Raw genomic sequence first — 144,179 nt, forward strand, 5'->3', positions numbered from 1 at the left:
CCACCCTAGTCTTTTTCCATTTTATTTCCCTTAAAGTTGATCGCATTAGTGACAATGCAAATACACATTACTGTATGTTGGCAAACTACACGAGGAATTCTCGGTGCTTGTCCATTCCAGGATTCCCAGATGATTTTTAATCTTTCACTTCAAATAACTCTCAAACACATGCGTGAGCTGATAAGCATATGCTTGTATCACTATGCACTTTCTTGAAACGTTTGGATGTCTAAGGATGAAATAAGCTATAGTCAAGAGGTTGATGCGTAAGATGTTTCTTGGACACTTGGTTTAGATATACCCCACCTTTTAAATAGAAGAAACAACAGAAAATCGACAAAAAAACAAGAGGGCGAAAGGGACTTCTAGTTGAATGATAATGTAAGGAAGCTTGTGATATAGATGTTGCTGGCTTGGGCCATAAGACAACCAATCATGGTTTTGCTTTATGAAGTCACTTTTTTAGTAGCATGCATGCTAACTGAGTTCTAAAAATGAATCCTTGATTTAACCTCAACTCTGGGAACAAATCTTCAATACTACCGTGTAGTTCAACTCTGGGAACAAATCTTCAATACTACCATTGATGGAATGTCATTGGAATGCACATGACAGGAGTACTGAATATTTGTTTCAAATTTGGGCACGGCCAATTTTCATCGTGTTTTTTTTCTTCCTTTCACTGACTCTTGCTCTTCCTTTTAATCATTACGTATTGTGTCTGGTGAATCATTTTCCGGGTTAAAAAATATAAATTATTAAATGGAATGTGAAATACTTATTTAATCATGATCATAAAAAATATTTAATATTTTTTAAAAGTAGTTATAAGTATTTAATATTTTATTATACATTTCTTAATTAACTTTTTAAAGACCACAAATTAACAAAGTTCTAGGTACATATCTGTGAGAAATACATTAAGGTCGTGTTTGGTTAGGGAGAAATTTTTTAATACTAGAGAAATGTAAATACTAGGGATCTGTAGGAAAAATGAGTTAGATAGGAAAATTTTAAAAAAGTTGTTTGGTTGGGCAAAATTTTACCAGGAAAATTGAATTAAATTTCTGAATGTGTGTTTGGTTGAAGATAAAATATTAATGGAAAACTTAATAAAATTACAAAACTATCCTTGTAAAAACAATGAGGGGTAGTCCACGAATATCATTTGGTCACGTGTGGTCAACAATGAGGGGTAAAGTTGTCATAGTTTTTATTTTACTTTTTCACTTATCCGCTTTTCACACAAATACCACCATATCAGACGGCTTTGTAAACAGTGTTTTAGCAAGTTTTTTACTTGTTTTCGTGGATTGCTATGCAAAGCCAATTGACGGACAAATATACAGAATTGCTTCTACCAAACGTGGGTTTCAGCAATCCCACCTGCACTTTGACAGACAAATTTTTACTTCTCTCGAAACAAACACTACTTAAGGGCTCGTTTGGTGGATAGGATAAGGGTATGATATGATAATGGGCTGATAAGGGTAGGATATGATATGGGGCTGATAAGTCTATATCATGTCCTGTGTTTGGTGAACACCTGATTAACAATCTGATAAGATTATGTAGAAGGAGAAAAGAGAAAGAAAAAACAAAATATAATGCAATAAATACAAATATATTGGGTAGCGTGGGGATATATTGGGTATCCAATATTGGTATCCTATCCTGTTGAATCTTAACTCAGCTCCTCCCATAAGATAAGAAATCATGTATTGGATAGGATAAAATAAGACAATAGAATAAGCTAATCATATCCTATTGACCCACCAAACAAGAGATAAAAGTAGGATATGATAAGTTATCCTATCCTATCTTCTTTATCAGGTGCTCCAAACAGGTTCTAAGTGAAAGCAAGAATATTTTAATAGAGTTTCTCAAATGTTTGATGACTTATTAAACCTTTTTAAGCAGTTGTTCTTAGCTCTGTCTCTTCCTGTAAATTTATCACGCCACATTTTCTAGAGGAATGTGTGCTTGCGGGTTGGGTTTATCTACACGAATACGATATGATATTTCAATTAAATTAATTTCTTGAACTTAGTTTCAATTCAGTCATTGCTTGAGTAATGATTAAGTTAGGACCAGATTGACTGATGTTTAAATAAAATGTACACATTAAAATATAGTGTATAATAAGTTATAAAATATTTGAAATGAATCAAAACCACTGAAGCTCAATTCAAACTAAACTCAAAAATACATTGAGTTTAATTTTTAAGGCTTAAACCTGGCCTAATTAGAATTGGGACAATTTGGGTTATTGGTCGGGTCATAAGCGCCCCTATGTTTTGGAAATTTTCTCCGAGTCCTTTTCATTCCATCAGGATTTATATTAACGAAGTTCTGTTACAACTGAAAATCGTAAACTTGAAATTCAAAATATTGAAAATAATTGGGCCAAAGTGTTTGAGTAACCCACATAGTCTACTAAAACATTGGGCCGCCTAGTTGCTGTCTTTGGACGTAGCCCCAAAGTCACCCTTTGTTGAAGTGGGCCCAAACTTTTATCCAATGTTACACTTACACACACCTAAAGGTAAATGTTTAAAAAGGACGAGATAAAAATATCTAAATTTAAGTAGGTGAATAAATATTAATCTGACCCCCCTAACATAAACTCAAAGAATTAGATGGATTATTTATTTTAATGATATTAAAATAAATAATCCACGTTTTTTTATATAAAAAAAAAAACAACTTAAACATCAATATCAATTACTACATTCACTGTTCAAATTCACATACTTCAATAGTCAATCATCCATAACATAAAATATAAAAATTACGAAGTCCTTGACTAATGTCTACAAAAGCATGTATCAAACATGCAATGCTACCTAGAGGAACCTTGGGAAAAAAATATAATAGCTAGAAATATAAACGTAAGGCTAAGTGTGTATACAAACAGGAACTAATATTGCCAAATTTGAAAGGCTAAGTAACCGACCATATCCTATTGCTCATAAATACGTGCCACATTTCCTCTTCAATATTGCAAAGAAATATGTGCTTTACCAGTTGGTTCACCTTATCATTATTTTTGAAAACCAACTTCGCGTTCTATTTTCTGTATTTTCCCATGAAGTGTTCTTGATCCCCAAGCTTCAAAGCATGTATTTTATAAGTTATCGTCTGATAGGATATGAACAACAATTTTGCTGATGCAAAATGAAGCGTGAAGTGACTATGTTTGTTGCTTGTCAGAGCAAATAGTAGTTCAGACCAAGGTATCCGTGCAGCTGTTACTGCTAATTTTGCCACCAGCAATAGGAGGAACAGCATGGATCATTAGACTCTGAATAAATGCTATCATCTGAAATACAATGTGTGATAAGTTAACTGCATGACCAAGGAGCGTTGGAAGAACTAATCTTAAACTTTAAACCACTCCCCGTTAAACCCGACTAGCAAGTGTGGGGTGGAGGAAATCCTTGTACGCAGCCTTACCCTTGCATAATTGCAAAGAAGCTGTTTCTTGAATTCGAACTCATGACCTTTCAGTCATGAAGGAACAGTTTTCCCACTGCTCCGGTTCGCCCCCTTTGGAAGAACTAATCGAACACATAATAATGAAAACTTTAAGCAGTCAGTAGATGAGCCTAGAGAAATTGGGGTTGGCTCCCATGTTAAAATTTCACAACATGTGAAATTGTTGTGTTTATCACTCTCTCTTTAGTTAGAAAAATTTAATACATACGAAGAGAGAGATAAACATAAAAATTTCACATGATCAAATGATGTGAAATTTTAATATGATCCACTCCGAGAGAAATTTCATCTATGATCATGAGCCCATGCTGCTATAATTGTCCATACAATAATTTAAGAAGGTTTCTTTTTCTCAGGGTTAGGAACATTAAGATTATGTGGTTCCCTGTGTAATGAAATTAGACAATAACTAACCCTCACTAAATGCTGGATCTTTAGTGGGGAAGATCATCTTACCAGTGCTAGGCCAAGGCACATTATACTGAAGCCAGGAAAATTAAAAGGTGCTTCTTCCGACAGGAATAAGGCTGCATAAGATGGAGAAGCTTATTAATATCTAATTCAGTAGTACTATATATGCCCTTAGAATTTGGTCCTAATTAATAGTTATACCTGTCAGTGGACTGAAAATTAAAGGAGAAATGATGTTGGCTGAGGAACTAATTCCTGAAAGACATCCTTGAACCATTCCCTAAATCAAAAACTGATCAGTTACACTAAAAGCCAAAGGTAGAGAAAAAATTTAGTATCAGTTCACAATACTATATAATCTTAACTTTCTGTGAGCATACTTATGAATTGTGTTAATCTAAGTCATTTTTTTTCATTAGGGAGTGGATACCTGTTCAGTAGGTCCAACTTGTTTGGATGCAATGCTGCATATCTGCGGCAACCGCAATGTTACAGACATATCAGAGTACTATTTGAATGTAATAAGTCAATTCCCAAGTAAGAAACTTACACTTGGCCGCACAATAACTCCTAAAACAGAACAACCTGCTAGAGCATAAGGAACCTGCATGGTTTTCAACAGTCTTTTGAGGATTGTTTTAAAAAGATATAAGCATATAACAAGGTCTTTGAAGAAAATTACCCATGCTGACCACGATATGCTGTAGACAAAAATCTGCATAGCATCATAATTGTGAAACGAATTTAGTTTCTCTATGCTCGATCATTTGCCATACACTTGTAGTGTTTACTTATAATATACTACTAACATGGCATATTATCATGCCTTCAAACAAGAAATCTTGGGGAGAGTGAGGCTTGCACTTACACTTATGCAGCTAACCAAGAGCCCTGTCGAGAGCAACTTCTCCTCTCCTATATTAGGAACTAAAATGGGCATGACAAATAGCTGGAAAAGGGAAATCCAAGCACACAAAACCAACCAGATGGCTATATATTAAAATGTGTCATTAGAATAGTATCATTTCCAATGTAATTTAGGGAAACTGAAAAAGTTTAATAGATTAAACAAAAAATCAAAATAACAAGCAGTTATATTAGGACTTAGGCTTACTTGTGTAAGTGTTGCTCCAATCCCATTAATCATCATCAAGTCAGCAAACTGGTTCTTGTTGAATTGAAAACGTGCCTTTAAATAATACTGCATATAGTGGGAATTTTAATTATTTACAGAAAAAAAAATTTATAAAATTCTGGTTGGCACTAGACTATATTAGATTGGCCATAATGCGTTTGCTCGGTGGATTTTGGTATTCTTATTGCACAATTTAAAAAAATTTCTTTACTCCAACTTCAACTGTTATCACATTTTTGTTACCCGAATGGATATAAAGTAACTTTTATTTCAAATTCTGTACAATAATTTAGATCCTTGATTATCCAATATTAATAAGTTGTTGCTTGTTCTTTGAACTATCTTTTGCATCTAAAATCATGCTATCTCATGATTTGACAATCTTCAGTAAAGACAGTAATAATTTACCAGCAATATAGCCATCAAGCCCCCATCTGCAAGACTATTGAAGAACAAAACAACTGCTGCTTGTGAGAATGTGGGGCTGCAAAAACAAAGCGAGTAAGATCAACAACTCTCCTCAGATAAGTGCTAGAATTGGTACTACAAAGAGATTTTGTTGCCCTCAATCTATACACCAATACAAGATGCATTTCTACACTACCTTATTACATACCTGCACTTGAGCAAGCAAATCAAATCCCCCACTGAAGGCAGTTTCTTAAATGTTCCTGTTGTCCTTCGTGATGAATCATCCTCATTCTGTTCAACACGTGATTCCTCGCCCTCTTTCAATAATGGTTGTTTCATGCCACTACCAGGTACACTTTCCTTAAGGAAAATTCTCATGTACACCAATGCAATCATTGATAAGACAGCAGCAATCTGAATAAACCAATGCAGGAAAATAAGAATGGGGGTATGAACTAGCACAAAAAAGTAGCAGCATACTAAGAAATATAACAACTATGTAGAACCTGAAATGTTAAATCAGTGGATAAGAACCGAGCAGCTAAAGTTCCAACAACGAATGATGCTGATCCAACACCAGCAAGTATTCCAAATGCTGATGCTCGTTTCCCATCTGAAACCTTATCTGCCTAATAACAACATCAAAATGCTAATATGTTATAATTTTAACCAATATGTTACTTGCTAAGAAGCATGCATTTTACCTTTGAGTGACAGTGTTGTGTGTGTGAATGTGTGTATCAGCTCAGTTTATAGGGTCATACCACATATGCAAGAGCCAGGCAGTGGAAGGACCCTTCGCCTGCCATGGCAGCTAGAATTTTCACCACATAGTAGGCGTAGAAGAATTTGGTACTCCTGCTATATGCCAATATGACTGCAAATATACCATATTCATTTATTTTATTTGTATGTAGCCAATCAACCCTCACATATGATATATTAGGAACAACTTTTGAGCAGAGGAAGCATACTTTTTATTTAACATTATTTTAACACTTTTTTGTGATAACTTTTGATTTTAACCATTATTCACTAACATATTTCAAAGTTACCTAATAATAATGTGTTAAAACATATATATCAAAAAGGATAGGTTATTCTACTCTCTTTTTTCTCAAACACTATTAGATCATAATCTCAATATGAGAGAGAAATGATAAAGATAGTTGAGATTATGATCTAATTATGTTAGAGAGTGATAGACAAAGATAAACAGAAAAAAGAGATAGATAAAATAACGTATCGCAATATAAAAATATGTGTCGCTAACATTTCCGCAATATTTGTAAAGAGTTGTAAATAAGGAGACCAAAGATCAGCGTAGCTTTTGCATATCTTAAATGGGGTATGGAAGATATTTTGTTGTCTGTAATATGGATGAAATTAGGCTCCCCACAAAAGGAACACAACACACTCACGAATTTTTCAATTGTGCATTCCTTACAATGTTTTTCTTTTGAAAAAAATTGATCTTCTCGTCCAACAAAGAAAATTTATTATATATCATTAATGAATATTATTATTATTATCTTAGTTATGTAAAAAACATTATTGTTTTTGCTTAAACTATATTTTTAATTTTATAATTAAAGCGATACATATTAATCTTTTTGTTTTGAAAACACTTAAAAGAATTTATTTATATTTTACAAAAAAAACCATGAACTTGATGCATCCATTAGAGTGCACCAAACTAATAAAATATTAAAACACTACTAATTATTATGATAATTAATTATTAATCATAACAATTAATTACAAATGATGAACTATTTCTTGGGTCCTCAACAAAAAATGACGGGTCCATTTTAATCTCTCAGAAAAAAAATTGACTTGTGATTTCTTTAAAATTCAAAATAGATCTAGTTAGTCGAAATCGTAGTTCATCTGATATTCAAAGAAAACACGCATTAATCCTTTAAAATAACTAACATGAATCTATTTTGAATTTTAAAAGGATTACGAATTTTTTTTTTTAAAAAATTTAAAATAAATGTCATAATATTCGTTAAGCTCCTAAAAGATACTTATTAATGATGTGAAAGTTGAAACTACTAGTAGACGTAACTTTAATGGATCGTGCTTTTGCAATAATTTTTTATTTTCTGTGATAGTGAACGAGAAAATAGATGCATAGGAAGTGGCGTCACGTTTCAGCATCCACACAGCAAGTGCTTATGTGGGAACCGATGAATTGACACAACTTGGTGTGGTGGCTGTATGCCCAGCCATTACTAATTTAGTATACTAAACAGAAATAAGTGGAAATTACAATTTTATCTTTCTCAAATTTTAGAAAAATTTTAATGTAGAGATATCATATTGTTATTATCAATTAGTATTATTGCAATGTCACTATAACTTTATTTTTTCGTTAAATTGATTATGTTGATCCAACAGTTCTGATTTACTTTCTAAAATTCTTCTTTCTTCTTCTTATATTTAAAATTTATATTTATTTCTATCTTTGTATAGTTATGATTTATCATATTTAATGCGAAAGCAAAGTATTAAATATGGAGAATCATAAACATACAAAGATAAAAATAAATATAACCGTTGGATCAACATAATCAATCTAATAATGAAATAAACTAGTAGTAATATTGATAGTAATAATATCCTATCTCTTTAATGTATATGAGTATGAAAATGAGTCTTTTCATATTTCATTTAAAATAATTAGTTCATACAAGAAGATCTTATATATTTATTGATAAATTAATAATTTTTTCCTTATTTTATGTTTTAATTATTTTCCATTTTTCTTCATTGTTAAATTATTTATAAATAACTAAGACTGTCTCAAGATTTAATTACATTAAATGATAAAAAAAAATTCTCATATAAGGAGAGGGGAGGAGAGTAAATTATCTTCAGTATTTTCCTAATGCATCACTTCCTAAAATGGATGAAAACAATATACTTAATTATATTTATTCTATTTCTCCGTTATAGTTAATATCAATTGGGTGCCACCTTTTTATAATTTTTAATAAAGGTACTAATTACGTGTTTAAAAATTTATTTTATGTGTAAGAGACTCTATGGTAAAAAATTTCTTTAATAAATTATTTTTTTTTTCAGAAAAAATGTTTAAAAATAATCAAAACCAAACGTGCAAATAATAAGCATAGTCACAGCACAGTACACATACCTTGAGGAATGACCGACAATGTGAGGGGAAGTGTGAGCAAAGCTTTCCTGCCATATTGGTCGGACAAGTTCCCTATTAATGGCGTCATCAATACTGATCCCACTCCACTCATCTGCAATATCCACAACGAATTCACAATAACAATTATAATAGGAGAATATTATATTTAGAATTTTTTTTTTTAAAAACTCTTATAAACTAAATTAAGTATGATCGGTCACACTTTGATCAATAATGTATGATCAGTTATATTTAATATAATTTGTAAAAAAAAATTATAAAGAGATTCTTCCTCCTTATAATATCACTCATCGCTTCTACGTTGATGTGATGTATCTTCTTTTTCTTTTTTCTTTTTCTTAGTTTGATGGATCATAAATGGCTTTTGACCCGTTGGTTTAGCACTTTAAGTGAATGCGCATATAGTCAAAATATGCTTACCTGAGCGAAGAAAAATAGAAATATGGTCGTGCATGGTCCCCAAAAGCCACAATAGAAATGTGTGCTACTGATTTGATAATATATTTATTGTTTCGGGCCACTGAAATTGAGATATTTGGGTACTTTATATTAAGTTATGTATTTAATTTTTATTATTGTATAAAAAAATATTTATTGTTTCAAAAATTAATAGAATTGGTAATTTCGGATAGGCATATAATTGTGTCAAAAGAAGAACACGTAGAAAATTAGATATTATCGAATAGAGATCGTGTCGAATTTCTCGAACCTAATTAAATAAATAGTTAATCGAGATATTAAGTGATTAAAACAATTTTATTAAGTAGTTTGATATACTAGTTACTATTAACTATAATACTATATCTCTATGTAAACTTATATACTTGCCGACTTTTCGTACTGGATAATTGTGAAATATATGTTATACTATTGGTTGAACGAATTTTGTTTTCTTGTGCAAGAAGATATCGAATATAAACTGTGTGAACTAAAGTGTATCAACTGTAATAACCAGATGAGTTTAATATATTTTAACCAAGTCAAAAGTTGCAACTTTGTTTGTGATGCACACAATACAACTAAAAAGCGTAACTTAGGTAATTACTTGCACAGGAAAAAGTATGCTTATAAAAAAGAAACGTCATAATTTTGTTTTATGGTGAAGTCACTTTCAACTTACTAATAAACTTGTAAGTATATGATTTAAGCATATATATTTGTACTATATGATACAGGATATATTAATTATATATCTTGCAATTACAAGACTATGATTATTTGTACTTTTTTTTATATCTTTAATCATGTTCTCCTATATATTAAAAGAAAAAAAGAAATCTCATATTATGTGAGAATTCTAATCTCATGTCATATATACAATAAGTGTGGAACTCATCTATTTAAAAAAATAAAAATAAAATAAAATGTGGCACATTTTTTTATAATATCTATAGGAATGGTTTGTTTTCTCCTATTGTATAAGAAAAACAAACCCCATATTAAAATACTATGAACCAAATAAAACATGCAACCTAACCAGCTGAACGCTACGTGTATTTTTTACTTCATATGGCTTTGTATTAATAAATAAATGAAGAAATAGTGAAATAAATAAATAAAAAGAACACAAGTCATATAGTTCAAAAACGAATTTCATCTTCTACAGAAAGCCTTTCACGCATGATAGTTAATGCAATTCTCTGAATAATAAGATTTTTATCCATATATATTTGGCCTATGAAAGAACCATTTTAGCTAGACAATGCAGTTTTTGAGAAGAGCATGCTACCCAGAAAGTGCAAATTGAAATGGACGAAATACAAAATACTAAGACAAGAGATATAGTGTGAGAGAAATTGGTATAACTCACAGCCTGGAGGAAGCCAGTGAGGTAAATGGCAAGAGAACACTGATCTTGACCAGGGCAAAGTGCAGCCATGGTCACGTCTGTGATTGCTGGCATAACAATGACACCACCAAAGCTTGTCAGAATCATTGTTACAAAAAGGTGGCTAAGCCCTGTTAAGCCTTCCATCTCCAGCGTTGGAACTTGAAATTAAGAATTAAGAGTAGACAATAACTTTGTACTACAAGAATGTCCGTTTTGCTCAATATATGTATATTTGGTTCGGTTGCTTCTACCTTGTAAGTTGTACCCAAATTGTTTGTGATCGATTATAGTGAGTGAGTGAGTGAGACAATCAGAGAGAGAGAGAGAGAGAGAAAAAGAAGATTCCAAATGTCCTTTCAGATGTTAACTGCAACACTACCAAGGAAAGCAAAAGGACAAAGGTGACGTGCCTTCGAAGGTGCTGTATGTATGTATATATGGAAAGTTCATTGTTATTGGGTTTACCGTATTATGTTGGCTTCGACAAAAGCATTGTTTTTGTGGGGAACAATTGCATGCTTTTTCAAAATGAGACCTTCGCGTGTAAACATCACGTTTGGCTTTTATTTTCAACTCATAGCGTAAGATATTTCTTTCTATAATTTCTCATTTAATTTGGTTTATTACTACTTTATTCTCAATCTCATAAGTCAGCTTATAGTCTTTTAAAGTTGAAAAATAGGAACTTCAATTAAATTTTGAAATAGAAAGAAAGAGTATAAAAAAAGAAATATATTGCCATCAAACAAATTATTATCAGTAGTAACAACACTTGGTTACATGGTGGTAAATCTCGATTTCGAAGCCCTTAAAAATGGATAAGATGATCTTGAAAGAATTATTGATGATCCGACAAAACTCAAACTGAATTAATAAAAAAACAAAAAATGAATTGGAAGCGAAATTAATTCACAATTTACACACCCTACATACATATGCTTTGGAATTTAGCGACAGTTCAATGTTCCGGGTGTGTGGAATGACATTTGCACTTTCGGCTCTGCAAGAAAATGTTAAATATGGAAAGCTTTTAAAGTTTTACTTGAATCAAAAGTAAACATATTGTAATAAACTAAAAAATATATAGGAGAGAAAAATAATAAGGGGACAGGAAACACGTTAGAGTAGAATCGCCCTATAGACCCTGCCTATTATAAATACATATAACTCATTTTTTATTCCCCAATTTTTTACTTCCTTATTTTCACTTGGCCGGTTTTGAAGAGAATTTTGGGTCGCCACAATATTTTAATGGATTGAAGAGAACTGTTTAATTATAAGCTAATGGACAATGACATAATGATAAAGTGGCTCACTTGGAGTGAACGATACTAATAACGTCCATGATTAAACTTAGTTGTTCACTGAGTTATCCAAAATCCCGCATAAACAAATAAATAGTTCGAGATATGTAGGGCCTACTGTTTTATGTTCTTTAAAATAAGTTTTGGTTTTCAAGAACTAACATACAATTTTTTTTTTGTTTCACTAGCTACCTGTATTTTATCCGATTGTTTTAAAAACGTATTTTTCATAATTTATTTTTAGAATAGAAAAAATTATATTTTAATTATTTTTATTTGTGATAGGTTATTCCACCTATCATTTTTTATGCCTACTGATAAAAATAATGCAGAAGACACTTACGCCACGTGGATTATTTATGTGCCAACTATCTTATGTTAATTAGTTGGAAGTAGTTCCTATATTTATGGAAAGTTAGTTTTAGTTAGCTTCTTTAGCTTTGTTTATTTGAGAGCTCTTTGCTCTTTGTATAAATACATCACTGTATCATTCAGATTAAGCGTGAATAATCATTACTTCATTTTCATGTATCTTTTGAGTTCTTTGGATCGTAATATGGTATCAGAGCTCTAGAGAGCTCTGGTATCGCAACCTTTTGAATTTTCTCAGCTTTTGTTGAAGCATTCTTCAGTTTTCTCTCTTCTGTTCATCTTCAATGGCGAACCAGAGCACTCTCCCAGATCACTTGTCTAATCCAGCGAACTCACTATACCTTCATCCGAATGAAAATCCTTCCTTAGCTCTTGTAGCTCCTCCTTTGAATGGACGCAACTTTCATACCTGGTTGCGTGCCATGAAAATGGCTTTACTCTCGAAGAATAAGCTTTGCTTTGTGGATGGAAGCTTTCCTCCTCCTGACGATCAAGTTCCTCTGTTCCTAGCTTGGGAACGATGCAATACAATGGTATTGTCCTGGATTCATCGTTCCATAGATGAATCAATTTCGAAGTCCATTCTGTGGACTGAATATGCTACTGATGTGTGGCGTGATGAGCGATTCTCCCAATCCGATGTGTTCAGAGTTGTAGTTCTTCGAGATGAGATTCAACGTCTGCATCAGGGAGATAGAAGCGTTTCTGATTATTACACCGAAATGAAAACACTGTGCGATGAATATGACAATCTCAATCCTTTGCCAAGGTGCTGCTGTGGAGCCCTTGATGAGATGCGAAGTGGACGAGAACGTGATCAAGTAATCAGGTTCCTCAAAGGCCTGAATGATCAGTTCACACATGTCCGTTCACAGATTATGCTGATCCAACCATTACCTAACATGAACAAGGCATTTTCACTTGTTACACGACAAGAACGTCAACTTTACTCTGAAGTTCATGGATCTGTTGCCATGGAACCAAGAGCTTATTCTGCAGAGCAACGTCGTCGAAATGGTAACTTCAATAAAGAGAGAGGTCCAAAGCCACATGGAAATAGGTTGTGCACGTACTGTGGTAGAACCAATCACACAGTGGATACATGCTATATGAAGCGTGGATATCCACCAGGTTTCAAATCGAGGCCTAGAAATTTTGTAAATGCTTCTGCAAATGCAGTTCTTGGTGATGAAAGAACTGAACGAAATGAATCCCAGGATGCCATGATTATGACTCAACAACAGTATCAAAATATAATGAACATCTTGCAGCAGACAAAGGTTCACAATGGAGAAGAAGAGAACTCCAATAACCATGCTGTCAACATGATTCACACAGCTTCCACTACAGCCTATGCTACTCTTACAGGCACACAAAATTCTGGTAATACAAATTTTCATTGGATCCTTGACACTGAAGCAACGAATCATATATGTTGCAATTTATCTCATTTCACTTCTCTACATGATATTGATCCAGTTTCAATTACTCTTCCTAATGGTTCGAAAATTTTAGCTCATCATTCTGGATCTGTTGAAATATTGCAAGATATGCATTTTCCTGATGTTCTATCTGTTCCAAATTTTTGTGTTAACCTGATCTCAGTAGCAAAACTAGTTCAATCCCTTGATTGTGAACTTATTTTTCGAAATTCTGTTTGCTGCATTAAACAGATCAAGTCACAGCAAGTGATTGGTTTAGCTAGACTATGCAATGGACTGTTTCAATTGGAAACATACAACAGCAGGAAGTTGGAAGAATTCAATACTTCTGGTAGTGGATATGCAAATAACACACTCACTGATGCCTCTACATTGTGGCATTTGCGATTTGGACATGCCTCAGACTCTGTATTGAGAGCAATGTGTAGTAGATTTCCTTTCATAAGATGTAATAAGAGTAGTACTCCCTGTGACATGTCATATGGCAAGACAAAGAAAATTGCCATACAGTGTGAGTACAACTAGAGCTTCTAAAGCTTTTGAGCTCATCCATGTAGACATTTGGGGACCATGTTTTGTTCCTTCTCTTACTGGATACAGATATTTTCTGACTATTGTTGATGACTACTCAAGATACACTTGGATAGTTTTAATGCAAAATAAAGGAGAAACCAGGAAGCATTTACAGAACTTTGTTACACTGATTAAAACTCAGTTTGGTGCATCCATTAAAACAATAAGGAGTGACAATGGACAAGAGTTCTATATGAGAGACTTTTATGCTAGTCAAGGAATTATCCACCAAACTTCTTGTGTGGAATGTCCTCAGCAAAATGGTGTAGTAGAGAGGAAACACCAACACCTCCTTAGCATAGCTCGTGCTTTGATGTTTCAAGCCAAAGTCTCTTTGAAATTTTGGTCATTTTCAATTCTGCAAGCTGTGCATTTGATCAATCGACTGAGTAGTCCTTTATTACAAAATAGCACTCCATATGAGCTTATCTATAATGCTACACCTGAATTAACTCATCTGAGGGTTTTTGGTTGTTTGTGTTTTGCCAGCACATTATCTTCCAGCATAAACAAGTTTAGTTCACGGGCTAGAAAATGCATGTTTTTGGGATACAATGATGGGACCAAGGGATATGTATTATATGATCTTCATTCAAAAGAAATCTTCATTTCTCGAAACGTGGTCTTCCATGAACACTGTTTCCTATTTTCTGGTCATGACAGTGACCTTAGATGTGATGATGCTCATGTCATGCCTAACTCTCCTACACCCTTAACAGATGACTTTTTCATTCCAAGTCCTCAAATCACTCTACCTATTCTTACCCGTGACTTAGCCATTTCTGATGGGACCACCCTTCACTCACCTTTATCAGACACTGTACCTATCTCACCTAGCCCAAACCTACTTCCTAATGAAAACCATCTCCCTATCTCACCTTTATCAGCCCCATACATGGCTGATAAAGAAAATGCTATGAATGTAGAAATTTCTGCTTTAGAACAGAACCATATATGGCATCTCACTGATCTTCCTTCTGGCAAGCAACCTATCGGGTGTAAATGGGTTTTCAAAGTGAAATACCATGCTAAAGGCAATGTTGAGCGCTACAAAGCCCTCTTAGTTGCAAAGGGATACACTCAGCTTGAGGGAGTAGACTTCTTGGATACATTTTCTCCAGTAGCCAAGATCACAACTATTAGAACCTTTCTTACAGTTGCTGCTACAAATGGGTGGCTACTAGAACAACTGGATGTCAACAATGCGTTTCTTCATGGAGATTTGAATGAAGAAGAGTATATGGAGTTACCTCCTGGTATTACATGCACCAAACCCAACCAAGTCTGTCGATTGCAGAAGTCATTGTATGGCTTGAAACAAGCCAGTAGACAATGGTATTCAAAACTTACTTCTGCTTTAAAATCCATTGGCTACACTCAGTCTGAGGCAGATCACTCTCTTCTCAATAAGTTGAAGAATGGTTCATTCACATCTCTTCTCATCTATGTTGATGATATAGTACTAGCTGGGAATGATGAGGGGGAAATCAGGTATATCAAACAATTCCTTGATGATCAATTTCGAATCAAAGATTTGGGTGCACTTTATTATTTTCTTGGATTAGAAATAATTCGTTTTTCAAAATGAAATTGTTGTTAATCAAAGAAAGTATGCACTTGAGATAGTTGATGATGGAGGATTTCTAGGATCTAAGCCATGTTCTACTCCAATGGAATTTGGTACAAAGCTAGAAAAGGAGAAAGGTCAACCTTGCACAGATCCTAGTAGCTATAGAAGGTTAGTTGGGAGATTACTTTACCTAACAACAACTCAACCCAACATTAGCTATGCTGTTCAACAGTTAAGTCAGCATGTTGGGAACCCCACTGATCTTCATATGCAGGCTGCAACTCGAGTTTTGAGGTACCTTAAGGGAACCCCAGGAAAAGGCCTTTTCTATGCAGCTAAGAATGAATCCAAAATCAGTGCATTCACATATTCAGATTAGGCAACTTGTCCAGATACAAGGCGCTCAATTACTGGATATTGCTTATTCTTTGGAGCTTCCTTGATTGGTTGGAGATCAAAGAAACATAATACTGTATCTCGTTCATCTTCTGAAGCTGAATATAGAGCACTAGCAAGTTTAACATGTGAATTGCAGTGGCTCAAGTATCTTCTCAATGACTTGGGAGTCCAATTAATGCAACCAATGGCAGTCTTCTATGACAATCGTTTTGCTATACATTTAGCTCATAACCTAAGTTTTCATGAGAGATCAAAGCATATAGAGATAGATTTCCATATTGTTAGAGAGAAAATCAATAGTGGACTCATTCATTTGCTACCAGTTTCGAGTTCTGAACAGTTAGCAGACTCATTCACCAAATCACTAGCTCCAAGGATGTTCAAGGTCAGCAAGTTGGGGATGTTTGATGCCCATCTCCCACCTTTAGGGGGGCTGATAAAAATAATGCAGAAGGCACTTATGCCACGTGGATTATTTATGTGCCAACTATCTTCTGTTAATTAGTTGGAAGTAGTTCCTATATTTACGGAAAGTTAGTTTTAGTTAGCTTCTTTAGCTTTGTTTATTTGAGAGCTCTTTGCTCTTTGTATAAATACATCACTGTATCATTCAGATTAAGCGTGAATAATCATTACTTCATTTTCATGTATCTTTTGAGTTCTTTGGATCGTAATACCTACCTCTGTCTACCATCCTCCAACACTGTTAGATCATGATCTCAAGAAGAGAGAGAAAAATAAATGTTAGTTAAGATTCTGATCTTTAACGGTGTTGGAGGGTGGTAGGCAGAGGTAGGCAAAAAAAATAATAGGTAGAATAACCTATCCCTTTTTATTTTTATGAATTTTCTGCTCTCACTTCAAATCATCATCACCCTAAGAGCCATTAGCCACCATTATTATTGGAGTCGCCTCTACCTTCGTTGATCTCAGAGTTGGTATCTTTGTAATTGTTACCGTAGTATTTATCACACAATAAATTTTTCCAAAATAATTAACTCATTAGGTGAGGGCATATTTTATTATAACTTTTAATATATCTCTTCACGCGACAATCTTTTGAGTTTTGAAGCATAGAAAATACTTTTACTTTGTGTGAGGTAATGAGTTAGAAATATAATATTAAATATAAAATCATTTATATGTTTCCTCCTAATAATTTAAGTTTTTAGGTAGAATTATTTCTTGACATTGTATAAGAGCTTATTTAAGCTTTTAGATTAAATTATTCTTAACATAATATCATAGTTTATGACCAAATGATGTAGAGTTCGATCTTTGCTGCTTCTATTAATTAAGTAAAAGTTGAATTTAAGTACAAAGGTAATTGTTAAGAAATATAATAAAATTCATACACCTCTTCTTAATGATTCAAGTTTTTGTGAGAATTGATTACATGGCAGCATGTGACAAAAAAAATAAAAAAATACAGAGCATGTGACAAAATGAACACTTATTCGATTTTTATCAGTCCGACTTATCAAATGAAAAATTAAATTTAAGCACAAAGGAACCAACAATAAGCCCCATATATTATCAAATAAAAAAAAAACGAGTTTATATATTATCTACGTTTTATCATCAAACTTTTGAACTTATTATCAAAACAAGATTCATCAAATAAGTTTTTAGATATTTTTATTCGGAATGATCCATTTATAATTTTTTTTTACAAATTACATTAAGTATGACCGGTCATGTACTCTTGATAGAAATATGACCGGTCATAGTTAATGTAGTTTGTAAATAAAATTTTTGTAAATATAACTATTTTTTATTTTGTAAAATAATTTTATAATTTAAAAAAAAAAAAAAAACATAAAGGAACAATTGAAGTTCATGGTGAAAACCTACGTACATATGCACGCTTTGGATAGGAATGGCCTAAAGCTATAATCGTACGTTGAGCCTAACCGAGTGACTGAGTCATGAAAATGACAAGAGCGTGAAATGACCTTTGCAGTTTCCTACAAGAAATGGTCAAATATCTGCAAGATCATCTTGCCACCGTTAAGATGGTGATGATATGTTGATGATATGATGGTTGAATGTATCTTGGTTGATGGAAAATGACAATTCTATTGGCTTAGTTGCAATGAATGAATGCTATTAACTACATTGTAATTAAACTCAAAAGCTCGCCAGTTATAAAAGAAAATAGCAGGGTTCATTAATTTCTTCTTCCTTAAAAAAGAAAAAGCAAACTGTAGCATACTCAAGATGTAAACAAAAAGATGTACCAAAAAAAATATGTAAACAAAAAGATGTACCAAAAAAAATATGTAAACAAAAAGAGCAATATCAATCAAACTTTATTTATATATATATAAAAAATATTTCTTTAGCAGTTAATTAATTATTTGATTACTCCAATACAAGCGGATAAAATCACAAGTGATTGATCTCTTCCTAATAATTTTTTTTTGTATATAATAAATTTTTAATACAGTTGTTATTAGACATAATAATTTAAGTTTTAAGCTAAATTAATATTTGATATCAGAGCATATGTGACTAAGTAATCACATATTTGATTCTTACCACTCCTACTTTTTAATAAAAATAAAAAATAAAAAAATAAACTAAAATCAGCATAAAGTAAAACAAAAAAATTGAATATTGTAAAGAACCTTGGGATACACCACCCAAAAGCTAGCTCAAAGGGTGAGAGTGTCCAAGACCTTATAAACTCTATATTAGTTGCACATACAACCAATGTGAGACTATATATCTCAATACGCCCCCTCACACGAGGGCCCAAACTCCACATTAGTTGCACATACAACCAATGTGGGACTATATATCTCAACACGCTCCCTCACACGAGAGCTCATTGGGCTTGAAGAGTGGACAATGCAACAGGCCCCTAGCTGTGCTAAGAAACGCCACAAGAGAAAGTGGGGGGCGAGACGAGGCTCTGATACCATGTAAAGAACCTTGGGATACACCACCCCAAAAGCTAGCTCAAAGGGTGGGAGTGCCCAAGACCTTATAAACTCCACATCCAAAAGCTAGCTCAAAGGGTGGGAGCCCAAGACCTTATAAACTCCACATCCAAAAGCTAGCTCAAAGGGTGGGAGTGCCCAAAACCTTATAAACTCCACATTAGTTGCACATACAACCAATGTGGGACTATATTATATCTCAACACGCCCCCTCACACGAGAGCCCATTGGGCTTGAAGAGTGGACAATGCAATAGGCCCAGCCTACCTGTGCTAAGAAACGCCACAAGAGAAAGTGGGGGTCGGCGAGGCTCTGATACCATGTAAAGAACCTTGAGATACACCACCCCAAAAGCTAGCTCAAAGGGTGAGAGTATCCAAGACCTTATAAACTCCACATTAGTTGCACATACAACCAATGTAGAACTATATATCTCAACAAATATGTTCATTATTCACAATTCAAGTTCAAGCTCGAATAACTCTTCCATAAAAAAATATGTTAGAGATATAATACATAAAATTAGAAAAACATGTCTCATCAGCCGCTGCAAAGACACTGTTGCAGTAATCACATACTTGTCAGAATATGATTATGTGTCCTAAAAAGCATATGTCAGTTGTAAATAATTTCTCGGCAGCAACAAGAGATTAATAAAACCCTTAAAATTAAATATGACTTTTACTTTACAACTTAAACTTTTATGTACGTTGAATTTATGACCCGAACAATCTCGACCGTACCAATTTTATCATTTTAAACTTCTCTCTTTTTTCTTTTTTAATTTTCTGTGTATACTGTATATATGTTAACTCCAATCAAGAATATACCTGGGAAGATAATATACTTTAGAAAGGGACTATATTTTGACTCTGAAAAACCTGGCATTAATTTGATGATTTAATATATATCATTCAGCTGTCACACAGTCTAAAGACAGAGTAAAGAACACTCTATTCCCAAAAGAATGATGGGTAAATAACTGAACACCTTATTAGTTTTTTTTTTTTTTTTTGGCTACTTTAAAAAAGAAGCAAATGCTTTTGTTTTTCGGCTAGCTGAAAGTGGTGAATCCTGATTGCTTCAGCAGTGGTTGAAGCATCTTGATTCGACTATAGAGTATGGTTTCACTGTAATTTTTTATTTTATTTTTTTTATCATAACTTTGTTATTTTGAATGTTTAGGATTATTTTCATATCTCATATAATTTTACAGATATATTGTCTGTCTTTCTTTGATTTTTTGTCCCCTGGTCAAATATGTTTTCCATTTCCAATCCTCGTGAGTCGTGATTAGCCTTCGAGGATTAGTGGTGTGGCCCATTCTCCATTTGGTTGGATGAGTTGAGTCGTCTTGTCGCTTGGGCCATTAACCTGTCGGACCCACAATTTGTTGTGTGACCCATATCATCATTAAACCGGTGAAATAATCCAATCCAGTTCAGCTTGAACCTTAATATAAATCCGAATTATTACATCGGTTTTATCTATTGGTGATCCATAGCAAGAGAGATTTTTCCGGTTATCACGTCTCTTTCTTGGTGATCCTGAGTTTCTTTCTATCTATTGGGCTTGGGTCATTGAACCTATGAGGTCCTAATTAATAGGATAATAATTATATATATACTTGAAGATTGACAGAGTTTAGATAAGAGTTATTAACAAACCATTTCAACCAGACTATCATTTTGCCAATTACTATTAGCACAGTTTCAAAGCCCAATTTATTGGTATTTCAAATTAAGCTACTTTCTTGTTAACACTCGCATATTGAAGACGTATTGTTCAGTAAAATAGTGAGGTAAAATAATAATCCAACAAGTGCAACAAGGAAAAAAAGAGAGAGCAATAACTCTAATGCCATGGAATATATGTAAAATATCAAAATATTAAATGTGGCGTATAAATACAAGGTTTAGTTAAGTTTATATAACAGAAAAAGGAGTTGCTAGCCTGTTACCATCAACAATAAGGAGTTCTTAATCAGAGAACTTAAATGGAGAAATTAAAAAAAAAAAAAAAAAAAGAGCTGCTACCAACCTTAGCACTTGAAGTCAATGGGCAATCATTTCCATATGGAGCTCATTTTGGGTGCATCTTACCAAAAATAAAATAAAATATGAGATATAAATAAAAATAATTATAAAGGTAATGTAAAAGTATTATTTTTTTGTCATATTTAATAAATGACGTACCGAGTGTTCGGTACAATGAGAGTACCAAAAATATTTCTCTCCGTATGATTGAACATAACTAATATTTGAAACAAAAACAATTGCGACGACTTCTTCTTACTAAAGGAAGCAAAGAATGTACAGGCCTTGAGAGAATAGTAGTACCCAAAATTTGCAGCATCTTACAAAATATGGCTTTGGCTTGTAGCGAAATTGGATACCTTTCATCTAAACCTTAGTTCGAGGGCTGCTACTTTTTGGAGCAGCTTAAAAAGTTTTTCCCCTCGTTCTAGTATCTACGACAATGCTCGTTTTCCTTTTGGACGGAGAAAAAATTCTTTATGTCCGCATAATTTAGTGACGTTGCTCCCCGAATTTTTTTTTGTAAAAACGATTTAGATTAATACTTTATATACAAGGTTATGATCTCGTCTTTAGAGATTAACTTATTTGAGAATGTCAGATCTGCAATCAATATTCTCTTTTTAGAAAAATAAAAAAGGAAACAAAGAATAAAGAGAGCATGAGAATGAGTACGTGACAGGGAAAGAAGAATAAGTTTTCTCTCTAATCAATTTGAGTTGCTACATTGTTTTAATCATCTACATAGGTTGTTACGTTGCTAACTAATATAAGAGTAAATACTCTTTTTGGTCCATAACAAAAAATTTGGTCCCCACTTTAGTCTCTTACAAAAAAAAATTTAGTGGCCTAGTCCCTATGAAATTCAAAGTGGACATATTTTAATCCTTTTGAGCGACTAATGTGGGTCTTTTTTGAATTTGTGAGGGATCACCATTTTAACTAAATTGATCCACTTTAAATTTCTTAAGAACCTCAAGACTACTTTTTTTATAAGGACTAAAGTGGGGACCATATTTTTTGTTAAGTACTTAAAATGATATTTACTCCTAATATAAATATTGAACAAAGAGATAATTAAGAACCTGCAACACAAAAAAAAAAAAAAAAAAAATCCCAATTTTCATGTCCGCACTTGCGGACATGTGCGTCAACGTTGGTCCGCCAGTGCTGACATCAGGCCAGTTTGAAGTGCAACGGTATTAACGAGTCGAACCGAGTCGAATTTTGATTTTAGGAGGTTAATTTTGTGTTTAAATATGTCAGTGTGATTAAGCCTGTTATTTGTTATGGTTATAATTTATCGGCATGTGACCTGACTTATTTACAAAAAATAAAAGTCTGATTTAGCCTGTTTAAAAAAAAATAAGACAACAAAAAATTATCCAAACAGAATATACAATCAATAGCCCTATTAATTTTATAAATATTCGTAAATTCAATGTATATTCAAATAATATTATATAGAATAAAATCATTCAAAAAGTCTGTTTAACTAATAAAATGAAGTGAAATGAATAGAGAAGAGAGAGCAATTGCAAGTAATATAAAAAATAAAAATAAAAAATTAATATACCAGGCCAATCTAAGAGATTCCAAGACCGACCTTTTGAATTAGAGCTTGGAACATTTTTATTAAACAAACTTTTATACAAATTCTATCTTTATTCCAACCATCAATTTTATACATCTAAAGGCCCCTGATCAAAAGCATTCATTTACCACTCGTACGCACAACAGTTCAACTCCATAAATCATGGATCGTGGGTCACACTCTAACCCATTATATGTGTGTGATAATAGAGCCCACCACCAAAATAATTTATTACTGAAGAGGTTCTATATAATGTTTTGTACCTCTGTATATAATGATTTAATTGTCCTAACGTAAGCATTGGAGACTTGCCTGTTACACCAAAAACTCCAAATACAACCGATGTTCATATTGGTAAAAATAAGTTTGAATCATTTTCATGGGCAAGATAGCAAACTACTCCTATGTTTCAAAAAAAAGTTGTTTTATTTCAACTTTATTTTTATTTTGAAAAATATTGATGACAGTTTTTATTTATATCTTTGTCTCTTGGCATTTTTTTAAATAAAAGCTAACATTAATAGAGGCATTGCATTTTGAATATTTTATTAAAAGATAATTTAGTTAAATTCCATTTTATTTTTGTAAAATTAAGATTATTTAAAAACATTCTTAGTGCATATTTGTTTTAGCTTAATGTAAAAAAATATTTTCAAACATAATTTTCATTATAGATTATTTCACAACAAACATATATTTTAAAATGGAAGGAGTCTGAACTTGGTTTGATGCGGGATTATCTAGAAAGGACCGTAAACAATGAAGCTTAGACGACTGTGTACCCAATTAATGTCAGAAAGGTTCCTTTCTTATAAAACAAGGTTCTCACACTTTGAAAGTATTTATCTGTCCACAGTTTCACATGGCCTTAACCATTAAAATTATCGGAGAATTATATTTGCAAATTTTTTGTTTACAAATTCTTATAAATTATATTATGTATTTTTAAAAATATACTAAATTATTATGTACTTCCGAAAATACATAGTGTAATTTGTAAAAATTTATAAAAAAAAAATTATAAACAAATCCTTCCCCTTAAACTATTTCTTGCGCGTTGCATCATATGTTAAATTAAAAACCTACTGGATCATTAAACTACATCTTCTGCGGGGGCAATAATTACTCGCTACAAATTTTGATTTTGACATCAACCATAATATATACATAGCATCGCATTAAAATTCAATTCCACATACAATAAAGTTTATTAGTCTTCTCTTCTCTAAGTTAGGCTAGCTGCATGCATATAAAAATCTAGAAACTTGTATTGAACTAAAACTTGTCAAACAGTCACCGCCAATAAATACATTTAAAGACGGCTACATGAAAGCATGCATAAAATTAATATGGAACAAATAAAAAAATGCCTCTGATACCAAACCACAGCTACTTATGATACTATGGGAGGAGAGAAGATCAAGGGAATTATTAAGTTAGAACCAGGCTAAAGTACACAGCTCAATCATTATATAAAATTTATATATCAACATTAACATTAACATTATTTTTATCCCAAATTCATAAAGATCAACAATCGATGAATAAAAAAAAAATATGGAGAAAGAAGTTTTAAATAAATAAATTTTATATATGATGGATCTGAATTATCCGGGCATCTCTAACACTAACTCTATCACTAATTAACACCACCATATATAACTGCTAACTATGATTCGCAATTGTTTAAGAGTCCACTACAGTTTTAGTGTATAAATTAAACGAGAACCTAATTTAGAAATGGATACGATGATCATGTGAAAATTTTATGACATCTTCCTTTATATAAATATTTACAAATTAATGTTGATTGAATTTCACTTATTTAATCTAATGTTTATAAAGAGAAAAGTAAACACAAAATTCTCAGCCGAGCAGGGTCATGCGAAATCCCACTCCCACCTAATTTGCTTCTTCTTTCACGTTGTTTGTATATAAATAGGAGGACAAAATTATATTTACAAACTCTTATAAATAATACTATGTACTATGGGTAGTATATTCTAGCACATAATGTATTACTCATAATATACGGTGTAGTTTGTAAAGGTTTGTAAATATAACCCTCTCCTAAAAAACGAAAGCATTTGTAGTAGTCCTGACACACTTACTCTCCCTCAAAAAGCGAGAGCATTTGTAGTAGTCCCGACACACCTACTCCTTCATTTGAGGAGCTGCCACTTGGAGAAAAAAACAAAATTTCTCTTTATTCCATACAAGAAAATCAGAAAATACTCATTTTTAATTGGCTTTGACCATTGAATCATAGATTGGCATAAAACATATTAAATGTTTCCCTAAATAGCATGCTTGCTTAACATAGAAACTTTTGCACGCACACTTGTCATTTAAAATTATAATTCGCCCACAATAAGTGCTGCAAACGGCAATATTCATGCAATGCATGTGAGCAGTTGGAGAGCTTCATTTCAATATTTATATACTTCCAGTTGCCGTATGAGCATCTGTTGTTTATCACTGCGATGGTGATAGTCCCTCTTTATATTTCACCCATATATTGACTCTGTTAAATTAATACGGCAAGGAGAAGGCCCTATAATGAGAGCACTAATATTAGAGATTAATCTATCATCACTATATATAAATAAGGCTCAAGGCAGTTTCAATAATTTCATATCCGAAGATATAGCTAATAGCTAGTCACATATATACATACATAGAATAGTAGGTTTCAAGTTTCTAGCAGGATGGAGTTAAAGGGTGCACTTGCAAGCAATGCCTCGTTGAAGAGAGGGTTCGAGTTTTTCAAAGCTCCCAATCAAAAGAAGAATGCAACCAAGCATTTATTGGAAGGCATGGTTCCAAAGGGAATTAATGGTAATGGAGGCGTAGGAGTTGTTTCATACACGGAGGAAGATGGAGGGGTGGTGAGGATGAAGATGGTTGTGAAAAGGAGCGACTTAAAGCAGCTGGTGGAACTTATGAGTGGTGTCAAAGGTGAAGAACATAAGCTAACAATGTCTTCATCATCAATGGAACAACGCTTTAATCTGTTATGGAGAAAGCAATATCTATCCAAAGCCAAACCGCTCAAGTGCTGGAGTCCTTCTCTACAAAGCATCCCTGAAGAGCTTTGAGCTTCTCATTATTTGTTTGACGTAAGCCATGATGCATTTTTAAAGCAATTTTCTGTGGCATTTTCTTTTTAATCATGTACTATTGGAGGGTTGATACGCATAGCCATGTTGTGGAAGACCAACCAGAGGAGGAGTTGGATAACACTGCTGTGGAAGACCAACCAGAGGAGGAGTTGGATCAAGATGTGGATATTATTGGGCTTGAGCAACACCAGAGAGGTCATAAGTTTAGCCCAAAGGTTAGGTGGTCCAAAAGGAACAAGACTCAGCCCAAGTGGATGAGTGACTTTGGCTGTGTGAGTCATAATTGTGAGTTGTGAAGGTGTTGTCTGTTAGGTGCTTATGCTTTGTAGGTATTAGATTCTGTTAGTGCTGTGGTGTGTTGCTGATATGCCTTGTTTTTTTCTTTCTATTATTACCTTTACTCTTTTTTGTTATAGCTGAGAGAATGAGTGTATAAGAACCTGGAATTTACAGTTATTGAATAAGAATATTTTGAACCATCGTTTTGGTTAGGAGGCACTCTCCCTCGAAGAGAGAATTTATCCCTGTTGCTGTATCATGGGGGTTCACAATTTCCTTATGCGCTTACTATTGCAATTACGGAAAGTTGAAAAAGAGGAAATCAATTGTGAGATGCATTGCAGCACCCTGTGCCTACCAACAAGGGTGTTTGCTAATCGTTTTTATCATCACAAAAATCAAAAGCAAATAACTCAGTATCTTTTGAGTGATGAAGAGTGGCAGGTAAAATAGACATGACAAAAAAATATATATAAAATAATCTATCCCTATTTTGATTTATGTGTATTCTCCTAATATAAGATAGAGTAATAATTTTCTCTCTTATATTTTAGAAAGAAGTTGTACTTTCTTTCATATAGTGAAAATTTTCTTTGATATTGTCCTTGATTTTTTTCAAATGGATTTTTCACGTAAATTTTGTGCATCATTTCAATTGCCATATTTGCAGTTGATCTTCTGGCTGTTGAAATTAAGGTAAAATTAATTACACTGTTGATGTCTAAGTAAGTAGTTAAAAAGCATAGCTATAAAAATAAAAAGGACATTTATATTTCTTACATTCACACTATATAACAGTAAATGCGTGATGGGTTCTGAGAACAGATGCATATGCTCGCTTTCCACGACCACCACAACCTCCAATTCTCCTACCTGACCACAGAAGATCTTATAAAAAATATTAGAATACAACACCTCAAAAATTAATTCAAAGACTCGCTTTAAACCACAAGTCACAAACATTAGTAGAAAATACTCGCAGAAAACAAGATGGTATACGGATAATAGGACGTTTCGTACACCTTTGTCGGCATTGTCATGATCAGAGGGTGTACGGATAATGGGTTGTTTCTTGATACAATTATTTTGTACCATATGATGTGATACGAAGGGGCTCATATATGTAATTCCAGGATGCCATTTATGATCAAATTTGTGGTGGGTTGTTAGATTCGACAAGTCCAAAAGATTCATGGCATCTTATTTTGGGTGGGTTTGGATGATTTTTATTGTTGTTCATGCCAAATGATGTTTATCCTTGTTATGTGTGGGAAACTCGGTCACATTGGCTCTGCATTTAAAGAACTGTTTCCTAGACTTATTTTATATGTGCTTATTCTTTGGTCAAGAACATTTTAGCTCTTTGAGGTGGTTCAGAGACATGCTGCAACTTGTGCTCTTTATGTGTGTCTATTAGAGGGGAGGGAAATATATTGATTGTTTTGTATTACAGAATAATATAAACCATTAAAAAAGTCTTTATCCAATAATTTAAATTTTTTAGTTGAATAGATTTTTTACATGGTATCAGAGCTTTAGTGATCACAAAGTCACCATGAAGTCACGAGTTCAATCTTCATCACCTCCATTTTCAAGTGAAATTAAATAAGCAGCTAAATCAAAATTGAGTCTGTGCAATATCCACGTTTTAAGTTTAACTTGCGTGACGTTAGAAAATAATATAAATCACTAAAAAGACCTTTACTCATAGCTTAAATTTTTGAGTTGAATTAATTCTTTACTGTTTAATCTCAAATTGAGTTTTGAATTAGAGTTATGGTTCAGACATCCCTATATGGAATGCTAAGTAATGCCGGGAGGGCTATCGACAGGATATCTTTGAGAAATATTGTGGCTTGGAATGCAATGTTTGATTGTTAAGCTCTGAATGGTCAACCACTGGTTCCTTAAAAAATATATTGAAGATATTAATATAAAAATTATTAACGTAATCATTGTTGGATATAATACAAACTAAATGGGTGAAAATATAGTTATTTGGATTCATATAAATTGAAGCCCAACAACTTGTATTATTTATCGCTTTTTTCCTAAGTTGGAGGTGACATTATTAAGCATCCCACATCTGATAATACTCAATGTAATATTTTAAATATCTTTAAACCCTTCTCTTTCAAATTCATAACTTTCAACAATTATTACTTGTTCGTTTAAACTGTAGAATTAAATTGTATTTGTTTTCTTTTACCTAATTGATAACGTGCCTTTCCTTTATTTAATAAATTGGGAGAATTCGATCTCTGGGGAGCAAACCAAGAAAATTACATTATATGATATCAAAGTTTGTAACACAAGTTTGGACCTCACCTTCATCTTCTTTTATTTTATTTTTTATTTTTTTTGGGTAATTTTCCTCATCTTCTAATAAAATTAAAAAATAAGTTAAAATCAGCATAAAGTAAACAAATAAAATAGACATATGCAGTATTCATATTTCAATGTGTTACAGATGTTAATATAAAAATCATTAATACCAGTATTCCAACATGGATGCTGAAGGTGGGAGGTGGGAGAATGTAGATTAAATTTTGGCGGCATAGATTTATTAATTAAGACAGATCTCATGTTTGTACAACTTTGAAATTGACATAATAAATAAATATAATACATCTTTTTGTTTCAAAAAAAAATTATTAATTTTTTTTTGGATGAGATCAATTACATAATAATTTTTAAAAGAATGAATTATATAGATTCAAGAAAAGTAATAGGATAAGTATGTTTCAAATTCTCAGTATAAATCCAGTACTTGTTCTTGCGTGAAGTATTTTAATCCTTGTCAAATAAACTAATTCTGATGGTAATATTAGGTGAAGTCTTTTTGTGTAGTTCCTTTGTTCTAATTATTAATAATAATAATCATAATAATATCCAACATGATTTTCATATAAATATAATAAAATTTCATTCTCTTCTTCATTTAATACGACAAAAAAAAACCTGATTTTGATATATTTACTATTATTTAAAGGGCCGATTATATTACATATGACTTTAATTTTTTATTTTTTTTTTTTTTACTATTAGATTGAATTGAAACTGATAGTTCCAAAATCATAAAATTAAACAAAAATAATCAGTGACACCGACAGGTCTTATATTTCTATCTTTCCTTTCTTCCGAACACAACAAAACTAAATAAAATTTGTTACACTGTCCATCCAACACCTAAATTCTCTGTTCTTTCTCTGTCTTCGTTGGTCTTTTATTTTATTTTTTTCTCTTTCTTCCTTCTCTTCTATGAACGATATGAAATATGTCCATCCGTCCTTATAAAAAATCAATTGTTCTTTGTGCTTCACATGATAGTGTGAAATTCTCAAATTATTGATGCACCAGAATGATACAAGTATTAAATTACATATTACCCATTGTTTAAAAACTCGGACCGCTCCTCCACTTAGTTGGTGAACTGAATTATTTGATCACTGATTCAATCAATGGGTCATTGATTGGACTGGATAAATATATACAAATTCAAAATGCATACTTAAAATTCTAAAAAATCATATTCAACTTAACACAATATAAAAAGTCCATGTTTCAAACTCCACATTACTATTACACAGGTTTCTAACCCACTCTTAATACAAATAAGGGAAAAACAACTCTAATGTTGCAGGAGTTGTTTCCTCCTATCAGTGACTATTCAATTTTTGTGCAGCATTTTCTTTTATTTTTTATTTTTAATAGATATGAGTTCCACACAAGATGTGTTTATAACATGAGATACTTATCTCTTATTGCATGAGAAAATTGAAACCTATAATTTTAATGGTATCTAAATTTTGAGAATTGGGTCTTTTACCACTTTAACCATGTTGTTGCAGTTTTTTTTCTCTCTAAACATGAATCTCTTTAGTTTGATTTTGGTAATGGCATTTTGGTCAACAGAGCATTTTGGTAGATAAGAATTTTTTTCTTATTGGCTTTAATTTCTTTTCTGTAACCACAACTGGCGGTAAGGTAAAAACAATTTATCCAATTTTTTTCTATTACTTAATTTATAGTTGTTGTTACCATGTTTTTATAATGTATGGTTTGGGTTTTTAAAAAAAAAAAAAAAATTGAAGAGATGAATTTTCGAAAAACTTATCTCTATATTATAATTTAAATTATGTATATATGCACTTCCCACAAATTATAAGGCTTTAGGAAAATATAGATTTCGACACCACAACTAATTTTAACATTTTATATATTAAAAGAATATAGGTGATTATTATAAGGAAAAGATAGAATAATCCGTGTTCTTTGTAGGTGATTATTATTGGGGGGAAATGCTACAATTGATGCTAATTTAAAGAGAAAGAATGTTAATTTTTTGTCCTCATCTATTCCTAATGTTGAACTGTCAAATATTGAGACTCCTCTTTCAAAGTCTCTGAGAATTGAAAATAAAGAGGTCGTTAAAAAAATTAATCTTGCTTTATTCGAAAGATATCGTGCACTACGCCATCCAATATGAAAATATCCTATCAATCAACAAAATAAAATCTATCGTGTTGGTCTATATCAGTGCAAGCTTCAAAATTATTCCTTTTCTAGGCCAGAGAAGAATCAATGTCATTTTCACTCTTCTTGGTTTGATTTGTATCCATCTTGGCTAGAGTATTCTCCAACAAAAGATGTTGCATTTTGTTTGCCTTGTTATTTATGTAGTAAACCAAATGACAATGGGCGTTTTGGACTTAGTACATTTGTTGTTGAGGGTTTCAAAAGTTGGAAAAATATTAGTGATGGAGAAAAATTGTTCTTTTTTTGTCATTTTGGGAAAAATGTTATCTTAGTGCATAAAATTTTTGTGAGATCATGTAGTAATCTTACAAACCAATCTTAACATATTGAGACATTAGTTGAAAGACTTACTTCTGAATAGATTGCAGCTAATCGTTTAAGGCTACAAGTTTTTGTTAATGTGATAAGATGACTTGCATTTGAAATATGTGCTTTCAGAGGTCATGATGAAAAATCGAGGCAATTTTCTGGAGATGATAAATTTTTTTGCTTCTTATAATTAAGAAGTTGTAGCAAATGAGTTAGAAAAAGCTCATCAAAATGCTTCATATAGTTCCCCTCGAATTTAAAAAGAAATCATTCATGTTTTCTCTCAAAAGTTAAAAGCCACAATATGAGAAGAAATTTCCAATGCTAAGTTTTGTCTTATTGTTGATAAAGCTAGTGATGTATCTAAAAAAAAGCATATGGGTATTGTTTTGAGATTTGTAGATAAAGATGGTTTTATACGAGAAAGGTTTTTTAGTCTTGCACATGTGGAAGATGCAAATGCTAAGACTTTAAAACAAGGAATATTCAACATTCTACCTCACCATAATCTTGACGTTCAAAATATATTAGGGACAAGGCTACGATTGAGCTAGCAATATGCGAGGTGAATGGAATGGATTACAAGCTTTAATTTGTGCTGAGTGTCCATATGCTTATTATATATGTTCATTGCTTATAGCTCATCGGCTTCAACTTGCCTTGGTCATTGCTGCATCTAATAAGGTAAAACATGTTCATCAGTTTTTTTGAGAAATTGAACTTCATAATTAATATTGTTACTTCTTTTTGTAAGCGTAATGATCATTCAAAGGTTTCCCAAACAAATGAAATTGAAAAAATGATTGTTATTTATGAACTCGAATCAAGAGTTTGTCTTAATCAGATTGGTACTTTGCATCGAGCTGGAATTACTCGTTGGAGTTCTCATTACAGTTCTATATATATGCAGTTTGTTGAAAATATTAAAAGTCATATGTGAAGTTCTTGACAATATTTCTAATGAAGGAAAGACAACATCACAACGTGAAGATTCAAATAATGCATACTTATCATTGACATCTTTTGATTTTGTCATCATGTTGCACCTTGTGAAGGAAATTATGGGTATTTTTGAAGTTCTTTGTCAGACTTTGAAACGAGAATCTCAAGATATTTCAAATGCTTTACACTTGGTTTCAACTACAAATGAGTTACTTCAAAACTTAAGAGAGACGAGTCGGGATATTTTCTTGGTTCAAGTTCGAGTTTGCATAAAACATGACATTGATATTCTAGATATGACTGCAAAATATATTGGAAGGAGAGGTTGTGCTCGAAATGAACAAGGTGATTTTTCTACAGAGAAATTTTACATTGCAAATATCTTTTGTGCTACAATTGATTATCAATTGCAAGAATTGAATATCAGGTTCAATGATAAATTGTTGAATTACTTGCTTTAAGCAACAATTTAGATCCAAGAAATGGGTACAAGACATTTGATAATGATGATATTTGCAAGCTTGTAGATAAATTTGATTCTAGTGATTTCAAAGAACATGAAAAATTGCACTTGAAGATGGAGTTACAGTATTTTGAACTCGATATTCCTAAACATCCAGATTTGAAAAATCTATCAACTACATCTGAATTATGTCAAGGACTGAAAAATCAATTATTTATCTTCTTTTGATAGAGTGATTAGACTTGTACTTACTCTCTTAGTTTATACAGCAACTACTGAAAGAGCTTTTTCGACTATGAAAATAATCAAGAACATATTTCGAAATCAAATGGAAGACCAATTTTTTGATGATTCTTTGATTACATATATTGAAAAAGAAATTATTTTGAATTTTAGCATAGATTCAATTATATAAGAGTTTAACAATATGAAAAAGCATAAAGCAAGAGTTAAGTGAATTGACATTGAATTATGTAATAAAACTCCTTCAAACTTTTAATATTAGGTTCATATATGATTTATGTACTCTGTTTATAATATAAAAAAAATTATTTTCGCCACCTACTATAAAAATTTCTGAATCCGCCTCTGGTACTAACATTATATAAATAAATTTTAAATTAAAATAAGATCATGTATAATATTAATTATATTTCACTTAACATCGTTTTAAAAATCATGAATTTACAATTAGTAAGTATTATTATTAATACACTTGCATATGAAAAAATCTCTAATTTATTCATAAGTGATTAAAGGTTGGTTATGTTGCCTACCAATTTAATCTTTCTACATTTATATATATTACCTTTTCTCTACTGTTTGATTAAATTCACATCAACGGTTCAAAAAACTCAAAACCATACAAAATTAACAGATAAACCAATGGGTCGCACCCCTATCCCTCTCTTGAATCATGCTGAGCTTTCCCAATAATGTTTTTTTTTTTCATAACCTGCATATATTTTTTTTTTTTTGATAACATAACCTGCATATATTTTAAAATTGAAGGACTTGAACTTAGTGAGGAATTATCTAGAAAGGGCGTAAGCAATGAAGCTCAGACAACTGTTTACCGTATTTATGACCGGAAGTTATGGGCTTGAGATTTTATATTCTTGGAAAGTAATCCATTTACAGCCTGCTTGAACATTGAATTATATCTTCTGCGGTGCACCATGTTATATTAAATTACATCAACCTCATCCTCACTTTGATCCTAAATTATTAAGATCGTTTTACCCATATAAAAAGAAAGAATAAATTAAAAAAAGAAAGATATACTATATGTATAATAAAAAATTAAAATTAAAAAATTAAAATATATTAAGTTAAAAATAAAATGAATTTAATTCATTTTCTTTAAAGAGAGAAAGAGAGAGGGGGAAAAAGAATTACTGATTTTAACATCAACGATAATAAATGCATAACATGGATTAAAATTCAATTGCACATTCAACAAAATTTATTAGCCCTCTCTTCTCTGCTAGAATTCAACTAGAATTCTAGAAACTAGAATTCAACTAAAGCTTGTCAAACGGAGCGGCCCAATCAATGCATTTAATGACGGCTACAAGAAATGTATTTTTTTGTTTCCTTTACAAAGCCATACATTAAATTTTTATGCAACCAAATAAAGAAAGTCTCTGATACCAAACCACATCTAGTTACGGAAAAAAAAAAAAAAAAAAAAGGAGGAAAGAGAATTATAAAGTTGAAAGGCTAAAAAGTAAACACAGCTCATTTATTAGACCAATTTTATATTAGAGACCCCAACCTATCTTTTGGTCTAAAGTCTCCAGGCATCTATAACACTAACCACCATCATAACTGCCAACTATGATTCGCTATTGTTTAAGAGTCTGATACGGTTTTGATGCATAAATGAGAACCTAACTTACTTCTTCCATGTAGTTTGTAGATAACATAACACGCTTACTTAAAAACATTCCATTTCATGCAAACGTGTCGTCATTACAATAAGTGCTGCAAAATGCAATACCATACGCCCCATGTGAGCAGTTGGAGAACTTCATTACAATATTTATTTCATTACTTAAGTGCACATATGAAATTCTATACTCTATCCATAGCTAGGATGGCACCTCCCTCTTGTCATTTTACCCATTGACTATGTTAAATTAATAAGGCAAGGAATGCCAGATAATGAGAGGACTAGCTATTACAGATTCATACATGATCACTATATATAAATAAGGCTCAAGGCAGCTTCAACTTTCATATCTGCGTATACCTAAATATTAGCTAACAGCTAGTCACATATTTGCATATAGAAAATTGTAAGTTTCAAACTTTCATCAGGATGGAGTTAAAGGCTACATTAGCAGGTAATGCCTCGTTGAGGAGAGGGTTGGAGTTCTTCAAAGCTCCCAATCAAAAGAAGAAGAATACAACAAAGCATTTGTTGGAAGGCATGGTTCCAAAGGGAATTATTAATGGTAATGGAGGGGTAGGAGTTGTTTCATGCACGGAGGAAGATGGAGGGGTGGTGAGGATGAAGATTGTTGTGAAAAGGAGCGACTTAAAGCAGCTGGTGGAACTCATGAGTGGTGTCAAAGGTGAAGCACATAAGCCAACAATGTCTTCATCAACAGTGGAACAACGCTTGAATATTATGTTATGGAGAAAGCAATATCTATCCAAAGCCAAACCGTACAAGTGCTGGAGTCCTGTTCTACAAAGCATCCCTGAAGAGCTTTGAGCTTCTCATTACTTGTGCACTGTATATGTGCTTTCATCTTCTTGTACTGCTGTTCATTTACATTCAGTAGAAAAAAAATAAAAAAAATAAAGGAAAAGAAAATAGAAATTATGTTCAATGTGAGTTTAATTAACTGTATGAACGTGGATCATTATTATTCCAGTTTTTATAGGTTAATGTATAATTCGTTCACTTTGGACTCGAATCCTTTGTATTTATTTATAGAATCAGATTTATTTCCCTTTATTTTCAAATGTGTCACAACAAACAAGAGTAAGTGTTGTTTAAGTAAGAAAGAAAAAGTAATGATGATTGTGATTGACTAATCATGTTGTAATGGTAATGCATGTACTTCTTTGTTTGTTATTCATTTGTAGGAAATTTATTAAAATTCATAGACGAAGTCATTCATAAATCACAAATGAAGATTTGGGTTACTTTGATAAATATTTGAATTACCTTATGTTTTGTGTTTATATTAAAAATTTAATTAAATTTTTTAAGGGAGTTTGAAAACAAAATAATTACTTTTTATGTTGTAAATGGTAAGTAACGGCGGACTCAGGAATTTTTATGATATGAGGTGAAAATAAAATATCAAAATTATAAATGTTATTAGAACTAATAGAAGGAGCTAACTATTATAAATATTTTTGAGGAAAAAAATTAACCATTAACACTAGTAATCTACTATTATTATTATAAAAATTTAATTTTATACATGGGTTCGCTTTTTCTGCAGTTACTGCAGAAAAATTATCTGTAGTGAGCCCAATATGATGTCATTTTGGGACGAAAATTATGGTATTTTTGTAATTTTAATTTATTTCAGGGTTATAATAGTCTTTATATTTATAACTTTTTAAGATTTCAGTACCAAAACGACATCGTTTTGGGAATAAATGCAGATAACTTATCTGCAGTAACTGCAGAAACATTTTTCCCTTTATACATATAATAATAAAAAGATGAGGGTTATATTGAAAAATTTTATTTTATTTTACAAACTATACTTTGTCTTACCGGTAAGACTTCACTCATTAATGTTTTACCAGTAAGACATAATGTAGTTTGTAAGAGTTTGTAAATAAAATATTTGTAAATATAACATTTCCCTAATAAAAGAAGGGTTTATAAGAGTTATGTGATAGGAAAAGTAATTGTGTAATGTTATAGAAATTCGTTTTACGTGCCGTAATTTTTTTTTTTTCAAAAAGTGTGGACCCCACAAAATATTGTGTGTATAGAAAACTTTATTGTGTCATGTTAAATGACAAATGCAAACTCCATGAAAGAATCAAAGTTAAGAAGACCAAGTTCTTCTCCTTTGGTCAGCTCGCAACTGTTAGTGATTATTTACTTACACAACATAAGTAGAATCATTTGCCATTATTTTCATTTTAATTTTATGTTTATTGTTGACTCTTGTAGATGATTTTTCTAATAAATAAGAAGCGAGAAATATAACATGGGCAGGTTATATTTATGAGTGGGGATATTCTTATTACTAAAAAAATTCACTATCAATATCTTCATTATCACCATTGGATCAACATTTTTTTTTTTTTCAAAAACTTTTTAGTATTCTCTCTCTTTGATCCAATGATAATTGTGGAGGTAGTGGGTTGGTAGTAGATATTTTTGGTAGTAAGACTATCTCCTCTCTATATTTACAAACTTTTTTGTTTACAAACTCTTATAAACTACACTATATTCTTCCGGGAGAATACAAACTTTTACAAACTACACTATATTCTCCCGCGAGAACATAGTATAATTTGTAAAAAAATTCAAAAAAATTTGTAAACATATCCTATCCCATGTAACATTGGCAAAGGTCAGTACACAAAAAAGATAATAAAAAATAGACATTCATCTATTAATACAGTGTATGAGACTATGAGTAAGAAAATCAAAAATCTCTAACTAAAAATGCTAGCATTGTATCTAAAAGAAATACTGAATACTGAATTGTGAAGGATGACGGTATTCTGTGTCTATGCAAGATGCATTCTCCCTGTTCGACGAGATGTCCCTTTCAAGCACCTTTGCCTGCAATGTCATGATCATAGGGTAATAGGATAATGGGTTGTTTCTTGATGCATTCAATATGTATTGCACAATGCAATTGTTGAAAATATTCAATTGTCAGATATGTGAAGTCCCAAATTAGTTAGAGATAGAACCAGTGAAGATTATATAAGCACGAAAAAGACATAAACTCATATCTTTTCATGATTTTGGATTGAGATGTATCAAATCCACTAATTGTGCTCTCTCTCTTAGAAGTATCCCTTGCCTGTTGCCTGTTTATGTTTACAACGCGCTTATTGTTATGCATGGGAAGCTTGGTTACATTGGTTCTGCATTCAGAGACTTGGATTCATGGGAACTATATCATTAGTGCTTATTCTTTGGTCCAACAAAATTTGAGCTCTTTGAAATGGTTTAGAGACATGCTGCGACTTGGGATTCCGCCCAATAAGTTCAGCTTAATAAACATTCTCAACGCGTCTTCTTTCTGTGTTTAGCTGTTGGGGGAAGAGGAATACATTGCTTTGCTCTCAAAATGAGTTTTGAATTAGATGTTATGGTTCATAAATGGCTCATTGACACGTGATGCTATGTGTTATGGGCCTGAACGAGAAGCTCATATTTTAGAAGGGTGCAAAAAAAAGGCAATAGAAAGAGAAAATTAAAGGAAATAAAGGAAAGAAATGACTCGTTGAGATGTGATACTATGTGTTATGGGCCCGTATAAGAGATTCATACTCTAGAAGGGTCAAAAAAAGACAATAGAAAGAAAAAATTAAAAGAAATAAAAAAAATAATCATTGTACGACAACTATGGACCTGGCATTGGGCTCCAAAAAAACTACTAAAAGTCCAAAATTCACTACTCGTAAATTTTATAAATAAGAGGCAAAGCTTGTACGAGACCTATTCTCTTTCTCGTATGTTGCACATCACCTATTTGGCTATACTATTCTATTGTGTATAGTAATCCTTTATAGATATACCTAAGAGAGTCTTAGATCCAACATCAACCTATCAAATTGTTGATTGAACGTCTCTACCCAAAGTCCAGAACACTATGTTTTGCCGTGAGGGTTTTTGATGGGATATCTTTAACAAATGTTAGTGGCTCGGAATGCAATGATTGGCAGTTATGCTGAATGGTCTGCTTCCTTCATATGCACAAATAGGATCTTATTGACCAAGCCATGAGTTTTATTGAAGAAATGCCACTGTTGCCTACTTCCGATATGGAATTGTAAACAAAGGAAACATATAAAAAATGAACTCAACTTCTTTCTTTCTAGCACCTACGGTAAAATATATCATGAACATAGATGGAGCAGAGAAAACCCTTTTACAGACTAAATTTAGCAAATGCATCCATGCTGTCACCAAGTTTATGCCATCAGACTTCGCTAAGCAAAGTTAGCTGAGAACTCTTGTAAGATTGGCAATATGATTTGGACTCATCGCGATTACACTGACACTTCAAGTCCTGTTCTTATCAGAAAAAAAAAACAAAAAAAAACACAAGAGTATGTGAAGATTTCCATATTGCTATAAAGTTAGTTGAGTGAAATATAGTGGTAAGGATTACTCATCCACGATTTTTCTAATAGTCAACAAGAATGTCACTTTATTCAATAAAAAAAATTCTGACTCTAGCATTTTTTTTCTTATATAAAGCATAAGAAAATAAAATATTACTCATTAGAAAAAGTGTACACTTCATATCCGTGGGTTTTGTGCAGAAATTATGGCCAGTTGCTGTCTAGAAATTGAAGCGGTTTACAAAGTAATTAATTAAAAGAGTGATAGGCAAAGAACCAAGGTTAAAATTTAACATTAAGTGGGTAAGAATGTCTCGATAACTTGACACAAGATCAGAAGCAATGATTAGACTATTAGAGTTGTTAGCATGACTAATTAAGAATTATAATAAACTTGGATAATCAATCATTGTGTAGCAACAACTATCAGTTTGGGTCAATGAGTTGATGGCTCTCACATGGCAAATAACACCGAACACCGTCTTTGGACTCTTTACCGTGCTGTGCGGGCCGTGATTACTGATTCCACGAGTTCATTCCCTACCTCGTCCTTTTCACTTTCGTTTTCTCTGTTTTCTAAAGATATTTTCACATTCAATGTCGTTAAATCATTAAGTTCCTATGGCATTCTGTAATTTAAAAAAAAGAAGAATATTTTCACGTTCAATATCATAAACCCGGTTTGAAATGTCTACGGAAAAATGTTCACATAATTCTACATTAATAATAAAAAGTATGAGCCAGATGTTTTAAAAACAAGATTATATACCTAACATTATGCTTCCTCTGTATGCTAGTTGTTTTCTGCCAATCTTGTACTACAATTATAATACAATACTATGTTTGGTAATCAAAGAAACCTTAATTCAATTGACACTAAAAAAATTTTAGGGATTTAAATTTGGGAAAAATGTTTGTCATTTTAAATGATATAAAGTTATCTCATTTTAAGAAAGAGATAGACACAGAATACATTTTTTTATTTAAATTTTAAATTAAAAAATATCATCAATTTTCTCTCTCCCATGATTTTTATTTTTTGTGTTTATCTTTCTCCTAAGATGACATAATTTATGTCATTTAAAATGACAAACACCAAGCCCTTTAAATTTTGAGAGTAAAGTATCTTTTGACTCCTCAACAAAAATTATAGAGGTCATTTTAATTTCTTAAAAAAAATTAACTTGTGATTTCTCTAAAATTCAAAATAAACTAAGTTAATTGAAATTGTGATTCTTCTGAAATTCAAAGAAGACTCGTATTAATCCCTTAAAAAGACTAATATGGATCAATTTTAAATTTCATAGAATCACTAGTCAATTTTTTTCCTAAAGAATTAAATTGAATCTTATAATATTTGTTAAGAACTCAAAAAATACTTTATTCTAAATTTGAATTATGTTGATTTACCTGTACTTTAATTCCCCTGATCTCACTTTAATCTCCGATTCCTCGGATCTCCATGTTAGGTTTTAGATTGTACTCGAGTCTAATTCTAAAAATATGGTAACTTCTTTTCAAATTAATCAGCATAGAAGAAAACTCGAAAAAAAATTTTATTTACAAGTTATAAGAAAAAGAAAAGAAAAATATCTAATGTTTTATCAATTTACAATGGGTTACTGAACTAAAAAAAAAAAAAAAAAAACTTTTTCATCTACTGGTCAAACCGAAAGTTCCAAAAAAAGTAGAAGTGTCCTTCTGTGTTCAGTCAACGTTTTCTTCCCCTTCCTCGTCGTCATCATCTTCATGCTGCAGCTGATCATCGTCATTATCTTGATTATTCTCAATTGTTCTTGTTTTACAAAACAACCCAACAAAAGCCTCGAAAAGGGTGTTGAAGCAACCAAACCCTTGTCGTCTTGTTTGGCAACCACAGAAGCACTCTTCCATCAACTTTTCAAAGAAACCTTTATGCCCAACCTCTGGGGGAGTGGACATGGGTTGCAGATAAGCCAAAGCCGCATGCTTTAAGAGCGGATTCTTGATGGGGATCTCATTCCAGCTCGCATTGTTAGGGTGTTCCATGATGTCCCTCAGGCTCGTGTACGACACCCTTGTCATATCTAATTATCTATATCCAAAACCTCCAACTACGTACGAAGGTGGTCGTTGTGCAATTGTGCTCTGTTCAAGAGTAGATGAATAAAATATAAGAGTTTTAGTGGAAAATCGGGCTTAATTGATACAATATTGTTCCATTGGAATTTTAGATGACAGCTAACTCTTTGAATATTTGAATATTTACTGCATAATCTTATCTTTTGATGGATAATTATACCAGTCTTTATCTTTCTTTTTTTTCTCTCTGTAAAGTAATGGAATTAATGTTTTTATATAATTTTATTTTCTATATATATATAAAAGTGTGTGGAGTTGTATAAAAAGAAAAGAGAAAAAAAAATCGACCCTATATATTTTTTGAAGTTAACTCGATCCTAATTATCTTTTTGAGATCCCAGTATTTTCACAAGTTTTGATTTTTGAACTGGCTATAAGACTAATTCAGAATATGGGATAGGTTAAGAATAAAAATAGGATTTGATTAATCTCATGTTAAAGGATATAAGTTATCTCATGTCATAGAGATAAATTTATGAGTTTCACCATCTGAAAAGAAAAAGGTGGCACAGTTATCGAATGGTGTGTAAGAGATAAAATTATCACATGTGACATAAGAGTAATTTTTTCCATAAAATTATTGGAACCGAACCTGTATATTTTTATATGTATATAGATAATTTTCAATAAAATTATATAAAAAAAAACACTAATCTCCCTGTGTAATTTGTAGATGGTGATTAGTTTAGTGGTATGTGTGAATAATAGAAATTTTAGAAGCTGGCACGTGAGTGTTTGGGTTTTATTATGGGGCGTCTCTTATGAGGTGTTGATACGTGTCATATTTTTTTCAAAAAAAATAATAATTTAATCATAAAACTTCTGAAGGCCATAACTTTTGACTCGGGTATCAAATTCAGGTAATTTTTTTTTATTCCACATAATTTTTCGAGATTTACGCAATGACATCTCATTTGATATATTTTATTTCTCAAAAACATAATTTAAATTTAAATCAGGTAATCCTTCTTCCTTAGAGATTTAGAATATTTATTTAATATTTCCTTTATTAATACAGATTTTTCAAATTTATTTTTGAGTTTAAATCACAAATCAAATCTTTATTTTGTTTTCCTTATTAATAATACTTGTTACTTTTAATTTAAATCACAAACCAAATTTTTTTCATAATAAAAATAAAAAATTTTATTTTTTTAAATTAAATTACACATCAAATCTTGATTTATTTTTTGTATTAAATCACAAACGCAGAACTCAGAGGCTTCTGAGTTTAAAAATGTGACACGTGTCAACACCTGATACGTCATCAATCACGTCTAAATTTGGTTTCAATCAAGAGGCAATCACGCCTAATTTAAGTAATTTTATTTTTTAAAAACATTCATAAGTCATCATTAATTTTAGACCACGAATAATAACCCAGAAGCTTATAGCATTAATCATTAATTTCAAAAATAATATCATTTTTCCTTAGAGATTTAAAATAAATATTTAATTATTTTCTTTTCTACAGATTTTTCAAATTGATTTTTATGTTTAAATCACAAATCAAATCTTTATTTTGTTTTCCTTATTAATAATAATTTTTATTTTTATTTTTAATTTAAATCACAAACCAAATTTTATTTATAATAAAAAAAATTTATAAAAAAAATTAAATCACAAATCAAAATTTTATTTATTTTTTATATTACATCATAAATTCAGAACTGAGAGGCTTCTGGGTTTAACCGCTCTTATAATATCATTCTTGTAAATTAAAATTGTGTTTGTGAGAAATAAAATATGTCAAATGAAATGTCATCGCGTAGATCTCGCAAAGTTATGTGGAATCAAAAAAAGAATTACCTGATTTGGATACTCGAGTCAAAAGTTATGGTCTTCAGAAGTTTTATGATTAAATTATTATTTTTTTTTAAAAAAATATGACACGTGTCAACACTCATGAGAAACGCCCCATTGGGACGTCTCCCCTTAGGGTGAGACGCATCAATGAGGCGTCACATCTGACGTCCAAAAGAGGCATCACATTGTGCAATAGATCCGTAATTATTCCTAAAACTGTAACAAATATATAATTATTTTATTAAAAATCATTAAAGTAATTTTTTTGCCGACTAAGTGCATCATCTATTGAAATAAGAAAAATTTGATTCAATAAAGTGCCTTTTTTCACATTTATTTTTGTTGTTGTTAATGTCGTGAATCTCATTTATTTATAATTATAATAAGAGAGAATCTTTTACTGGAAATTAAGTTAATCTTGTATGTATTTTCTTAAAAATAAAAAACTAAAAAAATTAATCTTGTATGTGACGTATTTATGGAGACACAGCGCTCATAAATTTGCATCTGAATGTTGAAGACCGAGGCCACACGCCTTACCACCTGCTTGCTGCATAGTGTAAAAAAGTTTTTCAATTATTTTCTTAAAATGAAATATTTAATGAAAATTTCATAAATTATTATAAATTTTAGTTCAGGCGTGACACAAATCATATCAATTAGTAGAATATTCACCAAAGAAATGTTTTCGTTGCAAATCAGCATTTTTCCAAGCACAAATTTCAATACATGATAATAAAAGTGTTTGGCTTAGTCACACTCTTACTTGTTCACATTTTGACACGTAATTAGTTACTCATTAAACTAAACTCCACAACCGCTTCTTATTCTTCCTTTCTGCTTTCATCTCACATCTTCTCTTTTTTTATGCCTTCTGCTGTTTACTAATTCCTCAAACAGGTTCAATGTTTTCATTGTTATTTTCTTTTTATTTTAAGTGACAACATTTTTGTTTTGGCTTCGGCTCTCCTGAGAAACCCACCTTGTTCTATGATTCATTCAATTGTATGATGTGTTACATTGATTTGCTTCTTAAAACATGCATGGATAACCATCGTTTATTTAAAAAGAAAATATATATATTTGGGACATTGATTTGCTTCTTAAAACATGCATGAGAGACAATAGTAGACATTAAATCAGTATGTTTTTGTAAAAATGGTAACTTGTGGTGAAGTGGTTAACATAATTCAAATGCAGAGTTACTGAGAATTATAGCAAATGTGAGCTGAAATGGAGTCCAGTGATGCTGAATACATAGCTCTGGGAGAAGGTTCTACTCCACTGTTAAAGAAGGTTTCAATTATACCTCTCATCTTCTTGATCTTTTACGAGGTCTCAGGAGGACCCTTTGGTGTTGAAGATTCAGTAAGGGCAGCTGGTCCATTGTTGGCTCTCCTTGGTTTCTTGGTTTTTCCATTCATATGGAGTGTTCCAGAGGCACTTATAACTGCAGAAATGGGTACTATGTTCCCAGAGAATGGTGGGTATGTGGTTTGGGTTTCATCTGCATTGGGTCCTTACTGGGGTTTTCAGCAAGGTTGGATGAAATGGCTTAGTGGGGTCATTGACAATGCTTTGTACCCAGTTTTATTTTTGGATTACCTCAAGTCAGCTATTCCAGCTTTAGGAGGTGGTTTTCCAAGGATAATAGCAGTGCTAGTTGTAACTTTAGCTCTCACTTACATTAACTATAGGGGATTAACCATAGTTGGTTGGGCTGCAATATTATTGGGAATATTTTCATTACTTCCTTTCATGGTTATGGGAATTATAGCAATTCCCAGAATAAAACCAACCAGGTGGTTAATGGTAGATTTGAACAAAGTGAACTGGGGTTTATACTTGAACACTCTTTTCTGGAACTTGAACTACTGGGACTCGGTTAGTACCCTTGCAGGAGAGGTGGATGATCCTGGTAAAACCCTCCCAAGAGCTCTTTTCTATGCTGTTATTTTGGTTGTTTTTGGGTATTTATTCCCTCTTCTGATAGGAACTGGAGCTATTTCAGTTAATGGTGAGCTATGGTCTGATGGTTACTTCGCAGAAGTTGCTAAATTAATTGGAGGTATTTGGTTAAGATCTTGGGTTCAAGCAGCAGCTGCTTTATCAAATATGGGGATGTTTGTGGCTGAGATGAGCAGTGACTCGTTCCAACTTCTGGGGATGGCAGAAAGGGGTATGCTTCCTCAATTCTTTGCTAAAAGGTCACGTTATGGGACTCCTCTTATTGGCATTTTGTTCTCTGCATCTGGTGTGGTTTTGCTTTCATGGTTGAGTTTCCAAGAAATAGTTGCTGCAGAAAACTTCTTGTACTGTTTTGGGATGCTTATGGAGTTCGTAGCATTTGTTAAGTTAAGGATGAAATTCCCATCTCTCTATCGGCCTTATAAAGTACCTGTTGGGACAATGGGAGCAATATTGATGTGTGTGCTTCCATCATTACTAATATTTGTGGTTTTAGCCCTTTCTTCTTTTAAGGTCTTCATTATAAGCATCTCAGCTGTGATGATGGGGCTTATCTTGCAGCCTTGTTTGAAATATATGGAGAAGAAAACATGGTTTAGATTTTCTGTTAATCCTGATCTTCCAGATATTTGTGCCTCCTAGAACTAGTTTTATATATCATCAAGAGCGTTGTAAGAATTGAATGCAAGTCTTTTAAAGATGCTGGTTAATTATTCTCAAAAAGACATGTTCCACCTCTTTGCAATTCTTAAATCGTGTTTGAACTTTGAACTAATTATCAAGTCTTCACTTCATAGAAGCTTACGAGCTTCAAATTATTTTTACTGCAGATGTCATTGTCCGTTTTGTCACTTATGTCATATATGCAATTTGTGACTACAAATCCAAAGTGTAGTTTTCTGTCTACTTGTGTGCTTCGTTTTTCTTTTTTCTTTTTCCGGCTAAGTGCCTGCCCATTTTGTAAAACCTAGGCTCTGAATCTTGAATATTTACTTTGATGAAAAATCTCAAGATCAACTACTTTCTTGAGAAAAGAATTGTAAGCCATTAATACACTATGCTGGATTAAGATCCTTTTAAAAAAAAAAAAAAAAATCGCTAGAAAGACACAAACAACTAGGATTTGTTGGCTTAGCTCTTGAAATGATGGGTCCTATATAAGATTTGTTGTGTGTTTTTCTTTCCAAACACAACATTGTCATGTTCTCAAGGAAAAGAAAAGAAAATGATCCAAGTCTCTCTGGTCTCTAGGTACAAACAGAACCTAAATGTCCATACTGTTGGCCGGTGAGTCACATGCATGACACGTAATAAAACTTAGTGTCTCTAACTAAAGATGAATATATTAATAAGCAGGTTTGTCTGTTGTTTAAGCCCTTAATGAATAAAACTACAACCTGTTGATGAGGACTATGTCATTGAATATGGTGGAAATTCCACGTGGCAAACATCCAAATGGAAGGACCAGAAACAATGAAATGAAGATACCTTCCCAATGTCTGATTACCAAGTCACAACACAAGAATGTGGAAGCTATAATGCTTTGATAACAGATCGGACATTCCAACGCTTCTTTTGCAAAGTTCTTGGCTTTTTGCATGGAACGTAATCAAACAACGTGAATATAAAAGAAGATTTCCAGATTCTCTGTATCTCTTTGGCTCTTGGATGGAAAAGATATAACAAGAACATTGTCAAACAACCCACCCTGGTTGAAAGGAGAAAGAAGAGAAGAAGAAACAAAGGAAGAAAACATGGGAAGCCAGAAAAACACACCATCACCAAGCAGCCCAAAGAGAAACTCAAAAACACTACATGACCTATTTGAACAAGAGAAACCACCTTTCCCCATCCCATCTTCTCCTGCTTCAGGAAATGAAGAACTTGTCAATGCTATTTCTTATTGCACCTTCGTTTTCACCTTCACTGATCCTTCAGAATCTCCTGCTCAGAGAGACTCCAAGCGGCTCCAACTCACAAGGCTCATATCTATATTGAAGTCCTCCAAGAAGCCAGTGCATGAGAAAGTTCTGGGACCTCTAGTGGCCATGATCTCAGCCAATCTCTTCAGGCCACTCCCTCCATCTACCAACCCTTCTTCCATCTCAGACTTGCCTGAAGAAGAAGACCCCATCTCCACATTTTCACCTTTATGGTCACATCTCCAAATAGTTTATGAAATCCTACTCAGGCTTGTTAATAGCATAGACCAAAAAATGCTGAGGGAGTATATAAATCATTCTTTCCTCCTCAAGCTCCTAGCACTTTTCCAGTCTGAAGATCCAAGGGAACGTGAAAGTTTAAAGAATGTGTATCACAAGATATATTCTAAGTTCATCTCTGATCGTTCTGTCATGAGGAAATCAATGACAGATGTGCTCTTGAACTATGTGTTTGAGACAGAGAAGCATCCTGGTATTGCAGAATTGCTTGAGATATGGGGAACCATAATCAATGGATTTACCGTGCCACTGAAGGAAGAGCACAAGTTGTTCCTCATGAGAGTGCTCATTCCTCTGCACAAGACCAAGGGAATGCAAGTGTACCATAGGCAACTGGCTTACTGCGTATCACAGTTTGTGCAGAAGGAGCCTATGCTTGGAGGAGTTGTTGTTAGAGGAATTTTGAGGTACTGGCCTGTCACAAACTGTCAAAAAGAAATCTTGTTAATTGGGGAGTTGGAGGATCTGGTGGAGAATTTAGACCCTGACCAATATCGTAAGTTGGCCTTGCCCTTGTGTACCCAGATCACAAAATGCATAAACAGTTGGAATTCCCAGGTAAATCTCTTATTGATGTCCATAATTTGTTCTACTCAAAATGTCATATATATATATATATATATATATATATATATACTCATGCTTTGTCCCCAAAAGAAAGAAACAAGGTTTTCATGGTATCTTCTTCATTCTCAAGCACAAGGCTAGAAAAGCACACAGTTTGCTTTGCTTTATTTCCCTTCACGTCTTTCTTATTCCATTGTGACTTGTCAGTTTTCTGAATTTTGGATTTGGTAAACACTGACTTTGTTTTATGATACATAAATACGATTTAGGTAGCCGAGCGTGCACTGTATGTATGGAACAATGAGCAGTTCGTGAAAATGGCATCAACAGGAATGGTAGAAGTATTTCCTGTAATAGTAGAAGGAATGGAGAAGAACCTGAAGTGGCATTGGAGCAAGAGCGTTCGGCAACAGACAGAAAGTGTGAAGGTGATGCTGGAAGAAATGGATCCAGTTCTATATTCAAAGGGTCTCAGGGACATGGAAGCTAAAGAATCAGAGGCACATCAACAACATATCAAGAGAAAACTGAGATGGGAGAGAATAGAATCGGCAGCTGCCAAGAATCAGTTTCTCAATCCTCAATATTATATTTGTGTCTCCCACTGAACTATCAATGTATGCAAATTTGTGCTGGCAATACCAATTTTCCTTAATCAAATACAACAATAACTGCATGGTCATCATTGTTTGAAAGTTGCTTACTTGTTGTTGACAATGACAAATATCAACACATCAAAGAAGTAGTTGCCAGCTGTACTTCGTGATATTCAATAGAAGGCAATTCTAAATCAAATAACAAATGAATGACCAAAATTTAAAAGAATCATCATATAAACAGGAAACACAAACACCCAGATGAACAACTGCTGAGTCTGTTATTACACGAGTACATCCAAGGTCCAGAACCAAATGTTAACACTGTCTTTATTAACTACGCATTTTGACGTCGTTAGAAAGATGTTTTGTCCTTACTTCCGTTGAGCAGAAACCGAGACTCTTTCTTTTTCTTTCCTTTTTTTCAAAACGATATTTAAAAAATTAATTATTACATCTTTATAATACTTTTACTCTCAAAATAATAAGTCACTACAAGTATAGTAATTATTATTTTATGTCTCCTCTTGATAAATTCTCTGCCAATTATCCAGACAGAGTGATCAATTTCACAGAATTTTTTAATATGTTCCAAGACTACCATAGTCCTTCCATTCAAATTAATTTTTTTTCTCTCTCCTCTCTCCTCAACTTTTTCTCTCTTTCTCTCACCTCAGTCTCACCCAATTTTTTAAAGTCCCTTACCACAATAACTTCACTCCAATTTCACGTAATAATCATATCGCATTCAGATAATGACAATCACCTAAGGTAATTACACCGGACTTCAATTCGGGTTCTAAAAAATAGACCTAATGCCTTTTCAACTTCAATTTATCAACGAAATAAAATCATATACATGATTTCAATCCACTGTCTATAAAATTTGATTATGATTAGCTGCATGAGAAATCAAACTACTTATATTTTAGTTCATAAACTACGAGTCACATGACACCATTGTGTCACGGCGAAAAACTTAGTAAATCAAAATTAAACTCAAATTGTAATTATAATATCCGTAGATATTGACTATTATTAAGGAGCACCGACAACTTTTGGGTGAAAGTAAAAATTTGGTGAATGAAGCATACACTACACAAGTTTAAATATTTATTGTGTCAAAAATCAAAATTCAAATGATGCGCCACCTAAGGCAACACAGCTGAAATCGGTTTTCAAATGAGTTACAACTTACGAATAATGTAACTAAATACGTTGGAAACTACAAGTTGCCAAATCATATCCCCCTCCCTCCCTATTTCTCTCTCTCTCTCTCTCTCTCTCTCTCTCTCTGTCTTTCTCTCGCTCTCCTCTCTGGTGGTTGGTACAAAACTGTGTAACCAAGGCACAAAACCTATCAACTCAAACTAAAAATAATGGAAAACTGTGACGATGAACACGAGGGTTGGATAAAATTCATAGCCTTTAATCAAGGCCTTAAACTATAAAAACAACAAAGAATCAAGCATTTCCAAAGGCTGAAAGTCATTCCCCTGTACATTTCTCATGGGAAACTCCATCAAATGAGATCTTGAAGGCTTGAGGAACAGCCTGTAATCATCAAGCTCAAACGAATTGTATATGTGCTGATACCCCGGACTGAAAACTTGGACCGAGACTAAGCTCCTGCTTAATATGAATCATGACTCTAATATTGCTTGACAACACACAAAATGACCAACAAGGCCAATGCAGATACAAAGCTCACACATTTATACTTGATATTTTGAAAGCTTTTCTTTTATTGGCGGCTCCAAAGCAGACATGCACTGGTCCCACGCTCCATTGCGCAGCATCTATAGCATATTACATGGAAAATCCCCCACCAATAAGTTCACATTGTCTTGACAGACATTTCCATTGGATAATTAGGATTCAAGACAAAGAATGAAACACTGTTTAATGCCAATTTTATCCTACAAAGGGCCATATGGAAGAGCTCTACCAGAGGATGTGTGTGTGTGTGTGTGAAAAGTGATACTTCGTAAATTTATAGTTTCATTTTCTCGACGAAAGAATTTCAGCTATAACTAAATCCTAAGGCAGATATGCTCAGCAGAGAAGTAAGACTAACCTGTTTATACCCATGCAAGACCTGGCAGACTTCATTGTGTAAATCTTCACTCTTTATTTCCTGTAGACGTCAATAAAAAAAGTTATATTATAGAAACCGTAAACCACTTAAATTTTTAAGATGATAACAAACATACATGCCAACTTGCAATGGCTTTGCACATGTAAACAAGCGAACTTAGAGCTCCAGAGGGATTAGTTTTGACCTGAAAATAAGCATAAAGCAACAGTTACTTGAGAAGTCTGCGTGTAAAAATTTACCAAGTGATTGGAGGAGCATACCATAGCACATAGACCTCTAAATGCGTCCTCTTTCTCAACATCATCTCGTATCCTGCCACAAATCATTCAAGAGAAATCAATAAACAAGATAACCTGGGTTGGAACAAATCGTGATCAATTTGTAAAGTGAAGATGTTTAGAGATTAGTTTACCCTCCTTGATATGTTTCAGTGAGTGTTCCAAATAAATATATAAATACAGGACCACAGGTACTACCATTGACCAGTTTTCAAAAGCAACCCAAGCAAGTTGGATGTTTATGACAAACAAGCTAATAAATATGTAATGCCAGCTGAATTATTAGCTCAAAAAAGGCACAAAATGCAATGCAATCATTGCATGTAAATTGTGATTAGCGCCTTCACAGTTTAAACTTTTTTCACAAGCATCCTCTAAGATCATCATTTTTAGGCATACAGATGGACTTCAGCTCTTAAGAGAGTCAATTCTTTGAACACAGTCTGATGTTTTCGTGGCATCAATACCATTCAGATTCTCAAGGAGATCCCAAATGCAAAATTATAAGTAAAAGTTTTAATATTAAGATATCAAATGAAGATCCTCAACGTCCGTATTTGACAGTGGAGAAGATTACTCCATCCTGCTAATAATTCTTGCAGTATATTGCACTTTATTTTATGAAAGTCTATTCAACATGACTAACATTCCTTACTGTACGCCAAGTTTCAGACAAACAGAACACAAACCCAACCATATTTTCATTGCTTCTTGTAAAGAACCAATTCAACCCAAAAGCTTGGTTCAACCCAAAAGCTTAAGCTATTGGGTGAAGGCCTCTTTAATAGTTTATATTATTCTCTAATACTCCCCCTCACAAGAGAATCCATTGGGCTTGAAAGGTGGATGATGCATCTGGCTTAGCCTAACTGTGCTAAGAAATTTTCACAAAAAAAATAGGGGGCGGCGAGGATCGAACCAGGGACACCGAAGCTCTGATACCATATAAAGAACCATTTCAATCCAAAAGCTTAAGCTATTGGGTGAGGCTACATTAATGGTTTTATATCTCTAACACGCCCCCTCACACGAGAACCCACTAGGCATGAAGGGTGGATAATGTACAGGCTCATCTACCTGTACTAAGAAATTCCACAAGAGAAATTGGGGGGCAGTGAGGATTGAACCCGGGACACAAGGCTCTGATACCATATAAAGAACCAATTCAACTCAAAAGCTTAAGCTGTTGGGTGAGGGCCTCTTTAATGGTTTATATTATTCTCTAATAATATATATCTAACACTTCCCAAAGGAAACATCATTTATCCATCTCAACTGCCTTTTAGACCACCTAATCAAATCTTCTCCTTTTATTGAAAGAAAAACCTCCTCCATCTTTATCCCAGTTACCACCTAAGAAAATGATCACTCCCAAGGGAACGGCAATATAACCAATTTATTAGCCTAAATTGAAAACACTTTGTTTTGAATCCCCAAGCCCCTACGAAATATACAGGTAAATAAAACATGAACTAAATTCATTTAAGGAGGAAGCAAGAAATGAGCAACAAACTTTTATAATAACTAGTATTTCATTCACAAAAAATTTATCATGCACCAAAAACTGCCAAAGCATCTTTGAATTCCAAAACACTTTTTTTTTTGTAATGAATGAAGGAAAAAGGAGATTTCTGTTAGGTGCTCATTGGTTCAAGTCATGACTAAAGAAAGCACATAAGTGGTAAATAAATAAGTGAAGTTCAATGACTTACATGGACAAAGCAGCGCACCAAGATTGCATAAAATGCTCCATATGTGGTGATACAAGCTCTGGACAGACCCATGCAAGCCTCCCCAGTGTTATTGCACTATTTTCTTTAAGTGACTTGTTGAGTCCCTGTAAACAAAAAGAAAATCAGCAAGAAAGCAACTACACATGACCCAAATTATAATTGAAGTGTGTGATAAGATAGTGACCTCTCCATGCTGAAGAATTGTGACCAGGCATGAAATTACAGTTAAAACGACTGGAGAAATTTCTTGACGAACCTGAAATTCAAAATTTGTAGTTGCAAAGAAAGATTTTATATAAAAATGAATGAAATGTGCTGTGGAATAGCTAATGTCAAAAGCTATTCACACTAACAACAGAATATCAGAAACAAGAAAAGCAAATCCATAAGGAAAAAAAAAAAATCAAACACATATACACATCAGACTAGGCATAATGTTGCACATATAATTTAGCTAAACTGCAACACCGTAATAAAAGAATCTACTCCAAAATTTGGAAGCTAAACACTAATGAATGCACAAAACTTTGAAGAACCAATATATAAAGCTGTAATATATTATTAGCATATCTGCAAGATTATCTGTCAAGAACCTACTCTAAATAATCTCAACAATCTAAAAGAGGCACATTCAATATATAAAATGACAATACTCCAAAGAACTAAAAATATGCATATGGATATGATTTTCAAAGGTCAAAAAACAAAAAAGAACAAATGTAGCAGGAACTCAAAGCTAACAGCTAAATATTATTCATAAAGTGCAGGTTAGAGTAGGTTTATATTCAAGAACAACTAAACATTCTTGATAACGAGCTTTAACTTAAGTTGGCCGAACTACCACGTCATTAAACATCATTTTTAGCATATGAAGGGCTGACGTTTCACAGTCACAATATTTATTATTGTCTAAAACGGCTTTTGAAACTGAAAATGTCCTAACTCTTTAGCTTTGACAATTTAGAACTACATTATGCAAACCTATGTCCATCAATGCCAATTAGATTCTAGTTTTCATACATTTCTGTCAATTTTTGTCGGAACGCAGCATTTAAAATTAACATACCTTAACTGCTAATTCTCCAATAGCCCAGCAAGCATTATTTGCTACTGAAATAGCCTCCTTTACCTTAGAAATTTCCTGCACATCAAGCACGGTATATCAATATAATGATTGAATAAATGCAACCGTATAGCAAAATTTATAACAGGGAAACACATACCAGCTGCTTGGCTGCAGCCTCAAGAAACTCAGACAATCGAGGATGTAAATGAATTGGACACACCTAGCCAAATTACCATAGTTAGAATACCATCAACCAAGAAACAGAATAATCCCTGCTCCCCTCCAGAAAAAGAATAAAAATAACATGTTTGGGTAGATTCCCAAACTTACTTCCACCCAGCCCCCCTTCCAAAAATAAATAAATAAACTGCTGCCTTCTAAAAGTTAACTCAATTTACTCTCAAACATACACCAAGGACATGGATCAGCTTATGATGTGTTTCCAACACAGTGTGTTCAGTATAAGGACCACAAGCAGATCCGTCAGTGGCTATGTGGGTTTGAGTATAATGTATGCAGATATACATTCAACTTACTCGTGCAAGGTCTCCAAGTAAGGCAAAGGAACTTTGTCGAACATCAGGAGCATCATCCACACAACAATGCAGAAGCAGGTCCCTCAAAGAACATTGTGAAACCTGCAGCATAGTAATGAAGATAATCTCAAGAAATCATGCAGTTTCTTGTTTAACTAATCCCAAGAAGACATCAAAATGTCAAACAGCATAGAAAAGTTCAGAAGGATCAGAATTACAGTCCATTTCAGGGATTTATGTATGCAACCAAAAAAATTACAGGTATGGACACAAGGTAAACATTAACGGTAAAGTAAGCCTTCCAGGGATAGGATTACCTACAATTGCTTTAAAAACCAAAAGAAATGAAAATAAACGTCAAATTCAGAGGCCCTTCTGATACTTAAAATTTCTAGAACAGCTTTTGTCACGGTTGACTTTTGAAAGAGTTCAATGATTTCCCTTACAAGGTTTGAAAATAGTAATCAATGATTTCTGACAAAGAAGCAGATCTTATATAGAAAAAGATAATACCATGTTAAAACCTAAGAGAAATGATCTGGGGTTGATGCCTACAATCTAGCCATTATAAATAGATCTTTCTGGTGTTGAATGAGTCTAACGATTTGAAACTAAAATAAGATTTAAGAATAACAAACTACACCTGGATATAACCCATGACATATTATGCTGAACAAGTAAAAAAAATGAAGTAAATAGAAGTAAACAACAACATATCATGCAACAGCCACCCGTAGGACTATTTCAGTATTCGAATTTACAGAAATGGTTCAACAAATATTCTATCGATATGAATAAGAACATTAAAGACAGATTTGCACAGTATTTAAAAAAACACACTTTGTAATCGAAAGAAAAATATTACAGGAAAATAACATCCAAGAAGACATATAATTTACTAACAGAAATGTATGATCTTGTATCTTGAAAAATAAAAGATTTGGATGAGTACCAAACTCTCTATTCCACTGCCAAGACCTTCTGCTAGGCCAGAAAGCAGATCAAGGGAGCATACAATGAACTCCTTGTCATACTGAACTCCAGCTGCAACAGGATCAGCCTGAAATAGAATATACAGTAAACTTGTTGGAAAATAAAATAAAATCTCAAAATCAGCCCCTACTGCAAATACATAAGTCTGTCAGACAAATCATAATTAAAGAAGGTAAAGGAAATGAATCTTTATACTCAAGTAGGATACGCAGACATAATTATAATATTATAGACAAATATTAATAGTAGTGCTCGAGTGGTCAATAAAAGATAAACATACAGAGAGATAATAGTACGTTCTTGCAGTAATAAGGTGATTAATTCATACTATGTATATTCATAAGAAAACACATACTGTCATTTGAATATGAACTTACAGAAGGAAAAAAAAAATATAGCACTAAATTCAACATCAACACCTTTATCCCAAACTAGTTGGGATCGGTGGATAATTATAATGTAAACTAAATTAAGAACATATAGTGTAAACTAAATTTTAAAGGATCAAATGAGTATAAGTGACTAGAACCTTAGCAAATTGTTGGGTCTGGATTATATTTATGCACCTCCTAAATACAGGTTCAGCAAATTGAGTGAATCCAGTACCCAATGCCTGTAACAAATTGAACAACAAAAATTGATATATGGAGCAAGTAAATGCATATGATGGCACACATATAAAGCATTTTGAATAATATAGATAGTTTCCCAAAATTCGATGCATATATAACACGAGAATCAGAATGGCAACCCAACTCCCAACTGCTATCATAAGCCCATTGATTTAAATGTAATATATAAATTGAAACATTTAAGGAAAGAATTTATTGTCAAGAGTAACAGAAACCATATCATTTTGATGGTACTAGAACCTCATATGCCAAGAAGAAAGAGGGACAACATAGATCTATGAACAGGAAAACCTAGCCTTCAGAATTAAGTGGATCCTTTTTCAAGATACTAGTCTACTACTTAGCAACAAAACAGCATAATCCAAACAGTATTAATGTGCCCACAGCTTTTCAAGCAATTTTAAAAAAAAGATGTGTTTCAGCAGTATCAAATGAAGTCTAATTTCAGGATGCTTAGAAAGGTGTCTTCTGTATGAAGCTACTAATGCCAAAAGGAAAATATCGCACATTGCCTGTTCCATAATTTTTTAAATTAAACTTATTACTATCAAATTATTCGTTAATCATGTGAAAACTGGGAATCTATTGATTAAAGAGCAACATAAAGGTTACAAGTCTGTCAGCATAATGATATCAAAACATGCAAATTTATATGTTTTAGAAAGTAAATAACAATACAGACGGGATAAAGTGTATTTTTCAATACAATAAATCAGAAAAATTGAGATGCGTACATGTGCTATAGATGTAAAGCATTCCAGGAGTGGAAAGAGATCCTTGTCTGAGTTTGAAAGTTGCTGCCACTTCTCAATTAATGGTGGCATGAGAATGTCAAGATAAACAGGCTGCAGAGCAAGGAGAGATCCAGTTGGTATGGCATTCAAACAAGAGAAAGAATTTTTTATATAAATCATGACAAACTTGGGGAGAAAAAAGAAAACTTCGGGTTGGGTAAAAAGGCTAATTGTTCTACCATGGATTACTATTAAAAATAACATACCTGGTTTAGCTCTCCTCCAACAGCTTCAGCTAGAGTTCCAATAGCATCATATACAATTCTGAGGTTTCGTCTCTGAAGTTTAGAACAAAAAACTACAATTAAAGATGTCTGAGCACACATGTAATTAGAAGAAACATGACTCAATTAACACTAGAGGTAGCATTTATCCAAATATAATTCATTTTACAAGAAACATAAACAAGAATTATGTATTACGGTCAGGAAATCACCTGATATTTCCCAAACGCAGTCATCAGGTGCTTTAATATAATTTCCAAACGCGGTGCCAACTCTTCAGCAGCCTCCTATTATAAGTAAACCAAATTTGAGATTTGTATAGATTTAAAATAAATGAAGTAACTGAATCAAAACATTAAGATAAATGAACAGATATTGTAGTCAGAACCTCTTCCAGTGTTGCAAATGCTGAACAAGCAGCCTCTTGCACACGCTTATTATCATCTAATATTCTTCGTAGAAGACCCATAAGGACATTATCAAATTGTTCATAACCTTTTGGATGCCCAATACCCTAACACACAAATCAATATTCAAACAAAAAGACCTTTAAATGAAACTTATACACCAAATGCACTATAGGTATTAATATATAATAAACAAGAAGACCTCAAAATCAATATTATAGGTATCAAGGAATGAAATTTGCTCTTAGTTTTGTCACTTCTAACAATCTGGACAATCTGGACAATCTACAATATTCCAATGAATCAAGATCCATTGAGATGGATGCAAGATTTGGCACACCACTATCTAACAACTCCATGTAGAAAGTAATTTTGATCAATCAACTATTTAATTATAACTAATTGTCAAGTTGATTGTGCATGCCAAATTTTATAAGCACAATATGAGCAAGCCTTGAATTTTGTAAAATATCCATCCCAAGGAGTTTTTATTGGTATGAGATTGATTTTGATTTATGCAGATGTCAACAGATCATGATTCATGACCCATATGCATTTAAAACATATATAAGCTAAATCAGAATATTAAATATATGAATATACAAGTGATGGAGCATGTAATAAGAATAATTGATTATAAGAATAATGAGAATATGGAATATAACGTATTAGTATGAATTGGGAATATATTGCCTTTAATAATTAGGGATTTGTTAGTAATTAGGATTTAGTTTTGCCATATTTTTTAAGAATTCATAGGTGATCAAAATCTTATATATATATATATATATATATATATATTAAATTATATCAAAAGTGCATTAACTTAAACCTTGAAAGCATCAGTGTCTAGAAATATTTCGTATCAGAGGAACAAAAATACAATCATACCTGAACAATAAATTTGCTAAATCGAGATAGTGTCCAGCATGAAATACTTCGTATCAGAGGAAACTTATCATCAAGAAGAGGGATAAGAAATGCCACAATCTATAAATGCAGAATAATAAATAGTTTAATATTATGAATTTGTGAGTAAGAAATAATGGCTATACAAAAGAATTTAAGATTTAAAAGAACTCTTACTATAAACGTGAAAAAGCACAAGAAACAAATAAAGAAGATCATAAAATCAACACTCAATAAAATAAGAATGATAGTAACCAAGAGACGGCAATTAAATGTTGTCAAAGAAATATTTTACTTCTTTTAGCATGAATATGAAATTACAACTCATCCAGAAACCTATCATAAGTATGTGACAGCGATTGAATAATTGAAGGCCAGTGTGAATAAATTAGTCTGAAAAAAAAAATAGCACAAAGCATTTTACTGGGCATGAATATTTTTAGCAGTAATTGTATTTTTAGGAAAAGGAGCAGCTCTACTGAAAGTGATAAATTTATCTACAATGACCAGTAACAATAAAAGGCCTTAGCAAGAAACTGTGTACTCAGAGACGCAAGACGGATACATGCATGAACTGATTGTACGACTACAATGGAGTATTGAAATAAAACATATAAAGTTATAAACTCATTCTAGTACAGTTTAGTCAAATTTCTAAACAAGTTAAACTAATTTTTTTCCCCATAATTAAGCCATCTGCATTTCGATTAAAGACATCAGAACCAAACAACAGAGAATACCTCCAACAGATGAGGATAAAGACCATTGATGCAGCCCTCGCCTATGGCACCAAGAGCCAAGACAGCAGCTTCCCTATCTTTCCAAGCATCATCACCACCGGCTGACAATTTGGCCTGCACACATCCTTAGAAATTTTAATATACATATCCTCAGAAAGGGAGTGATAGCTTGTAGAGAAATTAGCATCATACAATAGTCCATATCTAGAAGCAACTCTATAAAAACACAAATCAATATAATTCTTTGAACTAGACTAGACAACGAAACAAAAAATTATGGCCATTGATGTCTTATATACATACAACTTTGTTTGATCTGTAATCATTATGCATATATCTGCCTTTTGAATTGATAGAGCACCAGTTCAACAGGTATTGATTCTCTAGCCATTATGATAATTTGAAACTCATTCCAAAATGACCACAAGAAGAAGCTGTAAATCACCTCAACAATAGGCATCAAAGTCGGCAGGATCTCATCTCCAAACTCATTTGAGAGAATATCTAGAGCAGCTGCACTGCATTTCCGTAAATTCCATGTGTTGACAACAACATCATCCTGTAAATATGAAAAGTATAATTTGAATTCAGATCAGCAAAGCATTTTTTCTTATTATTTCATCTTTCAAAATATACACGACCTCTAATACATAGAGGCAAAATGATTAATCAAGTAACTAGAACAAGCAATCAATAGAGCAAATACAACATACGTCATCTTCTAAATCATCTGATCCATGAAACCTTGATACATGAAATCGAGGTTTAAGATCCTGCCATGCAAAATTCATAAAATTAGAAATATGAGTCTCAAACTGAAGAAATTCCAGTAAATCAACTGAAAAACAAACAGACCTGATCTCGATCAGGTTGGGAACCATCTTCCTGAAAAACCAATGTAAAAACAAATTAAGCTGTATAAACAATAATAACAAGAGTTAGCAGAAAGTCATCTACAAACACTAATCATTCAAAGAGAAAACCTCAGCTTCAACAAGCGACTCATCATCATCTGCATAAGCCATGTTTGACAACAATATCTACATAGATGCAACAAATAAATTTCAAAATCCAAATCTCACATGGTAAAACAATTATAAAAGAAAATATGTATAATCAGCTTTACTGGAATTAGACGAGGCAAGAATTCTCTTAAGTTTTCAGGTGGCAGTTGAGCATCACAATATGCTGACCTGCAATAGCAATTATTAAAAAGAAAAGGATTGAAAAGCGCTGGGATTTAAGAGAGACGAAGTTTAAGTACAGTTCAAAATCTTAAATATAATTAGAAACAAATATAACATCACCAACTTTGTAACTCAATGTAATAGAAACCTCAAACTCTTATGTGCATGAATGTGCTGATTTCAGGAGAAAGGAAATTGATTAATCATATACCATCCCAGCAACCAAGGATAGATAAAATGAACCTCATTCATCAATCTCAGACAGAAGTGTAAAATGAATATCCATAGCTGGACAACTGTATGGCTTGCATGTTAGAATAGTTCATCAGGTTAGCCACTACCGCAAATTTGGGAACAAAAGTGGTTTTGAACTGTTACTTGGTCAATTTTAAAGAAAACATGAAATTGACAAAATGGTCTGAAATTGTAGGATTATACACCCTTGTGGGGAATACATTCTAAATTGGAATATATTATATAGCCATCTACCTCACCCACCCCAAAAAAAAAAGTAAATAAATAAATAAATGCATGATTAGGTTTATTCCTTTCCTTGTGATTCATAACAATATCTAGAAGCTACATGATGAAACTCCAGCTACCAGTTGTAACATTGAGAAAATAATATCCCAAAACAAATTGTACCAAAATTCACAAGCTTCAAGGGCCACTTCATCATCTGAGTCCTTGTTGACTTGTAACATGTATTCAATCACATTCCTTAGATGTGGCTGCAGTGTGGTTAACAATAGCATCAGACAAGAAGGAGCTGATGGAAAAAAGGTTAATTTTAAAGAAAGCAAAACGGAGAGACACTTAGTACTTGCTTGATTGAGTAGGTGGAAGTTAGAAATGTATTTAGAATAATAAAATGCAAGATAAGAATGTAAAACATGGCAATGTATTCAGACTTTTCTGTTTCCAAATGAAATGCATTATTATTTTCCACCTTATTTTCTACTTACTCAAGTAAACACTTAGATAAAGAGTAATCTGATGGACTGAAGAGATTAGATCAACCAGCTCAGTATGCACTGTTTTCAAAATAAATGAGCATATTCAATTAACTTGTAAAACTTCAATGAACCAGAACAAGATGCCCACCTCCAAGAAAGATGGACGAACTTCAATTAGCTGAACGAATGCCGCACAGACCTGGTCATCAATGGCAACTAGGATGGTTTCAATTGATTCCAATATTGATAAGAAACAGTAATAACTCATTTGAGCAAATAACAGTTAATCAAACTCCTTGTGAAATGCTATCAAAGATTAAAAGAACAGCAACATGCAAACGTCAACAGGGTCTAGTCTTGAATCTCCCCGATCATCAAAATAATGCATACATAAAATATGGAATATGCAGCAAGTAGAGGACAAGGCAAAAAGACCAAAGCCTTCAACCACTAGCAATTCAAACAACAACAATAAGCAGGATTCGGAAAGGAAACGTTAAGTAATTCAGCAATAATGCAATATTAGAAAATATTTCATTTGAGTCACATCAAATACATGCACACAAATAATAAGGTATTAAGAACTCACCAACTTCCGCACTTCTGCAGAAGGGTCGTTTGCAAGAACAAACAGACCTTGAAGAAATTGATCCATGGATACATACAAGGCCTATGAAGAATGATTTAGACAATTACTATTAATTCCAAACTTCAGTATAATATTTAATAACCAGAGAACTGAGATGATAAAGTCTAATTTTATACTTACAGAAGGCATTAACATGATGTATTGGTTTACAGAACCCAATGATAGCTTTCTTAATGAAGCATGAGGTGATTGGAAAAACTGAAACAAAAATAAAATATAATAAAATGAAAAAGAAACAGTTGGAGGATACAACTACAAAAATTGTATGTAAACAAATATAAAAGAAAATACGGATGTTACCCGAAACAATCTAGGAAGAAATATGTTAATTGGGCGCTCTGCTAAGCCAGGTACAACAGAGTCCAGCAATTGGGGAATATCCTCACAAATCTGAATGCATAGTAAAACATAGTGTGTTTAAAAGGTGTAACTGGAAACAAATGTTATGAAACTTGAAGTATCAGTTGGTGAGACTGGAATGCTTCCAGCTTCTACCCCCTTCAAAATCCAGTACATACATCCTCTGCATCCATATGACTTTAATTTTCCAATTGTATATGTTATATTAGACTTTACCAAATTAGAGATCAAATATCAAGAATTTTATTTGCAGCAAAATTTTAACCAAGGAATGAAGGATAAGATCATTCAGTTCTCCACCTGCCAAGCGTTCGTCTCATTTCTGTGATTTAACATTATGCGAAGAAGGAAGAGAGATGATCAACAAAAGGGGAACTGGAAGGAAATATATGTTGCTTTTTTTTTTTTTTGCTTAGTTACACTTTTGATCTCTCTAGTTTCACTAACTTTCACTTTTGGTCCCCATAATTTTCATTGCAACAATGTTGTCCATGTAGCTTTCGAAAGTGATGCAATTAAGTGCCCTATCAGATTGACAAGGTGTAGCACACTTTTTGCAAATGCGGCAATGTGCCATGTCATTTCTGTGATTAAACATCATGGGAAGAAGGAAAAGTGATGATCAACAAAAGGGGAACTGAGAAAATATACGTTGCTTTTTTATTGGCTTCATTACACTTCTGATCTCTTTAGTTTCACAAACATTCACTTTTAGTCCCTTTTAATTGCAACAATGTTGTCCTTGTAGCTTTCAAAAGTGATGCAATCAAGTGCCCTCTCAGATTGATGTGTTGTGGCAAACTTTTTGCCAGTGTGGCCTTGTGCCACATCATTTCCAATTCAATAAAATCATAAAAAAGGGAGGTCACGTCATCAAATTTATGCCATAAGAGCATCGGAATGATAAGGGGATTTCATTGTATCAATTTGAAAAATATTATGATAACAGTGCTGCAAATGAAAGGAGGAGGGTTACCAAAATCAAATTTTTGTATAACTAAGAAGACCAAAAGTATAATTGAGCCTTTTATTTATTCGGTACCCCTGATGACCACATTCTCATGGATTCCATAACAGTTCCATGCCACAACCATTGTATCAAGGCTCCCACCAAACCCGAAAGAGAATAGAAGAGGTACAGAAACACACAGAAGGAATTCCCATCTCCAATTAAATCTCATCCGAATTATCAATATTTTCTCTTTTATCTTATTTCTCCATCAAAGCGTTTTTATCTTCACCCATTTTAACATAAATAGGGATTATTAGCTAGCATTTGGCGTGTGGACAAAACGGAATGGAATGTTGTATTTGGTCTTGTTCTCCTTGATTCCAACCCTTTTAGTGGAATCTAAATGTACCACATTTTGACCCCATGTCCTATCCTGTGCTATTTTTAAAATGCCAGAAAAATAGAATGGAACCAGTATGTCATGTTTCATCCCATTCTAACTCATCTGCCAAACACCACCTTAATGAACCAGGAAACAGTAAGTGAAATATATATCAATTTTCATGTTACAAATATATCGTTTCTATGTGTTTATGTTAAAATGTGTTATTGTGATGTTAAAACATGAATGCCAATCATATTCTTCCTATCTTTAGGGGGAAAATGAGCACTAAAAATAGTAAGCATCCCCCATTTCTTCATTTTGAATGGTCACTTAACCAGTTGTACACAAAGAAAATAGAGATAAGAGAAATAGAGATGGAATAGAACATGGTTCGACATACAACAATTGGAATAAGTCTACAGGTGAAACAAAATAGAAAATTAACTATCATCAATTAGGATTGCAATCAGTAGCCACTCAGTGCTAAAACCCTAATCCCCATGCATCCAGATCATCACTGTTACTGAGATTTTGTACACTCTACAACCTATCAGCTAGGTCCCTCAACCTCCATCGCTAAATTCTATGAAAAATCCTTTTCAGAGCAGAGCACATGCTTTTCAAGTCAGCCACACGTTGGACCAAGACAAAAATTAAACAGAAGCCACTTTATAGCACATCATCCATACAGTAAGAATGTAAAAGATCTGGCATGGGTTGGATATGAAAAAATTTCCAAAAAATTTGAGATATCAGTGTGCATAGCATAACAAACATAAAGGGCGACCTAGGGCTATAAAGCATATTAAATATCTAAAACTATATTTTCATATAATAATTATGTATAATTCACAATCATTCCTAATGTTACCAAAAAAAACCATTCATCTCCCTCAAAATTCGCCCTCTCTACTCAAAATACCCCCTACTTGTGTTGCTTGAAATCCACTTAGTGCCCCACAGAAGAACCAGAGAAGCTCACATGGCATACAGTAAGGTAGAGCTCATAAATGCATAATACAGGTAACATAACATGCATATCTATCTAATAACTCCAAACATTTTCATGTGTCCACAGATATACACAGCACTATTCTAAATCCAACAGTCAACGACCACAACCATTAGATCACAATTGAGAAAAATTGAAAGCACTGCAATTGTTTTGACGTGAATACTTTTTTTGTCATCTCTAAGGAGGATGCCCAATCCTGCTTATCTTTGTTTTTCTTCTTTCATTCTAATAAAAATTCTTCTCTATCAAATAACCATGACCTTCACTCCTCTCGCTGTAGGGGTTCCGAGTAGCACCAAATACTGAAAGAACCTTTATTTCCTTTGAAGATACTATTTTAGCAAGAAATAGAATTGAAGCATATTATACTGACCCTAAAATGGAGAACATACCTTGGATAATGCATCCATTGCACCTTCCATGTGATTTACATCATTACTGTCCAAGCAATTCACGAGGGCTTGCAATAATTCAGGCCACCCTAAAACTCCTCCCATTTGAACAACAACACTAATAATAGTTCCTGCAGTAGACCTTATGTGCTTATCTGCTGCACCAAGACACGGCAGCAACTCTGATTTCACATATTGTTGGTATGCAGGGGGCATAGATTTATATGCGCTTCTAAGGTTATTCTTCAGATATAAACCTGCAGCCTGCCGAACCTCCACTGTTTTTCCCTGCTCAAAAGAAAAATTACCACAGCAGCAAAATTTATCAGCGGAACAACAGTGACTCCAAGAATCCATCAAACCATAAACGCCATACACAATGTAATTTTGTAAAAGCTATATTTTAGGACTTGAATGACCAGATCATTTTCTATACTTCCATATATGCAAAATGTCTCAAAATGTTATTGCAGGCAATACCATCCAGTTTAAACCAAATATTATCATAGACCATTTGGGACATACTTACCTTTAGAGATATGATATCATGAACAAATTAGGCGAAATGGAAGAAAAAAAAAAGAAGACAATATTGGCGAGTGTCATTAGCCGGTTATTACTAATTGATGAAGTAAAAGACAAAAATGGAAGAATCAATAAGCAGTGCCTAACGCTACCTTTTCCAAGCAATTATTCAGTCATCACCTTCATCAGTCCACTAAATTTTATTAAGAACAATTGAATCAAACACAAATACACTATGGCATCAACCTCACATCCAACAGCTAAATCTCTCAATCAAACCAAAACAACACAAGGCAATAATATCGTTATTGTTCCAACTTGCACTAAACACAAAACAAGAAACCCCCATTTTTATGAAGAGGTAAAAAAAAAAAAAAAAAAAAAGAGAGAGGAAATTGGGGAATACCTCAGCACGGGAAAAGATAAAGGCAAGGTAATTGTTGAAGTCGGGAAGGTGCGAGTAGTGCTGAAGGTGTTGCCAAATCTGGGACTTATCAGCAGAAGAAGAATGAGAAATCTGCTGCTCAAGGAGGCCACAGATCTCCTTGAACCCTTGTTCCTGAGGCTGCCACGATGGAGTCGCAGTCGCAGTCGCCGCCATCGGTTACCGGAATCAGCCCAAACGAATTGAGAAGAGAATAAACAAACAAAGGAAGAAGAGAGAGAGAGAGAGAGGTTCTGGAATTTGTATGCGCAGCAGAGAGAATAGAGAGACTCTTTTTTAAATGAAACGCAACGCAACACAAAACACGTTCAAGGTTCAAAGAAGCACAAAACAAAAACAATACAAAATAAACTTTTTGTTGTGCCAGCGAAGAAACAACCCTCACTCCATACCTCACTAGTCTCACTCACAGCATCAATCATCAAATCATACAAAAACACTGTTCGCCTTTTGGGTTTGTGTTTAGGCCTTTGCTTGGTTGGGCTTTTTGGCACAAAATTAAAAAAGCTCATATAAATAATAATTCAAAATATTATTATATGCCTAGGTTAAATTTCAAATACATCTAAACAAGGTCTCCATCTTATCAGAAAAATCTCTTTACATATTCGGTTTCCTGTGTTTTTACCAGCCTTTTTCATCTTCTAACACATCTTTTAAGCTTCCATATCAAATTAAATTAATGTTATTCATTCAAAAAAATTACTTTTCTTCATTTATTTAATAAATAAATAAAATTAACTTTATATTAGTCAAAATGAAATATTTAAAAATTATCAGTAAATAATATTATATCAGTTTAACTGAACAGCATTAAACACTTATTATGAACCAATTATATTAAATACACATAAAATAATTAAAATCAAAATATTCCTAAAATAGGTAAGATTTGTAAATAAATGTTATTAAACTCTAACTAATAGTTGACTCGGTTAAAATATTAGGTGAATGTTGTACTAAAAAAAAATATTAGGAGAGTGGATTACTGATTCAACCAATAAATTACTGATTAAACCGATCGGTTACTAATTGAATTAGTCGGATTGAATTTATATATTAATATATAATAAATACAATAATAGAAATCGGTAATCGATTTACTACGATCAGGATGTGCATGACAAACTTTCTGAAATCAATTTTTTTTTAATTTTTATTTTCGAGAACAAAAATGGATGAAAACTCATTTGGTAAAATCGGTTTATTTTTTGTTCCTGGAATGAACTGATTTAATTTTGTGTTGGGAAACAGAAAAAAAAAAAAAAAAATTGCTTTTTGTTCCAAGGCACAAAATGAGAAACACTTATTTTTCTCAATCACTCCAGCGTAATCATCATCACCACCACCACCACCACGACATGATCATCGCCGCCACCACCACCCATCGCCATCATCACTTCCACCACCATCGCCATCGCCACACCACCACGACGCCACCACCGTCACTAACCACCAAATCATCGCTGCACCCGCAACCACTGCCATCACCACCACCACCATCATCGCAGCCACTGTCATCACCACCACCAACACCAACACCACTATGCTACCACCACCACTATACTGCCATCATCGCCGCAACCACTGCCATTGCCACCACTTCATCACCACCGCCGCCAACCACCAACCATCACCATCATCGTCGCAGTCACTGCATCACCACCACCACTATGACGCTACCATTACCACCACCACTTCATCGCCATCGCTGCCACCGTCGCCAACCACCAACCATCACCATCATTATCGCAGTCACTGCATCACCACCACCACTATGCTGCTACCATTACCACCACCACCACTATCATCATTACGCCACCACCACTACCACCATTGTCGTCGTCGCCACCATTACCACCGCAACCACACCTTATGAAAAGGAAAGTGATGATCTGAAAAAAAAATTATGCTTAATAGGAATTATTTTTTATTATATTATTTATTGTGTTATCAAACGCAATTTTCATTCTCAGAATAAAAATAGAATGTTATCAAACACATTCTTTTTTCCTCATAAACTATTCCAGGACGCAGAAATAGAAAAAAATTGTTTCTTTTCAAAAACAACTAGTATATTACCCGTGCGATGCACGGAGAAAAAAGATTAAAAATTTTGTCGTCTGTCGTGGCTGGTTAATCGCACTACAAACCTTATACTTACAAAAAAACTGTGTTGTTCTTTTGTTCTATATTTCAGTTGAATTATAAAAAAATTACAGCATTGACACAGAACTTTGCAAATATCAACCACAAACAGAAATCTGCTATTTAGAAATTTTACAAATTTGTATTTACAAAAATTAAAATCATATTTAGGAATTTAATTATAAAAGAAGAAGGATAAAATTTTAATTTAATTATAAAATAGTGTTTCTGGGTCGGCCCGAGTCCAGTTTTTCACCTCTAACTATCAGCATGTAAAAGGTTTTCATATTTATCCACAAAAAAAGATTTTTATAGTTGCATCTAGGTTTTTATATTTTATCTCAGAAACGAACTTTCATTTACTACAATCAGATTTATAAAATAATAATAAATAACTATTATTTTTTGCAAGGATTTGTGTCGTTAGTCTTTGGAATTTGACAAATTTATATTTACAAAAATTGAAATCAGATTTAGTAATTTAATTATAAAAGAAGAAGGATAAAATTTCAGTTGAATTAGCGGGCCGGCCCTTCGGGCCGAGCCCAGTTTTCCACCTCTAACTATCAGCATTTTATATAAATAATTCTTTTTGCAAGGATTAGTGTCGTTAGTCTTTGGAATTTCACAAATTTGTATTTACAAAAATTGAAATCAGATTTAGTAATTTAATTATAAAAGAAGAAAGATAAAATTTTAATTAAATTATAAAAATATATTGTCGGGCCGGCCCTCCGGGCCGAGCCCAGTTTTTCACCTCTAACTGTCAGCATTTTATATAAATAATTATTTTTTACAAGTATTTGTGTTAATTACACTGTTGCAATAAAAAAATGAAAGTTTAATTTCTTTCTTATGTACTAATAAATTTTAATAATTTTTTTTTACAGAATGACAGACGTCATTTTTAATTTTAATTTTAATTTTAATTTTTTTTATATTAAATATACATATTTTTTATATAATATTTTTCTATTTTAAATTATGATTTTTATATATTTTTTTAATTAGTTATACATGTATATTTAAAAAATTTATGTTAAATATTTTTTTTCAAAATACATGTATATTATTTTAATTTGTTATACATGTATATTTAAAAAATTTATGTTAAAATTTTAATTTATTTTTTGGAAAGTATAAATTATGCCATTTCTTATTTTTTCTTTTAAATTTGAAATTTTAAATAACTTTTATCGACTATAAATGTATTTTTATAATTTTAAATATTTTATTGTTTAATCTATAATTTTATATTAAATTTAAATTTATTATATATATCTCTTTTCCCATTACAGAAACATTAAATGCTTAACTATTTTCTCACCTATCAAATTTAAAATTTAAATTTAAAAGTTTGAATTTTAAATATAAAATATTTTCTAACTCACTAGACATAATAATAAATATTATTAATAAACTTAAATTTCTTCACAAAAAGTAGTGAAAAACATGTATAAAAAATCGTGCATATTCTCCAAGTAGTAATTTCTAGTTATTCACTCACGACATAAAAAATTGTGTTAATTACACTCTTACATCAAAAGAATAAAAGTTTAATTTAGTTCTTATATATTAAAAGGGAAAATATTTCCGCAGTTAATGCAGATAAGTTATCTGCATTTATTCCTAAAACGACGTCGTTTTGGTATTGAAATCTTAAAAAAATATAAATAAAAAAACTATTAAAACCCTGAAATAAATTAAAATTACAAAAATACTATGATTTCTGTCCCAAAACGACGTCGTATTAGCTTAATGCAGATAACTTATCTGCAGTAACTGCAGAAAAAGCGAACCCTATATTAAATTACATTTTTGTAGTGATTAAATTTTTATAATTTATTTTTTACAAAATGATAGATGTCATTTTTTATTTTTATTAAAATTTAAAGTTTAAATTATTTTGAATTAGTTATAAACATATTTAAAAAATTAAATTTTTTGTTTAATTTATAATTTTTATATTTTTTGAATTGGTTATACATATAAATTTAAAACGTTTACGTTAAATATTTTTTCTTAAAAAAATACTTGTATGGAAATTTCTTATCTTTTTGTATTATTTTTGTACCGAGTGTCACAATTATATAACTCCATTGATAATAGATACTAATGCATTCACTTTGTATTTTGATTGTAAACTTTAATTGTAGCATATGTTATCTGACCATTAAAATCACCAATAAATTCAAACGTTGAAAATTTAGGGAATTGGTATTCGTTTTAATTTTATTCCATCAACATACATTAATGAACTTTTCAACAAATTAAAGGAGGTTTTTTGAACATATTTTTTGTATTAAAATAATATAAACTTTTCAATAAATATTATTAATATACTCAATGATTCCCATTTCTATGTAGAGAATAATGAGATATTAATACAATTGTCTGCCACTAATTAATGTTGAAATCTTTTCTCACCTATATTATGTTTAAAATTCGAATTTTAAAAAAGTAGTGGGGGTATTAATATAGATGTTTGCCACCAATTAATGCTGAACTTTTTTTCCTCCTATATTAAGTTTAAATTTTGAATTTTAAAATTAGTGGGTTTTTAATAGGCCTGCAACTACCAATGCAGGAGTTAGTGAGATCTTAATTGAGTTTTTAAATTTAAAGTTAAAATAAAAATTTGAAAATTTATTATAATAGGAAACATTTCAAATTCGTATGAGGGTGAACACAAAGCTGAAAATAATTTAGAAATTTGAAATTGATATTATGAATCAAGACAATTACAATATGAGAAGTTGAAATAATAATTATTTTCTGGGTACAGAAAATAAGAACTCCAAACGCAACACAATGAAGAAACACTCTGTAAAAAATATGAAATTAATATGTTATGAAATTAGAAATCTATCCTTCGGTTACAAATTCATTTTCAGCAGCAACACAAAAAACTATTCATAGGCATCAAAGACGTTGAAGACAAAAAACACAGGCAAGCACTACACAGCATCAAAGACGTTGAATACATGCAAAAACTATTCACAGTAGCAAGAAACATTCCATCCTGAAAAACGAAAAAAAGAGAATAAGTATACAGAATACAAAACGAACAAAAGAGAATTAGTATACAAAAAATGAAAATGAATTAAGATCATTTGTTTATAAAGGAACAAAAAAAAAAATACAACATCAGCTACAAAAACGAACGAACAAATAAAATACAGGCAAAAACTATTCACAATAGCAAGAAACCTTCCACCCTGAAAAACGAAAAAAAGAGAATAAGTATACAGAATACAAAACGAACAAAAGAGAATTAGTATACAAAAAATGAAAATGAATTAAGATCATTTGTTTATAAAGGAACAAAAAAAATACAACATCAGCTACAAAAACGAACGAAGAAACAAAACACAGGCAAAAACTATTCACAGTAGCAAGAAACCTTCCACCCTGAAAAAACAAAAAAAGAGAATCAGTATACAGAACACAAAACGATCACAAGAAAATTAGTATACAAAAAATGTAAACGAATTAAGATCGTTTGTTTATAAAGGAACCAAAAAAATACAACATCAGCTACAAAAACGAACGATTAGGATAAAATGAAATAATTTATCTCATGAAAGGCGTTATAATTCAAAGAAACTAATCAAAACTTGACTACCTGATCCATTGTTCTTTCAGGTGTTAACTATTGTTGTGATCTGTACTACAACATGTTGCACTGTCATCGTCAACACCAAGTAATGCAAGACTCAGGTGTAACTCTGCACTTGAATATGGATAAACTCCATCATCAATGTTTTCTTGATTTTCTGAATCATCGTGATCATTACCGTGGGAGTTGAAGATATGTTTAACTTTCTCATCTCCTTTTAGGATCCTTAATATCTGTACACATGGGACATGTTCATGGCGTTTATGATAAATGTAAAACATTAATAAAGGAAATGAATTAGCATACTCCAATGAAGAAATCTTTGACGAGTAGGGAGTACAATGCCCATACGCCAGCATTCCAAAACATGAAAAATGACAGCAGAAACGACATGTATCCACGCTTTTCGTCTTTATCACTGTTCTCTGTGAGACATTCATATTTATTGGTATAGTTAAAAAAAAAAAAGATAAGTAGTGATACCATCTAAAAAAAAAAAGTGATATCTTTCCCAAAATCAAACAGATGCACAAGCAATATTCTTAAACTTTTCCTCCATGTTATAAAGCATAAGACTTTTATAGCAGATTGAGTCCATGTCTCATGATTTTGTCATTGTACTCTTTTAAACATTTTGGAAGGAACATCAGGTGGTAATCATGGCACCAAACACGGGACATGTCACGGGACATGTCACGGGACACGAGATACGATACGACACGACACTCTGACACGTTATTTTTAAAATATGTTGAATTTAGACACGTTAGGATACGTTTTGAAATTATATAATATTTTTAATTTATGTAGTGTATATTATATTTAGTATTCAATAATTTAACAAAAAAATAAAACTAAACTTATAATACCCATCAATTTTGTAAAGAAACATAATAGAGTTCAATTTCTCTACAGTCAATGTAGATAACTTATCTACAGTGAGCCCAAAACGACGTCGTTTTGAGGCGAAAATCAAGGTATTTTTGTAATTATAATTTATTTTAGGGATATAATAGTATTTTTCATTATAAATTTTTAATTTTTCAACCCAAAATGACGTCGTTTTGGGCGCGAATGTAGATAACTTATCTACATTCACTTTAGAAACATTAAAGCCAACGTAATATATCCCAAATGTTTATATTAAACACAATAAATTATAATCGTAATCTAACAAATCTAATAGTTGAAACTCAAAATGTAACACAATGTAACCTTTGAATCTTTTTTGAGTTTTTACAACGTGTATTGAAATGTCGAGAAATATCGATAAGTGTCAAAAAATGTCAAACACAACACCTCAGAATTTTTGAAATGTCGATGTTTCACATGTCTGCAGTCACAACTGTTAGACTCCGGCATACTGCAGAACAACCGGAATTACGAACCACGATAGTTATGAGATTGGGTATCCCAAATAGTGATTTGGACCTTGGGCTTAAGATGATAGCGACAAACGCAAATATAGCCGGATTCCCAACACTATAAAAGCTCGTTTCAATTATTAATAGATATAAAACAGATAAATACATCAACGAAGTGTCTAATTGACAAATATCCTTATTATAAATATCCTAAATAATCAAATTACAGGCTAAATAAGATTATGAAACAAGCAAAATACATTGCAACAGCAATCTCCTCAAATTCCAATATAAGCAAACATCCCACAGCAAAATTAACGCCATCCTACAGAGTGTAATACAACTAAAACTTTCCCCCATCAAAAGACAAAAAAAGAAAAGAAAGGCCAATAGGACGGAACCATATCATCTATGGGGTCTTCTTTCTAACTAATTGACGAACTCGAAATATGAGGGATTCAAACAAACTCAATCCTTTATTATATTTATGCTGGATAGAAGAAATATGGACTTTGGGCGAGAAATCAAAGAAACAAATTATTTGCCGAAGACACAGGCACTGATTGAGCAGGAGATCAAGGTACATGCGCTTGCTTAATCATCAATTACCAGCATCCCGGCTGTAAAACTGGTCAAGAGTCTTGGCTGGTATACGATGAAGAAGCTCACGAGGGAAAATCCGAAGTAAAGTCCATGCAAGATCTAGTGACTGGAATATATTGCGGGTGTCATAAGCTCCCTGTGCAACAAACTTCCTCTCAAACTTGTCCAAAAATTCCAGATACAGCTGTTGATAAAAAGAAGAAAAATAAGTTTGATTAATACCACTTCAAAAATAGTTTCACTTAATCAAACAAAATATCCTTATGAGAGAAAATCATTAGAGACCAGGTCCTCAGATGAAAGTGCTTCTTCTCCAACCACAGCTTTCATTGCCTGGACATCCTTTCCAATGGCATAATTTGCATAGAGCTGAAAAGAAACAAAATAACATCAATAAGATAGTTTATAAACAAAAAAGGAACTATATGATGAACAAACAAGATCAGACCTGGTTGGACACATCAGCATGATCCCTTCTAGTCATTCCCTCACCAATAGCACTCTGCACAGATAACCAATAATGCATCATTAGAGTGTGAACCACTTAACTTGCTTTTTAATTGAGAAACAGAGAATATTTATCACTTTATAGCACCTTGATATCTGTAAACAACCACTTCAACCTAAAAGTTTAAGCTAGTAGGTAAAGGCCCCCATCAATGGTTTATATATTTCTCTAACACGCCATCTCACACGAGAGCCAATTGGGCTTTCGTGTGAGGGGGCATGTTAGAGATATATAATACCATTAATGTAGCCTTATCCACTAGCTTAAGCTTTTTGGGTTCAATTAGTTCTTCACAATATCAAACAAACAAGATTACCCTTACCTTCATCAAACGAGATAATGATGGAAGGACATTGATTGGTGGGTATATCTGCTCAATTAAAAAGAATTGCAATGCTCAGTTTCAGTCTCAAAATAAAGTATAAAATATAAGCAATTTACCAGGTCAGACTGATTGTGTACCAACTTAATACATCATTATGACAGATTCATAAAAAAAGTCTCCTACAATCTAACAGGTGAAAAATATTTCAAAGCATTCCACTTGATGTGTCAATGAAAAATAAAACCAAAACATTTCAAACTTCTCACATGGAGAATACTAACTTCCATTAAATAACAAGTCAACAATTTAGCGTTATTATAGTAATATAATGTTAGGATGCATTTTGCACCAAATTCTATGTAGTAATTAACCGAGTAATTAATCCAACATGGTGTACAATATTCATTACAGCTGTGAAAGTGTTAATATAACCCACCTGTCTATTATGCAGCTGCCTGTCAATGTATATCTGCCCCTCCGTGATATATCCCGTAAGATCAGGCGTTGGATGCGTAATATCTGTACAGAAGAAGTTCAAGAAACATGATCATTCAGTATTAAGAAAGCATTATGCAAGATAGCAGATAAACTTTAATATTTCAATACCATCATTTGGCATGGTTAAAATTGGAATTTGTGTAATAGAGCCTTTACGCCCCTCAATTCTTCCAGCACGTTCATAAATGGTTGCAAGATCTGTATACATATAACCAGGATAACCACGTCTTCCTGGCACTTCTTCTCGCGCAGCAGATACCTATAGGATCAAGAAGTTATCAATAGCTTGTATAATGCAAAATGGTTTGAGAAATATTTTTTTCCAGTTACTTCTCATACTCCAATAATAAGAGAAAGACATAATCAATGTCAATTTTAATTATCATTAAAGCCTCTGAAATTTTTGTAAACATACAGAGAAATAAAAAAATAACAGGAGAACAGAAAAGGCTGTAAAGGGTTTCACATCTCTCTTCTTTCCTTTTGTTACTTTTTTTTCCTAATAAATTACAGTTGAAGGTACATTACCTCACGAAGAGCATCGGCATAAGAACTCATGTCTGTGAGTATGACAAGCACATGCTTGCCACATTCATAAGCCAAATATTCAGCAGTAGTAAGAGCAATACGAGGAGTAATAATACGCTCAATGGTAGGATCATTTGCCTGCAGTAAATCACAGGAGCAACAGAACAAACATTGTTAAGGATCAGCTCCTTCATACAATTTATGAAATCCAAATTCCAAATACATCAGTAGATGCCTTGTTTGAATTTCATTTTTTATGATGGAAAAAAGTCATTCACAATGTACCAACTTGTGTTCCTCAAATACAATATGATGTAAAAAAAATTTAAGGCCACACATTTTTTTAACAAAAATTACCATGTTACATTATCGTTTCAATCTTCACCAGCTGGGAGATCCTAGAAAATTTCAAATCTTTTTCTTCTAAAATGTTAAATATTACTTGGTTTAGGTTAACGTGCCAAAAATTAGTTATGCATGAACCATGGACATATTACCAGTTTACCACTACATATATACCTATCAGAGTTAGATTTAAATAGGAGAAGCAAAACGTAATATTTTTTTGTAATGAATAGATTGAGTCATAATATTAACACTCCACAGAAAAATGAACAATAAAACAAAAAACTAAACTTTTTGTAAGTTCCAAGCACATATTACAAGACAATATCAATATAAGGGCCATTATTTATCTTAATATTGTGAACTACACAAGCATAATTACTGAAAAAGAAATTGGGATGATTCAAATAAATGGCCAGATTAAGAAGAATAAAAGAATACTTGCATATTGATTTTAAAGATTACCAAATTTAGGAAAAGGGTCACTCTCTCCATTGAGCCATTCTCCTCAAAGTCACGTTTGAAAAACTGTGCAGTCTCCATGTTAACTCCCATTGCTGCAAACACAATGGCAAAATTGTCCTCTTCTCCATCCTGTGCATAAAACAAGATTTGTAAGAAAAACCACCTTCTTCATCTTACAGGAAGTATAAAAGTAATGAGTTTAAGTAGACGACTAACTAAAAACAGCCTTATTAATGTTAAAAGAAAATAAGAAGTAAAAGATCTGTAATCAATGAAACGAGTAAGTTAATGTATCATTGGAAAGATTATTGTCAATGGAAATAGTTTAATTTTCTATTATTATTCCTGTAAATGTAAAATGTATTTATTCTTTTATGCATATAAATATCAAGGACGTTGAATGCTCTTACTCAAGCAATTTCACAGAACTCTCTTACTCAAGCAATTTCACAGAACTTCTGTCTAGCACATAAGTCTATTCTAAAGTTTCTTAAGTATTTCAAGAAACCAGAAATCACAAACTATCCTTCCAAATTTGAATTTTCAAGGATACATAGATAAACAGTAATACTGTAATAATATAAATTTTGAAAACCTACACTCTAAGCAACTAGAAAATAAGCGGCTTCAAAAGCCATATGTTTCACAGTCAAGCAAATAGTAATGCATGTATTGCTGGCAATAAATGATTGATTATTGAGAGAAATCTTCAAATTGCTCAAACATTACTAAATTCTTCACTTATTAATGATATAAATTATAAATTACCAATATCCTACATAAGACCTGTTTCCACATCAATTGACAACCTTCTAAGGGTGATAATCAGGCAACAAAACTGTTCACACACACACTTAGAAGGCATGGCATGGCATGGACACACTTAAGAGGGCGAGTCGGTAGCAGTGGTAAAGCTGTTTCTTTATGACTGAAAAATTACAGGTTCGAATCCGAAAAACAGCCTCTTTGTAAATATGCAAGGGTAAAACTGCGTACAAAGGTTGCCCTCACCCCTACCCTCGCTAGTTGGGGTTCAACAGGAGTGGTTTTTAAGGAAATAATTCAACATATATAGGTCTAACTCCACAAACCATCAATTTAAAAAACAAGCACTAAGCTCCATCTGCATTAAAACCTGCAAACATATCATGCATCTGAAAATTGAGTGTTAGGAAGCAATGTAAAGTAAAAAAATAGTCGAGAAGAAAGCCTAAAAACCCAACTATCCTTGGAGTCCTCAAAAGTACAGTTGAATGCCATAAATACCCAAATTGTCATAGCCAAGAAGGTATTTATGTAATAAATACGGAATATTTACTTTTTGTGTTTGTTTTTTGTTTTCTCCTTGGATTGTGTTTATTTTGTGGTTTGACTGGTTTCCTATACGTGATTTTACTTTGTCTTCCTTTAGCTTTGTGGTTTCTTTTCAAGGGTACCTTATCCTCCCTTCTATTCTCCCCTTTCTATATAATAATATTTCTTTTTCTATCCAAAACAACAACAACGATATTAATTATATGAAACGCAAATCATTACCAATTTCCAAAAATCATAATTCAAGGGCATTTAACATATTGATGAAATGCACTTTAGTAATTCAGCTATACCTCAAGAAGATTATCAGACTTCTCTAATCGTTTGACTAAGCCAGCCTGACGACAAATTTGTGCAGCAATTTCATTATGGGGGAGACCAGCAGCTGAGAACAGAGGGATCTTTTGACCTCTAGCAATGGAATTCATGACATCAATAGTAGATATCCCTGTTTGTATCATCTCTTCAGGATAGGTTCTCTCACTAGGGTTAATGGAACTTCCTGAATTATTGGGAAGATAAAAGAAAAATATATATATCAGACACCAATAAACATAAAGTTGTAGAACACTGCAGAAGAAGTTAAATACCTGATATATCCAAGTAAGCTTCAGGTAAAATCGGTGGACCATTATCAATTGGTTTTCCAGAACCATTGAATATGCGCCCAAGCATGTCCAGTGAGACAGGAGTTTTTAAAACCTGTGGACATTAACAAGTAGAGAGGAAAGGAGGAAGTCAATGGTGGAATGAACTGATTCCAATACAATAAAAGTTACATGTTAAAGAAAGTCGGAGAAAAAAAGAAGGAAGAATTTCAGTTTCAATTCAATAATTAACACTCATCACTAAATTGAAAGGAAACTTAGGACAGGGTAAATCATGTGAAGTTCATCACAAGAGGAACTACCCCTCCAGAACAAATACAATAGTAATCAGCAACCAAACCGTATGAATACTACAATTTCAATGTACCACAATTCCTCATCTATTTTCCTGTATTATATCATAAAATTGAAGTCTCCACTACAAATGTCAAGTTAAAAAAAAAAAAACCACTCCCCGTTAAACCCGACTAGCGAGCGTGGGGTGGAGAAAATCCTTATACGCAGCCTTACCCTTGCATAATTGCAAAGAGGCTGTTTCCTGGATTCGAACCCATGACCTTTCAGTCATGAAAGAACAGTTTTACCACTTCTCCGGTTCGCCCCCTTTAAATGTCAAGTTAACATGCTAAAAATATATTCATAGTGTAAAATCTATCAATTAATCAAGTTAATTGATAAGCAACATAATCTATATTGATACAAGTCAAACCAACTTGTCCTTTTTTTAAGGGGGGGAAAATGCAGTTGACATGCTTATAGGTAGTTATAATTGGATTTTTCTAATTTATCCACTGTGATAATTTAAAAGACAGCATATTAAAAGACTAGCCAGATCAGCCCAATTCTGTATTTTCTTCAAGCAAAATAGAACTACCAAACTAACAGTTAATACATATTTTAGGTCCCACGGAATTAAAATTTCAACGTTACAAAGATAAGTCACCAAACAGTGTAGATAATTTCATGGGGGAAAAAGCGATTAAATTTACATGCATTATACTTTTGACATGTACTTTTGAATATAGAGAATTGTAATAACCAAGAGTTTATACCTCTCCAGTAAATTGCACGGTGGTAAATTTATTGTCAATCCCAGAGGTACCTTCAAATACCTGGTCAATAGCAGAAAAAGGTGAATCAACTTTAAATTACAGTTAATGATGCTAGCAGAACGGTAAAACTAAACAGTGACAGAATTATTTGCTATTAAAGTAATGCAGCTATATAAACAAAGTAAACAGCAATGAAGGCATTTCTTACTAAGAAAACTACTCACAAAGATTGAGAGTGCAGGGGAATCTTAGAATGTTTTGGTTATGCATAAAAAATAAACACATAAATCTTAAAGACATCCAAAGAAGCAAGTACAGATATTGTGTATGCTATAGGCTCTGACCTGAACAACAGCCTTTTGGCCATCAACCTCTAGAACCTGTCCACGCCGAGTGGTTCCGTCTCCTAAACGAATATTAACAATCTCTTGATATTTGGGTCCCTGATGCAGTAGATCAGCATAAAATTTAGTCACGCCATGCAGAAGTCAGGTCATTTTCATTGAAAATATCAAAATATCATAATACATATCAGCGAGCATATAGTTATTACCTTAACTTTATCCAGTATGACCAATGGTCCAGCAACTCCAGACACAGTTCTGTATTCTGCAACATTAATGAACAAACAAATAATTCAAGGTGAAACTAAATAATAACAGAACGAATACTACAAGTTTTCGATTTTTGATTGATCAATCAAGTAGTCCTGCTTGCAAAATGTCTCTTTTATGCAAAATGGCAAGTATTAAATATCCTTTCTTCATTTATTAATGTCTAGTGTATACATACCGACAGGAAATCCAATAAAAATAAAAATATCAACAAGATAGCAGGTAAACCAATTAGACACATACCCATTCCGATCTCCAAGGTACCCTCCTCCATATCTTGAATGTTCTGAGCCACACCCATCTTGGAACTTCGAATAAGCAGACAAAAGAGGAATCTCACAAAAGTCAATACATGCCAAGCGAAAAACACAAATGAGAAGTAAAACTAAAACCGTCAAAGATTATGATTTATGACAAAGCAACCACCAAAAACACAAAATAAAACAATAAAAAAAAGGAAAAAGAAAAGGGGAAAAAAAAGACAATACAGAAACCAGCATAGCAAAAAAGGAAAAAGAGTAAGTCTTAAAATCTTTCAAATATCAGTGTATCACTAGTTTTTAAAAGATATTTTTTTTTTCCACCAAATTATTACTTCAAACACGCTAATATCTGGAGGGCTAATTTAGGGTTTACACGACCAAAACCTTCAGCCAAAAAACGACACTTCGGGTAGAATATAACTTGAACCATCCAAATTGCACTTCATTTGTGCGCCCAAAAAGAATGGCTCAATTCTGCTACTGAATTAAGCGACTGAACTCGGAAAAAATTTAAAAAAAAAAAAAAAAAAGGTTCGCAAAGAAGAACAACAGTAATCTTCAAAATTGAAGGCACAATTATTATATAGCCTTATTCTAGTTGGTAACTGATCGAACTGTGAGCTAGTTTCATACTTTCATTACTCAAACCTTGTAACAGAAAATAATAATAATAATCAATAAATAAATAAAAAGATACTGAGATTTGGGGAAGACAGCGAAACAATGAGATCGAGAAACGAAGAATTGGATAAGAATTAGAAGATCGAAGCAAAAGGAGATGAAAAACAAAAAATGGATCGGAAGAGAGAAAATGGAACCTGTGGTTTTCGATTTTCCTGATCTGAAGTGGAAGAAGAGAGATGTGGGCGAAGGAGAGTGGGTGAACAACACGGATCTAATGGACCAAAATAATTAACAAAATAGGAAACCATTAAATATTTTTATTTTTTTTATCAAATAAAAAAATAAATAAGTAAAATCGTTTCAAATATCAACTTTCAACTATGATTTGAAGAGTAACTGTATTTTTCTCGGGTTGGGAAATGAAAATGGACCCAACCATGGAGATGATTTAAAGTGCTCCGGGCCCATTTTTTACTGGGTGAGACAAACCAATCAAATTAGGAGAGAGAAGAAAAAACAGAAGAGAGATAAAAGAATAAAAAAATTTATTATCCACATGTCATCCTTTCAATGGAAGGAACACAAAGGCCCGATGCACCCAAAATATTTTCCCAACCATGGTGCCGCTGCCAGGTGCCAAAAATGACACGTCACAGCTGGTTTATGTCCTTTTCAGTATTTATTTCTTTTAGTAATTTTAATATGGGCAATGCTTTTCTCATGCTACATGAGATATTATTATCTCATGTAGAGACATAATTGGGTGGGTTCCACTGCTAAAAGAAAAGAAAAAAGAAAAAAAAATATTGGCTCGGATTGCGATGTGTCTGTGACATGAGATAAATTTTTTTATGTAATTTGAGAAAAACATTTCTCTTTTAATATATTCTTAGGCTGATAGCTAAATACAAATACTCTCCAGATGTACAAATACTCTCCAAACGGGCCAATCCGGCCCGACCCGCATTCAATCCGAAAAAAATGAGTCGGGTTAGAGTTGGCTTGAAAAAAACGAGTCAGAAAACCCGAGCCGGGTTAGGGTTGACTTGCGGGTTGGCTCAAAAATATGGTTCGTGGGTTGACTTGAAAAAATAGCTCGCGGGTTGGCTCGTTTTCAGCCTATTTAAATGACCATGTATTATTAATGCACCAGCTATGTGGCTTCCATCAGCTTAAACAAAGGGTTACAAAATAAGAAATAAAAGCAAAATATTTTAGTTTCAAATTTTCTTCACAACAAATTTGCACCAACATCAAGAAACAATCAGAACCACTTGCTACCAAGTGGGTAAGATATTTGAACCAAACAGAGTCAGCACAACCTGACAATATAAAAATGACAGGGATGTGAGAAGATTAGGGACTTAGTTTTAGAGAAGGAAGAAAAATGATGATAGAGTGTGTGGGTTTTGTCCATTTTTGTATATTATACTTTGTATTTTATAATAAAAAAAATATCAACCCGCGAGCTGGCTCGTTTGACCCGCGGGTTGGCTCGATTTTTCACGAGCTGGCTCGGGTCGGGTTGTGTAACACCCCGTATATATCTGGTAATGTTATCATGTTATCGTATTAAGTTGCACATAATTAAAAGTGCGGAATATATTTTTCTTTTCAATTATGATGTCATTAACCATTACCAACTTGATTACTTAACCATTGTCAAAAAATCGTCTGTATGTATATTGCAATAAACAGATAACTGGAAAACCTCATCAATTAAATAACATAAGTATGCCTCTAGTCAAGGAACTACCATACGTAGACCGGACCAACTAGCAGTTTATACAACTCAACTCAAAAGTACTAACAACCTAGTGGCATGGAAAAATCCCATGCTCACCCAAATAAGGCAACAAAGCCCGATATAAGTCTCAACAACAACATAATCGCAAATAGCAGAAAGCATAAAACGCATCCAATCCAGTCATGCCAGCATAATAAACAGAATTAAACATCAACTAAGCTCTGGCTTCCTGCTACCAGAGACATCAGCCCCCAAATTACCTAAACCTGAAATAAGCGCCCCAAACGTGAGGTGAGATCTCTAAACAAGAAATCTCAGTAAGACAAGGGGTCCTCAATGATCTTCCACCCCAAGCTCACTTACATGTGCAATATAAGTTCAAAAGCAGTTCATCAATATCATTTCTAAAACAGTGCAATGCAGCAGATAATCATGTCATGTGTGTCAATACTATTCTACTACACAGAGAAATGCAGGATTTATATATGTCTAATACCCACAAATAGTGCAAGACGCTACTTGCATCCACCCCGGATCACCGACTTGTATGACGCCACATACTCAGGCTTACTGTCAAGATGGAACAACACATGCATATTAAAAGTCATTACACATAAAGCTCAACAGCATTTCAAATATCCAAAGCATGTAACACAGCATGCATATAACCATACCCCCATGGGATATGGTGGAACCACAACATGGCTAAACCGAGGACACGAAAGCTTACCTCTTAAGCAATCAATCCAAGTCAAGTCCACACAAGCTCAATGTCCAAACACAGCAGATCACAATCTGATTTAGGACCAGCAAGCATATCAACATTCATAGCTCCAAAGCATAAACATAAAGACTATGTTTTCCTTTTACGTTTTACGTCTTAAGGCTTCCCACAAAATCATAAGCCCTTAATACCTTGATTCTGACTTAGTTAAGTATTTACAGAAGTTCAACTCCATCAAAATAGGGACCACAAACTCATTGCTCAGTTCTGTATGAACAGTACCTTACTGTTCCTCGAAATCCCAGAATATCCGGATATATGTCGGGGGCATATCCGGATATCAATATCCTGATATCTCATTGGCAATATCCGGATATCAATATCCGGATATTTATCGACCAAATATCCGGATATTTCGCGACAGAATGCAGTTTCTGCATTTCGCGAAGATATCCACCAAAGGTCCAACTTTACCAAATAAATGCGTTTAAGACTCCATTTTTAGGTATATACAGGTTCATACACATGGTAGTTACTTGCTTAACCCATTTACATGCAAAGACACCACCTTTAAATCATTTAAACTCATGGTAAAGGTTAGGCAACTTACCAAAGCTTCAAACTCAGAAATGGAAGGCTCTTGGAGCTCACAACCAACTCCAAAGGTTCTGACTTGGTCCCAAAACGTAAATACTAACACAAGCTTGGACCTTTCTACACAAAGGAAGCTTCTTGAAGCTTCACAAACCAAGAACAAGAGCTCTCACCAAAGGGACACCAACTCATCCCCTCAACACCTCACCTCACCAACAATATCTACAACTCAGAATGAAGCACCCACCTCCTTCACAAAGCTCATACACACTCAACCAAGACACCCACTCAAGTGTTTAATGAAGAAACCAAGAAGAACGAAAGCTCCTTGGCTCACAAAAATGGAGAAGAAGGTGGAAAAGGGTGGCTGACTTCAAGACTCAGCAAAACTCACGTAGAAGACACAACATGGCCTAGGGTTTAGTGCCCACAAGGCTTATATAGGCGGTTAAGTCACTAACACACAATATTAACTTTAAATGTTACGCTTAATATTTTAATCCCAAAATCAGGATTCTTAACCTACTTAATTTTACAAGATTTAACATAATTTTCTTATATTTTTCGGAGCACCTTTCCAGTACGCGCTTTTCATAGCCAGTATCAGTTTCTGGCACCAATTCTCATTATTTTAACTTGAAGCTCGTTTTACAAGTCCTATATACTATTCTAGGAATTATCATGCACTTATTATAATTTTTCGGGATACTTTTTCGGTACGCATTTATACCGACTAGCAGAACCGGTATATATATTTATAACTCACCTACTATAATTATTAGAGCCTCATAATAATTATTAGGGTCAATTATGAAATTATTTCCTAATTCCACATAATTAAATAATTAACTTCCTTAATTAACGGTGCGGGTTCTTAAAGGTTAGCTCAGATCATTTTTGTCAACACAACCCGGCTTATTTTTGGAGGGTTACGAGCCAACCCGACGGGTTGGCTCATTTTTTCCAACCCTAAGACATACTATCTTAATATAAGACATCATGAGTGATCTCAGGTGTATGGGAAGAATTAAAGGGACAGCGTAGAGCATAACAGAAAAAGAAAAAAAAAAGATACATATATATATATATATATGGCAAAATGATTTGTAATATGACTGCATATAAGCATTGGTGCAGTTAGGGGTGTTCATCAACCGATTCAAACCGCGGTGACTGAACCGAAAAACCGATAACCGAATAAACCGAAAATCGAAAAATCGAAAACCGAAAAAAAAACCTACAAATTTTAATCGGATTGGATCGATTTTCGGATTGGTTGATGAAAACCAATCCAATCCAAACCGACCAAATATATTAATTCTCCTATACTTACTTGGGTCTTTCCCCAATCATAGCCCAAAAATTTCTAAACCCAAGACCCATTAACCCATAAACTAAATTTAAGAAAAAACCTAGTAACATTTTATCAACAAAATTTCATCTAGGCAGAGCTTTATATCTCCTTACCCAAAAAAAACTATATTATCAATTATTGATGCTTTTGTATTTCAAAAAAATGTATATTACAAAGTCAATATATACAAAAGATATTATTTGCACAATAATCATGAATTAAATTTTAGAATTTTCAAAAAACTGAAAACTGATCCAATCCAAACCGAAAAAAATTGGATAGGATCGGATTGAATTTAGAAAAAAATCTAAACAGAATGGATGATTATATGATTAAACCGAAAGGATTGGATCAAATGATTTTTACTTCCAAAATCGATCTAATCCAGACCGCGAACACCCCTAGGTGCAATCACCTAGAAACTACGTCGTTTTGGGTGGGATAAAGGAAGTTATCGTTCAAAATTAATTGTAGAAAATGGAAATATTATATTTATTTTCATCATTGTATGGTTACGATTCCTCTTATTTAATGTTTTATATTTATTTCTATCTTTGTATGATTATGATTCTCCATATTTGATGCCTTTACACTATAAAACGATGTAGTTTTATATCACTGTTCCAATCCTCAGGTACAGTCACTAGACATCCGCTAAACCCTATATATATAAATATATGTGTGTGTGTGTAAAAAAGTGTACCTGGGTAGGCTTGGTGGTCAACGGTCAAACAGGGGCAGACTGGTGTTATATTTTTTTGAGAGGGTTAAATTTTTCGAAATAGTTTATAATAAAAGTTAATTTAATAATTAATTATTAATAAAAGGTTATAAGGGTAAAAAAGCCCGTCTAGTGCATATGTATGCAAATGAGTGAGATCTTTTATGATGAGATAATATTTATCTCACTTTACCTATATATAAATATAAATCCTTTCAAAAAATTAGGGAACATTTGATAGAGGAAAAATTATTTTTTATTCAAAAATAACGACTATCGAGATTATGATGAGAAATGAGTTTTTCGAAAATATTACTAAAAAGTTACTTGATAGGCCAAAATATTTATATAAATATTGGATTAATTTTATTTATACTATATTTGGTTATTTTTGTCTGAAAAAATTAATTCATATTTTTTCATCGTCGGAAATTCTTAAAATACCACCTCTCGGATGATATTTTTTAGTGATATTTTGGTTTAGAAAATATACACAAAATATAATCCGGAAAAACAACTTTTCTTGGAAAAAAATTTCTTCAATATGTTACCAAACATGAAATTCTAGAAAATCCACCCTCACTTTTTCATATATCAAAAATATTCTCATACCAAACACCCGTGATACAATAAACTAAGTCTGCGTAATAACATATTTCCACATAAATTATATTATTTTTTGCATTGTGACACTTTTCATTTTTGTCTCTCTTTTTCCGTGGCACGCTTTGTATCTTTATATTTTACCACACACTGTTACAATACTTGGATCGCAAATAATGAGAGAAATTGAAAAGAAATAAAGAAATGGTAATTAATCTCACTTGTTTGGAAATTTAAAAATAAATTGGAATGGAAAGAAACTCAAAAAGCATTTATATATGGATAAAACTAATCTTACGTTACATAGAAAAGTGTATCTTATGTTGTGAAATAAAATCAAGGTGAGTCCCATCTTGAATTTTTTTTAATGAGACCCAACTTGATTTTGTTTTACAGGATAAGATACATTCTCTTATGCAATATAAAATTAGTTTTACCTTTTATGTATGGAAAAAACTATTATCATTCTACATGAGGTAAGTTTTTTCTTCTACACACCATTCGATAACCGTGTCACCTTTTTTCTTTTATTTTTTTATTTTTTTTAGGTGATGGAGCCCACAAATTTATCTTTATGATATGAGATAATTTATCTCATTTAACACGAGATTAATAAAACCATTTATATACAGGAAAAACACTTCTCATGGCATTAAGAAAAGTGTTATCTCATGTCATTCACCCTTCGATTTCTGTGTTTAACTTAAAAAAAATGTATGGCTCACGAATTCTTCTCTTTACAAGAAGCTTTATACTTTTCCTCTTCTTACATGAGAAGTTTAAAGCTTATATATATATATATATACACGGGGAAAAGTTCTGTTTATAATTTTTTTTTTAAAATTACATTAAGTATGATCAGTCATACACTCTTGATTGAAGTATGACCGGTCATACTTAGTGTAATTTGTAAGAATTTATAAACAAAAAATTTGTAAATCTAACTCCCCCCCCCCCACCACACACACACACATATATATATATATTGGATAACATCCACTTATATCGATGTAAGAATAATAAGTCTTACATCCAATCTTAACCGTTGATTTCCATGCATCTAAAGGTTGAGATTTATTGCGTTTCACTTATTAATATATTATTAATTCCCAATAAATTACAACTCTTATATGCACGAAAATAAAAACTTCAGATTTGGTGTAAAACTTATTATTTCTACACTGATGTAAGATGATCTTGCCCCTATATGATTATGATCATTTTACACCGGTGTAAGACATATTAGTCTTACACTGGTGTAAAAAAAACCTCCCCCCCCCCCACACACATATATATGGACAGAATCATTTGATATTAGTGTCAAACTTTAAAATTTGACACCAAATTTTAACCGTTGAATTTCACCAATCAACGGTTATCATTTATTGGGAATCAAACTTATTAGGATTTTGTGTCAAATTTTAAAGTTTGATACCGTTATCAAAGGATCCTATCCTTATATATATAGGTAGGATTCTTTGACAGCAGTGTCAAATTTAAAGTTTGATATCTCATCTGAGAGCCGTTAGAACAAAAAAGATAAACGACTCTAATTTGTCAGCATGTGAAACCATTAATTTTTTAATCTAACGGCTTTTAGATGATGTGTCAATCTTTAAATTTGACACCGGTGTCAAAAGATCATATCCCATATATATATATATATATATATGGTTTAGCGTTTGTCCTTTTAAAGGATATAGAGTTATATCATTTTAAGTGAAAAAAAGAAACAAGCAATCAAAATCATGGGAGAGAAAGTGGATTTCCTTTAAAAAAATTAAAGTTTAAATAAAAAATACTAGGTTGTGTATTTCTTCACTTAAAATGACACAACTATTAGGAGTGTTCATCAACCGATCCAAACCAATTCAAACTGCGGTGACCGAACCGAAAAATTGAAAACCGAATAAACCGAAAACCGAAAAACCGAAAACCGAAAAAATACCGCAAATTTTAATTGGATTGGATCAGTTTTTGAATTTGTAGATGAAAATCAATCCAATCCAAACCGATCTAATATATTAATTTTTCTATACCTACTAAACTCAAGACCTATTAACCCATCAACTAAACTCAAGAAAAAACTAGTCACATCTCATCAACAAAATATTACATCTATGTTGAGCTTCATATCTCATTGTGCAAAAAAATAAAACTATATTATCGTTCTCATTGTGCAAAAAAATAAAACTATATTATCGTTTACTGATGCTTTTGTATTTAAAAAAAATAAAATTACAAAGCCAATATATACCGAATATGTTATTTGCACAATAATCATAAAACAAATTTTAGGATTTTCAAAAAACCGAAAATAGATACAATCCAAATCGAAAAAAATTGGATCGGATCGGATCGGATTTGAATGGATGATTACATGATCAAACCGAAGGGATTTGATCAGATGATTTTTGCTTCCAAAACCGATCCAATCCAGACCGCGAATACCTCTAACAACTATATGTCATTTAAAAGGACAAATATTCTTCTCTATATATATATATATATATGGTTTAGCGTTTGTCCTTTTAAATGATATAGAATTATATCATTTTAAGTGAAAAAAAGAAACAAGCAATCAAAATCACGGAGAGAGAGTGGATTTCCTTTAAAAAAATTAAAATTTAAATAAAAAAATACTAGGTTGTGTATTTCTTCACTTAAAATGACATAACTATATGTCATTTAAAAGGATAAATAATTTTTCTCTATATATATTATAAATTAATCTAATTCATTTTTTTTTTATTTTCCATCTTTACTTATTCCATTCCACTCTATTAATAATGTAAGCTTTAGATTAAGGGTAAAATGTAGTAATCGAGTAACTAGGGATCTAACTAAACAATTTTGGCAATTAGCAGTTGAATTTGTTGGTGTTGGATGGTTAAGTTGAATTAGGAAGAAACTAAGATATTATTTCGTGCATGATGGAGGTAGCACAGGCACAGTGACATCAAGCTGTCAATTTATAGAAACAGGGTGACGACTGACGAGGCATAATATGACAGAACCTTAAAAGTTATTTCAAGTAACAAGCTTAGATTTTTACTACATTTAATCCATTATTATATGTTAAATTAGATACATTGCTTTGTCAGTGATTAAATTTCTTTTTTTCTTTTTTTGGTAAACGTGAATAAATTTCTTAATTTACAGGGTTTTGCTAATAACTATCTTAGTAGATAGTACTTGTTACAAATAAAAATAAAAATTAATAAATGAAAAATAAAATATTCAATACAAATATTTTCAAAACTTTTATTTTTATCTAATTTTGTTTCTTTTTTTTATAAATTGATGGCACTAAGGTCCGAACCTATAACTTTATGCAAAAAAATATCTTTGATATTACGTATGTACTGAATATCTTTTATTAAAAAGGAAAAATAATACAATTCATTTTATTCTATTCACTTTTTTATAGTCATGTCATCTAAGTCCCATTTTTTTTTAATAAAGGAGGAGTATGTATTACATGAGTGTCAAATATATATTTCTTTATGCAGATTATCCAAATCCCTCAACACTATATCAATAGTAGTAGTTTTGTTCATTTACAACACCCTAAAAACACTTATTATCAAAATTATATAAATTGTACATTTTTCTTATACATAAAGAAAAATTATAAAGCAAAAAAGAGAAAGAAAAAGAAAAAGAACATCAACTGACACCTCTAAATTGAAGAGTGGCTGAAAAGTCCGCAAGCAAAAACACGAGTATTTCAGTAGAAGTATCGGTAAAATTTTTAATTTTTAATTTATAATCCATTCCGTTGTGTTAATTTCTAATATGACTTCGAAAAGGGAAATCTATCTTCCAAACCTATAAAAGAACATACTAATATTCTTATAACTTTACACCCCCATCTAACTTCAAAAAACTTTATCATAAATTATTAGATTAAAAAAAGCTTAAAAACTGTGTACCAAAAAAGATAAAAAAAAAAAGCTTAAAAACTGAACTTAGAATGTTTGAGTGGATACAGTTAGATTAAAAACTGTGTACCAACAACATGTTAACTTAGAATGTTTGAACTTAGAAAGCTTTAAAAAGTAGACCAATTCTATAAAATAGCTATCAACTTATTAGATTAAGGACGGCTACGAAAATGAAACAAGAAGCACATAAAAGAGTTGTAATTTATTAAATTATTATAATAACAAATTCGTACATGTGGTCATATAGAAAATCAGTGATATAAACATTATAATAGTGTATGGAATATCATATGGATACAGTATATAACTCAATAATGTACCGTAATAGATAGAGAGAGATACGATACGAGTTCGACGGTGGTGATTCGTGAAGCAGCACAAAAAAGTGTTGCGGTTGAAGTTACTATTACAATTTCTGCCATCTTTTTGTGTGTTGGGTCACTCCAAGCCTCACATTTCATTTCTCTCTCACAAATTAAATGGCTGCCACTCTCTCCGTCCGGTCCGACCGTCTCTCCGCCGGTTCAGTCTTCCCTAGACCGCCGGCTCGACGACTCGGAAAGCCAATCGTAACCGAACCATGGCGAGGCGCGCCGCTACAAAAACCCTTTAGGCGCGTGTTAACGAGGACCGTGGCTCCGGTTCAGGCTGGGTCTCGAGCCGATGACTCTGCACCGTTCGAGATGTCCGTGGAAAACGCGCTGAAGCTTCTTGGTGTCTCGGAGGGTGCTTCCTTCGACGATATACTACGCGCCAAAAACTCCATCCTCGCCACTTGCAAGGATGACCAGGAAATGATTGCACAGGTTTTCTTCAATTTTTGTGCTTGTTTCGCTGAATTCGAACTACTCATTCGCATTTTGTGTGGTTTATATGTTTTTTGTTTTTGTGTTTTTGTTTTTATTCGTTGAGTGAATGAAAAAGAAAGGAACCCATCATAGAAAAATTTAAACTTGGTTTCTGGGTCTTCCTTTATGCTGAATTTGCCACTACCCCTTTTATCCGCATTAGATATGGAGTCATAAATTCGATGTTGTTTGTCAGTGATTGGTTGATACTTTTATTACTCTTTTGAGTATTTTTGGTAATTGGATTAGTAGGAGGAACTGGGAAGGTGTTTAATTTGGAATCAAAATCAATTTATACTTGCTTTGCTTGTTATAACAGAAGTATAAGAAGGTGGAAAATAAAATGAGTTTATTTTTCACTCGGTGCCATAACTTCGGTTTCTCTATGTTCCACCTACTCAGCTAAACCGACCCTATATATGGTTCAGAAATGATATATCCCAGAGACAATATACACAAAACCTGACAGACATGTGCTTAACCAACGGTCAAATTGATTTCACCACTTAACCACTAATCATGAATGTATGTTATTGGTTAACTATATTTGACAAATGGTTAATCTATTATCTCCTACCACCTCAGCAATATTTTCCTCACTTTGTGAGCTGTTTGGTTTTGGTTTTGCATGTAATATGTGGATTGGAAAAGAAAATGATGGGTGTCATTTGGTTAAGGTTCCTTTAAGCATTAAATACGAGCATGGGGTATTATGTTTGTTATTGATTGCCAATGACAAGGTCAATCCTCTAGTTGGTGATTGGTCAGCAGTGGAAAGCATTAATACCCTGCATTTTCAGTCCCTAGTTAACTCTTTTTAGAACTCTGGATAATGTTTATTCCTCTATTGATGCAATTGGTTGGTGTTTTTTTAGGTTGAGGCTGCATATGACATGTTACTTATGCAAAGCCTAACTCAGCGGCGGGCAGGAAAAGTAGTGAGCAGCAGTGTTCGTTATGCTGATGTCAAACGTGTTAAGTCCCCGGCTATGGGATCAATGCCTCAATGGTTGCAATCCACCATGAAGAATTCACCTGTTTCAATTGAGTCACCCTCCACCAGTGATTTTGGTTTACAAGCTGGAGTTTATGGTGCATTGATGGGTTTAACTTACATTAATGGGGCTTCTGCAGCCTCTGCAGCATATGGTGGGACAGATGTTCCAGGACTAATATTGGCTGGTAGCTTTGGAGCTTCCCTGTACTTCATGACCAAAAAGAAGGTTAAGTTAGGTGAGGAGATTTCTCATGGATATTGTGTACTCTATATCAGTTTGTTACAATTCAAAAGAATTTTTTTTCATGAGTGGCAGTATTCATATTGACTTGTACGTGGGAAAGAAAGTGAGCATTGAGAAGGCTATAATTGTGGGAGAACAAGAGAAAAGGAAAATGAAAATGATGAATTTTACCTTCTCTTTTTGGTTTATTGAAACCGTATATTCTGATGACAGTTATGCAGATGAAAGCAATGAGTGATATGAATCAACCTCAATTCTTGGATTTTCTGAAGTTTTGGTTCTTGATAGAAGTATAGAACATAATTGTTTCATTTGATCCGTGTTACTAAACCCTACCTAGTGGGATAGACTTGGTTGTTGTCGTTGTCATTATCTATTACTACAAAAAGTTCTAGATTGTATTCCGAGGTAATGCAAGGTCTATGTGCGTAATGAGACCTTGCATGATATAGGCTGATAAGTTAAGTTTTTAGCCAATTATTATAGCATTTTGTGTGCTGAACTTTTGACTTGCACTGTAACTAGACCTGGAGCACACAGTAGTGGCTACCATATTAACTAGTATACTAGACTTAGTCAGAACAATGAGGCCAACCTGTTGAGTTGACTTCATTTCTTATGTTCACCCAGACTCCCAGGATTAAAAGTTTGGTTATAGGTTTATAGAACAGTGTCGTAATTCTGGTGCTTACTAATCTGGATACGACTGCTCAAGTCTCTAAGATGAGGCTTTATTTACCTAACATGAAGATTATGTCTGTGAAAATGGCTGTGTCTGGAAGGGCTAAGAAGTATCAAGTAAAGTATGGCAGTGCAGTTGAAAAAGTGGACTACCTTAACAATGGTACTTCTAGCTGTAGGTGGTTGGGATCTTTTTCAAAGCTTGTCAGACCTTTTACCTCTTCTTCAACTCTGCTTAATTCTTTTAGGTTGTCATAAACTTTTTCTTTCTTTTCTCATTTTCCTCATTTTATGTTCTGCTTATTTTTGCAGGGAAGGCTACTGTTATAACCATAGGTGGGCTTATAGCTGGGGCTGTTGTAGGGTCAGCTGTAGAGAACTGGTTGCAGGTAGACATTGTCCCATTTCTGGGCATACATTCCCCTGCTGCTGTTGTTAGTGAAATCATAATTGTCTCTCAGTTCTTGGTTTCTCTGTACCTACGGTAGACAGGAAAACATGATGATCTTATATTAAAATGTGAAACTTGTAACTATTCATTTGCATGCAGCATGATCATACCAAAGGTAGACTGGGGAGGCTACTGTTATAACCATAGGAGGGCTCATAGCTGGCCCCGTGGTAGGGTCAACTGTAGAGAACTGGTTGAAACTTGTAATTATTCATTTGCATGCAGTATGGTCATACCCATGTTTTTTTAGGATGTGAAATCATTGCATATTGTACAAAACTTCGAATACAATGTAGTTGTTTATTTTGCAAATTAGAAGCATGAAACTTATACTGGACAGATGCATATTTATGTTCACAGTTGGTGAGCATATTGCAATCTTAATACGTCTTGCTTTCTTTCATAAGACCAAATGAAAAAAAACCACTTGGTAGTTGTTTTTTCCTTTTTTAGTCCTTTAAAGATGTTTTTAAACCTTCACTTGATTTCTTATTTGCTTTTCAAACTTAAAACACACTGCCTCACGTGGAAGTGATTTTCCTAGCCCAAAGGTAAAACATTCTGTTTATTGATGGGTATCAAACCATGTTACACTAGACGACCTACTACATTATGGGGTTTTGTCCCAAAACTTTATGATAATGCATTTCCCTCGTGTTTTTTTGTTGGATCATAAGCACTTGCTTTATCTACTTGTACATCTCTCACGTAAAGACCACACCCTCAACCTTTTCGGCATGCGACACAGATTGTGTTTGGATGAAGAATTTAAGAAACAGAGATTTTCATAAGGCATGAGTTTCACATATTATATACCCAGCATTTAAGGAGTTATCTCAAACTTATTTTTTTATTTGTATATAATACATCTAGAGTCATTTAAAATTTATACCATATATTATACACGGTATAATTTCCTTTATATAGCACACTTGTATATGGTAAAGAAACTATAACTTTTTCTAATATTAATTTAATTCATATAAAGTATTTTAAAAACTCTTACAAGGAAAAAAAAAAAAAAGCAGCGCAAAATGTTATACGAGCACCTTCACTCAAAGCCTTGATGCTAACTTGTTGAATTAATATACAGAGAATGGGGAAATATTCAGAATTGACAAACAACAAAGAGGGCGATGTCACCAACAATACCAATACTAATACCTTAAAAATTGATGTCTCAGCGAGCTGCTTCGACACAACACTAACATAATAATATAATTACATAAATCACCCCAAATCCATAAATATGTCCCTCACTAATACTATTGTCCATTTTCAACATTGCAACCACCTTCTATATACGAAACATTCCCATCTTTCTCAGCATTTTCACTATAAGTTACAAGTTCATTGTACATTTTTTGAGATGCTTTGCAGAACTCCGTTAAAGATTCAAACACTAGTGAAAACCCAGATTGCAATCCGTTTAATGTGATCCTCTGCGTTTCTTGCATGCAACTGTGGTGCTTCTCCTGCTCTGCCTCCAGTTTTCTTCTTAGTGTCTCCAAATGATCATTCATGCATTCTTCTTGATCATCTGTTCCCACCTGGTCCGTAATTTGCAACTCAAGCATCTTACTCTTCACTTTATGTGATCCTGAATATCTTCTGTCTAAATCTTTTTCTATGCTCTCTACTTTCCTTTTCTGCTGCTGCTCTTTACTTTGCTGAAGCCACAGTGCTCTAACATCCTTCACAACACTTTTCAATGCAAGTGTTACCATTTTATCAGGTAACTTTTGCAAGGAAGCTAACCAATCATTGCATATCACAAGTAGTGGTGGTCCGTTGACTTGATATGGCATATTAGCATTTTTGCTTCTTGAGTAAAATTCAACTTCAGGGACTATGAACTTACTTAGCCATCCATGGAGAGCTTCAACATATGCTTTTTGAGCTGCAGCATACTCTCTAAAGCACACGCGCCAATTTTGAAGCTGTGTTTCAAGTTGAAGAGTTGCAAACTTATGAGATTGATTGCAGAATTTCCCATACGTGGGGCATGTGAAAGATTTGACTTCAGAAAGAATCTTTTTCTGGGTTTCATGGGACTCCAACATGATTTTCCATGATTGGGTCAGGCTGCATTGGGAAAATGTCAGGAATCTACAAATTATTTAGTCTGTTTAGTTTCCAGTAGTATATTAACTCACCCTTTTAATAATTCAACAATTTGAGGCTGTAATTCTTCATCTCTCATTTTCTGAATTCTCTTAGAGATAGACTCAGCACGTCGAATTGCAACCAAGATACCAGCATATAGATCTTTCACTGCAGCTCTAGTTTTGTCCATGCTAAGTTCATCATCTCCTCTAACATTCTTAGTCCTCAACTGTGCACATTTTTTCTCATAACTTTTCCTAGTGTTATCTCCAGCCTGAGGTAAGGAAAATTCTCAAATGTTGAAAGCAAGAAGGGACAAGAAGGAACTACATCTGTTAAGAATGCATGCCCAAAAAAATATATATATATTAGAAGTTCTCAAGGGAAGTTGATTTCAGTCCTCCCCACTTTGTTTTCATTTTTATCAAGGATGGGATGTTGTTAAGTTTAGCAGTTTCTTTACTGACAGACAGAAATTCATTGAATATAAGACATATGTTGAGACATGAAAAGAAATTACTGAAACTGCACAGTATCCCATGTAACATCATGCAGTTAAAAGTGGGTCCTATAAAAGTCTAAAACCATTCCATTGGACAAAACAATTATAAATCTTAGCAAAATGAAAAGCCTTGACTGTCTTTAGTTAAAAAGTTTGGAGGTCAAGGTGATTGACAATCCACTTGTAAAAATATTGGTATTTCCAGAAAGAAAATTAAACCACAACACATGACATGTAATGATATTGCTACTCTACGAATAGATATTTGTCAAATAGCTATCCAATTAATACCACTCCTTGACACACCTTTTCATTGGAAGAAGGATTGCAAAACCAGGTACTAAAATCTACTTAGTATTTCAATTTTTCATTCACCAATTAGTAATCTAAGCTGTATCATTCCATGCTCAAATAATTCTGGATATGTTTATATCACCAATCTGAGTCTGCCCTTTACTAATGTCAAACGCTGCTAAAAGTTAAATGCCCTAGAAATTTTATGTAGATAAATGTAAAATGTGAAAGAAAGTAAGCACAGATATATGGCTCAGAATTATTTTGATCCATTCCAGAATACATGTTGAAGCAGTATCAACATAAAACAATAAATATGAATTCAAACAAAAGGAATTATAAAATTAACCTACCTTAACCTCCTCAAACAGTTTCTTTTCCCATGCATATAATCTTCCTAATGTTAATAAATGACTTCCCGAAACCATTCCTTCATAATCATCAAATAGATCATTCTTATATTCAACCCAAGTTGAAGAATTTTTCATATTTGGAACTACGAGACTCTTGCATGACGATGACCTAGATGAAGTGGACTTCCATGATATTGCATGAATGAGTTTGGTTGAACTTTCTGCATGGAGATCAGCTGGTTCAAAATCTCAAAGATTGAAACTTGAAACCGAAGCATGGAATCAGCTTATTAACACATCAGAGATAATGAAGTGCATACGAAGGAGGAGTACATAAATTATAAAGCGCATCAGTGTAATAAGAATAGATACAGAGAACAGATATCACAAGATGAGACATGCACAATATCGATCTTGTAATGTTTATCCATTCCAATGTATGCGAAAATAATAATACCATTGGTTTTGACTATTTTTTAGAGCAAAATTATTTTTTCTTCTTCAAGATCTCTCTCAGTAAGCTTTTGATTATAAACTATTTTGAACATAAATTTAGCAAATCTAAACACACACCAACTCTGACAGATTGGCATTCCTTTTGAGGGATCAGATAAATCTTGCAATTAGTTCACAAATGAAAACAGAAAAATTCTTTGATATGTGGGCCAGTTTAGAAATGCACCTATCATTAAAAAATGCCTTCATACATACATGTAAACTGTTAATTTGAGTACTTATAATAGACAACACCAACATTAGCAGTGCAGGAATATGAGGAAATTCAAATCAAGTATTTACAAGTATAAAGACGAACTAAGGTGTCCAAAATTGGAGTTTACCCGAGAATACCCAAAGCAGGACTGCCAAAGGGATAGTCCATAATGGAAATGAAAAACAAGTCAACGGAGACATGAAGAAAACCATACCTTGCACATGCTGAAGTTGAGGCTAATCTGAGGTAGGGCCAACAAAACAACGTACAAGTTTTTCATGAACCAATTACTTAACCTCATTCTAATTATTACTATAACTAGTTATAATTCAAGAAACTCAACTACAACTTGAATTTGATATTTGCAAAATAGCTCATAAAGTTTCCGAGATTTATAGGAAGACATTGAAGATAGGATAGGACCCACCTTTTATTTCCTCCAAACTAGAATGAAGGGGTATCCTGTTAGCCTCAAGCATCCTGGTTACATCCTTACCAGAATCATGAGCCCTTACAAAATAGTCCTCAATATCTTTCAAAGCTTCAAGCAACTCTCTCCCTTCTGTTGGTGTATCAAGAACTGCAAGCCCCTTTTGCTCCACTTGGTTTTCAGTAGCCACATCCACCACCTTCACAGTTTCAACACCACTCATCACTTGCTCAACACCTTCATTTTTCTCTTCAACACTCATCACCTTTTGCTCAAGCTCTTCTCTTTCTACTTCCTCCTCTAACTCTGGAATCCCTTCCTCTTCCCTCACTACCCTCAGATCATCATCCGAGTTCCTGTGGTATCCACTGATAACCTCTGTCCTCACACTGTCAAATGGGTAGAAGAAATCCCACCCAAAATCTCTCTGTGGGGATGGCATTGAAGGTGGAGGCATAGGCATAGGCATAGGCATATGCATGTAGTAGTACTCACATGACTGTTCACCTTGCTCTTCTCTCTTACATTCATCTTCACCCTCTTCTTTTTCTTCACTCTCTTCCTCAGAAGACTCTGAGGTTGTTGAAGAAATGCAAGAGTCACAAGCAATGGCTTCATGCTTGGTTTCTGATGGTGTCTGCTGTAGGAACATAGGGTTGTTTATCACATTTTCAGTTGGTGGAGAAGGAGAAGGACAAGGAGGAGGGAAAGTTATGAGGAAAGGTGATGAAGGTGAAGAATGGCGTGCAACGAAGAGGTTAATGGCCGCAGCTACTGCATTCAGAGAGTGAAAATACTTACAATGAGCCTCTGCAAGTGCATATCTTTTGTCCACAGCTAGCTTTAACATGCGTTTTCTCTCTCTACAGATAGCCACTACTTCCTCTTCTTCCTCTAGTTTGGAGGCAACACATCCCATCTCTTTCACTAATGTGTAGTGGGTGTTCCTTACCTTTACCAGAGTTGGATTGCTTTTAGAAGATGGAGTGAGAAAGGTTCTTACTTGGTGGACTGTGCTGTTCTTTTATCTGACAAAAAGGAGGGAGCTTTCCCAGATGGAGAGTGAACATTCAACTGTGTTTTTTAAAAGAAACAGGTTTAAAGAAAAAAAAAAAAGAACTTTTTTCCCAAGGTTGGGAGCAAAACCATTCCTCTTTTCTGAGAGTCAGAGACAAAAATGCAGATGTAGAACAAGTTTTAGACCAACCCAGCAACTCTTATCTTGTAATGATAGATGGAGTTAGTAGTGCCTTAATGGAGATATAATCCCAAAAAACTGTACCATTAGCAAAAAAAAAATATCCTTAAAAAAACTGCAAGTATATAACTTGACAACACACTAGAAAAGAAGAGAGAGAGAGAGAGGGGGAGGCCAGGATAGGTGAGTAAGAAGGTAGGGGCTCGAGAAAGAAAGAGAAGACAGATTTCTAGTGTTTGGCAATATGCACTTGATGAATTCAGTACGGTAATGGTGTGGTAAAAAGACTAGTAGAGCCTAGAGAGATTAAAAATAGGGTAATATTTTCCTCCTCTTACATGACACAAGTTATTTTCTTACCCAAACATAAAAGTAGACCCATCAATTCTTTTACTTTTCTTTTATTTTAAAAATAGTGGATCCCACAACCTCTTCTCTTTGTGACATGACCTAACAACTTTTCTATAACATAATATTAGTTATTCCCTTAAAAATAATGGGGAATATTTATATGATATTGTAAGAGACTAATATTTATGTCATAGATATAAAATATAAGAAGTTTATTTATTTAAAAAAAATGAATCTCATATCATTTATGTTATAGATATTAATTTTTTACAACATGATATTAATATTTCTCAAAAGTTTTGAAGGAGGACACACATGCAAGGCAAGTGTGACTAGTGAGTAAAAAGAGGAGTCAAACGCAGGGTCAGTAAAAACCGTTCCACTCCACTAGAGGATGTTTTTGTCAGTAAACGGGGTATTGGGTTGTTTTTAAACTTTAGTTTTTGTCTTATAAATGGTCTTTGTCTTGTAATCCTCTCTTATAATGACAGAATAATTGTGTTTATTCCATAAACTATATTCTTATTCAATGTTGGTTTAGCAGAAAAGGTCAATGTCAGAACTGTCATAGTCTTTCCACTTAAAGACAATTTTATCCCTTAGATTTGATGCCCCTGCCCCACTATATCATGGCCACTAGATTTTGCCAGTTATTTGGAGTTTTTTCAGGTGTGACCAAATGTTTCATGTGCTGCTCCTCAGCATAATTTATAAAAGTATATGTTGCTTATGGATATATTTTTATTTCCATCAGACTTCTTAAAATGTTATTGTACCTGTTAAAGGCAAATTGTTATAACGAATATGTTTATCTTATTGTGGAAGATGAATTATCTCATGTAGTATAAAAAAAAGTGGGATTCATTAAGAAAAAAAATGAATCATATCCACTTTAGTATATGTTCATGAAACAAAATTATTTCATGCAGCAGTGGAAATATATTTCTCATTGTTATATATATATAAAAACTTTTAAAGTAAATTATCTCTAAAATAAATAAGTAATATAATTATCTTTAAATTTTAGTAAATTAAAATAAACTAAGAGGAACCCACTAAAAAGAAAAGAAAAAAAGTGAATCACACTCATTTTAGCATGTGTTCATGAGACAAAATTATCTAATAGAAACATATTTTTCATTGTTATATATATAAAAACTTTTAAAGTAAATTATCTCTAAAATAAATAAGTAATATAATTATCTTTTATTTTAATTTACTAAAACAAACTAAGAGTCAACACGCATTTATTTATTCACTTTAAATAAAATTTTATTTTAAAGAATATATTTTTGATCGACTTTTCCATCTTATGGAAAGAATTCTATTCATGACAAGTTATTGAAGTATATAAATTATTGTCAAATCAGCTATAAAATCTGGGTTCTATTAATCATTGGTTGATTTAGATATGATTCCTGCACATATATTTTGTGTACATCATCATTTATATTAATAAATAAGAGAGAGAAAATAAGGGAAGAATAGAAATAGATGTAAATCAAAAGATGATATCTCACTTTATGCATGTGAGCTGAACATATGGAGATGAAAGCATGTGTCTCTTAGGGTGTGCATGACAACCATTCTATTTCCTAGTACTGTTTCTGAAAAGAAACAATTCTTTTCTATTTCTGTGCCTTAGAACAGTTCTTGAAAAAAAAAAAATATTTGATAACATGTTCTATTTTTATTTCGAGAATGAGAATTGTGTTTGATAACACAACAAATAATATAATAAAAAATAATTCTATTAAATATAAAAAAATTCTGGATCATCACTTTCCTTTCCATATGGTGTGGTTGTGGTGGTGGTGGCGGGATGGTACGATATTGTTGGTTGTAGTGGTGGTGGTTGTGGCGGCAGTGGCTGCGACGGCGGCGATAGTGGTGGAGGTGACGGCAATGGCTGCGACAATGGTGGTGGGTATGGTGATTGGTGGCGGCAACAATGGTAGCAGTGACATGGCGGTGGTGGTTGTGAAGGCATCATGGTGGTGGTGGTGGCAGTGGTTGCGGCGGTGTTAGGTGACAGTGATGGTAGTGGCGGGGGTGGGGGTGGTGTAAAGGTGGCGATGGTGGTGGTGGTGAGGGTAATGGCTGTGACGATGATGGTGGTGGTTGGTGGCAGCGACAACGAAAGTGATGGTGACGATAGTGGCTACGACAATGGTAGTGGTGGTAATGGTGGCGGTAGTGATGGCGATAAGGGTGGTGGCAATGGCGTGTGATGACGATGGTGGCGGTGACGGCAGTAGTTGCGATGATGGAGGTGGTGGTTGATGGCGGTAGTGGTGGCGGGGGTGGTAGTTGTGGTGGTGGTGGTGACGGTGGCATGGTGGTAGTGATGGGTGGAGGTGGTGGTAATGGTGGCGATAACATCGTGGTGGTGAGGGGTGGTAACGACGGCACTAGTGGTATGATGGCGGCGGCGACGATGGTGGCGACAGTCGTGTTCGGGATGATGGTGGTGGTGGTGATGGTAGAGGTGGAGAGTGATTGAGAGAGATAAGTGTTTCTCATTTTGTGCTCGGGAACAAAAAAGTAGAAAATTTTTTATTCTTTTTTCTGTTCCCTAGCACAAAAATTAAACCGGTTCATCCCGGGAACAAAAAAATAAACTGGTTTTACCAAACGAGTTTCCTATCCATTTCTTATGTTCCCGAGAACAGAAATTAAAAAATAATTGATTCCGGGAAGGTTGTCATGCACACCCTTAGTATCATTTTGGAAGAATTTAAAGTTTTAATTCAGAATTGTCTCTCATGAAAGATAAATGTGATTTATCTAAAAAATAAAAATAAAAAATGGATGTAAATGATTTTGTTTACGAGAGTTACTTTAAATTCGAAGCTACATAACTCCATTTTTTTATCAATCTTTGAGTAGGAGGAGGCAAACTCGACTCAAGGTGCTAATTTTCTCTTCTTCGCTTTCAAAAGAAAATACCGTGACCTTGCACCGTTTCATGTTTCCATTATATACAACCACAACACATGTCGTACATGGAATCTAATATTCACATGGCAAGTACTTACCGAATTAAAATGTGACCTTCCGCAGATTCCGTTACTTCCAAATAGACGATAAGTTCTGTTGTCTCAGTTCAAACACCTAAGTAACAAGGCAATGAGACTCAATAAAATGGAGTTGTGCTTATGCAAGGAAGATCGATCAAGGACATGTATGGTACTTCTAGCTATGCTTGGAAAGATTAAAAAGTATGAAGTGATTCTCTCATCAATTAAGCGATAAATCATGATAAATGGATTTAGTACTATATTTTCAGGGTTTTATTAATCTCATGTTAAAAGAGATAAGTTATCTCATGTTATAGAGATAAACTTGTGAGCTCCACCACTTGAAAAATAAAAAGAAAAGAAAAAAAGTGGCACATTTATCGAAAGGTATGTAGAAGAAAAATTTATCACATATAGCATAAGAGTAATTTTCTCCATATTTCCACCCAAACCCTTGAGGTTGTGAGATCATAATTTTTTTTTTTTACATTTATAATCCACACTTAGCCTATTTTTAGTCAATATAAGACTTCTCACTCACTCCGAATTTCGTTTCAAACATCAAGTACATATACGATGGTGCTACTCTCTATATGTGAAGATTTTTATGAAACATCAAGTTACTTTTCAAGGTTTTTCATTGAGTTCTTATTTTATTTTATTTTGTCCTAATTATCGATGAGCTAACAAAAGAGATTCACAAAGAGATGTTATGGTGTATGTTATTTGCAAATAATATTGTATTTATTTATAATTAAGTACAATATTATTAGCAAATTAAAAAAAATTGTACAACCATTGGTTCAAGAGATAAGGAGCTTGTTCCCCTTAACCAGAGGTTTATCTTATAATAGATCTGACAGTGCTCGAATTAGACTAAATAAAAAATAAAAGAATAAATATTTATTTCACAAATAAAAGTTTGAGTTAACATTATTTTGGTCCTTAAAAAGATAAATAATATCAATTTAATCTCTCTAATCAAGAAAATTAACATTTAAATATATCAACTTATTCTGTACATAAATCACGAGATTCAGGAACTATTATTGAATGATTAAATGGGTGTTAACTTATGATCAAGAGACTGAATGAGTACATTTTGTTTAGGGAAAACTTCAAAAAAAACCCTACAAGTTTTCTCAAAATCACTTAACCTCTTCCCTGAAATTTTTAATCATTTACCCCCCAATTCAAAAAAATTTTATCACTTACCCCCCTAATTTGATTTTCCATCCAAAATTTTGTTAATTTTTTTAAAAGATACCAAAATTACCCTTAATAGAAAAAAAAACATAATTTCTTCACAAACTATCCTTAATCATCCCTTAAATTAAAAAGACATCTTAAACTAGTTACAAAGTAGTTTGTGAGGAAATAACAAAATTTTGGATGGAAAATCAAATTAGGGGGTAAGTGATAAAAAAAATTTGAGTACGGGGGTAAATGATTAAAAATTTCGGGAAGGGGGTTAAGTGATTTTGAGAAAACTTGTAGGAATTTTTTTGAAGTTTTCCCTTTTTTTTATTATGGAGGGGTAAAATTGATGTCAATTTCTTTTAAAAGACTAAAATGATGCGTCTACCAAAAAAAGAAAAAGACTAAAATGATGCCAATTTTTATCTTTTATGACCTAATTGATATCACTTATCTTTCAAGAGCTAAATTGATGTCATCCTAAGGGACCAAAATTGTAGTTTATTTATAAAAAAAAATGATATTATTTCTTTCCTTAGTGCAACGTTTTCCCATGCCTTACTGGCAGATCAATTTGAAGAAAAGAAACAAGTACAAGCTCTCCTACAAATCAATAGAACAGTTCCTCATTGTAAGGTAGGCCTTTGTCCAAGGATCAAATGTTAAGAATTTTAGGTGGATTCCCTTCACATTTAGGGGGTGTTTGGTTCAAGTTTTTGTAGAATTTACCTATACATCAGAGTGTGTCTTTTTTGGACTTACTTGTTTGGTTAAAGTTTTTGAATTTTTTTCCCATGCATCCGTGTTGTCCAACCATTTACATTTGTGTGTAAAAATGAAAAAAAAAACACTGTTGAGAAAGACCTTTTGCAAGATGGTATTTCAAGTTCTCTATGCTAATGGGAGAAAGGGGACCATTTAGATGCCAAAAATACCCTCTGCTATAGCACGAAAGTGAGACCTGAGGACCAAATCGAGTTGTACGTCTGTGGTTTTGTTTTTTCAAGTTCCCTCTGCTAATGGTTGATGTTTTTTTTTTTCCTTCTGAAAATCCCCCACCCTAAATAAGTGTTTTACCCCTTTCATTTTTTGTTCAAATGCATAACAACCATAAATATTTTCCAAGCTTCTTTGTATACAGGACTGAAAATTCACACCATGGGAACCTCGTGCCTTACCAGACGGTTGCCAATTTTGAAACCAAACACGGGGAGAGAAGACAGAGAAACAAATACTTTATTAGGCAACATTATTTGCTATATAAGGGTTATTCCATAATTTCAAGTTATTTTGCCATCAATTTTTTATTTCCAACCAAATATAAACTCAGTAAATTTAACCAAATTTTTCTAGTCAAATTTTGGCCAACCAATTTTTTTTTTTCAATTTCCCTATCAAACTCATTTTCTCACCAAATTTTTAATAATTGTATTTCCCTAATAAATTTTTTTTTATCCTGAACCAAACATCTCCTAAAAGATGAATTCCTAACCTTAAAAGCCACATTCTAGTGCCTAAGTACCATTTATTTTATGGGAAATATTACTCTCATTTCACATGAGACATCTTATCTCATTTTCTCTCACTTCGATTTTCGCATCCCACCTTTTTTTTTCTTACAATGGTGGGACCCATCCATTTTTTCTCTACAACATAAGATATTTATCTTATGTAAAAGGAGATTAATAAAACCCTTATTTTATCTCCCTTGTAGCAGGCCCAACTTATGCTTATTTCAGTTGAGGGAGAGGGCATGTATTAAGAAGCATATTTTCTGTTTCCCTTTGGAAGAAATAATTAGAAGGTACGGAAGACAGACGCCATTTTCACACAAAGAAAAGTTAACATAACTACTACTAGGCTTTTACAGTAGAATTATAGTTTGAGCAACAACATTTATATAAATTTGACCAAACTAAACCATATGGTTTTCGTTGTGGAATGTAAGATTGTTGAATTGGTTATGTTCAATCTGACAATGAATAAACCTTAAACATTGCATCATATATTATCCACATAATACATTTACATGGTGATTTTCCTCTCTCCAGCACCTCAATGCATTATCTACGTCAAAAGAACTTCCTCAGCATGACAGCAACAGTTACATACAAAGAAACACAGATGATGGCTTACCACCCAAATCACAAACTGTAAGACAAAAGTTACCAAGATAAAGGAGGAAATGGTGAGAATGGTAAAATAATGCCGAGGCAGCTCTTATAATGGTCATTAGAAGCTCTTTTGGTTTGAGGGAAAGAACCTATTGTAAATATTAATATTATTTATTTATTTATTATTTGTTGTATTGGGCTTAGCCCATTAGGTCAAGTATTCTAGGTCTTGTATTCTCTATAAAAAGAGAACATTTGTACAAAGTATTTACACAATTCTATAATATATCAGAATACCCTTTTTCAAATTGGTATCAGAGCTCTCGATCTGAGGCTTTGCTTCCGCGCATATTGTCTTTTTTTTAACAAAACCCTAATTTCTTTACCTCTTGCCGCCATCCGCCGCCACCGGAAAATTTTTCCGGAGACCTTTTGGACCAAGGGGACCATTGTTGACCTTATTTTTCTCCGTTCTATCATTCTACGCATTGTTCCTCCGCCACAAACGACCCAAACACCTCTGACCGCCTCCAATCAGATCTGTCTTCACCGTTTGGACCACTTTCCGGCGACTTTTCAACCGCGACCACCCACAGACAGGTGCGCGCTCACCGGACGACCACGCCAGAAAAATCTCAGCCGAAGAAGCCCCTCCACGCGCTCTCACGCGCCACCCCTTTCCCGGCAAGTGAAGCCCACGCGCAGCTTTTTTCTCCGGCGCGTGGAGGCGCGTACGGCCGTGTTTTTGGACCGGACCACCACCGTTCTTCTCGTCTCCTTGTCTTCTGTCTGGATCTGTGATTATTTTTCTGATGGAGGTCATTTTGATATTCTGTTTGGTTGATTTTATCGCTGGTTGTTAACTTTTTTATTGAAGAATGGCCGAGCATGATAGTTCTTTGATCTTATCTGGTAAGAGCACACGTTCTATATCTCTTCTTGCTTCTTGCACTGATTTTAAAACCTCATGGATTTTGGATTCTGGTGCAACTGATCATATGGCTTGTCGTACTGACTACTGAGTTGTTTTGTTCTTATCATCCTACTGTTGGTAGTCATACTATATCTGTAGCTGATGGATCCCATAAATCAGTTATTGGTTCTGGTAACATTCAAATTCAACCTTCCTTGTTTCTTAAAAATGTTCTTTATGTTCCTCAGCTTTCTACTAATCTTATCTCCATTCAAAAACTTACAACTGATTTGAATTGTTCTATCACATTTTTGCCTTCTCATTGTGTTATTCAGGATCTTACCACGTAGAAACAATTGGAGTTGCTAGTGAACATGATGGGTTGTATCATCTCCTTCCAGACCATGCTAGCAAAAATTAGTTATTAATGACACGCCATCCTTCTACTGCAGAGTCTATGATTTGGCTCCATCACAAGCGTTTGGGGCATCCACCATTTAGTCTTTTGAAGTCTATGTTCCTCTCTCTGTTTCTCAATAAGTCGGTTGAGACATTTCATTGTGATGTTTGTGAATTTGCAAAACACCATCGAGTGTCATTTCCTTCTAGCACTATTAAAAGCAAGGAACCTTTTTCTCTTATCCATTCTGATGTTTGGGGCCCTTCTAAAGTGCAGAGTGTTTCAGGTGCAAGGTGGTTTGTTTCTTTTATTGACGATTGTACTCGGGTAACATGAATATACTTGATGAAAGACAAGTCTGAAGTACCAGAGATATTTATTCGGTTTCATCACATGGTTGAGACTCAGTTTGGTAAAGGTATTAAAAGACTCAGATCTGATAATGGTACTGAGTACGTCAATCAACGCCTATCACAATTCATTTCAGACAGAGGTATGATTCATGAGCTCACATGTGTTGATACCCCTCAACAAAAAGGGTTGCTGAAAGGAAAAATCATCACCTTCTTGAAGTTGCTAGAGCACTACTTTTCCAGACATCTGTTCCTAGTTCTTATTGGGGAGAAGCAGTGTTAGCTGCAACTTTTTTGATCAATCGTTTACCTTCACGGGTCCTTAACAAAATCAGTCCTATTCATTCCATGACTTCCTTCTTTCCTTCTGTTCCCATATTGCAGAGCCTTCCACCAAGAGTGTTTGGATGTGTTGACTTTGTCCATGTTCATAAACAACATCGGAGTAAGTTGGATCCTAGGGCTCTTAAGTGTGTCTTCCTTGGTTATACCCCTTATAAAAAAGGGTACAAGTGTTATCATCCACCAAGTCAAAATTTTTTTGTTTCTATGGATGTCACCTTTCAAGAATCTGAATCTTATTTCTTGGGTCCTCATCGTCAGGGGGAGAACAGTTCTTCAGAAGACTCGTCCCCTTCCTTCTTTGAGCCTGGATCAGTCTTCTCTCTACCTAGTGTATCTGCTCCTGGTGTGTCAGAACCTTCAAATACACCTGAGATACGGAAAATTTTGACACCTAAATTGGTATATCAGAGGAGGAAACAACCCATACTGTCTCACCAGCAACCTCAATCGTCTGAACCACTGGTAAGTCCTGAATCTCATGTTTCTTCTGAGTCTCCTGTTTCTCTTGAATCTCATATTTCTGATCATGATGTTAATACTTCTGATGAGTTACCCATTAATGTTGATTCTGATGATTTGCTCATTGCTCTTAGAAAAGGAAAAAGATCTTGCCACAAGAAAACTTGTTCCTCTTGTCTCTCTTGTACTCAATACCCTATCTCCCACTTTGTTTGGTCTGCTAATCTTTCTGTGCAGCACAAAAGCTTTGTTTCAGCACTAGATTCTATTGCAATTCCAAAATCAGTACATGAAACCTTGAAAGATGGGAATTGGGCTCAAGCCATGCAAGATGAAATGAATACGTTGGAGAAAAATAAAACATGAGAGGTTATTGATAGACCCAACGGAAAGAAAGCAGTAGGGAGCAAATGAGTTTATGCCCTGAAATATAATTCTGATGGCACTCTTGAGAGATACAAGGCTCGATTAGTCGCCAAAGGTTACATTCAAACCTATGGCATTGATTATGAAGAAACCTTTGCTCCAGTTGCAAAGATGAATATGGTGAGAGTCTTGTTATCCCTTGCTGCCCATTACAATTGGGATATAAATCAATTTGATGTGAAAAATGCTTTCCTGACTGGTGAGTTAGAAGAAGAAGTCTACATGAAAATCTCGCCTGGTCTTGATTCTGTGAAGGGAGAAAATAAAGTTTGTAGATTAAAAAAGGCCTTGTATGGATTGAAGCAGTCACCTCGTGCTTGGTTTGGAAGGTTTACTAAGGTTATGATGACCTTAGGATACAGACAGAGTCAAGGAGATCACACTCTTTTCTTCAAGCACTCCCAAAATGGGAAGCTTACTGTGCTCCTTGTATATGTTGATGATATTATTATCACAGGTGATGATTTTGTGGAGAGACAGATTCTGCAGACACGGCTTGCCTCTGAGTTCGAAGTCAAAGACCTTGGGAAACTGAGATATTTCCTAGGGATAGAAGTAGCTCATTCAAGCAAAAGAATTTTTATCAGTTAGAGGAAATATGTTTTGGATCTTCTCAAAGAAGCAGGAAAGCTCGGGTGTAAACCCTCTAATACTCCTATTGAGCAGAATCACAAGATAGGCTTTGAAGAGGAGAGTCCTCCAGTTGATAAAGGACAATATCAACGGCTAGTTGGGAAATTGATATATCTGGCCCATACTAGACCAGACTTAGCTTATGCTGTTAATGTTGTCAGTCAGTTTATGCATGATCCAAAGGAGAAACACATGCAGGTAGTGGAGAGAATTCTTCAGTATCTTAAAGCTACTCCTGGTAAAGGACTGTTATTCCGGCGAGATGGCAATCTCTCTTTAGAAGTCTACACTGATGCTGATTATGCTGGATCTGTGACGGACCGTCGTTCTACCACTAGTTATTGTATGTTTCTTTGTGGTAACTTGGTGACATGGAGAAGTAAGAAACAAGATGTGGTTGCCAGATCAAGTGCAGAGGCTGAATTTCGAGCCATGGCTCAAGGCATTTGTGAGTTACTATGGCTGAAAATTATACTTAATGATCTCAAAATAAAATGTGAGGGACCAATGAAGCTGCTATGTGATAATAAGTCAGCTATTTGTATAGCTCATAATCCGGTTCAACATGATCGGACTAAACATATTGAGGTCGACCGCCATTTCATCAAAGAGAAACTTGATAGCGGGTTGATTACCACACCCTACATTCCCACCGGGCGTCAATTAGCTAATGTATTGACAAAGGGACTTCCTTCAGATAGATTTCAAGAGCTTACTAGCAAGCTGGAAATGATAAATATCTATTCCTCAGCTTGAGGGGGAGTGTTGTAAATATTAATATTATTTATTTATTTATTATTTGTTGTATTGGGCTTAGCCCATTAGGTCAAGTATTCTAGGTCTTGTATTCTCTATAAATAGAGAACCTTTGTACAAAGTATTTACACAATTCTATAATATATCAGAATACCCTTTTTCAAGTGAACCTAAACGAGTATTAGTATATCTAGTAAGTTACAGTTCACATTCAAAGAATTGAAGGGCTGCTCCTCTCATTGCTATTTGAAGATAACTGGTATTCACACAAGCAAATAATACAACAAAGAAAAAAAAGAAAGATGAGATACAACTTAGATCAGGTACCACCAATATCTGTTGGTGTCGTACAAGGTGCCAGCGTGTTAGTACGCAGGTTAATACCGCCCCCTCTAACAGAAATACTAGGGAATTTAATAGTGCTTGACCTACTTATGAGATTTGAGTCAAGATACACAACAATCACAGTAATATCATCATGGAAATGTCGACGAACTCCACGGTCAATTTTCTTTAAATCTGAATATCTCATTTCTCTCTTCTTTGCTGCTTCTTGAAGTGCAGTTTTCACCAGCCTCCTTGCACTTCCCTGAAAGAAGGATAACAGATTAAGCATAAATCCATTTTGTACTAAGCTTCTGCCCGAAATTCATCAGCAACTCATAATATCTAGTCAGAAAGAAATGATATTAAATTGTTTCTGTAAAGAACCTTGGGATACACCACCCCAAAAGCTAGCTCAAAGGGTGGGAGTGTCCAATGCCTTATAAACTCCACATTAGTTGCACATACAACCAATGTGAGACTATATATCTCAACACGCCCCCTCACACAAGAACCCATTGGGCTTGAAGAGTGGACAACAGGCTCAACCTACCTGTGCTAAGAAATGCCACAAGAGAAAGTGGGGAGGGGCGAGGCTCTAATACCATGTAAAGAACCTTGGGATACACCACCCCAAAAGCTAGCTAAAAGGGTGGGAGTGCCCAATGCCTTATAAACTCCACATTAGTTGCACATACAACCAATGTGAGACTATATATCTCAATAGTTTCCAAACCATACACAGGAAAATATTTTATGTCATGCAAAAAAGTCATTTAAGCATATATAGTATGCAATGCCAGTATCTTACTCAATCACCCTTCATCTATCCAATACTATCCAACAGATTTGCTATAGCTTCAGAGGCCAATTAACACAATCACATTTGGTATAAGCAGAGGGATCTCCAAGTAAAGAACATATTATTTGTTTTGCACGAGAAAAGCAAGTCAAGGTAAGGCTTTATATTCTCCATGAATTTCTATTACCACTTAATTAGGCTGTAGGCATGAATTGACTACTTTTGATAAATTCCATTTTCCTGCTGCTGAAAATAACCACTTAAATTGCTTAACTGCATCTGTTCACACAAATTAACATACTAAAACAATGTAGCGCAACCATAAAGATTATGGACAAATAGAAGGCCACTAACTTTCAATTTCATGTCTTAAAGACTGGCAACTTCTTGTGGTGAAGAAGCATGTTCCTTCTTCTCAATGGACATTATACATAACAACATTCAATCTCATCTCTATGGATCATGGGCTGCAATGCAATATTAGTGGTGCATACTACAATTCCCCCAACAAATTCTGTATATAAGCACCATTCAAGCATGACAGATACTTGCAATAAATCATGATGACACAAATAATTAAGAGATCCGAGAAACAAACAGTATGGCAACTTCAATAAAATATAAAGTACTCAGGACTAACAGGAACCAAAAATTATCCATAATCTTTAAGTTTTCAGTCTAAAAGAGCCAAAAATATATCCATTTAATCTTATTGGTAGTGTTATAACATATGTAGTATAGTTGAATTCAAATATGTAACTTACACTTCGGGGACTATTTTGAACTATATCAACTGCTTCTTGATTGCTAAGGTGCTCCCAGAGCCCATCAGAAGCGAATATAATAAATTGATCATGTGGCTGCAACTGATGCACCGATATCGATGGCTCTGAGCTCAGTATTGGCCTCTTCATTGGCTCACGAAGTCGAAACTTAACATATAGTGGTTCCCTATTGAACTCGGCCTTTTTCAAATATACATCACCAATAGATCTTGAAACCTGCACGGTAAAAGATTTTAAAAGTTATGATGTAATTCAATTAAGAGAGAGAGAGAACAGGAGAGAGAGGGAAAAATGTTTCAAGTCAAGTTTTTTTTGGTATGGCAATAATAAGCATTAATTTAAATAAGTTGAGTCATCTAAATCTGATGAAGTCAGTGATGACAAAGCCCAAGGAGAATTGTCAGAAAGTACCAAGATAAGAATTATATATGACAAGCTGAAGGTACAAGTTTCATGAAAGGGAAGAAAGATACAAGAGCACTAAAAACATTAACTTTCACCGAATATTATAGACAAAATCCCACTATGTGCATTTAACATCATTAAATCAAATTCTCATCATATTATAATAAAGAAGTTACTAGAAGAAAAGTACACAAATCCAAGGGAATTTTCTGCTGTTATAGCTTTAAGAATATTATATTTGTGACAAAAATTAACCCATTTAGCCTGGCATCTAGTATAAACAAACCAAATTAAGGAGGAATTCTGTTGTGGAACTAAGACAACTTAATTACCTAATCCTTGCAACTGTTTTCTGGGTATATAAATTCATAATGTATATTGTTCATTTTAGTATTAATGCTAATCAATAACCCCGGGGAGGTTGAGAAAAATAAGCACTTTCCACAAATATACTTGAAACAATGATTACTCCAACCCCCCAACCCCCACCCAGTCTCTTTTACTACTGCACAGCATAGCTTCTATTTCTGAAGTCATTCTTCACATCCTGAAAACTGAAAATTTTGCTTCCAACACTAGAATGTTACAAGCATAGAATGATATTAAGAGGTCAATGCTTTGAGTACTACATCAACATGTAGCAGCAAGAATAAATAAATAACTGGCTCTAGCAGCAAGAAAAGTAATATGATGAGCTACAATTGACTTACTTGAATAAGGCCCTTCACACGCCATACATTATGCTTTAAAACAACAATATTTGAATCATCAGGGTGCAAAGAATGCAGCTCCTGTCTTATAGACTCTATTGATGCATTGTGCTCTGTTGATAATTGCATGGCTAAAACCTCGCCAGTTGCCTTGACTACTCTTCCCAGAACAGCCCTGGAATCACCAAGATTCGCTACAAAAAGGGTTCCATTACAAATAACACAAACAAGACAGCATGATCCAACAGCAGCAATTTGTGGTTTCATTAGCCACTGTCTAGCAACCAATGACGTAAACCCCTCTTCTGTTGCTTGGAATGCCTTGCGAATTACATCCATCGACATTGATTGTTGCTCTGAAGTAAATCCTGAAATGTAAAATAGAGAAAGAAAATGTTGTCGATATTCGATAATCATGTGGAGAGCAACGGTTCAAAACACAGATAAATCCATCAACGACAGACATGCAACAAAATGGCTATTGAAAAACCATACTTTTTACAGTCTCAATTCAGTGTACATCTGACAAATTTGTAGCCTTAATTCATAACATAGCAGATAGAATGACAGGCAAAAAATAAAAATATTAGGAAGGAACGAAAGAATGAGTCTCTTATTGGCATATGCCAGTTTAACAGGAGGGTCTATCTTAGATAATTCCATGAATGATTTATGTCAAGTTGAAAAGCAAGATTAACTATAAGAGGCTTGGAACTGGAAGGAAGAGGGAAATAAATACAACAAAGCAACAAGTAAAACCTATGCCAATACAGAAAAGCTCGAAGAATTCACTCATCTTGTTGTAAACTTACTCTTGAGATGGTGAAATAAGTGATCATTGATAAACCGCGATGTCTCAGGCCCTCCATGCCCATCATAGATACCAACAAAGGTACCAAAAGGGCCAGACTCATTGGAGCTCAAACTCCCTGATTCAATCTGGCTCTGATCCTCAAGCAAGTTATTGGCTTGAACTACAGCCATCGAAAATTCACCATTCAGGTGCTGCCCCAAGTCTTTGTACCATAATAGTCCATCCTGTCTACCTACAGCATCTGAACCTGTGCCTGCATATCCACCCGAACCCGGCCAAAAGCAGGACCTAAAAGTGTTCATCAACTCCGATAACATCCCTCATCTCACCAAACAACCGTCAAAGATTTCCACATCTATCAACTACCCCAAAAACGAGTTCACCCCCCAGAATTTTCATTCACTGTATAGATAGAGTCCTGCTGCAGTCCTCACCAGTCACCGCAATGATGATGATCCACTACAAACTACAACAACATGAACAAACATATACAGATAAAATCAATTATGGCTCAACTCCAGATATAGCCTCAAGTTTGTTTGAACTAGAAACGTCCAAAACAAGCTGATTATCACAGTTTTCCAAGGAATGAATCGCACCCACAAACAGAAAGTAGCTTTACAACAGTTAAACAAAACCCAACATTTTGACTTGTTTTCTATGGCAACAAAAAATATGACCAACCATATACAGCCGCTAAAGATGAAAAATTCAACAAAGGGGGTTCATTTTCTATTTTTCATAAGTCAAAACCCACTTTATCTCTCATATTCCCTTGTTCACATTTACATTGAAAAGTAAAACCCCAAGTTACACTGATCTCCATAAAATCTAATAATGACAACAAGTTAGATTTTTCATCAAGTGTAATTATATTGTAACATAAATAACAAAACAAGAGAAGATAAAAATTCGGGTAAGATATCTCACACGACAATTTGAGTATTGACTATTGACTATTGACTGGAAGATAATGGATGATGGCCCGGATGAAGAATATAATGATCGGGAAAGAAGAGAGAAGTGAAGAGAATAGTGTGAAATCATTAGATCCGTGGATCCATCAAATCAACAGGAAGAAAGTACAGAGGAGTGGATACTTTTTTTTCTTTTTACTTAGATTGTATTGTTGCTATGGTTTATTTGTAGAAAGCGAAGTGAAGTGGTATGCAGATGATGAAATGGTTAAAGAAGAAGGGGTGAATGAAAGAAAGAATTGAAAAATGAAGACATCCTCCACAGTGTGAAAAGGATTGGACCAAGAAAGAAACCCTTTTCTTTCTTTTTTCCTCCTCGACTCAACAGAACAGAACAGAACAGACAGTGCCTTATAAAATGGCTATAAACAACGAAGGCTTGGAGCCAGCCAGCAAAGCAGAGGTCCATCTATGGGCTCCACACCACAATGCTACAATGCAAACTAGGAAAATATTTTCGGTACTAATAGTAAGGGAAGATTGTTTCTCGTTTTTAATCACACATGTGAGAGTATCCAAGTTCTCGTAAACTCCAGATTAGTTGTATATACAATCAACGAAGGCTTGGAGCCAGCCAGCAAAGCAGAGGTCCATCTATGGGCTCCACACCACAATGCTACAATGCAAACTAGGAAAATATTTTCGGTACTAATAGTAAGGGAAGATTGTTTCTCGTTTTTAATCACACAGGTGAGAGTATTCAAGGTCTCATAAACTCCAGATTAGTTGTACATACAATCAACGTGGGATTATATATCTCAACACACCCCCTCACACGAGAGCTCATTGGGATACGCCAGCCTAGACGATGCAACAAGCCCAACCTATCTGTGCTAAGAAGCTGCCTTAGGATACACCCTACAAAAGCTAGCTCAAAGGGTGAGAGTGTCCACATTAGTTGGACATACAACCAATGTGAGACTATATATCTCAACACGCTCCCTCACACGAGAGCCCATTGAGCTTGAAGAGTGGACAATGCAACAGGCCCAACCTACCTGTGCTAAGAAACGCCACAAGAGAAAGTGGGGGCGGCGAGGCTCTGATACATGCAAAGAACTTTGGAATACACCACCCCAAAAGCTAGCTCCAAAGGGTGAGAGTGTCCAAGGCCTTATAAACCTCACATTAGTTGCTCATACAACCAATGTGGGGCTATATTTCTCAACATGCCTCCTCATACAAGAGCCCACTGGGCTTGAAGGAAGGGTGGACAACATACAATGACACAACTTTATATTTTTTTTTGTTCATTTTCTCTCCTCTTTTATCTATCTCTTTCTATCACCTAAAATGACACAATTTTACATCATTTAAAATGATATACATTGTTATCAAAAAAAAAAAATGATACACATTTTCCCTAATACTAAATGTGTAGACTACTCTTATACATTTTTTTTTATCAAATATTAAAAATTATATATTTATACTATCTTTATAAAAATAAAATAAAAACCATATTTTTAAATTTTTTTTTTTTAGTATGGATGTACCTATTCCAGTCACATGAAGATTTGTTCACAAACTAAAGAGAGAATGAGTTATTGAAGCATGTTATTATGATCTATTTATAAGATACGAGATTCAGAGTTTCGTTATATGAATAATTAATGTAGAATTTATAAGATTTTGTGTACTATCATTTTTTGTATTAACTTTTGGGGTAAAACAACTCAAGGTTATTATCACATGTAATCTTTTTTTTTTTTTCCAATAATTGTAATTAATTCTCATGCATTTGCAATTAATTCACTTGTAACTCTCTATATTTGACCAAAATCTAGCCTGATTTGATCAATTTACACCGCTAAGTATGTTTGACTATATCCCCCACAGAACAGTAGCATTTTCTGTTTAATCGCGCCTGTCGTATTCATTGGACGGTTGCACCCCTAACACCCAGTGAGGCACTAACCCGGTTTCTCCTTGTGCGTTTATATTTTAGTTTATTTTAATATTTCCTTTCTTTTAAATTAAAATGGAAACAAAATATGTGAAGAGGGAATAACGATTGATCATATTTCTATTTTATTTTTTGGTTTAATATTTTCTCTGTTATTGAAAATTATTTTATCTCATCCATATATATATATAAGAGTAAAGATAGGATATTGTTATTATCAATTTTTTTTACTATCACTTTAATTATCATTAAATTTAAAAGTTATTTTTCTTTTTTTTCTGTTTATTCAACTTTTTCTATAATTAAAGTGGTAGTGAAGTGATAGTAGAAAAAATTAATAATATGAATATCCTACCTCATAAAAGTATATGAAATTTATATATTTTTTTCTCTTCTCCTAATCTCCTCACATAAACTCTATATATTTTTATATATATATAAAAAATAATTTTATCTCTGGTAATATAATACACATTACAATCTTTATTCTTTCGTGGGTACTTTGATCATTTCTTTATTAGGACAACTCTCTTTTTCTTTCCTTGTTATAAATAATAGGAAGATTTCAACACGGATATAAAAAAAAATACTGAATTCCAAATAAAGAAAAGAGAACGGTAAGGAAGTCAATGTAAGATATTAATGTAAAAGAAATTTGTTGTGATCAAATAATGATAGTTCAGTTAGTATTAAAGAATTGAGTAGGTAGAAATGATAATATATATTCGATTCTTTTCAATATTATTTTTGAAAGATATTTAAAACTTTAATATAGTGATCCGCTTTAAATCGGACAAACCACAAAATTATAAACCGATTGAAATATAAAGAAAATAAAAATTTGTTGCGCGCTGGCAAGAAATTCTTTGCAAATCAAACATTTCACTTTATTTTTTCAAAAATTTTGACAATAATAAAACAATAGCACTTCATAAATTAATAAGAAAAAAACCTACAAGTTACAAAACGCTACCATTCATAATGATTTAAAAGGTTTGCATGGACTTTTACTTCTTTTATTTTTTAGTAAGTAGGACTTTTACTTATATAGTCAAATTTCCTTATGTTTGAATATAATATTTTGAAAAGTTTTTGTTTTAATGTTTAAATAGTTTATTTATAGGAATTTATTATATTTATGTTACATAAGAAAGAATTTATCTCTTACACACACAAATTTAAGATGAGTCTCACTCTGTTTTTTTACTTCCCTTAAAAGTGAATATCACCTGCATAAATGAGTCTGTGGAGATAATAATTATCTCATATTGTAAGAAAAAACTATTACCCTTATTTATAACGATGTCAAAGGTTTGCATGGACTTTTTCTTCTATAGTAAGATATTATTATGTTTGAATATAATATTTTGAAAAGCTTTTTTTTATGTTTAAATAGTTTATTTTTAGGGAAAAATATTTATCATTTTAAATAACATAAATTTGTGCCATTTTAGATAAAACGACGTCATTTTGGTACATAATTGATATTTTTTATCTCCTCTCTTCTCCATTTTCTTCCTCTTCCTAATTTCACAAAGGAAAGAAAATGTAAAAAATCACCAAATATACACTAGAACAACGTTGTTTCATCTAAAATAACACAAAATTGTCTCATTTAAAATGAAAAATATTTTTTCCTTATTTATATCATCAAAACTTTTTTGTAGAAACCCAAGAATTTAGCTTTTAAACAATCACATTTTTTATTTTAAAAATACTTAAATGTTTTTAACAAAAATTGTTAACACATTAAATATTTTTAGAAAAATATAAAATATATGAAAGAAGGAAAAAATATTTATCATTTTAAATGAGATAATTTTGTGTCATCTTAGATCCTAACCGTTGATTTCCGTCAATCAAGAATTATAATTTATTGGATAAAACTTATTGATTAATTAGTAATTCATAATAAATTATAACCATTGATTGACGGAAATCAACGATTAGAATTTAAAATGACATAAAATCATATTTTTTTTAAACGACAAATAATTTTCCCATAAAAGTACACATCTAAAGCAGCACTATTTAAAAAATAATGCTTGTAACACATCAACTTTGTCATACATACATTAGAAAATGAAATGAAATTCGTGGATTACAGAAATAATTTATATATTTAGATCATGTTTAAAGTTTAAGAGACGGCAACGTAATCTTTGTTTAAAAATATTATATTTAATTTTTTTTAACTAAACATGTTTTTTATCCTAAAAGCATGTTTATCACTGATAAAATGCAACTTTTAAATTAGTTGGAAATTTTACAGGAAGTTTTATTATAATTATATTTTCTAAAATAAAAATATTAAAAAAATTACTTCACTTTAAATTTACTTTTAAGTAAAATTAATTTATAAAATTGAAATCATTTAAAATTAAATTCATAAAATTCATCAAAATACATTAACTCCTTCACATTCAGTCTCCGTATGCTTTTAGCTGCCATTTAAACTTTGATCACGATAAGGACCAGAATGAGTGTTAGGTATAGCTAGGTAGTGCACATTTTACCCTAGCTATGATAGATGCGACCATCATCCATCACCACCACCCGTACTTAGAGAATGAAAGAAAAAATGTGCTAATGTCCAATTTTGGTGGAACATTTAGCTCCATGATCAAGAATGACCATGTGCCATATCTTACTTATAGAAAGCTCATAATTAATAAATATAGAACAATGTTTTTTTTGGAGTTACTCAACCCTAATTATCTCTTTGAGGCGAGTTGGCTTCCTCTGGTATCCTCACAAGCTTCGACTCTTTGAGCCGACTATGAGACTAATCCGGAGTGCGGGGGTCAGTGACGGCTAAAGGTTCAGCCCCTCCCCAAGAATTAGAGACTCTGTGTTGTACTTATAGCATAAATGAAATAGATGTCTAAAAAAAAAAAGCATATACGAAATAGATGATAATGCGTTGAGCAATGAGTTTACACATTAAAAATAGTATATTATTTTTACATTTTACTAGTCAAAAAATGTATTTAAATATGCACTTTTATATTCTAATTATTTAACAGATAAGTAATATAAAAAAATTTATGAGTAAATATCATTTTCATAAGGAGAATTGTTTTCCTATTTCCATTGTGAACCAGTTGTACCTTCACTGAATGTTTGTCCGCCAAGTTGGGGGATAGAAAATTCCAAATTTTAATATTTGCCTGTCGAGGCACTGAACCGAATTTCTAAATGTCTTCCGTCACTGCATATTAGTCATTTCAATGGTGATGACTGGTCGGTACCAACTTTTATATATATATATATGCACGGGGTTTATATTCATTATGTGACGTAAGGAGAGTCTATTCATATTACATTCACGTAGATTTGTATATTAATGTTTTTCATTCTTTTTATTTTCTTTTTTAGTGGAGTCCACCTGAATATGTTTGTGCCTAAAAATTATTTTCTTATATTATATAAGATGTATTAACCCTTATTTATATTTATATTTATATATATATATATATATGGGAAAATGTGTATTATTTTAAATGATGTAAAATTGTATCATTTTAAGTGAGAGAAATAGATAGATAAAAAAAAATAAAGTGAATAAAAAAATATAAAAGTGTGGATCCCACCTCTTTGTGAGAGTGAAATGATATAAATTGTGTCATTTAAAAAGACAAACATTTTTTTCCATATATATATATATATATATATATATATATATATATATATAGTTCGCTTTTTCTACGGTCAATGTAGATAACTTATCTATATTTAGTCCAAAATGACGTCGTTTTGAGACGGAAATCAAGGTATTTTTGTAATTATAATTTATTTCAGGGTTATAATAGTCTTTTTCATTATAATTTTTAATTTTTCAATCCAAAACGATATTATTTTGAGAGGGAATATAGATAACTTATCTACATTCACATTAGAAATATTAAAGCCATATATATATACATGGGAATAACATCTGTCTTTAAAGATGTAAGTTTATATCATTTTAGATTATAACCATTGATTTCTGTCCATCAACGGTTATAATTTATTGAATCAAAATTATTAATTAATTAATAATAAATTTGGCCTATTAAGTTTGACCCAATAGATTATAACCATTGATGACGGAAATCAACGGTTAGGATCTAAAATGATATAAGATTATATCCTTTAAAAGGATATATGTTTTTTCCTATATATAAATATATATATAAATGATATTGATTGTTTTGGGAAAAGAAATTTGTTTCTATATAAAATTAAAATGAGTTTCACCTTATATTTTTTCCTCACTCCTATATGCAATAGATCCCACTTTGATTTCGTGCCTGCAGTAGAAGAAAAAATATTCTCTTGTGAGATGAAAAATCAATACCACATAAAAATAACTTATAATCATGTAAAGTAATAGTTAGACATAAATTTATAATCATGACTCTGATTTATTAATTAAATATATCCTTAAATGCAACTAAAATTAATAACTAAAGCGAAAAATATAACTTATTATGATATAAAATTATCTTTGCTCACCAATTTTTCTTTTTATCTTATCTTTCGTTATTTATTGTTCTGATTCGTCTGGCCTGACGACGGAGAAAAATAATTATATTTTGTTTTAAAAAATTATTAAAGTATTAACTATTATTTTCATTCATATAGACCCTAGTATTGATAAATGAGAGAAAAGGCTAATAAAATAACAGTAATATTAGTTATTTTAATAAAAAAATATTGTTAAATATAACTATTTTTATTTATAATCAATACTATTTAAAACTTTCTTAATTCTTATGTGCTTATCTGGAACGACAAACAATAAAGAACATAAGAAACAACTCGATCGTAGAAATAATAAAGCAGTTACCTTAAAATGTTGATAAGGTAAATAAAATATCACTTAGAAAAAAATGGACAAAAGTTTGATGTGAAATAAGCTTTTTATTGAGAAATTATTAATTTTAATGAGAAAGACGATAATTTGAGCAACCGTAAAATTACTCCGTATTAATTAAAAGATCACAGATCCAAAAATCACCACGGTCGATGGAGCAAGTTGTAGAGTGACGATTTTTCAACACATTGTAAATGTAGAGGGGACTTAGTCAAACTTATTAACCCTAGTCCCCTTCCCATCATGGGTCTATGAGTTAGGCCTACACTGTTACCCACACTAATCAATTTAGAGATATCCAACCCCAAACAAAAGTATCACTAATTAATTGGGCTTTATATTGCACCCCTATATGGATCATGACTTAGCCCATTTTTATTAAAACAAGAAAAACTATAATTAATCGAAACCCACAATTATTATAAAAATTTCTAACATATAACATTACACAATCATTTTTCCTACAATATAACTTTTATAAAAGTCATATAAAAAATGAAAAACATTTTATCATATTGTATAAGAATTTAATTCTCATGTTGTGATTCTTCGATTTGCACGCAATTTTTTTTTTAATAAATATGGAGCCTACCACTAGTTAAGTCATAACATGAAATTCAATTATCATGCAACATAAAAAAATCAAATATAATTAAAAAAATATTTTAGACATGAGGAGTCATATACTTAGACGAGTGTAAATCAAAACTATTTACACCAATTTACATAAAGATTATTTATATAACTGCGCGTGTCCCTAAAATATTTTGTCTGTATTTTTATATACAATTCAATTTTAAACCTTACGTGACGTGCACAATAATTTTTAAGGAAAACTTCAAAAAAACCTCTACAAGTTTTCTCAAAATCACTTAATCCCTTCCTCGAAATTTTTAATCATTTACCCCCTACTCAAATGTTTTTTATCACTTATCCCTCTAATTTGATTTTCCATCCAAAATCATGTTAAATTTTTTAAAAGGTACCAAAATTACCCTTAATAAAAAAAAGAAAAACATAATTTCCTCACAAACTACTTTGTAATTAGTTTAATATGTCTTTTTAATTTAAGGTATGATTGCTTAATTTTAAGCTTGCAAACAATTGGTACCTTTTAAAAAACTTTATGTTTTATCATAGCTAATTCTCAAACCGCAAGGTGATTTAAGGGGACTAAGTGGGAATACCTCATTGTTATAATAATAATAACAAATGATTTGATATAAAACTTAAAATTAAGCAATTGTTTGCAAGCTTAAAATTAAGCAATCATCCCTTAAATTAAAAAAACATATTAAACTAGTTACAAAGTAGTTTGTGAAGAAATTATGTTTTTCTTTTTTCTATTAAGGGTAATTTTGGTACCTTTTAAAAAATTTAACAAAATTTTGGATGAAAAATCAAATTACGGTAGTAAGTGATAAAAAAAATTTGAGTAGGGAGGTAAATGATTAAAATTTTCGGGGAAGAAATTAAGTGATTTTGAGAAAACTTGTTGGGAAATTTTTGAAGTTTTCCCTAATTTTTATTTTTATTTTAAATTAATATCACAGCAAACTGCACGTCCCTTCCAAAAAGCTTCCCCTAGTAATAATTCCAAAAGATGCAAAATGAACCTTCCCCAGAAAATGTATGCGACTATGCGCTGTTCAAATACTATAATATAATACTATGCCTTATCTCTTATTATTATTATTGTTATTATGCTATTTCGAAGCATCGGCATGGCATGCCGCATGGATGGCAGAATCAATAGGGAAAGGTAGAAAAAAATGGCAGAAGAAGCAGCAGATATGCACTCTTTACCTAACATAAAAAAGATTAAATGTGTCACAGTGACAACCCAATCTCATATATAAGTCATTTATTTGAATATACTTGTCATTTTGTTGCTTGATAAAGATGGAACCCAGGCTCGCAAATAGAAAAACTGAGCTGAAAAAGTGGTTGGTGGGGCAATGCTACTGATCAAAAAGCACTGCACAAATCCACCATTATTGACATTAGCATTGGATTGAGTTGAATTGAGGCCACGTGAATAGAATAAGACATCCCTTTTATTTGATATGTTTCCTTCCTCTATGCTGGCTATTTGCTCTTTTGCTCAGTGGATAAGCCCTTGCACATAAAAACAATAAATAAAGCAAAAAATGTAAGTGCTTGGAGAACTTAACTATTATTTTATCGTTTTAGTTCAAGTGGGTTATTTTTATTGGATTATTATAGTTATGGTTACGGTCGCACTCACGTGAGAAGAGCTTATAATTAAGCAAGTTGGAACTTTGATTTCCCTTCCTCATAATTAATTAAAGGGAATAAAAGTTCTGTTGTTACATGCAGGAGTAGGGTTGTTCGCGGTTTGGATTGGATCGGTTTTGGAAACAAAAATCATCCAATCCAATACCTTCGGTTTAATAATTTAATCATCCATTCGGTTTGAATTTTTTTTCAAATCCGATCCGATCCAATCTAATTTTTTTCGGTTTTTTAAAAATCCTAAAATTTGTTCCATAATTATTTTATAAATAACATCTGTTGTATATATTGGCTTTGTAAATTATTATTTTTTGAAATACAAAAGCTTCAGTAAACGATATTATAGTTTTTTTTTTGGCATTGAGATATGAAGCTCTACACAGATAAAATTTTGTTGATGAGATGTGATTAGGTTTTTTCTTGGGTGTAGTTGATGGGTTAACATGTCTTGGGTTTAAAAATTTTTGGGCTATGATTGGGGAAAAGCTCAAGTAGGTAGAGGAAAATTAATATATTGGATCGGTTTTCATCAACCCATCTGAAAACCGATCCAATCCAATTAAAATTTGCGGTTTTTATTTTATTTTCGGTTTTTTGGTTTTCGGTTTATTCGGTTATCGGTTTTTCGGTTCGGTCACCGCGGTTTGAATTGGTTTGGATCGGTTGATGAACATCCCTATGTAGGAGTGTAAATAGATTAGGTTAGGTTAAGCCTGTTAGTCTGTGTAGACTTCAAATTACAAATCTGACCTGATATATATTTAAAAAATAAAAGTTTTGGCCTAGGCCTGTTTAAGTCTATTAAACTTTAATAATTAAAAGAATAACTAAAATAATATTATTTTATTATTCAAAATTATTAAAATAATAATTTTATTTATTTTATTTAAAATAAATAATATGATATAGGCCAACTTGTAGACTTATAGGCTTGACAAGTATAAAAAACGCATGTAGTCTGTTTTCTAAATAGATTTTTTTTAAAGTCTAGGCCTGTTTTATTTTACTATTTGTAATAGATCAAATCTAATCTAATATAGGCTAGGTCGTAAGTCCTTGTAGATAGACTTAGCTCATTTACACCCCTAATTGCAAAAGAACTTTCTTTCTCAGACCCAACAATGAAAATAGAAAAAGGTGAAATAGGTGTGAGAAAACAAAATGGTGAACCCTAGCTTATTTTATTTCTCTGCTGCATGAATAAAAGTTCTTCAGCAACAACAGCAGAAGTTTTATTCCCTTAATTAAATATATTGTTTATTAATGAGTGAGTTTTGCAAAGGTAGGTGGACCCCGTTTTTCTTCTCCTCGTGCAACTAATTTAGCTGCTAATATATAAAATATATAGTCAGTTTCCTTTTTTTCTCCCTTAGGCAAATTTGTGTGTCCAAACTCGAAAAAATTTCTAAGAAAAAAGCAAAAAAAAAATATAGTTGAACTTGAAATATGGCTTCTTATCATAGCCAACCACCGCTACAAGAATGGGAATATGGACAGTGTGGATCATGCTCTTCTACTCGGACTGTCATGTCTGGTTTGAGGAGCCAATGTACTTAGTCGCTATTTCGTGCTTGCTGCATTCATGAAAATGGTCCACATCCACACATTTTTATAATACTAATCAATTAATGGTCATGTTGAAACTGCTCTTTTTATAAGATACATTAAAAAATTTGCAATTAATTTAAAAGTAGATTTTGTGTATCTATTTTTTAAAAAATGTTTTTAGAGATTCAGACTAGGAATATTCAAACATGGACTACAAAGATTAAATACCACACAAATTGATTAAGATGTCCAAACAAATATTACTTTTGGTTTTTACCATTTCTTTTACAAAATTTAAAAAAAGAAAATATTACTCTCTTTTTACATAAGATAACTTCTCTCATGCTCTCTCACTTCAATTTTTGCATCCCATCTTTTTCTTATAATTGTGGGACCGACCCATTTTTTCTCTATAACATAAGATAACTATTTTATGCGAAAAGAGACTAATAAAGCCCTTTATAAAAACAAACAAGTAAAAATAAAATATTTTTTTGTAATTATTAATCAAAATATATTAATTAATTAAAGAGTTGTTGGTCTAGTGACGTCCTAACTAAACCTTGGATTTTGATCTACCCAAGGGTAGTTGGTTCAATTCCTGATAGTCCCGGTTTCTAGAGAAGTTGAAGAGATACAAATCTGAATCTGGATTAGTCAAATCACTAAGGATTTCGGAAGGTTAATATCTTCCCAACACACACACACACAAAAAAACACATCAATTAAAAAATAAAATAAAAAATCAAATTTGCCCTTAAATTCTTATGTCACATGTGATTCATATGAAGTTAATTATCATATGCAAATTTTCGTACATACGCAGTGTATATTTAATATCTGTTAACTAAATTATTTATATTTATTATGAGTAATTAAACAAGTTCTAGTGCACAATCCAGATCTGAAACGTAGATATAGATTGTCTATCAAAAGCTCATTATCAGTACAATTGAGTCAAATTAAGACCTCTATAGTCTAATGTTTAAAGGTCGATTATTGACAAGTATTCTAGCAGCATCCGCAAGGCATGCATGAGAAAGAGAAAGGTTTATCAAGTTTTGAAATTTAAAATACAAGCAAAAATTACAAGTTAAAGCCTGCCTCACAAATAACAAAATAATGGTATTTCTTAGCATATATATTAAGGGTTTAATAAGAGTTATGTTGTAGGAAAAGTGATTGTGTTATGTTATAGAGATTCGTTTTGCGTGCCAGAGTTTTTTTTTTTTTTTTTGGTTTCAAAAATTGTGGGTCCCACAAAATGTTGTGTGTGTAGGAAAATTGTTGTGGTCATATTAAATTATAGATACAAAACCCATATATTAATAGTGGTTAATCGACCAAAATGTGAACCCATAATCCAGATGGTATCTCTTAGCTAGCGTTACCTTGTTTCTAGATAGATAGTTCCACAACTGAATTTGAAAACGCAACCTCATAGTTGTCATTTCAACTCTCCATCGATCTGAAATATTATTTGGTTCAGCCGGCAGTGTTGGTGTTCATATGCTGTTCCTGCCGCTAGTAGTGAATTGAACTGGGCTGGGTCAAGTTTTGTCTCGAAAAGTTTAAGTTTATGTTAAAAAATTTCAATTTGGTTTGGCCCAGTCTAATATGAGTCTGACTTGGTCCGTTTATAAAAAAACAAATGGTCTGGCCTAGTCCGTTAGCCTGTTAATTTTTAACTTCCAAGCAGAACCATGAACCAATTTTATAAAATATTCAAATTCTGTTGCCAAACCAAAAATCATATTTTCAACGTCCAAAAAGAATCATGAATCACAACAAAACTCATACAACCTGCGTTTAAGTCATTTTCAAAAGCAAAATGCTCAAACTAAATAACATATATTTTATCAGATCTAACAAACAAATCCATACTATGTAAATTAAAATAACTACATGAATCGAACAAACACATCACATGTTGAGATTTTGATTCTTCCTACATAAGAAATAAAGTCAAATTTCTATTAAAATATTATCGAATATAATTAAGTTATAAATAATTGCAATTGATTAAATTTATATCTTTTGTTTTTTCTTCAAGACATACTTATTCTATTTTATTTGAAATAAATAGTACAATATAGATCAGGCCTTGTGAAAGTGGGCGTACGGTCTTTTTATTAAACAAGCTTTTTGAAGACCCAAATCCGACCTGTTTTACGAAATATACTAGGTCAGATCTGACCTGATGTAAGCCGAGCCGTAAGCCCCTATAGGCCGGCTCGACCCAGTTTCACCCATACCTGCCATTAACTTATAATTTTTGTAGAATTTTTCAAAGGAATATGTTATGAAGGTACATTTATTCTAAAATTATCGTTTACAATCCCAAAAGAAAAATATTAATGTGATGTTACATTTCAATAAATAATGTAAAATATAATAATAATAAACATTAAAAAAAAGCTGAGGGAGGATTTGCTTTAGAACATTTACAAGGTGTTTGGTACGCGACTTTCATATTAAAACTCGGGAAAGTACAAATGGGGAACAAAGAATGTTGCGTTTGGTAGCTCAAAAATCAAAACTTCCCGAGCGAAATATGTTTCTGGGAAAATGGATCTATGTGTTAACTCTCGCACTGTTCGTCAAATTATAGATCTAAAGAATTGGTGGAATTATTCAGTGTCCGGGGAAGCAAAATTTATAGCGCGAAATGTTTACTAAATTGACCTTCACAATGTGTACAATCTGTAAATTTCCAGTAATGTTGGGGTTATTTTCGTAAAATAACCTAACATTCTCACTAGGGGTGTAAATGGGCTGGGCTTTGGCCTTCCTGGCCCAAGCCTACGTAAAAATACATTCAGTTTATCTGGCCTACTAGCCTATTAAAGGCTTTATTTCTAGTCAAGTTCGGCCTATTTTTAAAAATAAGAAAGCCTGACATGGCCTACAGCTTTGTAGGCCTCCCACTGCAGATACTAAGCAACGAAAATAATTGTATAGAGCAAAGAAAGTTCCATTCATACATGCACTAGTACTTCTCATAAGAAAAAAATGACAAACAAGATAAAGTCAACATAATACCCCAAGGGTTGATATTGGTACTTTGCCATATAAAATATTTTTATTTTATTTTATTTTAATAAATTAAATAGGCCAGCCTACAAGGCTTTAAGCCAGGCTTGACAAAATTGGCCTATGACCTATTTGTTAAAAAGCTTTCTTATAAGCCTAAGCCTACTCTACATTCTCTAAAAGGTCGGGCTAGGCCAGGCTCAATGTAGGTCGGGCTGGGTTAGCCTGACTCATTTACACCCCTAATTCTCATAAATATATTACAACCAACCAAACACACATTTAAATTTATTCATAATTTTCCTGGTAAATTTGATCCTATCAAACAACTTTTTAGTAATTTTTCAATAAAATATATTTCTCATTATATTTTAGTAATAATTATTTTCCGGATTAAAAAAAAATTCTGCTATACCAAATGGTGGATATGGATAATATTAGGTGAATAGTCATGGATACTGCAAAAGTAGAAAGTCCAAAACTGTCTATAAATTTGTCTTACAATGGTCAAATTTCATGACGTATATAATGACAGGATATACACGAAAGCTATGAGCAAAGATGCTACGATGAATCTAATTATATTGATCCGATATGATATCAATGATTCTCTTGGATTCTCCAAAGGTTGGTTTTGATTGTTTATATATATATATATATATATATATATATATATATATATATATATATATATATATATGGAGAGAGATCATTTGACTCAAGAGTAAGACTTATAAGTCTTACTCTCCATCCTAACCGTTGATTTCCGTTCATCCAACGGTTATAATTTAGGAAGTTATAATTCCCCTATATATAACTTCCTAAATTATAACCGTTGGATGAACGGAAATCAACGGTTAGGATGGAGAGTAAGACTTATAGTCTTACTCTTGAGTCAAATGATCTCTCTCTATATATATATATATATATATATATATATATATATATATATATATATATTCTGCATTCAGCAATGTTCTATATTCAACTTCTCAGTCCTCGAGCTATTAGTCATAATTTTCAAAGCACGTACACGTGCTTGAAAAAAAAATCTGTCCGACACATAGTCAACATTTGAGGACGCAGTTAATTCTTTGACATATTTTGACACATTTTTTTGAGACGCGATCAACTATTTTGACACATAAGTCAACGCTCAGAACTTATTATGGACTTTTATATGTATTAAATATAAATTATATTATATATATTATAAAATTTATTTAATATCAAAACGTGTCCAAATATAATATTTTTTAGATTTAACGTGTCGGTGTGTTGTATCCCGTGTCCGTGTCCGTGCATCATAGGTCATAATCATCACTTCTTATGACTGGTTTTCATAATAAAATGATTTTTCATCGCCGGAGAGCTTAAACAATATATTAGTCCATCTCTTCTTAGAAGTTAGAAAACACATTGGATACGAATTAAAGACAATAATATGTCATTTCATATCATGAACAAATTAAAGACAAAGTCGTATAAGTATCTTTGAACAATGTTTCTTTCAACTTTAGTACCCATTCGACCATTTTTTTTTTCAAGTACCTAGATTAGATCCCTTCTTATGCGAATTGATTGAGAGAGACATCTTAGTGAGTCCTTGGGTAACCTGACTAACCTCTAAGCGGAGGGCAGGAAAAAGGAACACTGACCAAAGTGTCACGTTTAGACAAAAAATTTACTAGACTGCTACGTCAACAATAAATTTTGTCAAAATGTCACGCAGCATAATTCGCTACACAATGTAGCGAATTATGTATGCAAGTAATTCGCTACACAGTGTAACGAAATATGCCACGTCAGAACCAAAAATGCCACATGTCAAATTTTGCAAAATTCGCTACACTGACAGTCTGATAATTTTTTTGTCCAAACGTGACAAAATGATCACTCTCCTGAAGAAAAAAGGGTTGAAAAAGTAGTGAAAAGCTCATTTATTTATGTCTCAATATTTTACCATTTTTTTTTTTTTTTGGTAAACAAATATTTCACCATTTCAACCGCCACCATGGGACTATGCAACCATTTTTCTTTTGTTGTCCAAGGAAAGTCAGGTTCATTGATCAATTAGGAGTCTTTTCATTCAAAATTTTCCAATTCTTAAATTTGGTGAATTTTTTTTACCAAAGAGATGGAAATCACGTAGGGCAGAATATTGCGCCATGTGATGTAATCTGGCTCGTTCATTTTTTTATTTTATTTTTTGTAAAATACTTACATCCCACGTTTAATTACTCATTCCTTTTAAATACTAAATAAATAAATAATTAGTAAATAATTTATATTATTAATTAATACATGATTAAAATTATTAATTATTATATTAATAATTAATTAATTGCTAATCATTAAAAATAATAATTATTGAAATTAAGTTAATAATTAGAAAGCTCATTTATTTATGTCTCAATAATTACTTTGGCACATTTTTTTTTAAGCTAAAAGCTATTTTTAAAAAATTTAAAAAATAAAATAATTTAAAAAATAAAGTTAAAAGCTATTTGGTGTTATTTAAAGTTATTTTGATGGTTTTGAAGAAGGATAGATGAAATAAATTGTTATTATGATAAATGAAAAATTTATAAATACAAGTTAATTTAACATAGAGGTAAAATTATAAAATAAATATGAGGATTTCAAAAAGCTGGCATATATTTTAATTTTTTTTTAGCTTTTAACTTTTTTATTCATTATAAACAAACTTTTTTTTATAATAGGAAATTTTATAAATTATATTTGGTTAAATTTCTACTTTTAAAAGAAGAAAAAACTAAAAATAAAACACGTGAAACAATCATTAAGTATAGATGATATGAACGAAGTGCTTATGATACTATTCTGGTGAGAAGCATGTTTAAGATTCTTTCTCCACTATAATGTTGGTCCTCACTAATGTTTATAAATTTTTGAGTTGACTCAAATCTCTCACCCTTCATGTGACACTGAGAATGTTTAAGATTCTTTCTCTACTATAATGTTGGTGCTCACTAATGTTTATAAATTTTTGAGTTGAATCAAATCTCTCACCCTTCAGGTGACACTAGGAATGGTTAAGGGGTATATTTGATTAGGATTTTAAAAGATTTTTTTAAGATACATTTTTTTATAGATTTTAAAATATTTTTTTAAGATAAATTTGTTTATAGATTTTAAAAGACTATTTAGAATTTGAGAGACTTTAAATACTTTTTTACAATCAAGATTTCATAAGATTGAATTTTAAATGATTTTTAATAGAATTTATAAGATTTGAAAGGACAATATGAATTTATATGATTTTAAAAATTTATATGAATTTTTAACAAAATTCAAAATTACAAGAGTCAATAAAAAAGTTAACAAAGAAATGTAATGATATTAATAAAAAATAATAATTTTCTCAATCAGTAAAACCTAATATAATTTTTAACAAATATTCAAAATTTCTAAGCAACATCTCTTAACAAATCTAAAGCTATAATAATCTTTCACGCATTATATATATATATATATATATATATATGGAAAAATTATTTGTGCTTTAAAAGGATGTAAGTTGTATCCTTTAATTTTTTTACTCTATGTACTCCCCGGTAATATATAGTTACAACATGAATAGTTTTTTTTTTAATCTCTTCAGTCACATCGGCTGAAGTGAAAAATGAATTTTTTTCCATGTTATAACTATGTACTATCGGGAGTACATAGAGTACAAAACTAAAAGAACACAACTTACATCCTTTAAAAAGACACACACTAAACTCTACACACACACACATATTTGATATAGCTTGCCACCGGATTATTAGGATTTTTAATATGTATCATTGCCAAACACGAAGAATATTAGGATTTTATGCTCATTATAATCTAAACAATATACAAAAGAAGAAGACCGACAAAGAATGTATGTGGTAAGCTTATTTAGTTTAATTTCATATTGAAGATGTGAGCACATATATGTTTATCGTCAACTCTATAAACTGTGGTAAAAATAATAATGAAACACATTACTAATCATGACAGAGGAATACCAAAACCTGACCCTACAAAAAAATGGGTGATTATTGGAGATAACCTCCAACAAATGATTTAATTTTTGGCAGGTTTTAAACCTCCACAATTTGATACTATGTTTTCCTATTTTAAATTACTTAAGAATATACAATCTATTTTTTATATATTTACTTTCTACATATTATGAAACATAACAAAGAGTTTTAAAAAAAATTATACCTCAACTTTAGAAAAAAAAATATTGTTGTAAACTAGATTTACAACATCTAGTTTTAAATTATAATAAATGAACTAACTCAACACTGAGCCGCTACAACATCTCCTCCCCTTATTCACACCTAAGCATTACGTATCATATTTCTCTCTTGACAGAGAGCTTCATTCTCATATGCTTCTAAAACCTATAGTCATTGGATCGATTATGGTAACTTAGTCAGCTTCAATTTCTCATTATGTTTACTACTTGGCTTTTGAATTTTACATCTCTTCTTTTCTCAGATTCAAGTTTTTCAAGTTCATGTTTCAAATTCAAAATTGCTCCAACTTGGTCCTTGTTCTTCTCACCGTCGCTGATTTCAATTCTTAATTTGCGTGAGTTCTCCGTTATCTGATTTCCTTTGTTTTGTTGTTTAATTTATGGTTTTATTATTTTTTATCAGATCAATGTTATTTGAACCGATTATATTTAATCTTCTCACCATCGTTCGAGTGTTTTCACCAGTGTTATAATCACAATTAATTATAAAACGATTTACTGCTCAATGTGTGATTCTAATTTTCAGTTTTGAGTGATCTCTCGAGAGATGGGTGGATGGCATGGACATGGTGAGGGCACAATCGACAAAGGTTTAATCATTCATCACCCAAAGCACTGGCACGCTCTCACCGACTAGGGCTTGTGTTCTTTCATGTGGTTTGATTCCATTTCTATTCTACACCCCAATTTCATCCATTTTACTATTTTGTAATTTTATAATTTTATTTTATTTTTTATTTTTTGCCTGGTTTTGGGTGTTGTACAGGGCAAAGCAAGATGGTCATGTAGTGTTGGTAACACTCTGAAATCAAACTTAATTTTATCTCGCTTTTATTCTATGGTCTTCGCCCTAACAATGAAATAAAATAAAATTATTTCATTTTTTCGCTTTGTTCCAGGGCTGGAGGCACCCCTGTCATTATGTTCATTGTCATGGCAAGGGGAATTAGCCATTCATCATGTACATTCATTCTCTCATGATGATGATTTTTCTTTCTAGTTATATGTCATTGATTGTTATTTATACATTGCTGCTATCAAGCACGCCAAAGGGTGTATCTTCATTAGGTTGATTGACTACTTAATTTATAAAAAAGGAAGTTAAAACTTAATTAGATGTGTATGAATAAAGGTTATTCAATAATTTATTATGGGTATAAATTGTTTGGTTGTGATTAGGGTGGTGCCAAGAAGGTTGTCATTTCTGCCCCTAGCAAGGATGCACCCATGTTTGTTGTTGGTGTTAACAAGAAGGAATACAAACCAGACCTTCACATTGTTTTCAATGCTAGCTGCACTACCAATTGCCTTGCTCCCCTCGCCAAGGTATTTTTGTGTTGATATCCCTCGTGACATTTTTGTTGGTATTTTAAATTTTCTTTTTTTAAATTTTTTTATTAAACTTATTTTTCACATGTTATCAATGACCGATTTGGAATTGTCATGACCACTGTTCGCGCCATCACAGGTTCATGGTTTAGCTATATTATATTGAATCGATCTCTTATCATTTTTCAAATTAACATTGTATTCATTATCTACTTTTTGTGATGAATCAGCTACTCAGAAGACTGTTGATGGTCCATCAAACAAGGACATGTTATTACAGGCAAACTTTATGCCTAATATTATAAGGGGATCTCTAGTACTTGCTGCATATTTTAACCAACTCTTAGCACATAATAAGTATTGGTAGGTTTTAATTAAGATTTTGCCACTTATAAATGAACTCTCATAATGGAAAACTGAATTCTATTCTTTTATATGAAAAGAGTCTAAAAATAGTGTAGTTAAACATGCCAAGAGGCATACCTAAGGAGCTAAGGCAAGGCGAGGCGAGGGAAGGGGCTAATGGCCTAACACCTCTTGCTAGATGAGGCATAGCTCCTATAGTGAACTCATGCCTTGAGGGGACTTTTTTCAACTTTCTTTTTTTCCACATTCTATACTTTGTATCACTAAACGTGTTTCTTCAATTACTGTTCTATTCTTATTACCTGCTTTATTTGCATGGTTCCTGTATCAGTTTCTTGTTTTCTGTTTACTTGTGCATGCTCTGTTTTCATTCACTATTCGTGCTTTGTTCAGTATTGTGTAATCTAGGATTTTACCTCTTTTCATTAAGGAATTTGATTTTTAGGGCTGCTGCACATCTACTTTGATTATGAACTTTGAATTTAGAGCTTGTTATGAATTTATTATCATGCTTTATTAGATATTTATTTTTTTACTTATGTTTTCATGCGACATAAATTCATGTGTAGTATTACAATTTAAATATGTGTAGTATATAGGAGAGCTAAAAATTTATCCTACCTTGAGGACCCCTATTGTCATTCTAGTCGGCAGGGATTTGTTTATTATTTGGCTTACCCAGGAACGACCAACTAAAGGATTTAGAAAATACAGTATCTTGCTTCACCATTCCTGCTAAGAATGCTATACCTTTTCTTTTGTCTCTAACTCAATCATCAATAATAATTTGAATTTTTCAGGCAATGTACCAATTGTCTGTCTTGCTTGTTTCCAATTTCAGAGGTATTAATATACTCGGCCTGAGGCATGAGAAGCATGACCATGCGGTCAAATTAAAAATACTTTGAATTTGAGCTTATAGCTTGTGATGAAATATCCCTGAGGGTACTCATATTCAATGGGAAATTGAGATTATAGCTTTTGAAATGCCAAAGGTATTTTACAAATTATTTTCTTAAATTCTAATTATTTACTATTGTAGTTGCATATTTGCATGTAGCAATTATAAGACTGACAATGCTCTGTGGCAGTGAATGTTAATCAAGTTCTTAAAACAATTCTTAAATTCTTTTTTACCGTTATTTTGATTTGTAATTTTAGTAATTGATTTTTACTCTTTCATTGTGCAGGTTTCATCATATCTGTTTCAATTGCTGGATGATAGCCATTCTCCATAAAACCAATTTTGTTGCTTCAACCATGTCATGGTTGATGAGTTGTTAATGAGACGCAGCCTCCTGTAGGGGTGCTTTTTCCTTTGTTGGGGTTTGTTGTTTAGTTGGTGGCTGGGAACTAGTTACTTTGTACAGCTTTCTAAATATTCACTTGTGTGAGTTTACAGCTACCAAAATAGATGTTCGCTAAAAACAATATCGTGACGCAGTTTTAAAGCTTAATATTTAAACGTTCAACTACAACATCTGTAGTGCTTTGTAACCTTTTGAATGGGAACCTACAAGATTTAAAGTACAATTTTTTTTCAAATAACAAATAAATTTATACTTGAAATGGATGTCTTTTATTCAAATAAAATCATTTCTCGTAAGCTCATTTTTTATTTTTTTAAATATTATAAAAATATTGTAGAGGTCTATGCCCTCCAAGAAGTGATAAATGTTGTGGGGGTCTATGAGTCACAGAAAGTCAAACATATTAGGGAGGTTACTAAATCTCCATAAATAATACAACATTTGTGGGGGTCTTAAATCTCCAAAAAGTGCAATATTTGTGGGGGTCTTGAACCTCCAGAAAATACTTTAACAAATTGTGGCACTGCACACAAAACCCCCACAAACTATGTTGTGGCGAGGGCAGAACTGGGGGTTGGATGAATGCCACAAATGTCTTTTGTGGGGGTCAAAGACCTCCACAATATGAAAATATGACCTCCACAAAACACCTGAATTTTTGTAGTGTGATAAATACAGATGACAAACACAACCATTAATCATGAAGGAGGAATACCAAAATCTGAGAAAATATACGAGAGTCAAAAAATAACATACATTGGCTTTGAGAAATGGCTAGAATAGATTCTATGCAACAGAGAAATCTCAAGAAATTCTAAGGGTTAGAATGAGATTGTGAGAGAGACATCCTAATTATATTTCTCACTAAAAAAGTCTCACTAATTGAAAATCCTTTAAAATTATCATATTTTGAATACCACAAGATTGTTTTTCCTTTGTTTAAAATCCTGATTGAATATCAACGAATTTAAATGGATTCTAAAATAATTTTTTAAAATTCTAATCGAATAACACGTGACTTTTTATCAATATTTTAAAATCCTAATTGAATACAAATTAATTTTTTCGTTCAACAATAATCAATTAAAATTATTTGAAATCTCAATCCAATATAACTCCCTAACTTGATTTTCAAATCCTAAATTCTAAACGGGCTCAGCCCGTTGGATTAACCCAATTTGAAATTTAATTTGTTGGATTAACCCAATTTGAAATTTGATTTGTCGGATTAACTCTGTAATATTTCAGTAATAGTGAAACATGTCATGATAAGGTAGGTCAAATAGGATGGTTGACTCGTTGAATAAATTTTTTTTTTTCTGTCACTGTTTGGCGTTTTGTTCTTTTCACTTTTCATCATCGGGCAACACTATAACCCAAGATTTTGACTATAATAGTGCATTTTTACAAACTATTTTTCGAGGTAGGGTTACTTTTTTTTTTTATATTTTATCAGTTTGGGAAGGATATTACCGGGACAATGACCATACTGCCACTTTTTAGGCAAAATTTTACCTGATTGCCACTTCTGAATTTTTTTTTGCCAAAATGTCACGCCTGAATCCCGCTGGTCTGACAAGCGGGAATGAACTGGACACGTGTCAGCGTCTGAATGGTCAACCATTCTCGCTGGGCTGCTCAGCTAGAATGACAGAATGCTGACACGTGGCAAAAGTACAGACATCCAGAGAATGCCTGTGCTTTTGCCACGTGTCAGCATTCTGTCATTCTAGCTGGGCAGCCCAGCAATAATGGTTCACCATTCAGACGCTGACACGTGTCCAGTCCATTCCCGCTTGTCAGACCAGCGGGATTCAGGCGTGGCATTTTGGCAATTTTTTTTTCAGAAGTGGCAATCAGGTAAATTTTTATTAAAGGAGTGGCAATATGGTCAATGTCCCAGATATTACCACATAACCAAGTGGCTATCAAGTAAAGAAAGATGTATGTTGATGTGGTTCCACCTATTTTGCTATGTTGTTGTTATTAATTTTTTTAATTATTTATATGACTATTTAAAAAGAGTCATACCATATTATCTTACGTTAAAATAAAAATTGGTTGAAATGTCACGTGACATGAGTATATTAAAGACAAGTCACATGAACTAACTTTCTTTCATAGCATTTTGACATGTGCCAAATTCCAAATCCAATTACCTCCATCCGCTCTCTCGTAGTATTCAATTCAGACCTTCATCTTTATGGCTTGTTTGTTTTTTTTACTCCTTCCGTCGCCCAAAACAATCCAAAACATCTAAGTACGAGTCAAATGATTGTTTTTGTTTATTCGAATGGCATAATATTAAAGGGTCATATACTCATATGGGATCACATTTGAAGGTTAAAGAAAAATATTCTAATAAAATGTGATATTAATTATGTCCTGAACCGGTCTTTACAATCCAAATACATGTGGATTGACCTGTAAAAGTTCATTAAGGAATCATATCCCTATTTTTCCATAGTGAGTAAATTGACCTCACTTCAAAGTATCATTTACTCTCTCCTACATAATTCACTACAATATTCATAGTGATGCTCATCCTTATTCATACATACACCGAGGTATTGAGCAAATGATTACGGCTCCTTCCACTTGCCATGAGAGAATATTTTTCACTTATATATATTTATTTCTCCACTTGAAGAGTCATTTTACGTCCATTATTTTGTCAAATTCTATAGTCATCGTGCACATACACATTCTGTCGTCATCTCTAAATTATATTTGAGATAGCATACGCGATGACTCCACCTTGAGTCTTGGTACATACCCTACTCGTTAAGTACCTATTAAGTGAGATACTTTATCTTTTAAGGGATACATACCTAACTCTAAATCTATGATAGCTTAATTTTTTTTATAGTGCTCAACCTTTATGAAAATATGTTTTTTTTCTAAAAATAAAGTTGTCAAAATAAAGTAATTATTTTCTTAAAATAATACAACCCAAAGACACTTTTAATCGATGAAAAGTGTACATGCATCAAATATGTTAAGAGCTAATAATTAACTAGTAGTAAATTAATTAAGATTTATTTAATATATTTAAGAATAATTTATATTATATATTAAATTAGAGTATCTTTTCTTAAGAGTAATTTAATGTTCTAATCTACTATGAATGACATGTCATATTTGAATTCTAACATTTTAAATTTCAAACTTATTTTTTTCAAATCAGTTATGCATATATTTTTATATTTTATTTTTTTAAATTTATGGTTTGAATCAATTACACATATCTCTTTGATAATTTTATACAATTTTTCTTGAATATTCTTATATTTAATTTATACTTTTCTGTTTTATTTAAATTCAAAACACCTGTATATTATTATATGAAATACTGACTAGTAATAAGTAATCAAAAGTTTCAAAAATTGATGGCATAGTCTCACCATCGTGATTTTATAGAAAATAAAGCCAATCAAATATCTATCTACTTTCTAGAGTCGTTTAATTAGTATAACATTTTATGTATGGGAAAAAAACTTATGCTATTATTACAGAAGTGTTTTTCTCATTTGATAGATCCAGCAATTTTTTTCAATATTTTTTTTTTTTTTTTAAAATAGTGGATCCCAGAAGACAAAATTTTACCATCGCTCAGAGATACAAAGCCCCTTATGGATAATATGTAGTAGAAAACAAAAAGAAAAAAAGCATAATACCAAAAAAAAATAAAAAAATTAAGAAACAATATAAAAAATCAATAATAATATTGGGTATCAAATATAAATCTGGAATATTAAGTTTCAATCTTGATAACAGGCCGAATCTTTGATTCGAAAGGCCCATGTCCGTTGTCAAAGGTGAAAGGTTCGCTGCTGGAAACACAACACAACCATTGCATCCGCATAACACAACAGTTGAGGTTGCCTTTGAAACTCAACCTTTTCTCTTTCTGCCAAACAAACACTCACATTAGTTACAGTTAATCTAACCGTTTGGTTCGTTGAGGAAATGGCGATTTGGCACCGAATCGGAAAATCTAAGCTGCAACTCGCATGCACCCAATTCCGTAGATGTTACATTCACATTCCGAATGCATCTTCCTTGAATTCCACCCCTAAACCTCGCCACATGGAGGTGCCACATCCGAATTCGGTTTTTCATGGAATGCCCACAAGTGTTTGCAATAGCGTGAGGTTTTTTGCTGCTCCCGTTCAAGTAATTTTTCTAACTTTTTGTGGTTTAGACTATCAAAGTTGTTGCCTTTGCTGTCTAATTGGACATGGGTTCCTTAGTGATTTTTGAAATGTGATGAGTAATGGATCCCTTTTGTTGTTTATTCTGGAATTAAATTGTTATTGGTTTGACATTGATGGTTGAATTGGTACTCCTTGAATCTGATGATGTCAGTTGCTGTTGCTTTGTGGGATTTCAGTTTCAGGTAAAGCCCAAGAAGGAAGAGGACCTCACCAATGGGCCACGGTTGAATGACAAAATCAAAGCTCAATATGTCAGGCTTGTGACGGATGATGGTAAACCTATTACACATTTTAACCCTTAGGTGCTTAAACTGTGGAATGCTATTATGGAAAATTACTAGAATTTATAGCTACCAGGCTTTTTTTTGTAATACTCATTCTGCACTTGCTTATCATGATCAGATAGTTGTTTTCTCCTGCTTGCCATCACACTATTGTAACTAAGATCAACTGCAATATAACCTGGAGCCTTGCTTAGGCCTAGGCAACTTATAGTTACATGACCAGATAAACACATAATAACGGGTAGACGCCCATGGAACTATGGAGGATGGAGATGCACCGCTTCAAACTATATTAATTAATATTTACTACGAGGACTTGGAAGATCAGTTTTGTGTGATATTTACTGTATAAATGCGCAGCAAAATTTAGCGTCAGCCTTTAATTTCCCATTAAATGTATGATTTCGTGCAGGGCATACAATATTGTCAAGGTTCGAAGCATTGGAACGTGCCAGGAAGCTTAAACTTGATTTAGTTGAGGTAAATAAAATTTCTCAAGTCTTTTTCCATGATCGCTGAGTTTTTTCTTTTTTTAAAGAGATTACCTGCAAGGGAGAGATGCTGAGTTGAAGTAGGTTGCATGATTTCAAATGAATTCATCATTTACCGAAGGATTTATTGTTTTTTTCTGCATTCCTGGGATTTTAAAGTCATTCTGTTATGATAGGTCTGGACTTCAATCCTTCAAAGTTCTAACCTTAAGTTGGGGGGAAGAGTGTGTGTCTATCTTTATGTAGTGATCATTTTCGTCACCACCAACACATCCCTAATATTTGGGACATTTTGTGACTGGTGATCACCAATATTCACATGCATCATATCTGTCAAACTCTGAAGCATTAAAATTTGCTTAGGAATATGAATGAAGAAGGTTAGCGTAAACACATGAGGATGCTTCCCATATCTTGTGACATTTATTATATGAGTACTGGTCACGTTACAGGTTCAGAGTACTTCTAATCCACCCGTTTGTAAAATTATGGACTATGACAAGGAAATGTACCAGCGACGAATGAAGGAAAAGGAGCGTGCTAAAAGCAAGGTGCAGTATGCTATGAATTAGTTACCGTTTCCAAGTTGCTTGTGAAGTTTCTTTAATTGCTATCGGTTGAAATCATTGATAAGAGTTTTTCTCCTGGTCATTTTAAGTGATATATTCAAACATATGAATCTTTATTTGCATATCACTGGTACAACACATGCCTTTTGCCTATTAGAATACACGAGCCATATTGTATCCTAAATCACATATTTTACAAGTACATACTTATTTTTCATCATTTTAAGTCAAGACTGACTTACTAAGATTGGGTTTCACTGGGGACAGTTGGATGCTTCCAGTGGAGTAAGCTATGATGTGCCTGCTAACTTTGAAAGAATTTGATTCTGTTTGGTCACCAAACTTTGGTGAGTCTGGTGCATTGTATAATATGACTGGCTAAAAGAATCAGATTGCTGCTCCTATGCCTAGCAGCATACGGACCAGATCTCAGAACATTTAACTCAAATTTCAATCCTTGAGAGACTTATTCTAAAAAAAGACCAGAAACCTGAAACTGAAACCGGATTAGTCGGGCTCATTAGGGCTGCGGATACCGGTTGGTATCTAGCAAAAAAAAAAAAAGACCAGAAAAATGCTCTGGCATAGAACAAAAAATGAATATGTTCATTCTCTTTTCTCATTATTTTAAAGAATAATTATGAAGAAAAGAAGAAGTGGAAGAAGTGTTTTATCTGAATAATACTTTCTTGATTCATTGAGAGACCCAATGGGTCCTTTTTATATTGAGTACATCCAACTACCTCAACTACTTTAATAAATATGCAACCTCCAACTACATCAATAAATATACAACTACCAACTACATCAATAAATACTATCTAGAATATTCTACATATTCTACACTCCCCCTCAAGTTGGGAGATATATATTGATCATTCCAAACTTGCTGATCAAATTCTCAAAGGTCGGCTTAAGTAATCCTTTGGTGAGGATATCTGCCGTCTGTTCCTTGGTAGGTATATATATGTCAAGCATACACTACCGTCTTCTAACTTCTCTTTGATAAAGTGACGATCAACTTCCACATGTTTTGTTCTGTCATGATGAACAAGATTTTGAGCAATGCTGACGGCAGCCTTATTATCACAATATAATCTGATAGGTAGGGAATAGGAGATCTTCAACTCCTCCAGAAGCCTTCGTAACCAAATTCCTTCACAAATACCATGGGCTAGAGCCCGAAATTCTGCTTCTGCACTGCTTCTTGCAACAACAGTTTGTTTCTTACTTCTCCAGGTCACAAGGTTTCCCCAGACATAAGTACAATATCCTGAAGTAGATCTTCGGTCCATTGCAGAGCCAGCCCAGTCTGCATCTGTATAGATTTCAATCATCCTTTTGTGCCCCTTTTTAAAGAAAATTCCTCGACCAGGGGTATTTTTGAGGTATTTGAGAATTCTATAAACAACACTAAGGTGTTTTTCCTTAGGAGAATGCATGAATTGGCTAACCATGCTCACAACAAAAGCAATATCAGGACGAGTGTGAGACAAATAGATTAATTTCCCCACTAGTCTTTGGTACTGCTCCCTATCAACATCTTCCCCGTCCTCAACACCCATCTTGATATTAGCTTCAATTGGAGTCTCTGCCGGCTTGCACCCAAGCATACCTGTTTCTTGCAACAGGTCTAGAATGTATTTTTTATGAGTTAAAGAAATTCCTTCCTTACGCCGAGCAATTTCCATGCCAAGGAAATATTTGAGAGATCCAAGATCTTTTAGTTCAAACTGGTCAGCTAAACATTTTTTTAAAGAGGTTATCTCCTCGCTATCATTACCAGTGATAATTATGTCATCAACATAAACGATCAGAATAGCAATTCTTCCTTTGTCGGAGTGTTTAAAAAATAAGGTGTGATCAGTCTGAGCTTGGGTGAACCCTCTTCCCTTAATAGCTTGAGTAAATTTCCCAAACCATTCTCTGGGAGATTGTTTAAGTCCATAGAGAGACTTCTACAACTTGCACACAGAACCATCCCCTTTTTCAAAACCAGGAGGTGGATCCATGTAAACTTCCTCATGTAGATCACCATTCAAGAAGGCATTCTTAACATCTAACTGTTGCAATGGCCAATCAAGGTTGGAGGCAAGAGATAGCAGAACGCGGATAGTGTTAAGTTTGGCAACAGGAGCAAATGTCTCCTGATAATCTATCCCATGAGTCTGAGTAAAACCCTTAGCAACTAATCTGGCCTTATACCTATTGATGCTATTGTCTGCATTGAATTTTATTGTGAACACCCACTTGCAACCAACAGTTTTCTTTCCTTTAGGTAATGTCACAAACTCCCATGTTCCATTTTTTGTAAGTGCATCCATTTCTTCTAATACAACATTCCTCCATTTTGGGTCATCAAGTGCTTCTTGGATATTTTTGGGTATCTTGGTACTATCTAAAAGTGTTGAAAGCACGAAAACCTGGAGACAACTTTTCATATGAGATATAATGGGAAATAGGATGAGCAGTGCAAGATCTAGTACCTTTCCGAAGAGCAATAGGCATATCAATGTTGGCTGTACTAGTACATTCAAGTGGGTTGCTGGAACAAGGACTCGAATCAGGATCCTGGCAGTTTAGAGTATCTTCATGTGTTTTGCGCCTGCTGTAAAATTTTCCCCATTTACCAGGAGGATCACAAGGAGGATCATTAGATTCAGGTATAGTTGCTCCCCCTGTTTCCTTCCCAATAACTCCCCCTGTTTCCAAAGGCCAAGGTAAGACAACAGCATCATTTGGTTTCCCAGGCTTATCTTCATCCATACCAATACCAATAGACTCCCCCTGAAGAGAAGTCGGGGAAAAAAAGGATTGTGTCTCATAAAAGGTAACATCCATGGAAACAAAAACCTTACGGAGAGAAGGTGAGTAACACTTATAACCTTTTTGATTAGGGAAATATCCTATGAAGACACATCTAACAGATTTAGGGTCAAGTTTGGACCTGTGATGTGGAGGAATATGCACAAAACCACACAGCCAAATATTCTGGGAGGAAGAGAGGAAACAACACTGAAAGAGGGAAAAAATTTAGTAAGACAAGATAAAGGAGAATGAAAATTTAGTACCCGAGAAGACATCCGGTTAATGAGATAAGAGGCTGTCAAGACGGCTTCCCCCCACAGATATTTAGGGACATGCATCGTGAATAAAAGAGCTCGAGCAACTTCAATTAGATGTCTATTTTTTCTTTCAGCCACCCCATTTTGTTGAGGGGTGTTAGGACAAGAACTTTGATGAATAATTCCATGCTGGTTTAGGTAATCTCCAAGAACAGAATTAAAATATTCAGTACCATTGTCTGTTCGCAGAATTTTGATAGAGGTCTGGAATTGAGTTTGAATCATAGCATGAAAATTTTTAAAGGTGGATGCCGCATC

The 144,179-nt window shown here is 32.9% G+C and overlaps 10 protein-coding genes across 12 annotated transcripts in view; 5 read left to right on the top strand and 5 right to left on the bottom strand.

The window, feature by feature from the left end:
- Positions 1 to 3,182: 3,182 nt before the first annotated feature.
- On the bottom strand, positions 3,183 to 10,611 carry LOC133284460 (uncharacterized). Its single transcript, XM_061481476.1, has 14 exons — positions 10,447 to 10,611; positions 8,616 to 8,727; positions 6,220 to 6,332; positions 5,962 to 6,084; positions 5,661 to 5,869; positions 5,453 to 5,528; positions 5,024 to 5,110; positions 4,778 to 4,858; positions 4,592 to 4,624; positions 4,460 to 4,513; positions 4,340 to 4,381; positions 4,111 to 4,189; positions 3,955 to 4,025; positions 3,183 to 3,322 (listed from the first exon to the last, which is right to left on the bottom strand). The coding sequence occupies exons 1-14, from the start codon at positions 10,609 to 10,611 to the stop codon at positions 3,227 to 3,229; spliced, it is 1,341 nt and encodes a 446-aa protein (XP_061337460.1). The 3' UTR covers positions 3,183 to 3,226.
- Positions 10,612 to 43,807: 33,196 nt separating this feature from the next.
- LOC133284473 (probable polyamine transporter At1g31830) lies at positions 43,808 to 45,184 on the top strand. Its single transcript, XM_061481489.1, has one exon. The coding sequence runs from the start codon at positions 43,808 to 43,810 to the stop codon at positions 45,182 to 45,184; it is 1,377 nt and encodes a 458-aa protein (XP_061337473.1).
- A 1,112-nt stretch (positions 45,185 to 46,296) lies between these two features.
- On the top strand, positions 46,297 to 47,939 carry LOC133284474 (serine/threonine protein phosphatase 2A 57 kDa regulatory subunit B' beta isoform-like). The gene is made up of 2 exons (XM_061481490.1): positions 46,297 to 47,322; positions 47,601 to 47,939. Exons 1-2 carry the CDS (start codon positions 46,297 to 46,299, stop codon positions 47,937 to 47,939), a joined length of 1,365 nt encoding a protein of 454 aa, XP_061337474.1.
- Positions 47,940 to 48,995: 1,056 nt separating this feature from the next.
- Positions 48,996 to 65,535, bottom strand: LOC133284444 (transportin-1). Of its 2 annotated transcripts, none has more exons than XM_061481454.1 (29): positions 65,165 to 65,535; positions 64,234 to 64,521; positions 61,430 to 61,519; positions 61,220 to 61,327; positions 61,070 to 61,150; positions 60,629 to 60,679; positions 60,170 to 60,255; positions 59,464 to 59,530; positions 59,321 to 59,377; positions 59,193 to 59,222; positions 59,051 to 59,110; positions 58,783 to 58,896; positions 58,338 to 58,451; positions 57,580 to 57,678; positions 56,670 to 56,795; positions 56,494 to 56,568; positions 56,264 to 56,335; positions 55,998 to 56,108; positions 55,161 to 55,244; positions 54,591 to 54,698; positions 53,639 to 53,740; positions 53,260 to 53,322; positions 53,103 to 53,177; positions 52,221 to 52,292; positions 52,016 to 52,140; positions 50,286 to 50,337; positions 50,141 to 50,209; positions 50,005 to 50,064; positions 48,996 to 49,726 (listed from the first exon to the last, which is right to left on the bottom strand). In XM_061481454.1, exons 1-29 carry the CDS (start codon positions 65,357 to 65,359, stop codon positions 49,643 to 49,645), a joined length of 2,718 nt encoding a protein of 905 aa, XP_061337438.1. In that variant the 5' UTR covers positions 65,360 to 65,535; the 3' UTR covers positions 48,996 to 49,642. The 2 variants fall into 2 exon arrangements, with proteins under 2 accessions (XP_061337438.1, XP_061337439.1); XM_061481455.1 differs by having other exon boundaries at positions 61,250 to 61,327; positions 65,165 to 65,534.
- A 6,948-nt stretch (positions 65,536 to 72,483) lies between these two features.
- On the bottom strand, positions 72,484 to 80,376 carry LOC133284483 (V-type proton ATPase subunit B 1). Of its 2 annotated transcripts, none has more exons than XM_061481500.1 (15): positions 80,276 to 80,376; positions 79,438 to 79,502; positions 79,134 to 79,189; positions 78,925 to 79,023; positions 78,581 to 78,640; positions 77,511 to 77,622; positions 77,214 to 77,422; positions 75,607 to 75,735; positions 74,797 to 74,934; positions 74,377 to 74,527; positions 74,207 to 74,289; positions 73,768 to 73,815; positions 73,386 to 73,439; positions 73,223 to 73,306; positions 72,484 to 73,121 (listed from the first exon to the last, which is right to left on the bottom strand). In XM_061481500.1, the coding sequence occupies exons 2-15, from the start codon at positions 79,493 to 79,495 to the stop codon at positions 72,936 to 72,938; spliced, it is 1,467 nt and encodes a 488-aa protein (XP_061337484.1). In that variant the 5' UTR covers positions 79,496 to 79,502; positions 80,276 to 80,376; the 3' UTR covers positions 72,484 to 72,935. The 2 variants fall into 2 exon arrangements, with proteins under 2 accessions (XP_061337484.1, XP_061337485.1); XM_061481501.1 differs by having other exon boundaries at positions 79,438 to 79,529; positions 80,276 to 80,362.
- Positions 80,377 to 90,077: 9,701 nt separating this feature from the next.
- On the top strand, positions 90,078 to 93,324 carry LOC133284454 (protein CHAPERONE-LIKE PROTEIN OF POR1, chloroplastic). The gene is made up of 3 exons (XM_061481468.1): positions 90,078 to 90,577; positions 91,495 to 91,852; positions 92,854 to 93,324. Exons 1-3 carry the CDS (start codon positions 90,251 to 90,253, stop codon positions 93,027 to 93,029), a joined length of 861 nt encoding a protein of 286 aa, XP_061337452.1. The 5' UTR covers positions 90,078 to 90,250; the 3' UTR covers positions 93,030 to 93,324.
- A 933-nt stretch (positions 93,325 to 94,257) lies between these two features.
- Positions 94,258 to 98,308, bottom strand: LOC133284475 (protein ALTERED PHOSPHATE STARVATION RESPONSE 1-like). Its single transcript, XM_061481491.1, has 4 exons — positions 97,387 to 98,308; positions 96,248 to 96,468; positions 95,149 to 95,372; positions 94,258 to 95,077 (listed from the first exon to the last, which is right to left on the bottom strand). Exons 1-4 carry the CDS (start codon positions 98,306 to 98,308, stop codon positions 94,258 to 94,260), a joined length of 2,187 nt encoding a protein of 728 aa, XP_061337475.1.
- Positions 98,309 to 109,749: 11,441 nt separating this feature from the next.
- Positions 109,750 to 114,696, bottom strand: LOC133284436 (probable protein phosphatase 2C 60). The gene is made up of 5 exons (XM_061481442.1): positions 114,325 to 114,696; positions 113,393 to 113,860; positions 112,581 to 112,948; positions 111,445 to 111,681; positions 109,750 to 110,143 (listed from the first exon to the last, which is right to left on the bottom strand). The coding sequence occupies exons 2-5, from the start codon at positions 113,709 to 113,711 to the stop codon at positions 109,874 to 109,876; spliced, it is 1,194 nt and encodes a 397-aa protein (XP_061337426.1). The 5' UTR covers positions 113,712 to 113,860; positions 114,325 to 114,696; the 3' UTR covers positions 109,750 to 109,873.
- Positions 114,697 to 132,777: 18,081 nt separating this feature from the next.
- LOC133284477 (glyceraldehyde-3-phosphate dehydrogenase, cytosolic-like) lies at positions 132,778 to 135,147 on the top strand. The gene is made up of 7 exons (XM_061481492.1): positions 132,778 to 132,820; positions 133,130 to 133,191; positions 133,410 to 133,556; positions 133,647 to 133,698; positions 133,790 to 133,875; positions 134,257 to 134,317; positions 135,116 to 135,147. The coding sequence occupies exons 1-7, from the start codon at positions 132,778 to 132,780 to the stop codon at positions 135,145 to 135,147; spliced, it is 483 nt and encodes a 160-aa protein (XP_061337476.1).
- A 3,980-nt stretch (positions 135,148 to 139,127) lies between these two features.
- LOC133284479 (translation initiation factor IF3-1, mitochondrial) overlaps positions 139,128 to 144,179 on the top strand; it is a 9,891-nt gene continuing 4,839 nt past the window's right edge. The window contains exons 1-4 of the mRNA XM_061481494.1: positions 139,128 to 139,411; positions 139,629 to 139,725; positions 140,149 to 140,216; positions 140,680 to 140,778. Coding sequence (XP_061337478.1) covers positions 139,205 to 139,411; positions 139,629 to 139,725; positions 140,149 to 140,216; positions 140,680 to 140,778 — 471 coding nt within the window. The 5' untranslated portion in view covers positions 139,128 to 139,204. The remainder of the gene's footprint in view (positions 139,412 to 139,628; positions 139,726 to 140,148; positions 140,217 to 140,679; positions 140,779 to 144,179) is intronic.

The sequence above is a fragment of the Gastrolobium bilobum genome, unplaced genomic scaffold, assembly GCF_033153095.1.
Source record: "Gastrolobium bilobum isolate Gb01-03AN ecotype WA unplaced genomic scaffold, APGP_CSIRO_Gbil_v1 utg2164, whole genome shotgun sequence".
NCBI lineage: Eukaryota > Viridiplantae > Streptophyta > Magnoliopsida > Fabales > Fabaceae > Gastrolobium > Gastrolobium bilobum.

What these genes read in the sequence shown, in the direction of transcription:
- LOC133284473 (XM_061481489.1), top strand. Translation starts at nt 43,808, where the DNA reads ATGGAGTCCAGTGATGCTGAATACATAGCTCTGGGAGAAGGTTCTACT.
- LOC133284436 (XM_061481442.1), bottom strand. Translation starts at nt 113,711, where the DNA reads ATGTTATCGGAGTTGATGAACACTTTTAGGTCCTGCTTTTGGCCGGGT. An exon ending in CTTATTTCACCATCTCAAGA is followed by an intron (nt 112,949 to 113,392) that starts GTAAGTTTACAA and finishes TTTACATTTCAG; the next exon opens with GATTTACTTCAGAGCAACAA. An exon ending in GTGTGAAGGGCCTTATTCAA is followed by an intron (nt 111,682 to 112,580) that starts GTAAGTCAATTG and finishes TTTACCGTGCAG; the next exon opens with GTTTCAAGATCTATTGGTGA.
- LOC133284454 (XM_061481468.1), top strand. Translation starts at nt 90,251, where the DNA reads ATGGCTGCCACTCTCTCCGTCCGGTCCGACCGTCTCTCCGCCGGTTCA. An exon ending in ACCAGGAAATGATTGCACAG is followed by an intron (nt 90,578 to 91,494) that starts GTTTTCTTCAAT and finishes GTGTTTTTTTAG; the next exon opens with GTTGAGGCTGCATATGACAT. An exon ending in CAAAAAGAAGGTTAAGTTAG is followed by an intron (nt 91,853 to 92,853) that starts GTGAGGAGATTT and finishes TTATTTTTGCAG; the next exon opens with GGAAGGCTACTGTTATAACC.
- LOC133284475 (XM_061481491.1), bottom strand. Translation starts at nt 98,308, where the DNA reads ATGGGATGTGTTGCCTCCAAACTAGAGGAAGAAGAGGAAGTAGTGGCT. An exon ending in TAGTTTGGAGGAAATAAAAG is followed by an intron (nt 96,469 to 97,386) that starts GTGGGTCCTATC and finishes ATCTCCATGCAG; the next exon opens with AAAGTTCAACCAAACTCATT. An exon ending in ATTGTTGAATTATTAAAAGG is followed by an intron (nt 95,078 to 95,148) that starts GTGAGTTAATAT and finishes TTCCCAATGCAG; the next exon opens with CCTGACCCAATCATGGAAAA.
- LOC133284477 (XM_061481492.1), top strand. Translation starts at nt 132,778, where the DNA reads ATGGGTGGATGGCATGGACATGGTGAGGGCACAATCGACAAAG. An exon ending in CACTGTTCGCGCCATCACAG is followed by an intron (nt 133,699 to 133,789) that starts GTTCATGGTTTA and finishes GTGATGAATCAG; the next exon opens with CTACTCAGAAGACTGTTGAT. An exon ending in CACTATTCGTGCTTTGTTCA is followed by an intron (nt 134,318 to 135,115) that starts GTATTGTGTAAT and finishes TTCATTGTGCAG; the next exon opens with GTTTCATCATATCTGTTTCA.
- LOC133284444 (XM_061481454.1), bottom strand. Translation starts at nt 65,359, where the DNA reads ATGGCGGCGACTGCGACTGCGACTCCATCGTGGCAGCCTCAGGAACAA. An exon ending in TCTTGCCTCGTCTAATTCCA is followed by an intron (nt 59,378 to 59,463) that starts GTAAAGCTGATT and finishes GCATCTATGTAG; the next exon opens with ATATTGTTGTCAAACATGGC. An exon ending in AGTCGCTTGTTGAAGCTGAG is followed by an intron (nt 59,223 to 59,320) that starts GTTTTCTCTTTG and finishes TTGGTTTTTCAG; the next exon opens with GAAGATGGTTCCCAACCTGA.
- LOC133284460 (XM_061481476.1), bottom strand. Translation starts at nt 10,611, where the DNA reads ATGGAAGGCTTAACAGGGCTTAGCCACCTTTTTGTAACAATGATTCTG. An exon ending in ATTTGCTTGCTCAAGTGCAG is followed by an intron (nt 5,529 to 5,660) that starts GTATGTAATAAG and finishes TTGTTTTTGCAG; the next exon opens with CCCCACATTCTCACAAGCAG. An exon ending in TTGGAGCAACACTTACACAA is followed by an intron (nt 4,859 to 5,023) that starts GTAAGCCTAAGT and finishes TCCCTTTTCCAG; the next exon opens with CTATTTGTCATGCCCATTTT.
- LOC133284483 (XM_061481500.1), bottom strand. Translation starts at nt 79,495, where the DNA reads ATGGGTGTGGCTCAGAACATTCAAGATATGGAGGAGGGTACCTTGGAG. An exon ending in GCCAAAAGGCTGTTGTTCAG is followed by an intron (nt 78,641 to 78,924) that starts GTCAGAGCCTAT and finishes GCTATTGACCAG; the next exon opens with GTATTTGAAGGTACCTCTGG. An exon ending in CCGTGCAATTTACTGGAGAG is followed by an intron (nt 77,623 to 78,580) that starts GTATAAACTCTT and finishes TAATGTCCACAG; the next exon opens with GTTTTAAAAACTCCTGTCTC.
- LOC133284474 (XM_061481490.1), top strand. Translation starts at nt 46,297, where the DNA reads ATGGGAAGCCAGAAAAACACACCATCACCAAGCAGCCCAAAGAGAAAC. An exon ending in TAAACAGTTGGAATTCCCAG is followed by an intron (nt 47,323 to 47,600) that starts GTAAATCTCTTA and finishes AATACGATTTAG; the next exon opens with GTAGCCGAGCGTGCACTGTA.